Genomic DNA, 142,243 nt, shown 5'->3' on the forward strand with positions numbered 1-142,243 from the left:
TTTTATTTATATGAAATAAACCAACTACTTAGTTTTTTGTCAACTAAACACATAAACAAAAATAAGGTGTCCCCCCCCCCCCCTTAACAGTTTGTCATATTACATCGTAAAGTAAAACATTTAACCAATACAACTAATAGACTGTGCAAGTCTCGCGCAGATTTGAACTTCCGGGACCATTGTGGTCCCAACCTTATGGAGTTTTACGTTGGGGAGATTTTGTTTCGTCCATTACCTTAGTTTAATATAGTTTATGACCATAAAAATGACATATGTTGTTAAAAATGTAATACTAATTAACAACATATATAAAAGTAAAAATAAAGTCAACATAATAACGAAGAAAAACCAATATTTAAACTTGACCTCAGGTCAGGTTACTTGTAAAAAATTAAGAATTTGTGCCCATCTCCGATCACGAAACTTACGCAGACGCTTGTTTTGGCCGCGCGGGGTGGAAAGCCTTTTCATTGGTCGCTTAGGCGTCGGCTTCCTCTTTAAAATGCGTCACACGTTTATCTAACGCCCTTACGACCATCGTGCGTCCGCGTATAAACCAGCTTTTAGTAGTTTCCGATTCGGGCGTAGATTTACAAAAGGGGTTTCAAAACATTTAAGATCAAACAAACATCCTTGTCCCAGAGTTTTACTTTTGTATATATATAGACTTTAACCGATAATTGTGTATTTGTTTAAAAAGCTAAAACTAATTTAAACAAGCTCTAATGAGTATTTTTGTTGTTCAGATTCGGCATCAAGAAAAAATTATAGCAAAGATTTGATTCATAAAAAAATTAGGTTCTTCAGTTGTCGTGTTTTCTCGCTCCGGTGCGCGCGAGACTTGCACAGTCTATTGAGAGCTAATTCTACTTTTAACATGCTTCCCCAAGTGTTGTTCGAAAATGGAAGATGTCCATGAATTCATTGCTGGGTCATTCCGTGTCAATTCAACACGCTTTTGGACCTGACCTTCACGGATTTAAATGAAATTTGGTGTGCTGATTGGACTCCCTGAGAAATGCCTAAATCCCAAATTTTATGTAATTCGGATCATTATTTTGGGAGATACGGGTTAACAAACTTTTGACTAATTAGCATGACCTGCTATGTTTGGACAATCATATCTCCAAAAGTAAAATACCTACAAAGATAATATTTATATCATTTTGAAGCTCTTGACATGGCCCACATTTGATAACATAAAATCAAAAAATTTCCACGCACCACCGAAAAAGTACGCAAAAATTTGACCTTTGACCTTGATTTGCAAAAATGCTTATTTTTTAAAATGCGCAATTTTTTTTTTAATGCAAGTTTAAGATGTAAGCAACATTATTCTGAAAAATTGTGATGGGCACTCGTACAGTTTTTTTGTTATGATTTTTTGAACATTGGCTAACAAGGCCAAAACCATAAAAACGCATTGTACAACATACACAATGTACAGTGTACACAGTATTGTGTGGTAGTGTGTACAGAGTATTGTGTGGTAGTGTGTACACACACATTAAAAACCATGTCACCCTGGTAATAATATGGAGTCCAAAAGTATATTTCATGACATGACTTAATGAGCTAATTCATTTCATCCCCTTAATTTAATATAGGAGACACTGTGTATCCGACATACTGTATACATGTTATACAATGTACAGTGTACAGAGTATTCACATTTAGTGCTTTAAAAGCTTTATTTAGTCCTTTAAAAGTCAAGTCATGATCATAGACACTGTGACCCATTTAAATCACAAAGCAAGAAAAAAAGCAGGCTTAAGGCAGGTATCATTTAGGTTTATACTGGAGCATCCAAGTCTTTATTTCACTCGAGCATACAGCACCGGCTGTCGCAAGTAGATATCTCAACTGTCGCCTGAGAAAATACTCTCAACAACTGAAAGATTTAGCAGTGATCCAGAAGTTCAGGGACCATCAATGTCATCTGCACATCAGGATGTTTTTGTGCAGCCAAATACCGACATTAACATTATCAATGAGGCTATGACAATTATTGGTGTATCTCCAATCATAAGTAAGAAGAAAGCTCATGGAAGTTACATGGAAAACAAGGTTGAGAAACTAAAGACAACAATTTTAAAGCAGAAACTGGAAACTGCTACAGGAAAATAGTTCGGTGACGATGAAAGTGAGATGATAACTCAGTGGAAACGAAAGTTTCATTCCTTGACCAAGAAAAGTGAAAAAGTTCATGTCTTTGAGTGTCTTAGCAGTGAGTTGGAGGGTGAAAAGAATAGCAGATGAATTTGGAGCATCAAACTACATGCCAAGAAAATCAAAGAAACTGGTGAATTAGCAGGGAATGCTTTTCATTCCAAATCCTTTAGGCTGGAAAATCTCTTTCATTAAAAATGGTGCAAACTGTGAGAGACTTTTACTTGTTCAAGTCTGTCAGCAGACAAATGCCAGGGATGAAAGACTTTGTGTCGGTTACTGTTGATAATGAGAAGAAACATCTCCAGAAACATTTTGATCTTTGTATCTGAAAGAAGTGTTTGAACTTTTCAAGGAACATCCTCCTGAAAGTTTTGCTGAAAATTTGCTGAACTTGGGCTGAAGCATTGCATCCTTGCCGGATCTAGTGAAATGCATTTAGTTTGTGTTTGTACTATACATCAAAATGTGAAACTCGAAAGTTGAATGATTATCTTTGAATTTCTAGTGTACATGTATCATGTACACATTACTACACATTACACTGTATACATGTATGTACATGTATGTATAATGTACATGTACAATGCGTTTTTATGGTTTTGGCCTTGTTGAAAAAATCATAACAAAAAAGCTGTAAGAGTGCCCATCACAATTTTTCAGAATATTGTTGCTTACATTTTAAACTTGCATTTAAAACAAAAAATTCGCATTTTGAAAATTACGCATTTTCGCAGGTCAAGGTCAAAGGTCAAATTTTTGCGTATTTTTTCGGTGGTGCGTTGAAATTTTTTGATTTTATGTTATCAAATGTGGGCCATGTCAAGAGCTTCAAAATGATGTAAATATTATCTCTGTAGGTGTTTTACTTTTGGAGATATGATTGTCCAAACGTAGCAGGTCATGCTAATTAGTCAAAAGTTCGTTAAGCCGTATCTCCCAAAATAATGATCCGAATTACATAAAATTTGGGATTTGGGCATTTCTCGGGCAGTCCAATCAGCACACCGAATTTGATTTAAATCCGTGAAGGTCAGGTCCAAAAGCGTGTTGAATTGACACGGAATGACCCTGCTGAATGAGCTCAAATGGAAGACAAAACTGCCCATCTCAAAAGATGTCATAGGTTTATCAAATCTGCAGGTCAGTAACGTGTGTACCATCCACCATCATGGCTTACATGCGCTGTTCACACCTATTAGTGCACGTGCACAAATAATGCAGTTTGTGCCTGAAGTCCAAGTGTTGTACATTTATAATTTGTATAAACACCCCTTTTCGCCCCTGTGCTGGCAGCCACACCCACAGGTACTTCCTACGGAAAAGTTTCAATAGTCAATATCCTGCCACCACTTTTTCATTCGTCATGAAAAAAATATAATCTAATTTAACCTTAAATAAATGACTTATCCCTCTGTGAAAGAGTGGTTAAGAAATTAATGCCGAAAGATTTCCGTATCCTGCAACCATTTCACACACATGACTTGTTTACGTTGGAAGATTTCGCCTCGGCGAGTTTACTAATATAATAAGTCTAAAGATAGACAATTTGTTTTTCTTAATATTATGAAAAAAAAGTGGTTACAGCCCGAATTAAGGACGTTTTTCCAGACAAATCCTCACCATCAATCAGCCAAATTCACGTCAAGCTGCAGCTGCTGCCTGTACTGTATGGACGGAAGAAAACCTATCGTTAACTGCCGGCCGATGACACTGCACTGGCGACCACACACCGACGACGTGGTACGGAAATCTGGACTGTCTAAAACCACCGATCGACGTCGAAAACTGACGATCGCTAACTGACATCGTCAGTGACGATCTCGCTCGCAATCCTGCTGTCAGCAGTTCCCCATACGCCCTTTTCGAAACCACGGCTTCAGCTCTGGCTTGGCCCCGCGGTTGTTTTGACAAATTATTGCGCGTGCTTTGCTTATACCCGTCCGGGCTTCAGACGAGCAAACGAAGCCTGAAGCCAAATCCGAAGCTGAAACCGTGGTTTTAGAAAGGCCCTTTCCGAAACCTCAACAGAGGGCGCTATCAGACACAGTTCGCAATCGATGGGCGGGCCCGGGCCCAGCCCGGGTGGGAGGCGGGGGTAAAACACATTTTTGGAATTTGGAAATGCCAGCTCAAGAATTTTGTGTGTGGAAATCATAGAGTTATATATAACTCTATAGATAGTGGAAATTTAAAAGCAAAAGTGGCAATTTTTAATTTATTTTAACTTTGCATTTCCCCTTCTTCCTTTTCCTACTTTTTTGTTAAAATGTGTATTTGGCGGGAAATAATTTCTGTTGCAATATTGTGTCTAGGTAAAACCACAGATTGACTAAAAAACTAGAATATTGAACAAGATAAAGCCCTTAATTGTTGGATTGCATTTAGCCCCATGAATTGGTCCAATCAACTCCATTAACATGTGAATCAAAATATTTATCGGCTCAAGCTTGCTCATCAGGGACCCATAACCAAGCTTGCTTCTTTGTGGGTCCCTCCACAGTTTCATTGATGTCCTGGCTTTATTCTTCACTTAACAACTTTCCCTCTCTTAACTTCCAACTTACATTTGTCTTTGTTTCGACTTTGATTGTGATTTTAATACTATGGAAATAAACTGATTGATTGATTGATTGAAATGGTTTTCTTCCTGGAGATTAATTGCCTTTAATTGTTTGCCTGTTGCTATGTATGACATTGTCCTTAAGAGGAGTAATATAAAGACCACTTCCAATTGATAAAGACCACTTCCAAGAAGTCATGCCATTTTATAAAATATTAAAAACACAACTTGATAAAAGAATAAATTTGGTATCAGAAGCATTTTTCTGTTCTTTATTTTCTACTTTTTGAGAGTACACATCATGCACAGTCATGCTGGCAAGTATGGGACTCGCCTTCAAAATGGCTGACACCCTTTACTTTAGAGCTGCTGTACAGGAGTCTTAGGCCACTAAGGAAAAAATATACATAAAATGGCTACAATTACATTGATGCAGCATCTTATTTACAATGATAAACAAGTGTCTTGAATACTGACCTATTGGGGTCCTTTCCCCTAAAATTAAGTTTCATAAGCATTGGAACAAAATAATTCAGACTTTACTCAACAAACTTTCTTTTACAAGTTTGATGCTAATCTTTTACTGCCATTTGCTGATTTATTTTCTTTCAACACTCAATATCAACTTTTAAAAAGTGACACGGGTTATTTAGTTTGTTATGTTCATGAATTGGTTGGCAATCGTCTGGTTAGGGTGGCTTGTTTTCTATTGGTTAAGGTCTGTACACAGATAAGCACAGGCATCTCAGACCCTACCAATAGGCAGCCAGTGTGGTGTTGCCATTATACACAATTATCAATTCTTGAAAAAGAAGTATCGGAAAATTGAATGCACACATTAATGAAAGTGCTTTTTTGACCACGAGCGCTAAAAAACAAATCCGAATACATTTTCAGTCAATTATCGATTATTGAGAACATGACTTTTAAATACGCTATTTTTAAGTTGAGTATTGAGTACAAGAATTTTGCTAGCCAAATACCAGTACGATATGATAAATGAGTACAAGTACCAATTATGAGTTCTACAATACTGCCTGGAATGGCAAAAAAGGGGCCAAATGGCCATTGGGAAAGCTGAAATTTGCCATACAGCTAAAAAGGCAGCGTGCATGAATTGTCCTCAAGGCTAGACTTGTGGACAAGTCGTTAAATGTCTGTCATGGTGGTAGCATTCCGCGATTCCCGCAGCTGTCACGACTACGGTCCAAATTAATGGGGAGTAGAAGTGGCCAACCAGCAGTTTGTGATCTCGCCATAGCACCGCCACAACTCGACTATCTCACCGCTTGGGACCATTAACGACTTGTCCACAAGTCTACCTCAAGGCTGGAATGCACAGTACATCATTCCCCAGTTTTATACTACTGGTACAAACAATGTAGAATGGAGAAAAAAAAACCAGAGCTTTATATTGAGAGAGGGACCAGGGGTGGATTTCACAAAGGTAGTCCTAATTTAGGACTAGTCCTAAGCAATGCTAAGAGATAGGACTGGTCCTAAGTTAGGACCAGTAACTCATCCTAACTTAGGACTGGTCCTATCTCTTAGCATTGCCTAGGACTAGTCCTAAGTTAGGACTACCTTTGTGAAATCCACCCCAGTTTTCTTTGGTCACGCCTTTGTTGTATGCCATTTTGTCTCCAAATGCAACACAACACAACAGGCAGGACTAGTCTGGCACCACTTGTTCGACCATGCGGTTTTAGGGGAACAAAGTGGCTTCTAATCACAAGTATTCGTAACTCCCAAATATGCGGCTCTGAGAAAAACAACATGTCCACAAATATGCGGCTCTGAGAAAAACGTGTCCACACCCACACTCTTGGGCTCCTGACAACCAGTACACTGTCACCAAGGAAGTTCATCATACCCTCCAACATAATTTTAAAATGTTAATTTTTCATAACGGAGCACCCAGACAAAAATACACACCCGAAGAAACACTCTTCCATCTATTATATTTCTATGTCTACCAATGTCACTCATGAATGATTTATATTCATATTCAATATTCATTTATAATACAATTTGTTGCACACAAAAAACAGGTAATAATCAATTTTTCAGTCGCTAAATTGCACAGAATAGTGATCAATTTACAAAGCTGGAGGAGACAATTGCATAATTTTTAATACAAATTAAGATGATTTTATAATTACAAACTCTATAGTCAGTTTTCATGAATACTTTAAAAAAAGAATGATCAAAAATAAGATAAGGTAAAATATGGGGACGCAGAACGTAAAATTAATTTTGAAAAATTGATCTTCTGGCCCTTATTTAGCGCTTTAGAGACCACTCATTTCATTAAAGGCAGTGGACACTATTGGTAATTACTCAAAATAATTATTAGCATGAAACCTTTCTTGGTGACAAGTAATGGGGAGAGGTTGATGGTATAAAACATTGTGAGAAACAGCTTCCTCTGAAGTGCCATAGTTTCCGAGAAAGAAGTAATTTGATTTTGAGACCTCAGATTTAGAACTTGAGGTCTTGAAATCAACCATCTAAACGCACACAACTTCGTGTGACAAGGGTGTTTTTTCCTTTTACATTATCTCGCAACTTCGATGACCGATTGAGCTCCAATTTTCACAGGTTTGTTATTTTATGCATATGTTGAGATACACCAACTGTGAAGGCTAGTCTTTGACAATTACCAATAGTGTCCACTGCCTTTAACAATAATGTGACCAAACATTTCACAGAACTTGGGAAATGACATTAACTTTGACCACTTTGGTTCGGTGAAAGTAGGTCAGATCTTATGACTGTTTGTGTCTGCTATTGGCGTTTTGATACAAGCCACTTGCGACTACTATGGCCATTTTAGTACAAGCCTTTTTTTTTTACCAGCCACCTGTAGCCAATCTTGCCATTTTGGTACCAGCCGCTTGTAGCTGCTCTTGCTATTACCATTTTGGTACAAGCCACGTGTGGCCACTATTGGCATTTTGATGCGCTTGGCATTTTGGTAACAGCCATTTGTGGTTGCTATGGCAATTTGGTACCAGCCACTTGTGGCTAATCTTGCCATTTTGGTACCAGTCACTTGTGGCCGCGATTGCATTTTGGTACCAGCCACTTGTGGCCTCACTTAGCATTTTGGTACCAGCCACTTGTGGCCTCACTTAGCATTTTGGTGCCAGCCACTTGTGGCCAACCTTGCCATTTTGGTACAAGCCACTTCATGCCTTGAATGCATTTTTGTATTAAAGTCACTTCCAGCCACTTTTTTCATTTTGGTTCAAACCACCTGCGACAGACAGAGTCTCTAAAGGGTTAATATCCTCTTTTTCTACAAAACTTTTTCTACTTGTCCGGCACTGGACACATTTGGCAATAACTCAATATATATATAAACTTAGCTGGTAACAAGCAACAAGCTGTTGATAGTATTAAACATTGTGAGAAAGGACTGCCTCTCAAATAACATAGTTTTTGAGAAAGGGGTGTGACTTCTCACAAAAATATTTTAGTCTACCCCAGGTATCAAAAACCTTCTATGACCTAATTTGGCCAAGTCTTCACAGATTTGTTATTTTATGCATATTTTAGGATACAACAAATGAGAATACTGGTCTTTGACAATTGCTAAACGTGTCCAGTGCCTTTGAAGGTCAGTTTAAATAAGACGTCCTAAACACTGAACTTTACACAGTATAGTAATTATATTATTTTCTTTAGAAAAATAAGACTCCATAAACAACTTGGTCAATTTTCTAAATCTGCTAAAACTATGTACTGCTGTCATAGACAAATATTGTTAATCACAAGTACTTCAGGCGGGAGAAAGGCCTTTAACCAACTAACCGAATAATTTGATTCCTGTAATCAAGCAGATCTTTAAAAAGATGAGCAACTTTCTCTTGACTTAAATTTCTTTCGATTCAATTTTCAGCATAGAGTCACAAGACGTTGACAACCCTCAAGCACAAGCCATCTTAGTCTAGTGTCCTACATGTATATCTATAAAAGCTGCTGCAAACGTTGATTCTCCTACAAAAGACGTGAGGTACCAGACTGTCTTCATTTTGAGTTTGATGATTATCATTTGTATGGAGGAAAAACACATTACTGCATGCACATTGGCTAAAGATACATCACCCTGCATCTATAAGTACGGACACTTTTGTTCCGGTCATCTAATGTGATGTGACGCAAAAATCCATAATGCATGTCACAGGAATTCTAACATGGAATTTATTTTGCGTACATCAAAAGCACATTCAGAGTCAAATGGTTTAAAGGCGTTTGCAAATGCCATGCTCAATGCAAGAAATCTTTGTAACATAAACTAGTGTGTGCTTGGCTGGTATGTATCCTATACCCAAATGTGAAATTGGATTTGAAATTTTGCATGACGGGAGTATAATCAGGTGACGGTTTTTTTCTTCCTTTTTCTGTTTTATGTGTCATAAATGAAAGTTTAAAACTTCCTTGACTATAGGATATTACTATACCTCATGCATATTCATGACCAAGAGCAGAGTTCTTAATGGTCCATTCAACATCACGCGCCAGTCGCTATCTTCCCGCCTCGGGAACTAGTTTGTCCCAATACCTCAGGGAGCTAATATCGACTATTCACCCTCAAACCATGTAAACTTGTATGATAACTATCAGATATTTGAATAATTATTTGTTACCATAAATCGGGTGAGGCATTTTTATCCAGATTGAACGTCATCTCTCTACAGTTTAGACTTTGCACCGCCATTGAAAGGTTTGGGTAGGGGGAATAATGGAAGGCCCGCCTTGAAGCCGGTCACATCTTGCACGATGGTTGGCTGAAAGAAAAAGAAAATCATTTCCACAAAATAACAAATACATCCATGATGAGAGTAAAGTTTAAGAGTAAGGTTTCAAGAAAGTAAAATTAAGATTGTAGTCTGCTTGCTTCTTTAATAAAGGCAGTGGACACTATGGGTAATTACTCAAAATAATTATTTGTCATAAAACCTTTCTTGATAACAAGTTATGAGGAGAGGTTGATAGAATAAAATATTGTGAGAAACGGCTCCCTCTGAAGTGACGTAGTTTTCGAGAAAGAAGTAATTTTCCACAAATTTGATTTCAAGACCTCAGGTTTAGAATTTGAGGTCTTGAAATCAACCATATAAACGCACACGACTTGTGAGACAAGGAGTGATTTCTTTCATTATTATCTCGCAACTTCAACGACCAATTGAGCTCAAATTTTCACAGGTTTGTTATTTTATGAATATGTTGAGATACACCAAGTGAGAAGACTGGTCTTTGACATTTACCAATAGTGTCCATTGTCTTTAAGAGTAACGTTTGAAGAATGTGAACAAATTAAGATTGTGGTCTGCTTGCCTCAGGCTTCTTAAGTAGGATTTGAAACTTTTCATTGTGGAATTACGAAACGAGTTGGGTTGCTTCTGCAAAGAACCCTAGGTTTCAACTTGACATTTTGATCAGTATGCTCTGATCGTCTTCTAGAGAAGCCGGACTCTAATGCTGGCTGCTGTTGTCTTCAAATTGATCATTTTTGCAAACTTTCAATAAAAAAAAAATACATACCATGATTGGTTGCTACAATGTATGTTTCCAACAAAGTCAACATACATGTATATTTCTGAATATTTGTGTAACATTATAACTATCTGGCTATCTGTTGTTGCTTTGCATTGATGGCTTTCCATAGTTTTCCAACCTGGGTGGCAAAAACTTGAAAGGTCTATTTTGGATGAAACTGGTTCCTTGGTTGGTACCCCAACTTCTCTTTGCCACATAGAGCTATATATATTGACTAGAGCGCTAACATCCCGTTATACACGCACTAAGGTTTTGAAGCCGTGTGGGCGCATCCATGTTTATGTTCAAACCACTACAAAAGTTTTAAATTTTGTACGGCAATTGTACGGCTATTTGCATGATAGTGCGTTTGTTCTTTTGTGTGTGTCATCGAAGCAAAAAAAGCAGCAAATGTGCTGATCAGCGTCACAAACTGCGAGCGTCATGTGCGTCATGTTTAAAAGGTGTGGATATTTGTTGTAGTACGTCAATCAAGTCGAAGTTATGGTTTTCGTAGCGCGGACGTACACGATTGAGCAGTTGCGTACGTAAGCGCACACGACGAATGTTAAAAAAATCGCTGCAATGTGTGTTCTCTTAAAATTAAAATCGTTCCGAATTCATGCAACACATCAAACATGTCTACGCCTAGGGTGGCTTCAAAACGCAGAGCAAGTTAGCGCTCTACTCAATATATATAGCTCTATGCTTTGCCACCAAAAAGACACAATCCCTACCTGTGGCATTGGTGGTGCTGGTAGCAGGTCCATGCTATTGGTAGTTGCCTGGTCGGGATGGTCCCCTCCAGGTCCCTGTTCAGAGAGTTGGACAGGAGGCATGACGTGGATAGACATCTTGTGTCTGCGAGGAGCGTCTATCGCCAGGAGGTCCTTGAAGAAGGTTAGTATGTCAGGCTTGGTCAGGGTCTGTAGGTACGCTACCTCAATGTTGGCTGATGAAGGGTTCACAAAAATAAATGTAAAAAGGGTTTGGAGACAAAACACAAACGTCCACATATTTAGATTAAACTTACACAGTTTAAAGGTAATGATAGTGGAAAACTTCGAGTATACTCCAGAGGAGGTTTCTGCACAGTATAGGAAGATGAACCAAATTACTGCATAAGGAAACGAAGGGGGTGTGGTTTAGAGGGAGGGGGTGTGGTTTAGAGGGAAGGGGCTGGTTTGACGACAGGTGTCCAAGTTGTTTTCCTTCTAGTGTAAAGGGGTTGGGTACTGTTTGTACGACACAAAACACAAACGTCCACAGATTTAAATTAAACTAACACGATTTAACGGTAATGAAGGTAGACAAATTCCCTTAAAAAATACTTGCTGATGTGCTGTAGTTTTTGAGAAACGAGTAAAACAGTTTTCACAAAAACAATTTTGTTTAGCATGTACAACGGATTTACTAGACTCCTGAAAACATTGCTCTGTGATTTTCACTTTTTTTTTGCCGCAAAAACTTGATGACTACTGAAGCTGAGTCTTCTACATGTAAAATATATCACACACATCTTGAATCAGAGTGAGGCTTAAATTCCAAACCTTCTGAGTAACTTAGTTTTTGATACCTCTACCGAGAATGTTGGGTGTCTAAAACAAAACCCTTTGGTTCAATGTAACGTAATGCACATACCTCTGTCAAAGTTGTACTGTCTTGCAGTGATCTCAGCCCAGTACCTTGATGCTTCACTTGTCAGTTTCTTGGGCTTCTCAAGTCGTCTTACAGCCAAGGCGTTTATGTGCTTCTGAAACGCCTCATCCGAAAGCTCCTCAATGTGTGTCTGTGGTCAAACAATTTCTCTTTTGTTATACTTTACTTTAAATGGATATTCATAAATACCCCAGACAAGTTCTCTACTCCTATTGGTGGAGAGCGCGTCACGTGGGTGTGTATAACCCTTTGTTTATGACCAGTTAAAAGTGTTGAAACATGGGCGTGACACGCACCTTGCACCTGTGCTTATAAGACAGTTTCTTCATTCCTAATAGTCGAGACGAACGGCCGGGACAGTTGTGCCACATCGCGCGATACGAGCGACGCCCACAGCATTCCCTTATAAGGAGTTGTTTACCAAAGGGCGGTGGAGGGCCTTACCATTTCATAGCTGAAGGGGTGTTGTGTTGAAAGAAATAATTTGTGCATTTATTTTATTTTTTGACCAAAAGTGTTGATGTTTTTTGGACCGAAAAGGTATTTATGAATGGGAATCAAAGTGTCTTAAACTTGTTTCAACTAGTGGTTTAAACCCGCCGAGGCCTGGTTCTTGATAGTTTACCTCGACTTCCTCTCGGTAAAATTATCAAGAACCAGGGGTGGATTTCACAAAAAGTTAGGACTAGTCCTAACTTAGGACTAGTCCTACGAGATATCAAAAATGTATAGCTAGTCATAAGTTAGGAAGAGTAACTCGTCCTAACTAAAGATAATAATAATAATAACTTATAATAGTCTTAACTCTTTGTGAAATTGAGCCCTGTTCTCGTTGGGTCTGAACCACTAGTTGAAAACCTCTTCACCGCACATTGATTCCCTTAGTAACAAATTGGGTTGTCATGGCCCAGTGGTCTAGAATGGTGGGGTAGGGGTGGGGTAGGGGTGGGGTAGGGGTGGGGTAGAGTGGGGGTGGGATAAGGGTGGGATAGGGGTGGGTTAGGGTTTGGGGCTGTGGAGTGTTGCTTTGAGCCATACCTGCATGCTGAGTAAGAAAGCTTCTATCCTACTATCCAGATATTGAGGTCTCTTCTCTGATTGGATGATGAATCTCAGACCTTGAACACCATTTGAACGACGGACGCCGCTGAATACTATGTACCCTGTTGACGACAACAAAGATCTTCACATAACAACTCAACAAACTGGGCCCAAATTCATAAAGCTGTTACAGGCACTGGACACTATTTGAAGATGGACCTTTTTCTTGAGGCCAAAGGCCGAATAAGAAAAGAAACTTGGAAAAGAAAGGAAGGTTTTTTTTGCTATTCACAGTTCACATCAAGAGAGGCGCTGTAACCAGGCACTATTTTAACAGACTAGTGCCCAGCGGGCACTATTCCTGCAAAACATGCGTGCCCGATCACTATATGAGTTCACCCCACAAGACTGTGTTTCATCCAACCAGAATACAGAACAAGCTAGAGGTGTGCTATAATCTAAGATATCGCCCTCTGTTGTTACTGTTCATCGTTTCTTACCTAGCTGTTCTTTGGTTCTGAGTGTATCGAAGCACGGTTCACTGATGATCTGACAGAATAACTCTAGTAGGGTGTTGCTTCTTGTTGACTGGACATCGGTTTGATAATACACCTCAATCCCTGATGAGGAATGGACGTCATTGTGACGCTGGTAGTTGTAAAAACAACCTGTAAGAATACGGAATAGTCTCACAGTTACTTAAAGACAGTATCGAATATGCCATTACCACTCAAATACCTGCCCTACATGTACAACATGGCATCTGTGAGCGTGAGCGTGTACGTGCGTGTGCCAAAAGATCAAATTAGGAACGCTGCGTGCTTCATTGATGTACGCATTTAGAGGCGCATACAGCCTGCCCTACAATATGGCCACTTTCATAGCAACAAAGGGGTTGTTTGGTACAGTCCATAGCAGCATGATGGCTTTGAATAAAAATAAACAATATCAGTGTACATTCATAATAATAGTAACACCAAGAGTTGTATAGTGCTACGTGCGCTATACAACTCGGTACTACCAACAAAAAAACTCAGGTTTCTGAAGTTATGAATTCTGAGACAAAATTATGTAGCACCCTGTAAGAGTTTTCAAGGTGCTATGGTGCATTTAGCAGCCACTGCCAGGAACACCGGGGCGAACCCCTTCTCTTACTGATACTGGGATCTTTTAAGTGTATGACACAACGCACAGGACCAACAGCTTCACGTCCAATTTGAAGGAAGAAGCTTTAAGTGTCTTGTTAAGGGAACAAGTGTCACGACTCTCGAACCCACACTATGTTGATACTTTTTTTAGTATACAGTGCTAACAAAAATTGGTGAACGGATAATAAATCAAAATTAATACCCACTCTATGTTGATCAGAAACGCTACGCCTTGAGTCCAGTGATCTTAACCTCTCAGCAATGTCTAACATTAAAGGACAATCAAATGTGATTTAATGGACTCTTACCATCAGGAAGCTGTATTTCTCTGTGTCTGATGAGCTGGCTCGGTAAGAGTGGCTTGGTGTTCCCTTTGGTCTTCAAGACAGTCTCAACCATCTCCATTGCCTCCAAGGCTTGCTACATCAACAGGAAAAACAACAAGTTATGAATCAGTGTTTCTTCTTCATAGTAAGCTTTTTCATTGTCTAGTATTAACCCCTGGGGCAACAGAATGGGTAAATGTTAAATTAATTTGGGTGAAACAACTGAGTCAACTTTGGGCAGCATCAGACGATGCTTGTGGTTAAACCAGCCTCTTCAAATCAATTGTCGACCACTGATGGAATTTAACTCAATTGTCTGGGACCCTTGCACAATTAATCTGAAATAGACTGTTCATGTTTTACAAAATCTATTGTGGTTTAAATAATGCCGTACCAAACTAAAAAACTTAGCAGGGAAGTTTAGCTTGTTCGCGTGCATTCTCCACGTTAATAGGCATTCTACGCTAACAGAAATTTGGCGCTAGCGCATAAGCAGAGAATAGCAATTGTAAGTGCGAAATTCTGGCGGTAAGCAGAGCCATGCAATTGGGCCCGGTTCATGTGTGTTGTTAGTCATCCTTGGAAAGAGACTCTGCTACGGGGCGAAACATCAGGTCATTAACTTTTTCTCCCCTAAATAAATTTGGGTAGAACAACTTTGACAACTTTGGGCAGTGTCTTTCCGACGGTGATAATAAGAGATTTGTGCTACTCACTTGTTGTGTCATGTTGCCATGGACCAGCGCCTCAATATGGAGCCTGGATAGGAACTGAGGAATAAATGCCTTCATACGGTCTATGGTTACTTCTGTTGGTGTAAAAGTAAAATCGAGAGTTCTGCATGAATATTATTTGGTTTTACCTATATACACTAAAGTGTGTTAGCAGTGTGTACCTTCCTGAGTAAACAGGGAATGGCAAAAGTTGCATGTTTTTTTTTCTTTGGTGGGGGGGGGAGGGGGGTTTCACAGAACTCAGGATAGTACTGTACATCAGTGAGTGAGCCACTGATCCAAAAGGAATGTTCATGTTAATTTAAGGCACAAAGAAACATTCCTGTAGACTCACGCTCGCAATCCAGTGGGTTGACAGAAGGTTCTGCTGAACCCATAGAGTTATATATAAGAACTAGAGGGCACTGGTGATGCTGCTTGCACAAACTGCGACGGGACCGCAAGGAGACACGCGCGCCATTCTGCACGCGCGTTGAATATGAAGTACATGTTGGAGTTTGTGTTTATTGAACGCTCTACGCAATGCGGTTTTGTCAACTTACAAAATGGCTGCACAAACACACGATGTGAGATGCCTGTTTTGTCAACTTAGAAAATCGCCACATGCACGCATGCCGGGGCGCGTATTTAGGCCAGTGCACCCTCTAGTTCTTATATATAACTCTATGGCTGAACCACAACAATGTGCCGAGCCACGAGAACAATCCTACATGAAGGAATAGAGCTTTAGAATTATTAGCATGTGACAAGTCTGTTTTGTCACTTTATGGAACGGGTGAAGATGCTTACCGTCCATACATTCAAACATTTCCTCCTTGGTCCACGCTTGTTCAGACATGAGTACCGTTGTGTAGTACGCAGCATGTTGATGGGGCTGCTCTGCTCGGAAATTCTGCAGCATCCTGGAATACTGCATTAATAGAACAGAAAACACAATCTCTGTGTTTTACTAAATCTGGCAAAAATGCTGCGTAGTTCATGTCCTCCGCTCAGTACTTTGTACTTTACTGCTTTATAGACGCTTTGCATTGGCATAGGCCAAACATCATGCATGCATGTATGGTGTGCAGTGGCTGAAAGTTAAGTGCATTGGACTCGAGTTTTGGGCAAAATGTTATGGTACTGCTTACCACAGAAATCTGCGCTAACAATAAATCTTAGGGCTGTAAGCGCAAACATCCGTAGTAAGCAGATCCATGAAATTGGGCTTGTTGGGTAAGTCATCAAGGTGTGTGTTTGAATCCCAATCATGACATATCCTTGACAAGACACTAAGTAGTGCTGGGCGAATAGTGAAATTTTGGTATTCGGTTACCGCTGGCAAACTACCCGAAATTAACCAGATATTCGAATAGTTTTTTTCGCCGCTAGCGCTTTCTACAAAAAATATAATAAAACAAATATTTTTAAAAAAAAATTGCCGCTAGAGGGCGCTGTTCGTTTGTGAATGAGATCTTTTGGGCGGATTGTTATTAGTTTTAGACAGTGTCACTCGGTTCATTAATAAAAATAACCGGATCTAATTTAAAGATGGCAATTTGCTTTTTCTTTTGATCGTGATTGACTCTTTTGATCGTGATTGAAGGAAAACTTTTGTAATCTTTGAACAAATTACGTCAGAAATGTCATTGTTCAAACTCTTCAAGGAGGTGAGCATAGTTAATGCTGTCTTAATAGAAGTTTCATAAGGATTCAAACAAAACATTCCTATCAGTTGTCGCCCGACGTCCGCGGATATTTCGATATTAAAGAATAACCGGTTACTTGGTTGTAATTACAGGACTATCCGATTTATAAATAGGTATTCGAACGCGCCCATTGCAGATATCCGGTTAAGGAAAAAAAGGCATTCGCGGTTACAGATAGGAAAACCTATTCGCCATTAACCGGATATTCAAATTATTCGCCCAGGCCTAACACTAAGCTACGAGTGCTTCTCATCGCCCAAGGAGTAAATGGGTACCTGTGAGGGCTTATTTGTTTGCTATGATTGATTTAACTTAGTGCACTACATTACTTGGCAGCACAGGTTGTACACTCCCCAGGGAGCTGAGATGGTTTTAAGTGTCACGACCGGGACCCGAACCCACACTCCGATATCGTAACCAACCAGAACTTGAATTTGATGCTCTAAACCACTCGACCATGACACCATACAAGCACTTTCATTACTGCGTGCTATCATTTTGTTGTTATTAAAACTTGGTTAATTAGATGAACTTATTACAGTCTCTTTCATAGACCAAAGACCTTTAGTTTGATTTCGGTTGACTGTGTTACTCATCATCAAAACATTAATAGCAATATATATTTGGTTTGCAGTAGCACAGTGTGTGTATCTACTTGCCAGGTAGAGTTTGTTCTTAGAGAACTGTCTTGCTTAATTCTGCTACCGCGGAGTAGATTGTTCGGGTGTTCGGGAGACTTCTCAGTTCTGAAAAGAACTGTCCTGCTTATTAACTATTACCTGGGCGGATGGTAAAGAAATAGGCTGGGACTACTACTTTAGCTTATAGGATTGTAATTAACTGTACTACCGCGGAGTCAGTTCTTGGGTTGATCTCAAGAGAACAGTCTACTTCGCGGCAGTAGAACAAAGCAAGACAGTTCTCTAAGAACAAACTCTACCTGGCAAGTACACACATGGTGTTACCGTAAAACAAATATATATTGATACCTCACCATGCAATGCCTCAAATCCTATATTATTAGCAATGCTCTCTCACAAAAAAAGGAAATGATTTCAAAGATGAAATTGTACCCACCGTTTCCTTAATGACGTCAAATCTGTTTTCATCGATGGTAAAGTTAGTCATTTTCTCTAGAATCTTCTTGAGTAGTAACGTTTGTTTGTGGTTGTAGCCGCCAAGTTGAATCTGAAGAAGAAAGGAAAGTTAAATACAAGTAGGATTTAAGAAGTAAGGTGGTAGAAACAAACAAGTCAACTACAGCTAACGCAAACAGGATTCAAACAAGAAGGCAAAACAGTGCTTTAAAGAGGGGTTTTCAGATCAAATTCAGTTTTGTGAAGCAATCATTTAAAACAAAAAAAATAGTGAAATTACAAGCTAACTGACCATGCTGGCTAGTCACTGAAAAAGGTGTGAATTTCAGCACGACAGTGTGAAAAGAACTTTTATGCCTTTTGTGGAACGTGTCTTTGGGTTGGGCCCTCTCTGCCCACTTGAAGCCCCGTTAGGAAATTAAGTAACTCGTAAATTTGTCTAACTCCCTTACAGGGCCAAACTTCATAAAGACAGTAAGCACAAAAACTTGCTTAGCACAGTAAACTTTTACCTAGCAAAAAAGCTTACCAGCCAGAATACCATACAGATACCATTGCTGCAACTGGTACCCTGGGGCGGATTGCACCAAGCGGTCTTAAACCGGTCTATGCGCTATAGCCGGCTAACTTGAGAGGTGCTTAGACAGTCTTTAATTATAGACCGATTGCAATAGCGCGGTCTATAATTATAGCCAGTCTTAAATCTGAAGCCTGCTCTGAGCTGGCTTTAATCGGTCTTTGTTTTGGTTTTTAAAGATGTCGCTGCATTTGTTAGTTGTAGATAATTTGATACAAAGAGCTCTATGATGAGATTGTTAGAAATAGATTACACCCATGAGAGACATTATGATGATGATACATTGTATCGTAAATGTATAATGTTCCCAAGAGTTAAAAGATGATACAACTCACAGATTGGATATCCGATGATTCAAACCAAAGCAATAAGAACAATGCCGTACTGCCTGTGCCTCCAGAGTGCTAAGTATTATGGGACATTTGTTTGTATTGCATTACTTTTCGCCGACTTATCTAAGACCGGCTTAATGCAACAGGCTTAATGACTGACTAAGCTAAGACCGTCTAAGGCAGATAGCCGGCTTTAACTGACTAATCTTAGACTGCAGACTAAGACCGTTTTATTCCAATCCGCCCCTGATCTTTTCTTGCTTAGCCAAGAAACTTGCTGAACAAAATGTTCTGCATAACAGCTTTATGAAATTTGGCCCAGGGAGCCTAAGCCCAAATAAGGGTTTTGAAAATGGCCTGAAATAAAAGCATGAACTACATCATACTCACATTGATTCCATAGACTGTGCTCTCAATCGCGTAGTTGATGTTAGCAAGCTCTGCAGCGTATGCATATTCATTGAGAGAGTCTCGGAGCAGAACAGCAAACAGACATGTCAGGTTGCAATGAAGAGGGTCCATGTAAGCTAATGGGCTGGGGAAATAATACATCATGACCATTGAAACAAAATCTGTCCAAATATTAGCGTTGTGGCCGAGCAATTATGAGCACCCATATCAAACTCTGGTGTTTGTGATCAGTAGAGTGGGGGTTCGAGTCCCAGTGCTGACACATGTGTCCTAGAGCAAGACACTTAACCATTGCTTCGTCCTTCGGATGGGACTTAAAGCTGTTGGTCCTTTGTGTTATGAAAGGCACATAAAAAGCACCCAGTGCACTTATCGAAAAGAGAAGGTGCCACACCACCTTGTTCAGTGTCAGGTCACGGCAGATGAAGAAAACCGTGCAATTTCAAGGCACGTTTGTGTGGCTCATTATATTGTATTTTTGAAAACATCTTTCTAACTATAGACAAATTCGGGCGTACACTGGGCACGCAAGGTTGAGCACCGCGCGCCATTTGCTGCGGTGTCTTCAGTGCATAGTTTGTGCACAAAAAGACACAGCAATTGTAAAAAATTTCAATAGAGGGCGCTACCAATTTAATTCGTCAGATTGGTCTATACATTTTATAACAAGGAGTTACTAACACTTTTCATACACCAACCCGCCAGATCCAAAGCAACATATCCCTTTAAAGGAACACGTTGCCTTGGATCGGACGAGTTGGCCTAAAAAAGTGTTTGTAACCGTTTGATATAAAATGCACATGGTTGGAAAGATAATTTAAAAGTAGAATACAATGATCCACACAAGTTTGCCTCAAAATTGCGTGGTTTTCCTTTTACTGTGCGAACTAACACGGTCGGCCATTTATGGGAGTCAAAAATTTGACTCCCATAAATGGCCGACCGTGTAAGTCGACGAGGTAAAAGGAAAACCGTGCAATTTCGAGGCATGTTTATGTGGATCATTGTATTCTACTTTTACAGCATCTTTCTACCCATATGCATATTATAACAAACGCTTTTCAAAGACCAACTCGACTGATCCAAGGCAACGTGTTCCTTTAAGTAGGACAAAAAATTATGCCTGCCTATAAATGCAGTTACTTTTGTTTTTTTCCAAAACTCTGCAAAAAAACTTACCTTGCAAATTCTGCCAAGAAACAGACTTTTGGCAGTAAGAATGTGTCGTCCTGTTTAAACCATAGCATAGTGAAGGGAGTATCTTTAATCAGTGTGGGTAGTAGTGACCCTGTGGTTCCTTTAGGGGAGTCCACGCAGTCCTCAGCCCTCGGTAGAATATCAAACTTGGTTGCAATAAACTCATTCCTCTGCGGAAGTTTGAAGCTATCGTGCAGACCAGCTTCCTTCCAGCTCTGTTGAGTAGAAAAACTTGTTTAAACCCTTTCTTTACCGATTAAGCCGTTTGTGCGTTAAAGGCAGCGTACACTATTGGTAATTACTCTAAATAATTATAAGCATAAAAACTTTCTTGGTAACGAGTAATGGGGAGAGGTTGATAGTATAAAACATTTTGAAGTAACGTAGATTTCGAGAAAGAAGTAATTTTCCACGAATTTGATTTTGAGACCTCAGATTTAGAATTTGAGGTCTTGTAATCAAACATCTGAAAATGCTGAAAGCACACAACTTCGTGATTTTTCAATCATTATTATCTGTTTTCCTCACGTTTTTGTGATTAATTTGTTGTTCTTTTCTTTTTGTTAGTGCGCCATGAGCGTCAGTCATGGCGGATACCGGCGCCTTATAAATTTTCATTATTATTATTATTATTATCTGTCGCAACTGCGACAACCGATTGAGCTCAAAATTTCACAGGTTTGTTATTTGATGCATATGTTGAAATACACCAACAGTGAAGGCTAGTCTTTGACAATTACCAATAGTGTCCACTGCCTTTAAAGGGTTTTGTTTCCTTTGTAGATCACGTTTTTGGCCATGAAATCAATCCCTACTCAATGTGATAATGAAGATCTATTTAATATAATTTAACTTATAATATACAACTTTATTAGTCGTCACATTTTTTAGATAAGAAGTAAAAATGACAGGGCAATGTTTTCAGAAGAGTCACATAAATCCAATGTAAAACTGTTTAATTTTGTAAGTTTGTATATATACTCAGTGTCTTGAGTACCTTGTCGGTAGATACGTGCTCTATTTAAACTTTGATATTATTACTATTATTATTAATAATTTGCTGGTGTCATTTTCTTTTTTCTTCTCCTGAAGACGAGTATACTGTTCAAAACATCAAGACCAAACCATCTCTTTTCTAAACCAACACTCTCTCAAAACCATTTAATACATGGTTGTTCCCAAATTAACTATTATTTATAGCTTATTCTTATCATTTACACTGGCAAAGCTTCAAACATCACTCCTAAAGTTATAAAGAAAGTTGATTTATCACCTCTAGGAGATTTGCCGGAAGATGTTCTATTTTATACTCCGTGCCGTACCACTTCTCAACCGAATCTGTGTTTCCCTCAAAACTCTTGGATATTATGGCGACCCTGAAAATTAAATTTCACCTTTTTTTTATTATTACTATTTTTTATTGGTTTATTAAAAAATCAGGTAATGCAGCCCATGGGCTGATTTGTGTTTAATAAACAAGAAAATGCATCATGTATTAAAAAATTGCAAAAGAAAAAAACAAGAAAACTTGAAAAGGCTAAAACAATACAGTAGGGATTAAGAAAAACAGTTTAATCTCAAATTTAAAACATACAGCAAAATCGAGTGTGCACTATGGTGAACTAAGTTGACCAATTTGAATCGCACCCAGGCAGGTAGACCATTGGTTGACTACTGTGGCCGACCATTTGGAACCACTCAGGACCAAGGTTTCTTTAACTAAAGCTTGACTATTTTGACTTGAACCCAGGCAGGTAGACCATTGGTTGACTACTGTGGTCGACCATTTTGAACCAGCCTCATAACCATGGTTTCTTCACTGGTCCCAAAAGCCTGTTCCATGCTAACATGTGTAAAGCACAGAGGGGAACTAGTGACACTATAGCGAAAGCGTGGAAGGCAATGGAGTGTTGAATACCGTGATACCGATGGTTGACCAGGCTTTCAAACGAGTCGTTCGAGTGAGTGCGTCACTGCGCATGTACAATGCTGGTCAGTAGTGAACTAAATAATAATAATAACAAAAATAAGCGTATTTATAACACGCCTTTTCCAAAGGATACAAAGCGCCAAATATTTTTACTGCAAGGTGAGTGGGATGAAGTTTTTTGAGTTACGAGACCTAATCCTTAGCACACCATGGAATGGTTTACAAGGTGCTACGACGCATCCAGCAGCAACAGCCAGAAACACCGGGGCGAACCCCTTCTCTTTTCGATAAGTGCACTGGGTTCTTTTACATGTGTTACACAACACATCGGACCAACGGCATTTCGTCCCGTCCCAAGGACGAAGCAATGGTTAAGTGTCTTGCTTAGGGACACAAGTGTCACGGCTGGGGATTCGAACCCACACTCTGCTGATCAGAAACACCAGAGTTTGAATTTGGTGCTCTTGACCGCTCGGCCACGACACTTCCTCTCAAACTTGCTCATAGTGTGTTTATTGAACAAGTTCTAAAGTGTTGATTTGTCCAGCCTCCTCACTACCTACCTGATAGTGTCTGTGGTTAGTTTACTCAGTATCATGTCAATCAGGTCTGGTCTAAAGTCAGGCATCATGAAAGGTGCACTCAGGACCTGCTCAATGGGGTATTCTCCCTGCAAGAAAATTAACACACAGAGAGTTAATGGTCATTCAGAACAGTCAAAGAGGGTGTTCAGACAGAGTACTGATAAGGGAATAAAAGGGTGGCGACGAGTTCTTACACGGCCGTTTAAAGCCGGCAGGGTCGAATTGTAAGGTTTTAAACGGACTTTTAAGAACGACTAACTACTCTTTTATTTCCATTCATAAATGCCCTTTTGTTAAAAAAACGTTAACAAAATACAATTACATACACTATGACAGTTGAAAATTCGAGGTTTGAAAAACTTTTTTCAAAAACTTTGTGAAGAGTCTGTTGCGCGTGGGATGTGTGTACGCGCGCACGCGCGCTTAGAAGTAGATTACGCGCTGTTACTAATAGCTATGAATTGCGTTCTGTATCCAATTGAATCAGTGCTGTAGGACCGCAAGAAAAATTTTTTTTTTTAACATCTCGTCAAGTAAAACCGATTCTGTAGTATGCTGTCTGAACATACCCATGGTTTAACAGTTTTAAATTGTAAGCTGGGTGGGTCAAAAGGTATAACTAAAAATTGAAATTCAGTTTTTGTTTACAAAAAATACTTATATTATATATTATATTTTACAAACAAAAAAGAAGTAGACAAAGTACCCAGCTGGCCAAGCTGGCAAAATTGTCATTATTCCTGACTTAATTACAAAGTTCTTTGTTTAAGCCAGGAAAATTTGGGAACGATACTCCAAACTTTCTAATGAAATGATGCTTGGCATATAATTCATTATAAACTATCTGTTTGACTCACATGAAGCATGCTGGCTACCCGCGTTACATAACCAGCAGCCCTCTCCTTATCCTTAAACAGGAACTTGAGGGCGTCTAGATCCCTGCATTCCTCGTGCACCCACTCCTGGGGCCCTTCTTTGCGAAGGAGGTTGAGATACTGAAACATATGTCTGACGATTTCCTCCACGTGGTCTGAGGAAGAGAAGGAAAGGATGTAAATGAAAAAAGAACACACTTTAAGGTTTGTTTAAATATTACAATTTTTTACCCGTGGGCAATCTATCACGCCAACTACGGGAGGGAAGCATCTTCACTGATACACATGTAGTCACTAACTATACCAACATGCACCTCATTCCATGCTGGTCTAGTTAGTGACAAAGCTATTAGTTAGACAAGCGTGCAGCCCCATTCTAGGCTGGTCTAGTTAGTGACTAACTAGACCAGTAATTAGTGACTTCACCAGAATACACCTCATTCCATGCTGGTCTAGTTAGTGACAAAACTATTAGTTAGACAAGCGTGCAGCTCCATTCTAGGCTGGTCTAGTTAGTGACTAACTAGACCAGTAACTAGTGACTTCACCAGAATACACCTCATTCCATGCTGGTCTAGTTAGTGACAAAGCTATTAGTTAGACAAGCGTGCAGCTCCATTCTAGGCTGGTCTAGTTTAGTGACTAACTAGACCAGTAACTAGTGACTTCACCAGAATACACCTCATTTCATGCTGATCTAGTTCGCGACAAAGCCACTAAAAACTAGACTAGTGTGAGTGCACCTCTTTGTCTAGTAAATACAAAGTCACTAAGTAGACCAGAATACACCTCATTCCATGCTGGTCTAGTTAGTGACAAAGTCACTACCTAGACCGACCAGCATGTACATTTGTACCCCATTCCATGCTGGTTTTGTTAGTGAAAAAAACATTAATTACATTTACATTCAGTCTGTTCTATGCAGGTCTAGACAAGACCAGCACTCATTCAATTCCATCCTGGTCTACTTTACAAGCATGCCTACATTCCATGCTGGTCTTGTCACGATAAACTTGAGACTGTTGCTTCTTAACCACTCGGCATCACAATCCAAAAACAACGGACATATTTGAATCCGTTTTCATATCATGCATAGCTCAAAATTGTTCTGAATTTTCACACACAGAGAAAGACAAAACAAGGGTTGGTATAAATCAATCCCTTCAGGCCCTTCATTTTTGAAAGGGCAAGGTCACCAAGGCATGTTTTCCTTGGTAAAGGGCACCAAGGAAATGTAAAATTCCAATGACTTATTTCAAGGGCACCAAGGCAATAACCAGGGGGCATGTGGGCAGTCGCCTTTGTTTTTGGCTTGTCCCTACCTAGGTCAGCAATAACTTTACTTACCGATTCCTTCTTCGCTGAGGTCAACATTTATAATGAAGAACATGAAACCTTTCGCTCCATCCTTGGCCCCGCCGCACAGCGTGTTAACCCAACCTTTGGACTTCAGCTCTGAGAGGAGACTACCCTCTCCCTCGTGACCTACGAGATGACCTAGGTAGTGGGCTGGCTGTTGGGATTAAATGAAATCAAACAAATCTCAAACTCTTTTTAACTTAAGATTAATCTTAGGTCTTAGGACGAGTCCCAACCCTGCACTGTAGCATTCAGACCTTAAGATTGATCCTAAGTTAGGACGAGTACTCGAGATAGGATCAATCCTATCGTTTCGTGAAATCGACGGCTGGTTTCTTAGAGTCCTGTTACACAAGGCAGCCTAAAATGTAGCCCTCATCTTGAAGTGGCCGTCCTGGCCTTGTGACTTGGGCAATATCTCATAGCAACAATAATTTTTAACATAAATGAAAATCTCAAGATCGACTCTTGAACCTGGATGTTAGACCACCTTACCTTGGATCGGTAGTGTTCCCTGAGATCTGGTATTGGGAAAGTCACGTTGAGCTGTCGGATATCTTTCACTGGGACTACGTTACATTTCACCTGGAACGATCAGAATGATACTTGCTAATAAGAACCTTTTTGCTTCTGCGGTATTATTATGTAACATTATGAAAAAAGTCTCCCAACTACACTAAGTTCTGCAAACGGTTATCAATACCAACTGAGTAATACATGTATGCCCGTGATTACGTTTCACAGAGCTCGGGAAAGTACCGAGTATACAGTTCAAACACACATCGATGTATATAGTAACCCAATATTCCTCATCCCTCATCATTAAAGGGAAAGTACACATTGGGTAATTACCCAAAACAAATATTAACTTAAAAACTGACTTGGTAACGAGCATTGTAGAGCTGTTGATAGTATAATACATTGTGAAAAACGGCTCCCTCTGAAGTAGCATAGATTTTGAGAAAGAGGCAATTTCTCACTAAAATAATAAAAGACTTCTAGCTAGAAGTCTTTTATTCCTATCTGAAAACACACAAATTCGTCCAACAAGGGTGTTTTTTAATGTTCCTTTAAAGGCAGTGGACACTATTGGTAATTACTCAAAATATTTATTAGCATAAAACCTTCCTTGGTAACGAGTAATAGGGAGAGGTTGGTAGTATAAAACATTGTGAGAAACGGCTCCCTCTGAAGTGAAGCAGTTTTCGAGAAATAGTAGTTTTCGACGAATTTGATTTCAAGACCTCAGATTTAGAACTTGAGGTCTTGAAATGAAGCATCTGAACGCACACAACTTCGTCTGACAAGGTGTTTCTTCCTTTCATCATTATCTCGCAATTTCGATGACCACAAGAGCTCAAATTTTCACAGGTTTTTTATTTTATGCATAAGTTGAGATACACCAAGTGAGAAGACTGGGATTTGACAATAGACCCTTCCCATGAAATATGTAAATTGCACATAGCGCGTGCGCACTAACGTTTTGGTTGGCAAAATGAGGGAGTATCGCGCTGTTTTGTAAACGGCTAATGGTGCGTGACGCAGACGCGATTGCGCATCTGCTTAGTACACAACCATATGGCGTTTGCCAACCAACAGGGTCTGTATGCATGCGTGAATGTTATTAGCATATTTCATGGGAAGGGTCCATTACCAAACGTGTACCTCCCCTTTAAACCCTAGGTATGTAAATAAGGCTGTATCGAATTGGCATCTATGGCTACGGCTGTTGCTAAGGGTGTTGCTAAGGACGTGCTATACTCAACGCATGGTGACGCAGAAATCTAGCCGTAGCCGTAACCGCCAATTAAAACACTTTCTTAGTTTTAACTGTACCTTCATTTGATCTTCAGTGAATGGATGATGGGGCCACTCTGGAGGAGTCACCTTCTTATTTTCCACTTCAGAAAACAGAGGAATGACCATCTCAGCCAAGTCATCCAGGGACTCTACCAAAAGGAAAGAGACAAATTAGAACTTTCATTTCCTCAATTGCTCAAGGAGGCACTGGTGTATCCCAACATACACGTATGCATAAAACAACAAACCTGAAAAAAAAATTGCTCAATTAGTCATTGATGTTGCAAGAGAATAATGAACGAAAAAAACTTTTGTGTGCTTTCAGTTGCATAATAAATAGCTTCAGCTTAAGTCGAGTCAGAAATCCCTCTTTCTCAAAAACGACGCTACTTCAGAGGGAGCCGTTTCTAACAATGTTTTATAACAGCTCTCCATAGCTCGTTACCAAGTAAGTTTTTATGCTAACAATTATTTTGAGTAATTAAAAAAAGTGTCCAGTGCCTTTAAAGAGTTTTGATACTTTTTGTAGATCAAGTTTTGGGCCATGACATGAATCCCTACTCACTGTGAAGGAAGATGTACGTGTACGTAATACAATTTACCTATAGAAGATTCAGCTTCATTAGTCGTCAAATTATTGAGAAACAAAGTGAAAATCACAGAGCAATGTTTTCAGAAGAGTCACTTAAATCCGTTGACATGCTGAAATAATCTGTGTAGAATGCTTTACTCATTCTCAAACTTTCAGCACCTCAGCAAGTAAAGTTTCAAGGGAAGCTTTCTACCATTATCATCTTTAAACCGTGTAACTTAATGTAAATCTGTGAACATTTGTATGTTGTGTTTCTTGAGAAATTAGTAAAAATTATTTCACAAAAAAATATTTTAGCACGTACAACGGATTTAGGTGACTCTCCTGAAACAAAAAATATGCGAATGAAATTGTTTTACTCAGAAACCTTTATACATACGTACCTCTCCCAAGCACAGCAAGCCCCATGATGTTGGATGAGTAGTAGGTATCATGGAACTTCAGAAGCTCTTTTCTCACATCAATGTCCTTCTCTGCTGGAATAGTCAGAAGTGTTTCTTTGTTTCCTGCAACGACACAAAATGAGCAAAGCAGGTTTCAATATGAAGCTAGACAAGGTGCAGGCATGATAGATAACAAAAAATAACAACAATTTGGGAGGTTACACTATTTTCAAACAGGCGCACCAGAGTCACGCCGAACCAAATAGATCAGGAGCGACTCTAGGTCAACCCAAATAAAAATTTGGCTCATGACAAGTGCGACGTCTAAAACCAAGGCACTCCAGAGTCGTTCCGAACAACTGCAACAGTCGATCTTTGGACTTCTAGCGCTCCTAACTGTTTCAGACGCCAAACTTTTCATGTACTTAATTCACAATTTGGTTCGGCGCAACTCTGGAGGGTCTGTCTAAAACGGGTGTTAGTCATTTTTTACTTGCAGCTGAGAAGCTAAATTGAGAAGGACCCATCTCAGCGTGGTCGAGCTGCACCCTCCACTGGGAAGAAAACTGGAAGGCCCAGAGAAAAACCCTTGTGGCACACAAGAGAACCACAGCACAACTCATTCACATATGTGACCCGCTAGGTGAAAATGAGTCAGATGTTGACAATTTCAAGGATTGAGTTATATGCATGTCTGAAAAGAACACACCAACAGCAGTAATTTGGTATATGTCTAAGCTTTGGGGTGTATCGCATTGCTGAGTTACTTCCGTTTGAAATTAGCCAATACATCAGGATACAAATAAGACACAAGTATGATCACAAAATTGTTGTATTCATAGCTTTATTGCCTAAAAGTAAGTGTTCTAAAGGTTAACCATGCAAATATAGATCTACATTAAACTGTCCATTACTGAATAATGCATTGGGCGACATCTGACTCATTTTCACGTAGTGGGTCACATATCATAGAGCTGCTTAAGCAGAAAATAGTGCTAAAATTTGCTGGATACCAGTCACAGATTGTACATTAGGTAGTTTAGATAGGTTTACTTGTGTTGGTGTACTTGTGTTGTGCTTAGCTACTTTTTGTCCTTAAGCAGCTGTATGAAATTGGGCCCTGGTCTACAGTCTACACTTGCCAGACATGCCACCCAAATCAATTAAGGCCGGCAGCCGGTTTCACGAAATGCTAGGATTAATCCTATCTCGAGTTAGGACGAGTAATTCGTCCTGACTTAGGATGGGTTCAATGCGTACTAACGTCTATGGATACAGAACTGAACTCATCCTAAGTCCTAAGATTAATCCTAAGTTAGGAAGAGTTTGGTGAAATCGACGGCTGGAGCTTTAAGAACCAGTGTATTATATATATATTTGGTTTTGGGGTAACACCATGTGTGTATCTACTTGCCAGGTAGAGTTTGTTCTTAGAGAACTGTCTTGTTTAATTCTACTACCGCGGAGTAGATTGTTCGGGTGTTTGGGAGACTTCTCAGTTCTGCAAAGAACTGTCCTGCTTATTAACAATCTACTCCGCGGTAGCAGAATTAAACAAGACAGTTCTCTAAGAACAAACTCTACCTGGCGAGTAGATACACACATGGTGTTACCGCAAACCAAATATATATTGATACCTCACCATGCAATGCCTCAAATCCTATATACAGTGTATTATAGTTTGTCATAAATGTAGTGATACATACATACACCCTCAGGTGTTGGATTTTGCCTCACCTGTATTGAATTTACAAAATGGATGTTCCGGGTCGACTGTGGACTTCTCCAGTTGGTACAACCTCCAAAGATCTGCTTTCAGGTTCTTCTCATTCTCAGAGTCCACTGCATTAACTTCCCTCTCCTGAGAATCTTTGTTGAATAGAGGCGCAAGAAAGAACTGGGCAAACCTAAAGGGAGATGGAGCAGAATAAAGATGATGTTTTTTCGCCCCACTATTAGCTGATAAAAAGTAGCTCTACAGACAAATTGTTGTGAAGTAATATGGATTTTTTTCACAAAAATCGGAAAAAGTATTGAGTATACAGTGCTAACACACATTGGTTGTGAGGGTAAAAAACAAATAATAGCATTTATATTCTACTATCGCAGAGAAGACGGGTGTCAGGTGTGTACGGGTGTAGATTGTACGGGAGACTTCTCAGTTCTCAAAAGAACTGTCCTGCTTATTAACTATTACCTGGGCAGATGGTATAGAAAATAGGCTGGGACTACTACTTTAGCTTATAGGATTGCTATTAACTGTACTACCGCGGAGTCAGTTCTTGAATTGGTCTCAATGCAAGACAGTTCTCTAAGAACAAACTCTACCTGGCAAGTAGATACACACCTTGTGTTAACGCAAACCAAATATATATAGACGATGTGACCTATGTTTACACCGCCCTCTATTGAAAAACACTGTATACGTCATGTTTCGCAGGGCAAAAAGGTTTTAATAATAATAATAGACCGTTTTTATATAGCGCTTTTCACGCCGGAGGGCTTCTCAAAGCGCTTCCGACAATATTACCCCTGGTCACTGGGCCTTAAATCATTCTTTAAACCATCTCAGCTCCCTGGGGAGTATACAGCCTGTGCGATAAATACATGCGCTACTCGGCTAAACCAATCACAAGAACCACCTCTGCCCTCACAGGTACCCATTTACCCCTGGGTGGAGAGAAGCAATTATAGTTAAGTGTCTTGCTCAGGGACACAAGTGTCACGACCGGGATTCGAACTCACACTCTGCTGAACAGAAGCATCAGAGCTTGAGTTCGGTGCTCTTATCCACTCGGCCACTCGGCGGTATGCGCGCGAATCATGTTATTGATACCACACCATGCAATGCCTCAAATCCTGTATAGCATTTATATTCTTTGATAGACTTTCATTTAAGAGTCCCTGCCTGTAAGAATGTACCAAATTAGGGGGGGGTGTGATTCATGGGTTCGCAGATCTTCTTCCAAAAATTAGAGTGATACACCATCATACCAAACGAATAAATCCAAAATTTGAGTTTGCTGACGCTTTCGGTTTTGGAGTTACCAGTTATCAAAGTTTGGGCCAAAAAGCCCTCAAGAAACGAATAGTACATTCCCTGTAAACACAAAAACGTGCGCCAAGGTCATCCCAGAAAAAGTAAAACATTTTTTGAAACCTCCAGTTGGGCTTATAACAAAAGTATAAAAAAAAATTTGGGATCTCGTTGGCGCATCATGTTACGCGCACCTGAACCTTTGACGAACAGTGCCCTCGTGCCATTTTCAACGCCTCATAACTCAGCGCGCCTATAAGATCCCATAAATTGAACAAGTTCAAATGAAAGAGCTTGCATCCCTAAAACAAATTTAAGTGCAAAGTGAGTGGGATCTCGTTGGCGCAGAGAGATAACAGAGGTCAAAGTTCAAATTTTACCAATATATTGCGTTTTCGCACCTCCGTCACTTCGCGCGCCAACAACAAAAAATTGTTTTTATGGCAACTGGGTATTGGAACAGTTTTCATCTAATGACAAATGAAAAAAGAATCTTGGGATCTCTGCAACTTGCATGTCAAAAGATTTTTTGAAAATTTTCTAAAGTATTGTCATTCCACACATTTTGGCCTAAATTGGCACAACATTCACTTTTTTCATCACTGTAAGTATCTGTGCCAACAAGATCCCATCAATGTTTTCTTGTATTTGGTTAAGTTGAGTGTTCCTAAACAGATTTCAATTGAAAAATAATTGGGATCATGTTGGCCCCGCCAATATAACAAAGGTCAAAGGTCATATGAAACTACACTACACTACTAAAGTGAGAAATATCCCCCAATTTCAAAATGTTGGCAAACCATGAAGGGGATAGGTCTCCAAAACGAATTTTGGTCAAGAGATAGACTGGACTTGTTTTTACAAATGGTGTTAGTTTAATGTTGGTTGGTAACTGTTGCCAAGGTCAAAGGTTACAAAGAATATGGGTGTTTTTTATATTTTCTGTCAAGAGCCAACTTCAGAGCCTTTTCAAGATTTTATTTAATGAACAAGGGCTCTTTCCTTTATGTTGGGGAAAACCACTTATAATATCTAGGCACATGTGATTGTCCCAAATTAATTATAGAGCCCTTGTTCATTTGATAAAATGATGACATGGCTTTGAAGTTGGCTCTCCACAGAAAATATTGGTGTTTTGTAATACATTTTCTGTCAAGAACCAACTTCGAAGCCCTGTCAACATTTTATCAAAAAAGGATGGGCTCTATAATTAATTTGGGACAACTATATGTGCCTAGATATTATAAGTGGCTGTCCCAAACTGAAATGATAGAGCCCTTGTTCTTTAAATAAAATCTTGAAAAGGCTCTGAAGTTGGCTCTTGACGGAAATATAAAAAACACCCATATTCTTTGTAACCTTTGACCTTGGCAACAGTTACCAACCAACATTAAACTAACACCATTTGTAAAAACAAGTCCAGTCTATATCTTGACCAAAATTCATTTTGGAGACCTATCCCCTTCATGGTTTGCCAACATTTTGAAATTGGGGGATATTTCTCACTTTCGGTTGCCACAGCAATGCATAAGTACAATGTGTATAGGCATGTATTGTGAACTTTTGATCTGTAATATTTGTTAGTGCCACTCAAATCCCATTTGGTTTTTGCTTTTTATGTGTTGCTGAGAATCTATATAATCATAAAACACAGACAACTTAATGGGATCATATTGGCGCGTGGATTTCTAGACGACGCAAAATCGCCCGAAATAGGCAGTAGTGTAGTTTCATATGACCTTTGACCTTTGTTATATTGGTGGGCCAACATGATCCCAATTATTTTTCAATTGAAATCTGTTAAGGAACCCTTAACTTAACCAAATACAAGAAAACATTGATGGGATCTTGTTTGGCACAGATACTTACAGTGATGAAAAAAGTGAATGTTGTGCCAATTTAGGCCAAAATGTGTGGAATGACAATACTTTAGAAAATTTTCAAAAAATCTTTTGACATGCAAGTTGCAGAGATCCCAAGATTCTTTTTTCATTTGTCATTAGATGAAAACTGTTCCAATACCCAGTTGCCATAAAAACATTTTTTTGTTGTTGGCGCGCGAAGTGACGGAGGTGCGAAAACGCAATATATTGGTAAAATTTGAACTTTGACCTCTGTTATCTCTCTGCGCCAACGAGATCCCACGCACTTTGCACTTAAATTTGTTTTAGGGATGCAAGCTCTTTCATTTGAACTTATTTAATTCATGGGATCTTATAGGCGCGCTGAGTTATGAGGTGTTGAAAATGGCACGAGGGCACTGTTCGTCAAAGGTTCAGGTGCGCGTAACTTGATGCGCCAGCGAGATCCCAATTTTTTTCTTTTACTTTTGTTATGAGCCCAACCAGAGGTTTCAAAAAATGTTTTACTTTTGTTGGGATGACCTTGGCGCACATTTTTGTGTTTACAGGGAATGTACTATTCGTTTCTCGAGGGCTTTTTGGCCCAAACTTTGATAACTGGTAACTCCAAAACCGAAAGCGTCAGCAAACTAAAATTTTGGATTTATTCGTTTGGTATGATGATGTATCACTCTAATTTTTTAGAAGAAGATCTGAGAACCCATGAATCACCACTTGGTACACTCTTACAGGCAGGGGCTCTTAACAATACCTGTCCAGAGCTCCTTGGAGATGATCATACGACACATCAAAGTAGAAGTTTGTGTGCTCCAGGCTTGTGTAGGCATTCGCAAAACCTCCATGCTGGTTCAGAAACTGAGAGTTTTCAGCAACAAGAACAAAAAAAACAGTGCAATTTAGAGATACACAAACATTGATGCAGGCCGGGGCGGGGGCAAGGTGGGTGGGAAGAGGTGCAAGAAGGCGGAGAACATTGGCAAGGTGATCAAGTACATTCATAAAATGTTGATTGGTTTTATGTTGGTTTTTCATTCTAATGTCTGGCGTGAATTTCCCATAGATTTTGAAAACCACTGATGGGCAATTCCACGGCAACTCGTGCTACAGTTTATGGTGTCCTTTTTCATACTCCAGGCTCCAGTTATTAAACAATATTTGATTTGAATCTAATGTTTTGTATTTTGAAAGCCAACATCCAAGGCTAGATCCTCATAGTAATTTGACGAGAAAAAAAATAATTGTTGTATGCATGGGACAGCTCTGAATATCGGTAAACTCGTGCTACGAGCAGAGGACATGCTAAAAAATTACCCATTTTTATTTTGATCGTGTCCTAAAACAAAAACCAATCAAGTCTAATTGATTATATGATGAGTTTAAGAAACATGTAGGCACAATTTGTTTTGTTTGAGTCATGTCCACTTTGGCTTGGAAATGCCCTGATGTAGCAGTTAAATCCCAATGTCATTCATTATACCAATTAACAATCACTGCATCAATGATGAGTAAAAAGTGCTTGAGTTTGTCGGATACAAGATCTGCAAAGAGCTACTAAATATTCATCTGTTGTGCATTTGGTGTTTTTGTAACAAAAAGTGTAGGCCTACTCATGATTGTGGCCGTGCACTATAACAGTAAGTTTCATATACCGCCCACACAGATCTCTGTGAATTTTGCATGGTGAAACATGTGTGTTGAGTCATCCTTTATTTTGCCATGTATACTGGGAGAGGGGATAACAAGTTATTCTCAAACATTTAAAGGCAGTGGACACTATTGGTAATTTACTCGAAATAATTATCAGCATAAAACCTTACTTGAAGTAAACAAGTAATGGGGAGAGGTTGATAGTATAAAACATTGAGAGAACGGCTCCCTCTGAAGTAAGGTAGTTTTCGAGAAAGAAGTAATTTTCCACGAATTTGATTTTGAGACCTCAGAATTAGAATTTGAGGTCCCAAAATCAAGCATCTGAAAGCACACAACTTCGTGTGACATGGGTGTTTTTTTCTTTCATAGTTATCTTGCAACACCGACGACCGATTGAGCTCAAATTTTCACAGGTTTGTTATTTTGTGCATTAATGACATACAGCAAGTGAAAAGACTGGTCTTTGACAGTTCCCAATAGTGTCCAGTGTCTTTAACAAATAAAAAGCAAAATAAAATGGCAAACATTAGCTGACTGTTTACTGACCTGAGAGTATGCATTTTCTGAGGGGTACTGAAACAAAAGCAAACAAAGTGTTAAGATTCCTAGTCTTAGTTGAAAGAGCCGTATTGGATAATAGCATCTACAGGTTTGGCTACGGCGTTAGGACCCTTATCAACAGTCATAGGCAATACCGTAATTGTTAATCCGAATACTGCCCTCGTCTCCGATTCCAGTCTGGTATTTCATTTCCTCAAGACAAGATGTTAAAAGGGACTGCAGATTTCCTTGAGTTTTACGAACTTTGAAAGCATGCTAAAACCAATTACATTTGGAGAGCACAAACTCTTATGCAAAACTGTTGACTGTTTAAATCGTTGATTAGTTTACACTGAGCCTGTGACGGTTAAACGGTTACACGTTTTACCGACCAATCATCCAATTACCCGTTTACATTTTTACTGTTCAGATTTCAAGATTAACAAATTTACATGAAGGTACCAAAAAAACAAAGACTTGACGTGTCCGTGCATGCTCAGGAAAAGTGGAAACTCCCCTGAAATAGCAATAATTATCATAGTTCGTGAGCAAGCTAAAACCATACACAGCAATGGCGTCACGGGCAGCACGCACAATCTGTCGACAGCATCGGAGCACATGCTGAGAATTGAAAATGTCTACTGCTATTAACGACAAAATTAAAATGCAAAACTTACCTTTTTTGTTCCTAGGAAAAGCATGTGCTCCAAGAAATGTGCCAAGCCTGGTATTTCCCATGGATCAGACATTGAACCTGGAAAGTTTTAAACAAGAGTGATTTGAGTATGGTGCTTAGCCCTGCACTAAATGTTGAACATGCCATGTCAAACTCAAAGAGTTAGAAAATTATCAATTAAATTTGACAAAAGAACGACGTGTAGCCCAAATTGTTTTATTTAAGTTTGACTTGCCCTGCTACAAAGTAGTTGCACGACGTAGTGACAAACATTGTGCTCTGGCCATGTCAAATTAATCAAATCAAATTGTTTTTACGATGTTAAAAATAAGAACAATCGTAAGGTTGGGAACAATGTCACGATGACTTTGTCATTTGAATGGCGCACTTGAATTGCCATTTTGCCATGTGACTCTTTAGCAGTGTTTTCCTGCTCCAGAATTTTGAATTACTTAAAGCCATTATACACTTTCGGTACAGAAAAAAAAATTAAAAGTTCACAGATTTACAAATTATTTACAGGGTTTACGGAAGGTAGTTGTGACAGACTTATCTTGAAATATTATTCCATGAAATGCATTACTTTTTGAGAAAACATTAAAACAATATCAATTCTCGATAGCGAGAATTACTGATTTATTTTTAACACACGTCATGACACGGCGAAACGTGCAGAAACCAAGGGTGGGTTTTCCCGTTATTTTCTCCCGACTCCGATGACCGATTGAGCCTAAATTTTCACAGGTTTGTTATTTTATTATATAAGTTGTGATACACGAAGTGTGGGACTTGGACAATAAAGTTTACCGAAAGTGTATAATGGCTTTAAGTGCAGCAAACTATTTTGATAAATTGGCGTTTGTCACCATTTCGTTCCAATTGCTGCACATTTGTCCTGCGAAATCATTTGAGTTAAATACAGCAAAAAAGCGGCGTTTAGCACAGACCTTACTTACAATAAATTTGCACTGAATTGCTTTCCACGTAATTAAATTGGTGTACATGAGCTTGCGGCGCCAACATGCGCGAAGCTCAAGCTACACGTACATGTATGGCTTTATCAGCAATTTAAACACCCCACATGGTTAGTGCTGGGCGAATAGTGAAATGTTGTTATTCGGATACCGCTGGCCAACTATCCGAAATTAACCGGATACTCGAATAATTTTTTTCGCCACGAGAGGGCGCTATTTAAAAAAAAATATTAAAAAAAATATTTTTTTTGCCAATAGAGGGCGCTGTTCGTTTGTGAATGAGATCTTATGGGCGGATTGATATTAGTTTTAGACAGTGTCACTCGGTTCATTCATAAAAATGACCGGATCTAATTTAAAGATGGCGATTTGCTTTTTCTTTTGATCGTGATTGACTCTACGTGAAGGAAAACTTGTGTAATCTTTGGACAAATTACGTCAGAAATGTCATTGTTTTAACTCTTCACGGAGGTGAGCATAGTAAAATACTTAATTTATACTGTTTTATGCTGTCTTAACAGAAGTTTCATAAGGATTCAGACGAAACATTTATATCCGTTGTCGCCCGACGTCCGCGGATATTCGGATAGTTAAAGAATATCCGGTTACTCGGTTGTTATTACAGAATTATCCGGTTTGTACACAGGTATTTGCGCCCTATGCGGATATCCGGTTAAGAAAAAAAAGGCATTCGCGGTTACGGATAGGAAAACCTATTCGCCATTAACCGGATATTCGAATAATTCGCCCAGGCCTAGTGTGCTCTCCACCAATAGGATAAGCGAAAACTGTCTGGGGTATTTATGAATACATTACTGTACTTTTATGAATGTGCATTATTGTATTTTATCTACCCGAGAAATAAAATATAGTCGTGGGCTGACTTTGACGCTAGTCACACTAGTGGCCCAGGCCTTATAAAGACTAAAGTAATTCATGGGGTTATTTCTACCTATATTGACATCCATCGCTGCAGCTGCTTTCTCCGTCGTAGGATCACTGATGAGTAAGATGGTCATCCCATTGTTTAATTCAAGACCTCGATACATACGCTTGTCCTCAGCAGACTTGACGATGGTGTCAACCCGTCTGGCAATGCTGCTCTCTGCGGCCATTTTGGAAGCTGACCGAGACGAAGACAAAGATTGATTCCTTACTCTGTAAAATCACAAATTAAGACACAAATAATGAGTGCAATCTCTGGATTTGCTTAAAGGCACTGGACACTATTGGTAATTACTCAAAATAATTGTTAGCATAAAAACTTACTTGGTGACGAGTAATGGGAAGTTGTTGATAGTATAAAACATTGTGAGAAACGGCTCCCTCTGAAATAACGTAGTGTTTTGAGAAAGACTTTGCAGCCAAAGCCTTTTACTGTGCATCTGAAAGCACACAAAGTAATGCAACACGGGTGTTTTTCGCTCATTATTTACTTGCGAATTTGATGACCAATTGAGCTAAGATTTTTATGCATAATGTACACCAAGTGAGAAAACTGGTCCTTGACCAGAGTAAGACTAATCTCAACTGGGACTAAATATTTTCATTATTTTACAAGGTGATGCCCTGGCAGCATATTTAAGTGATCTTGTGCAGTTATTACACCGCAGAACATTGTGGCCTACTGTCTTCACTAAATACAAACTCCGTCACGAAAAAACACGGCAAATCATCGACAGGGGGAGAGAAGTTTTCAGAGCGCAGCAACGAGGCTTTGGAACTCCCTACCTTAAACTGTGAAGATTATTAAAGTGGCATATTAAAGAGCAACTGAAAAACTCATTTGCATCAACAATCAAATTCGTGCTAAATTAATTCTTTCTCGAAAACTATCTCACTTCAGAGGGAGTCGTCTCTCACAATGTTTTATACTATCATTTTTATCAACCTCTCCCCATTACTCGTTACCAAGTAAGGTTTAATGCTAATAAATATTTTGACTAATTACCAATAGTGTCCACTGCCTTTAAACTTAGTACGTTTGTTGGTAATTCACATCTGGGATTTGTTGGAGGAAGGTGCACTCCTACTCCTCCTTCACCGTACCTCTCATGAATGTCAGACAACTCTTTCTGACAACTCAACGGTTCGGACAACTCGACGGTTCAGACACCACGACATTAGATAGATAGATAAATATATAACGTTTATTCAATGTTGCAAATAGTTTATGATACAGAGTAACATGGACAAAATAAATGTGAATATAAAATGAATTAAAAGATAAAAACTTTAAGACAACTCGACGGATTGCACAGACAAGTCGACGGCTGAGGGGACGACCTGTATATCCTGCGATTCTATAATTTTTCATTATTATTTATAACAAAAAAATGTGGTGATGTCCCATTGAAGCCATTATGTTGAAGAAACATCTGTTATTGGCTATGTCCTGCGAGACTTTGTGTATGACTAAATGTAACCAGCCAGCAGTTGTCTTTAATTTATTCAAAATGACAGGTTAAAAAAAAAACAATTAAAACATTGAACAGCTCTATTATTGGAAGATTTACTTGAATTTAATAACTTTACGTTATTACCAGAAAACAACTAGCGATCAAGTATGGTACCAAAATAATGAAAATGGTCATGATGGTAAAAAAAAAATAATAAAAAAATCAATTATCCGTTTGCCCGAACATTAAACCCACCCACCATAAACCCCCCCCCCCCACCGCTGGGGAACTCCCGTGCATGTGCCTTGTCACTAGTCAGTACCCCCCCCCCCACCCCGCACTGAACCCCTGACAGTCACGGCCATTCGTAGTTGCGATAACGTAACCTCCCGACTAGGCCATCCGTCGACTTGTCTTGACCCTGTAAGTCCAGTTGTCTGCCGGTTGAATAAATCATCCGTTGAGTTTTCCGAACCGTCAAGTTGCCCGAACCGTTGAGTTGTCCGAACGGACAAGTTGTCTGGTGTCCCCTCTCATATCTCATGTCACGTGAGTAGGACTTACTCCTATCTCCATATCCTTTGGTTTAGTCAGCAAAAATATCCTGCCGGATACATCGCTGTTCACAGACTGCATATTTGAAGGCCTTAGGTTAGGTAGCTTTGTGACTTACTCAAAATGGTTTTTTTTCCCCTTGTATTTGTATGTGAGTGGATGATTGTATGTAGAACTATGAAATTCGTTCTGCTATTGTGCGTGTTCATGATCATGTTGTATGAACGAACGAACCTCATAGTTCAAGGAGTAAAAGTAGGACTAGCATGACTAGGCTAGGGTATGGAGGAATGGAGTTGTCCATCTCCATCTCAATCTCCATTGGTTCAGTCAGCAAAATATCTTGTCGGATACATCTACGCTACATGTAACTTGAGTTACTGGAGTTACCATCCATTTTACAATTGCATCTTAAAATGAACACAATTGAATATGTGAAAAGGGTGTCCAGATCCGATTTGGGGCGTCTTTCTTCTCCTCCGCTCCGTGCTTGTTTATGATTTATTTTCAATCATGGAGGAATAAACTGATTCAATCAATAATTTACCTGTGATCAAGCTGAATTTTTCCACCACAGGGATGATTCAAAACACGACGAAAGGCTTGAAGACGAAGCATCTGCTATAGAAGAATTGGATTAGTTAGCTGTTGAAAGCACAAATTGTGGAAAAACTGTTGGTGTTTATTTTGTGTTGGTTTGCATTTTTGCCTTCAAGCTGTACTTCACCGGGTAATAAATAACAGGGCGCCCTCTTTTACATGTGTTTTCGAGACTGGACTGACTGAAGAGTCCGAATTGGCGGCCGGCAAACCCTCGTGCATGACCGTCACATGACCGTCACATGTATGCACATTGCACAACGCAAATTGCAGCATGGAGGAAATTGCAGTGCAGTAACGAGCCCGGATACAAAATTTAGAGCTAAAAAGGGTCAACTTTCAATCGCATTATATACAAATCTACATTTCTTGCAGGAGGAATTAAATCAGTGATGGAGACATTTCCCAAATCTAAACCCGGAGGAAGTCTGGATTGACGTTCGGTATGTGTCAAATATCGCGTCAACGACCGTTATTTACCTCTTGCATGGTTATAGCATGGAGCAATAAACTCCAGTCAGTTTTTCCTCAAAAGTCATAGAGGAGAGAAATTACCATTTCTCTGTTGTTTTAGTATGGCCATTAAATTTTTCCCCATTTCAAAGTAATGTAACCAAATCGAGGCTGAAAGGAATGCTCTTGTTCCTTTTTGACCATGAAATACCTCATTACTGATGTTTGGGTACTGGGAACATGACCATGGTGTCAATAGCTTTTAGAAAACTATAAGATGTAAACCGTTCACCCTTTTTTTCCAAATCTGAGCCAATTTCAATCGGCCGCAACTGAGAAATAAATGTTGCCAAACAGCAGAAATCATCTGCAGAAATGATGATTTGACATTCAAACTTCCAGTTTGATCGTTCACAGGCAGGATGGGGCCTTGACCCCGTCCATCAAAATGTGCTAACAAGCACAACAATTAAGAACTAAAACGAAGAAAACAAACTATTTGGGTTTTTTTTACCAGAAAGGTTACCAACATAGAACATAGCTCTCTGGTTACCAACCAAAGTATGTCATATACCATCTGACACTTTATAGCCTTGATCAAGGCGCTACAGCCAACCGCGATCTGCAAAATCCCAGTCCTCATCACTGAATTCCGCCAGCGCACATGTACATGTACCATCTGTATACGGTACACTTACGGTACATGGGTACATGAGCCACGTGTATGAGGTTGAAAATACAAAGACACGACCGTTCTCACGACTACGCTATACTGTTCTCCCTGTACAATGTATGGTAATGTACATTTTGTGTATGCACTGCATGCGTGTGCCGCGAACCGGGCCGGGGAACAGTACGTCAACAGCCTTGATCAAGGCTAGACACTTTACTGCTAATTTATGCTCAGCAGAAGCTTGTTACCCCAAAATGTTCTGCTTAATCAGCTCACCACAGCAAAGATCAGCTCAATGAAACAATGTACTGGTTCAATCAAAGGGCTATATTTAAGTGGCTTTTAGTACTACAAACACACATGACCACTTTGGGTTTATGGTTACGTGGTATCTAAGGTAAACACCAATGGTAGCACCCCGCTGTAAAAGAAAAACAGGAAGGTATCGGGATACCAAGATGCTATTCAGAGTGTAAAATGATCCAGTGAGAGTACACACTGCTGGACCCCATAGAGCTATTCAAAAAGATTATAGCTCTATGGTGGACCCACACAGAGCTACATAGCTGTATTAACAATAGAGTGTTTTTTCTGGCATTAATAACACCAAAGGTAGTAGTTTTAAATTTGTCAGCAGATCTTAACTTTGGATAAAAAAGTTAGCGACACTGGACACATTGGTAATTGTCAGAGACCAGTCTTCTCACTTGGTGTATCTCAACATTATACATTAATAACAAACCTGTGAAGTTTGAGCTCAATCGGTCGTGTTGCGAGATAATAGCGAAAGAAAAAACACCCTTGTCAAACAAAGTTGTGTGCTTTCAGATGCTTGACATTCTAAAGAGGTCTCAAAAATCAAATTTGTGGAAAATTACTTCCTTCTCGAAAAACTACGCCACTTCAGAGGGAGCTGTTTCTCACAATGTTTTATACTATCAACCTCTCCCCATTACTATTATTTTGAGTAGTTACCAATAGTGTCCACTGCCTTTGATTGAGTATGTTTTTCCGCTATAAATAACACCGGGGGTCGATTTCACAAAGAGTTAGGACTCGTCTTATCTCGAGTTAGGACAAGTAGCCTAACTTAGGATTAATCTTGAGGTCTGCATGCTACAGTGCAGGGTTGGGACTCGTCCCAAGTCCTAAGATTAGTCTTAAGTTAGGAAGAGTTTTGTGAAATCGACGGCAGAGGTAGTAGTTTTAAATTTGCCAACAGATCTTAACTTTGTATCAAAAAGTTAAAGGCCTGATGAGTCTTCTGCTTTGGTCGAAGATCAGGCCATTATTAACTATTTATTATGTATTTGTACAATTATCAGGCCATTATTAACTATTTATTATGTATTTGTACAATTAATGTAGATCCCTTTGGCTCAACATGGCTTAGCAATTGTGGTCATTTCAGTACAAAAGACAATTTTTTGTAGCTATTTTTGTCAGTATGTCTTCATCTTCATTTACTGATTTACCAATCAGTCTTTATAATATAGCCACCTCATTAAAACATTTGTTTAACATTATTGGAACTTCCGACATCCTCAACTCATGGCAGCCTACATGAAATGGTTACAGCAGAACGAAAACGATATAACAAATTTAGAAAATAAACAAGAAACACCTGAGAAAAAAGGACACTCAGAAAGACACTGTTATTGATTAACTGATATTCGTTCAGTTATGAAGTACAAGTTTGTTTAATTACAGAGTATCTTGAAATTATTTTTTACAGTTATAGCATCTTTGGAATTAAGAAGCATGGATTAAATTAAACTGTTATACAACCAGCCAATCAAGCTGTGACATTTACAGTTGACTCTTTGTAATATTAAACAAAAATTAGCAAAAAGGTATCGACTTAAAATGTTTTAAAGCCCAACAGTCAATCGTTATACTAAAAAGACCAAAGTAACTTTTATTAAAGTTCTGAATACACTAAATATCATTGGATATTCTGTAAACTCATCACAAAGTTTGCTTACATCAGCAATAATGCTCAAGAATTTGTTTCTTGGTGAAAATGTCTGAAAAAGTGCAAAAGTAGGAAGTAAATTTGAGGGTTTTTTTTTTTTTTTTTAACTGTAGACGCGAATGAAGATACAAGCTAATGCGCCGGTTACTATTGCTGCAGTTGCCAAATAGACACTTGTAGTCTGCGCTTGACAGCAGTACTAACAAATTCATAAAAACCTCAGACAGTTTCGCTATTCTTATTGGTGGAGAGTGCGTCACATGGGTGTGTATTAAACTGTTTATGACCAGTAAACAGTGTTGAAACATGGGCGTGACATGCGAGTTAGCACCTGTGCTTATGAGACAGTTTCTTCATTCCTATTGGTCGAGAGCAACAGCCGAGACAGGTGTGCCACATCACGCGATACGCGCACAGCATTCTCTTATAAGGAGTTGTTTACCCGAGTGCCTTCACTGGGCCTTACCATTTCATAGGTGGAGGGGTGTTGTGTTGAAAGAAATCATTGAACATAAATTTTGCATTTATTTTACTTTTTGACCAAAAAGTGTTGATGTTTTTGACCGAAAATGTATTTATGAATGGGAATCAAAGTGTGTTGAAGCGGTTTTCAACTAATGGTTTAAAACCGCCGAGGCCTGGTTCTTGATCCTCGACTACGTCTCGGTAAAATTATCAAGAACCAGGCCTCATTGGGATTAAACCACTAGTTGAAAACCACTTCACCACACATTGATTCCCTTATTACTGCTGAGTTTTTTTCATGCATAAATATTAATGTCGGATATGCTTTTAAGATTGTATTCCACTTTAATACGGATTATTCTTCCTGATTGGAAGTTTTATTTGATTTCATCAAATGCTGCCGAGACTCATGGTGCAAGCCACAAAATGGTCCTTAAAGATAACATAATATGAAGATGCCAATGTCCGTTAAAACTGAAGATACTTGTGAAGATACAGCGTTTTAAACCCCTAAAAATTTTCAAAGAAATTTAATAATTTCAATCATAAATACCTTTACATGAAAAACATTGATAAATATCTATTGCAGAGCAAATCTTGACTAATTAAAGTTAACTTGTTTTCATTAATATTACTCATGTACATAATAAATTGTACCAACCTAATTCACCTGATATCACACAATAAATCTCGCACCATTTTGGGAGTCTAATTCAAGGCACTGTACACGTTTGCTAATTGTCAAAGACCAGTGTTCTCACTTGGTGTATCCCATCATAAGCATAAAATAACAAGCCTGTGAAAATTTGGGCTCAATCGTTCATCGAAATTGCGATAAAGTGATGAAAGAAAAAACACCCTTTTTGGACGAATTTATGTGCTTTCAGATAGGAAAAAAAGGCTTCTAGCTAGAAGTCTTTTAATATTTTAGTGAAAAATTACCTCAAAAACTACGCTACTTCAGAGGGAGTCGTTTCCCACAATGTTTTATACTATCAACAGCTCTCCAATGTTCGTTACCAAGTGAGTTTCTAAGTTAATATTTGTTTTGAGTAATTACCAAACGTGTACCTTCCCTTTATTATGCAATGCATGTTTTAGGCCATGCAAGCCAAATATTAGAGGCACACCACAGCTTTATGGCATTCTGAAATGGCATAAATTATACCTAAACCATATGATTACCAGGCAACCCAACGATTTGTTCCATGTGTACACAAGAAATAATGAATACTGATTCTACACGTATCGAAAGGGGTCAGACAATTGTTCCCAGTTCAGCATCAATTTAAGTTGATTTACTTGAATGGGAATACACATTTCACCAATATAAAGGATTTGTACTCATGCACTAGCCACTATCTCTGTGCAAGCTCAAGCACGCTAGCCAGCTATCTAGGTGCAAGCTTGCTAACCAGCTTTCTCTGTGCAAGCTCAAGCTTGCTAACCAGCTTTCTCTGTGCAAGCTCAAACATGCTAGCCAGCTTTCTCTGTGCAAGCTCAAGCACGCTAGCCAGCTTTCTCTGTGCAAGCTCAAACATGCTAGCCAGCTTTCTCTGTGCAAGCTCAAGCTTGCTAACCAGCTTTCTCTGTGCAAGCTCCAGCATGCTAGCCAGCTTTCTCTGTGCAAGCTCCAGCATGCTAGCCAGCTTTCTCTGTGCAAGCTCCAGCATGCTAGCCGGCTTTCTCTGTGCAAGCTCCAGCATGCTAGCCAGCTTTCTCTGTGCAAGCTCCAGCATGCTAGCCAGCTTTCTCTGTGCAAGCTCAAGCTTGCTAATTACCTTTCTCTATGCAAGCTCCAGCATGCTAGCCGGCTTTCTCTGTGCAAGCTCAAGCTTGCTAATTACCTTTCTCTGTGCAAGCTCAAGCTTGCTAATCAACTTTCTCTTTGCTAGCTCAAGCTTGCTAACCAGCATTCTTTGTGCAAGCTCCAGCTTCCTAACTGGCTTTTTCTGTGCAACCTCAAGCTTGCTAACTGGCTTTCTCTGCGCAAGCTCAAGCTTGCAAGCCAGCTATCTCTGTGCAGGCTGAAGCTTGCTAGCCAGCAATCTCTGTGCAAGCTTAAGCAGGCTAGCCAGCTTTCTCTGTGCAAGCTCAAGCATGCAAGCCAGCTATCTCTGTGCAGGCTGAAGCTTGCTAGCCAGCAATCTCTGTGCAAGCTTAAGCAGGCTAGCCAGCTTTCTCTGTGCAAGTTCAAACATGCTAGCCAGCTATCTCTGTGCAGGCTGAAGCTTGCTAGCCAGCAATCTCTGTGCAAGCTCAAGCTTGCTAACCAGCTTTCTCTGTGCAAGCTCAAGCATGCTAGCCAGCTATCTCTATTCATCAAGCTCCAGCTATCTCTGTGCAAGTTCAACATGTTCAAGCACGCTAGCAAGAGTGCAAGCTTAAGCATGCTACCTAGCAAGCTATCTCTATGCAAGCTTAAGCTATCTCTGTGCAAGTTCAAGTTTGCTAGCCAGCTATCTCTATGCAAGCTCCAGCTATCTCTGTGCAAGCTCAAGCACGCTAGCCAGCTATCTCTGTGCAAGCTCAAGCTTGCTAGCCAGCTATCTCTATGCAAGCTCAAGCACACTAGCAAGCTATCTCTATGCAAGCTTCAGCTATCTCTGTGCAAGCTCAAGCTATCTCTGTGCAAGCTCAAGCTTGGTAGCAAGCTATCTCTGTGCAAGCTCAAGCATGCTAGCAAGCTATCTCTATGCAAGCTTAAGCTATCTCTGTGCAAGTTCAAGCTTGCTAGTCAGCTATCTCTGTGCAAGCTCAAGCTTGCTAGCCGACTATCTCTGTGCAAGCTCAAGCTTGCTAGCCCGCTATCTCTGTGCTAGCAAGCTACCTCTATGCAAGCTCCAGCTATCTCTTTGCAAGTTCTAGAGCGCTAGCCAGCTATCTCTGTGCAAGCTCAAGCGTGCTAACCAGCATTCTTTGTAGCTCCACCTTGCTAACTGGTTTTCTCTGTGCAAGCTCAAGCTTGCTAACTGTTTTTCTGTGTGCAAGCTCAAGCTTGCTAACTGGCTTTCTCTGTGCGAGCTGAAGCTTGCTAGCCAGCAATCTATGTGCAAGTTCAAGCAGCAGGCTAGCCAGCTTTCTCTTTGCAAGCTCAAGCTTGCTAACCAGCTTTCTCTATGCAAGCTAAAGCAAAAAATAATAATAACAGAGCACGCATTTTATAAACATAAACACAAATAATAAGGAGGCAGTCCTTATAGGACTACGATCTTACAACAGCAAACAAAAACAAGCATATCAAAAAATAAGAAAACAAATTCATTTCACGGGGTTAGAAAAATAATTCTACCACAAAAATAGTTTGCTTAGAAGAAACAGGTCACAAATCAAAATTACATAAAATTAATTTTACTCAATCGTTTCACTCTCAATGTTTTTTTTTCCTTAAAATATTTTTCCCAATTTGTTTACAGTACAAGATGACGTCCTTAGATGAGTTTTTATCTCAAGAAGTCTAATAAAACTCTTCTTGTAATGACCCCTATATCTCAAGTCTTAAGCTCATCTACAATTGCAAACATTTGACAAACTGAGAAGTCACACTATTTGAAACTGTACATATTAGAAAATGTTGTTAGCCAGCATAGTTTAAGTAATGAGAAAAGATAACCTGCGCAAAAATTACATCATTAATTTATTATGTATAAATGTACATGTAAATTTTAAAAAAAAAAAAAAGTTTGCAATTCTCTTAATTAATATTAGAGCTTTTTCTGTTTCTTCTCTGAAGGTTACTTCCACAGTTCCATTTAAAGGCAGTGGACACTATTGGTAAATACTCAAAATAATTATTAGCATAAAACCTTACTTGGTGACGAGTAATGGGGAGAGGTTGATAGAATAAAACAATGTGAGAAACGGCTCTCTCAAAAGTGACGTAGTTTTTGAGGAAGAAGTATTTTTCCACGAAATTGATTTTCGAGACCTAAGATTTAGAACTTGAGGTCTCGAAATCAAGCATCTGAAAGCACACAACTTCGTGTGACAAGGGTTTTTATTTTTTTTCATTACTATCTCCCAACTTCGACGACCAATTGAGCTCAAACTTTCACAGGTCTGTTATTTTATGCATATGTTGAGATACACCAACTGTGAAGAGTAGCCTTTGACAATTACCAATAGTATCCACTGCCTTTAACATACAATCAGAAATTAGGTTTTTTTGATTGACTTTTGTTTCCAGAAGTTGCACAAACCATTCAGACAATCCCCTTTCTGATATCTGTTTCCGAAGAGTTGGAACTTCCCGATACAGGCCTGGAATTTCATCTTTGAAAGGGCAAGACCATTTTCATTTTGCATTGAGTCAATGGGAAACTATTGAAGGGGCACCAAGGCCAAGACCAGGGGCAACAAAGGCCGTGGTCTTAAAGGCAGTGGACACTATTGGTAATTGTCAAAGCCATCACAGTTGGTGTATCTCAACATATGCATAAAATAACAAACTTGTGAAAATTTGAGCTCAATCAGTCATCAAAGTTGTGAGATAATAATGAAAGAAAAATAACCCTTGTCAAACAAAGTTGTGTGCGTTTGGATGGTTGATTTCGAGACCTCAAGTTCTAAATCTGAGATCTCGAAATCAAATTCGTGGAAAATTACTTCTTTCTCGAAAAACTATGGCACTTCAGAGGGAGCCATTTCTTACCATCAACCTCTCCCCATTACCCGTCACCAAGAAAAGTTTTATGCGAACAATTATTTTGAGTAATTACCAATAGTGTCCACTGCCTTTAATGGCCTGCGTGTGATTCAAGGCCTGTGATCAGAATACATACTATCATGAAGCAGTCATTTTCAAACATTCCCATGAACATTTCAAATGTTTTTGGCATGAGTTAATGTTCGTATTTCGATTAAATACTAGGTCAAGTAATAAAACCACAAGGGAAACTGACTGGGTTTATTTCAAATAATTTGGGGTTGAACAAGGGGAGACTGCCACCATGTGGCTAGATAGCTCTGTTGGTAGAGCGCAGATATGTTTTGGTGGGATTTTTTTGTTTCATTCCATTTCCTTTATTCTGGTTGTGAAGCCAATGACTTCCAAAAAAGCGGGCTTCATCACTTTACTAGACAAGAACCCTATGGAGAGATAACCAGGAATGAAGTTAACACTCCTTTAATCATATTCAGAGGTCTAGTCTCTAAATATCAAATAAAAAGATAATGCAATTTTACAATTTCTATAATAGTGTGAACGATGCTCAACCTTAAAGTTTAAAATGCGTAATTGTATCCACCCTAATTACCTAATTTTGACTTAAAGTAAACACCCAAAGAATTAGAATGACTTAAATTGATAAAGAAGGGATACAAAAAAAGGCAGTCATTGTGAAGAATCAATGCCTGCTTGCCACAGTCAAAAGATAACCTAAAATCTCTTAAGATTTCCACCGAATTGCAAAAGCGACTTTCCGTCCCATATATACTCACTGCCCGTTCTCCTCAGGGAAATCCTTAATGGTACGATGAGCCTGTCTCAGGTACTGATGCTGCTTGTAGAACACCTTGAGTGCTCCTTTAATCGTAACAAAAGCTATACCACCCTACAAGAAAAACAGCAAAGAAAATTGAGAACAATGTCAACTCCTGGCACTTAATACACTAACGATAATACGTTACAGTTTCTCTCCTTAAGCCCGATCTCAAATTTCACGCTGCACTCTTATTACTAAGAGGTCCTTTGGTTGTCCTGCATAGAATTTATGACGTGCACAAGTGCTTATTAAAACCACTTCCAAAATCTGTCAGACTGATAAAATAGTATGAGTTATTTCTTTACGAGGAACAGAGATGTAATGACATCAGATTAGAAGCTATTTCTTTATGACTCTGACATCTAAATAGTTCACTGGACACTATTGGTAATTGTCAAAGACTAGTCTTCTCAGTTGGTGTATCTCAACATATGCACAGAATAACAAACCTGTGAAACCTGGTCATGCGCTGCGTTCTTGACGTAGTGGCGCTATACAAATGCCCTACATGTATGTATTTATGTATGTATGTAAAGTAGCAAGATAATAACGGAAGAACAAACAGCCTTGTCGTAGAAGTTGTGTGCTTTCAAATGCTTGATTTTGTGACCTCAAAACCTAGTTCAGATGTCTCGAAATCAAATTCAAATATTTAAGTGAAATTACTTCTCTCGAACACTACGTTACTTCAGAGGGAGCCCTTTCTCACAATCTTTCACAATCTTTCTCACAATGTTTTATACTACAGTACGTGTATCAACAGCTCTCCATTGCTTGTTACCAAGTAAGTTTTTATGCTAACAATTATTTTGAGTAATTGCCAATAGTGTCCACTTCCTTTAAAGGCAGCTCAAGATTTTCATTTGTGTCATCAGCTCAAATTGTCCACTTCAGTTCAAACTCAAGTGAAGTGCTCCAATGGACTGAACACACACATAGCGTATTGACATATGTTAGAGTGTCACATGCTGCGCGTTAACATGGGGGGGGGGTTAAATTGTACATACACATGCCAGGCCTGGAATTTTTTCTTTGAAAGGGCAAGAACATTTTCATTTTGCAAAAGGCACTTCCATTGGAAAACCTTAAAGTCAATGGGAAACTTTTGAGGGGGGAAACAAGGTCAAGACCAGGGGCAATGGACGCCAGGCCTGACATGCAGAATTCATTTCAACCTTTGATTCTCAACGAAGGCTTGGATGTATCTAGAATTCACTTGAAATAAATGGACACACTTTAAAGACAGTGGACACCATTGATAATTGTCAAAGACCAGTCTTCTCACTAGGTGTATCTCGACGTATGCATAAAATAACAAACCTGTGAAAATTTGAACTCACTCGGTCGTCGAAGTTGTGAGATAATAATGAAAGAAAAAAAAACCCTTGTCACATGAAGTTGTGTGCTTTCAGATGCTTGATTTCGAGACCTCAAGTTCTAAACTTGAGGTCTCGAAATCAAATTTGTGGAAAATCACTTCTTTCTCGAAAACTATGACACTTCAGATGGAGCCGTTTCTCACAATGTTTTGTACTATCAACCTCTCCCAATTACTCGTTACCAAGTGAGTTTTTATGCTTATAACTATTTTGAGTAATTACCCATAGTGTCCACTGCCTTTAAAGAAAACATTGCATAAACTGTACAAAGATTACCGTACATTAAACTTTATATCAACAGTTTTGTTTTTAGAGAAACAAATCACACTTTCCCTTATTGTATTCATTCCCTTATTGTATTCATTCAGCAATAGACTGATCCATTAGGCTCCGCCCACTATGCATGCGTGAGCAAGAACACGTTAGCCTCTTCAATGCCTTTCAGCACAACTCTGCCGTGCGCGCCAAGCATATGCGCAGCACGCATGTCAGACTTTATTTGTCGGATCTTCGGTTGCGCAATGGGTTGTGATTGGTCAATACAAAATGGAGCGGAGCTCAATGGATTGGTCTATTTTGAAACTTTGATCCCAACAATTTAGAATCTTTGCTGAAATTTGCTCAATTAACAAACAACAACATGAATTCCTTTAAAGGAACAATACAGAATTGGTAAGAAACAAAAATTATGAAAATCACAGATTTACTTTTTATACTAATACGGTCTCATGATTATGATAGTAGAAAACATCCCTTGAGACATTTGTGTCTGAAATGCCATATTTGATGAGAAATAAATAAACAAATTTCCCTTTTAGAGTTTATCGCTCAGCGAGCAATTTGTTCATTTTGTTTTTGCATCGATGTCATACAAAATGTGTTATTGGTTTTTCACTATTTTCTTGTGACTCAGATGGCCGATCACTCTCAAACTTCGACAGATTTGTCAGTTTAAGTATATGGTGGATTGCAAAAAGTGCTTACACTGCCAGCAACTGTTTTGTTTGCAAAACCAATTCTGTAATGTTCCTTTAAAGGCAGTGGACACTATTGGTAATTACTCAAAATATTTATTAGCATAAAACCTTCCTTGGTAACGAGTAATAGGGAGAGGTTGGTAGTATAAAACATTGTGAGAAACGGCTCCCTCTGAAGTGAAGCAGTTTTCGAGAAAGAAGTAATTTTCGACGCATTTGATTTCAAGACCTCAGATTTAAAACTTGAGGTCTCGAAATGAAGCATCTGAACGCACACAACTTTGTCTGACAAGGTGTTTTTTCCTTTCATTATTATTTCGCAACTTCGACGACCAATTGAGTTCAAATTTTCACAGGTTTGTTATTTTATATGCAAATGTTGAGATACACCAAGTGAGAAGACTGGTCTTTGACAATTACCGATAGTGTTCAGCGTCTTTAAACGTGATCCTTCTCCTGTTACTTTCCTGGTACCAGGTTATATTTTAACTTTGACCTGGACCCACTACTTGTATAAAGTTATTTATCGACTGCATACTGTGCACAAACTTTGCTGGTGCCAACCATTCTATTTAAAGGCAGTGGACACTATTGGTAATTGTCAAAAACTAGCCTTCACAGTTGGTGTATCTCAACATATGCACAAAATAACAAACCCGTGAAAATTTGAGCTCAATCGGTCATCGAAGTTGCAAGATAATAATGAAAGAAAAAAACACCCTTGTCACACAAGGTTGTGTGCGTTTAGATGGTTGATTTCGAGACCTCAAGTTCTAAATCTGAGGTCTCGAAATCAAATTTGTGGAAAATTACTTCTTTCTCGAAAACAATGGCACTTCAGAGGGAGCCGTTTCTCACAATGTTTTATACCATCAACCTCTCCCAATTACTCGTCACCAAGAAAGGTTTTATGATAATAACTATTTTGAGTAATTACCAATAGTGTCCACTGCCTTTAAAGCCACTTTGAGATGGCGGAGACACTATTAGATTTGGGTAAATTTGTCAGTCTACACCCAAACCAAACAGTGCACTTCTACAGTGTCCACCATATCTAATGGTCACGCTGGCTACGTACCAGCATCAAAATGATGGTTTTATAGCCTCTGATATAATCATCGACAGATGTTTTTAAAGTTATTTAGCGGAAAGCAACTTCAAATATTTGAGAAGGCAAGAAATTCTATTTTTGTTTATAGAAGGGAAATACACTTCATAAGATGCCAGTTTTTTTCCAGACCTTGCATTTTCGAGGGACTCCCCCCTCCCCCCACACTCTCTTCTTTTACTCACTCTTGCATCTCTTTCTTGGCAAGTGCATCTTTCCGTTTTTATCTCAAATTTTCTTGGGTATACTCCTTCTTTTTTGTTTTCTTTTGTTCTTGAATTTCAATCAATATTCCACAGTGTGTGTTTCATGTTTATTGTTACCTTTTCGTGTTGACTTAGGCACAAAACTATCACATCTGCACACAATAATTTAATAATTCCCATAAACATGTATCCATTGACAAATCTTTTAGTTCAGTTATTTGCCTCCTCCTTCCATCCCACCATTGTATCTTGTACACATGCCTGACACTTTACAAAGGCAAACCGAGGCAATTAATGCCTTGCCCCTGCCCAATGCCTTGGTGCCCTTTGTAATTTCCAATGTAACTGTGTATTTTTCTCATAAAGGTACCTAGAAAACATTGACTTGCTGACAAGAACAGCTATCAGTGTAGGCCTGTTCATGTTTCTGATATTATCAGGCAATTAACGCCTTGCCCCTGCCCAATGCCTTGGTGCCCTTTGTAATTTCCAATGCAACTGTGTATTTTTCTCATAAAGGTACCTAGAAAACATTGACTTGCTGACAAGAACAGCTATCAGTGTAGGCCTGTTCATGTTTCTGATATTATCAGGCAATTAACGCCTTGCCCCTGCCCAATGCCTTGCTGCCCTTTGTAATTTCCAATGCAACTGTGTATTTTTCTCATAAAGGTACCTTAACTAAGAAAACATCGACTTGCTGACAAGAACAGCTATTACAGTGTAGGCCTGTTCATGTTTCTGATATTATCATGAAATACAGTTCTAAGCTTTTTATTTAGTTGTAACGATACATTATGTCTTCTAGTGGTATTTTCAAACGCAATCTTGTCTATCTGATTTATATACTTTTGTTGTTGAAATGTTAGATGAAAGACAACTCACCAACATTGTCCTCTGTAAATTTGAGTGCAGTGATCCAAACATGAGTTTCCCGCACATGGTGGCGATAGTTGGGAAGATCAGAGCCCCACACAGGACTCTGGTGGCTGAAATTGGGTCGGCCATCGGCATGAGTTCAGTGGGGACCCGGGGCAGCATGCTACTGCCGATCTCCGGGAAGAAGTAGCTCCAGAAGGGGAGCTTGGGGGAGTGTTTCCGCCACAGTTTCAGGATGTAGTCCTCCCAGCGGATCATCTTAGAGAGAATGAGCATGACAGGGATCGTCGGCAGTCCGATGAGGAGGAAGAGGGGATCCGCCCTCTCCATCACGTCCAGCCCCTCTTTGTGGCCAAGGACCTGCATGACTGTCACTGCCCCGTAAGTGACAGCTGACCAGTAGACAGAACCCACAACGATACCTCCAGCAGCGAAGGGGCACACTTTGTATATAAGTCTATCAAGGACATCCAAGATATAGACAATAGAACCTGTGAGAAACAAATACAACCAAAAATGTTCAAGAAAGAATACAGTTTTACTGCAAAATATTGGACCTGTTTTTGCAACGGTGATAAACTTCAGAAAAATGGCCACTGATGTGAGCAAAAATTTCAGCAACTGTGGCAATAAAGCAGGCTTCCTTAACAAAATTAGATCTTGAAGAAATTGCAAAGTAACAAAGAGTGAGGATTCTATTTATGACTTACAAGGGAAATAATGGTGAACACCATAAATGTTATACAACAACAGCAACCACCATTTTGGCTTACAAGGCTAGCGCAGAAATTCGTTACTTGCACATAAGCGGGGAATCTTGATTGTAAGCGCACAATTCGGCAGTAAGCAGAGCCATGCTATTGGGCCCAGTTGTCATGAGTTGCCATTCTGATGATGAAGCCACTAAGTGAAGTGGAGAACAGCTATGAAAAATTTGTGAGTTTGTGCTCCATTTTTCATCCACATTATTAGAATAGGTAAAATGAACATCTCTTTCGAAGAGATCAAAGGTCAACTTGGGTACCAACCTAATTCAGGGTAGATGATGATGTACTCTGTGTTACATTGGGGACAAGACACCTTGACAGAGCTATTCCCCCTCTGTTTCTCATCAATCCACCTCTGCAGGCACATCTGATGGACCCACTTAGTGGTTCCCCGACAGCGACACGGCTGCGTCCATCGTGCCGTCCGGTCGTCATCCTCAGTGGCAAAGCAAACCCAGCAAGTTTTCCTGTTGAATCAATGAGTTGACACAGAATGAAAGAGCTGGGTGTAGAATGAGCTAGGGTTGGGAACAGAATGATATCGGGTTGGGCACATATTGAAATCGAGTTAGGTGCATAATGAAATAAAGTCCGGTTAGGCACAGAATGAAATAGGGTCAAGTTGGGCACAGAATTAAATAGAGTTGGGCACAGAATTAAATGGAGTTGGGCACAGAATGAAATAGAGTTGGGCACAGAATGAAATAGAGTTGGGCACAGAATGAAATAGAGTTGAGCCAAGAATGAAATAGGGTAGGGCACAAAATGAAATAGGAATGGGAGCAGCATGAAAAAGGGGTTGGACACATAATGTACAATATTCAAAGATTTTGTTATATTCCAATGTCCAAACAATAGAGTTGGGCATGGAATGAAATGGGGTTGGACGCAAAATGAATGAAATACAACATTCAAAGGTTTTTTATATTCCTATCCCCAAACAATTTTGCAGTAAAAGATTAATTTGACTCAGGCTATAGTAATGTGTTCAACTATATTTAAACACATTACCGTATAGACGATGTGACCTCTGACGTCTCACAAAAACCATAACATGATTCGCGCATATACCGCCGGGCAACACCTTTGTGCTTTGGCAGCCAGCTAGAAAGAGTACGCAATCTTACTATGACTACGCAACTCAGTGCCCGGGGAAACATGACGTATTATAGTGTTTTGTCAACAGAGGGCGGTTTGAATGTAAACATAGGTCACATCGTCTATAAACCCTCACCTTACAAAGTGCAACGAATGGTAAAAACTTTTGCATTTGGTGCATTTAGCAGTCAACTCAAACACCATGCACTGTGCTGCAACAGCAGGGTTCTTGGCATAGCCTTGACATGATCGTGCGCAAGTGCCCAGTACCAAGGCTAGTGTCGGTGCACTTCACAATGCAAAACAAACCTAGCGCTGCATTTAGCAGAGTTTCATTTCAACTAGGCTTTTTATTTTGATGTAATTATTCAGGTGCTGAGAAAACACAGGCAGCCAAATGGGCACACAGGTTCCTAATCATTCATATCAACAATCTCTACCCTCCTATATCTACCCATTTATTCCTGGGTGATGTGAAGAAATTATGTCACAAAAGTGTCATGAGCAGGATTTGAACCTACACTCACAATCTCATGTCAAGTGTGCAAAGCTATTATCTGCAAAGTCCATTTGAAACAAAGACTATTTACATACGTACATGTAACATGGACCTACTTCTCGTAGGGTTTGTAAATTTCCCTTGTGGTTTATAATTTGAGATATAAAATAGAAAGTTGCCTTCCCAGCAAGTAATGGTTGTACATTATGGCTTCTGACTGGCACCCCTGAACAAAGAAATTAACGAATTTACAAAACCAGGAGACCGCCAACAAAGGGCTAGATAGCTCAGTTGGTAGAGCACTGGTACGTTCAACCCGAAGTCGAGGTTCAAATTCCGATATAGTCAATGTTTTTGTCTCAACCCCAATTCAGGATTTATATTGGTTTAATATACAATTTCTGTTAACACAAAATTTCTTGGTCCAGCACTACATGCTCAAATCGTTTTCCCTTTCAATTTCCAAAGCTCTTTGTCAACAGTCATTACCCAACCCACCACACCACCCCCCCTTGCCAAGACCTTTGTTCTCCCATATTTTGCTATCAAAACAAGTTCAGGACTCATTACAGTTACATAATAAACCGCCATCATCAGAAGACACTCTCATAAAGAGCTAATTAGGTCTGCATTGTCTTCATAATCCCCAACATCAACCAACCTTGCATTAACAGATGCTCTAAGAATTAACCTACAACTATGGATGGCATTTCACTATTAAGACTATGCCCTAGCCTAATGATAATTACATTCTTGCCTGTCATGACCAACCAACCAGAGTCTTAGCATATGTTTACCATGTGAACCACAACACTACCTTCTCAAACAGGATTACAGATATTTATCGCTTTCATGGCAATCTGGGGTTGTATTGGCAGTGGAGTAATTGCTTATTAATGAACTTCCCCCCATTAAATAATCCTCTTTGTTGTTTAAACTTGTCACTGCACACAAAATCACAATGTAAACACAACACCATTTTAAAAGTTCTAGTACACTACTAGGTTTTACATGTAGTACAATCATTCCACAAAAGCCTGTGTCTCACAAGATTTCTAAAGGATGGTCGTTTGCAACGAAATCGCATTGGTGTAATATTATCGAGTAATTGGGTTGCGTGAAATGAAGCCTTAAATGATGAAATTGTGACAGACCCACGTTATAAACTACCGGGATCGTGACCTCCTCCAAAAATCATCATGATGACCAAGGTCCCAAAGCTCGTTTAACGACACATCATTACCAGGAAAGGGACTTTAGGAGCGAAATGTGTGTGATCATGTAACTGTTTGTCATGATATCGCATGCAACCTTTGGTACAGACAACTGGTGCCCAAAACAATGGTCGTTAGTTTTCAGTTCTTGGGTTTAAGGGACTAGAGAAACTTCATTTTGAATACAATTGAAATTGGGAGACAAGTGTAAACCCTAAGAACCTTTGGTCATGACAAAGGAATTGATGAATACATTTCCTTTGCTTGGTCAACCCACCTGTCATCAATGCTCCTACTTCTAACAGAGGGCGCCTTCCTTTGGACTTCTTCGTCCTGTTCGTTACTGCTCATGATGAACACTCAAACGTCTTCCACTTCCTACAGCTTTCACATGGGTCTCAGATGTATATACTGCTGACCATAGTTCAAAAATATTCTTTTCCCGAGGATTGTTGCCACAAACAAAACGCAAAGAAAGTGGAGCTGCCTTTTTCTCTTTTTTTTTTTCCTCAACCAAGATGAATCTTTAAATATCAAACCACCCCCTTGCAGTCAGGAATCTATAAAAAAATAATTAAATTGTTATTGAATGCTATATCTGACATACCTACCCTGCAACAACCCTATGATCAAATCTGGAGGTAGTTTTACAATAAGGGAATCAATGTGTGGTCTAGAGGTTTTCAACTAGTGGTTTAAACCCAACGAGGCCTGGACTTGATAGTTTTACCGAGACGAAGTCGAGGTAAATTATCAAGAACCAGGCCTCGGCGGGTTTTAACCACTAGTTGAAAACCGATTCAACACACTTTGATTCCCATTCATATACCTTTCCGATCCAAAAACATCAACACTTCTTGGTCAAAAGGTAAAATAAATGCAAACATTACAATTCTTCAATGATTTCTTTCAACAAAACACCCCTCCAGCTATGAAATGGCAAGACCCTCGGGTAAACAATTCCTTATAAGGAGATCATATGCGCGTCGCGCGTATCGCGTGATGTGGCACATCTGTTCCAGCCGTTGCTCTCGACCAATAGTATTGAAGAAACTGTCTTATAGGGCCTTTAAGCGGTGTGTGGGATGGTGCAAGCTCGCGTGTCACGCCCATGTTATAACACTTTTTACTGGTGTTATATCATCCGTTCAAACAACCCCTCGTGATGCCCTCTCGACCAATCAGAATGGATTCTGTCTTAGGTATACATGTATTATGAATGTGTGTTCCAAAAACCCCTCGAGAACTACACACCAGTGTTAGGGACAGGGTTATGGTTAGGGGGTGCACACTTTAACCAAGAAGACAAAACTTCAAAGTTTCACTCCCTTCCCAATGTGCATATAAGAAACATGATGTATGAAATTGATCTTCAAAACAAGCTCATGAATACAACTCTCAAAACAATGCATTGTTTCTCTCTTTTTCTTTCTCGTTTCCGTCAACAATGTTTCGAGGGAGGTAGACAAGCCTACAGTTTCAACCTTGATCCCAGTAATTTCAATCAACCTAATGGAAACACCACACTCTAGTACAAATGAAACTCTTGGGGTCCAGTGTGCCTCGATATTTCTCACAAGGGGATTTCCCAAGTGAAGCAACTTAGTACTCTGTTATTTGGGAAATTACCCATTTACTTTTGGAAATGAATCAACACTACTACAGAGTCAAGGTGAAAGGAAAGTGGTTTTTGTAAAAACTTTTTCATTTTGTGTTCAGGGTTTTCCCCAGGATTTGTAGGGCCATTCTGGTTGAAGCACACTGAATTGAATCAAGGTCCTCTGAATAATTTCTATTTGGTGTTTATCTTGGTTTTAAAAGCCCTACTACTCCTGTGCAATCTGTAGCATTCTACATGTAGGCATGGTTTTCTCATGCGATTTGTTAAATTTTAAAAATATTATTAATATTTATTTAATTCAAACAAAATATGGCTGTCATTACTTGAACTGTTTACTTGACATGCTTGATGCCAACCATGTTTCAAGGGTCTTTCGTTGTTGCTTAATTGTTGTTTTTTCAAAAAAATTTATTGTTTTTAACGTAGTGTGTGTATCATATTATTGGGGAAGTAACATTTAGCCATAAAATAATAAGGCAGTGTGGACACTATTGGTAGTTATCAAAGACCAGTCTTCTCACTTGGTGTATCTCAATATTTGAGCTCATTTTGTCGTCGAAGTTGCAAGATAACAATGAAAGAAAAAAACACCCTTGTCACACGAAGTTGTGTGCTTTCAGATGCTTGAAATCAAATTCATGGAAAACTACTTCTTTCTTGAAAACTAAACACTTCAGAGGGAGCCATTTCTCACAATGTTTTATACTATCAACCTCTCCCCATTACTCGTTACCAAGAAACGTTTTATGCTAGTAAATATCTTGAGTAATTATCAATAGTGTCCACTGCCTTTGTTGATGTTTACTCCTAGTTGATATAACATGAGACTTGCACATTCATATTTCCAACTTTTGAGGAATCGCTCTGCTGTACCGCGCTATTGTATAAAGATGATAAAGGAACAAGTCCCATCGTAATAGAGTAGCTCTGCTGGTATTCAACAGTGGAACTACATGTACATGTAACTACTCGTTCTGACGTAAGTATTGGGATTGTCTGCTGATACTACCCAGTGCATGCAGTGGAACAGATTTACAAACGTTGAGATGCTCGTATACAATTCAGAGTAGCCCCATAAAGAGTTCCAAATACACTGTACTCCCTCCGACCGCTTCGCGGCCCTACGGACGTATGCCTAACTCTCTCCAGGAAGGGAAATCATTTTTCAAATAGAAACACACTTTTTTTATGCTGGTATTTTACCCCAGTTGTTGCACATTTGTGGAGCGCACGCAAACTTGAAAATGTGCGCATTTGTTTTCAGTATTATTTTATGAAAATCTTCAGAGCCGGCAATCGCTTGTTCAATACTGCCGTCGCTATGATTTTAATGATGCGCAAGACCTCCTCCAGTTGTCTCACTGACGCGTCAGTAATGGCTTGTCAAGCTGTTGTGTTGTCTGAGCAGTCGAGTTATCTGACCTGACGATTTGTCATCCACACCACGAGCGCCGATTCGAGTCACTTAACAGTAGAACTCCACTCTGCTTGGTATGGGACCTTTTTACCCTGGACTCTGTCGCTTTGCCTGCAACAGAGGAGCCCAATCTGGGCTAAAACTCCACCTGCTTGTTGCTGAAACACTTTACACTGTGGTGGCACTCTGAGCAAGGAATACTGCATTTGACCCAGAGACTACTCGTCTCGCTTGCACGTCAACAAACATCATATCAGAGCATGCCGTAGCGCGAAAACCGTTTATTGGATGGAGCTGAAATTTGAAATTTGAGCTTGTTGAGCCATTATTACCCCATACAAAAAATTAGAGCAAATTTGAAGAGGGTAGGGTTTAACCCATTGGGTGATTTGACACGGAATGACCCAGAGATATCAAAGGACACATAGATAGAGCCTAATTTTGCCGAGATTAAAATTAAAATAAAGAGAGATTTCTGATTCCAAAATTCATTGAACAATGATTGAACCATGGGTCGTAAAACGCGTGAGAGATATAAACCTATGAAGTTACGGGAGACGATAGCCGGATGAAACCGAAGTAGTTCTAGGAGTAGATTTTGACATAATAGGCCTACCCACCGTCACTTAATTAAAGTAAAAACACAGACTTGACGCACCCTCCCCGTGGGTCCTACAGTGCATCTTACATTCAATTGATAGGTGTATTAATTACAAAGTACAACTACAATCTACATCTACCAAGTTTGCTGTCACTGGTCATGTCTGTCAATTCAATTCAAGAATCAAGACTCAAACAAATCAAAATTACTTTCGTTCAGGAAATAACAACATAAATACGAACAACAAACAATGATTGAATATTGAATTGAATGTTAACTGATGACGTTGACACACAAACAATACTTAGAGTTAAGTAGTTTGCATCGGTGATAATAACAATTTATTTTTGGTTTTTATCCAGAACGATCCGTTGGCGTTGCAGCAGCTGTGAGTGAGTTTGTTTGTGTGACGAAATTTAACATTAAATCTACATACTGACAACTTACATCAAGTAGACTCTATGGAATACGCTATCCTCAATCAAATTGCGTTGGAGATTGAGCTTGCAACTCGAGCAAATTCGCCTAAATATAAATTGTTGAACTCCGCAGTGCATGCAATTATTGGACTTTAAAACAAGATGGCGGCGTCTCCTGCTAACTGGATTCTTTCATGTTAACATAGGGATTTAATACTTCCACAAATACCTTTTAACACATTATACAGTTAAATTTTTCATTCGGCAACACTTATTTTATGTTTATGAAGAATACTTTTATTTTTTTAATTGCTTCTTTGCATAAGCTTGTGCTGTTTAGGTACATATAAATTAGCTAAGATCAGCTGACATAAAATATTCACCTACCAATCAATAGAATAGTCCCACCAATGTATGTAGCGCCCCCATTCGACTGAAGTAATTAATGGTTACTTTCGTATGGTCTGATTTTTTTATGGAGTTCCACATCCATGGTGACACATAGATGTACGGTCTAATGATGGTGATGGAGGCGTGCTGAGCCTTTATGTTAGTTTGGGTTTTAACATCGGTGAACAGTATTATTATGGGTTTTGTTTTCCTACCTGTGCATAGACCCTAAATTAAAGACGCTGGACACTATTGGTAATTGTCAAAATCCAGTCTTCCCACTTGTGCAACATTATGCATACAAAAATAACAAACCTATGAAAATTTGAGTTTGGTTGGTCGTCGGAGTTGCGAGATAACTATGAAAGAAAAAAAAACATGTCAAACGAAGTTGCTTTCATAATTATGATTGATTTCAAGACCTCAAATTCTAAACTTGAGGTCTCGAAATCAAATTCGTGGAAAATTACTTCTTTCTCGAAAACAACGTCACTTCAGAGGTAGTTGGGAGGATCGAGGGTTACGTTATCGCAACTAGAGGGAGCTGTTTCTCACAAATTTTGATACTTTCAACCTCTCCCCATTGCTCGTTACCAAGTAGGGTTTTAGGCTAATAATTATTTTGAGTAAAAGGTCTCTTTCATTGAAGTATTTTTGGTGTGCGTCGGATCGTTGCCAGGCCGCCTACATACCCTGACATCGGCGACACTTGATAACTATTTCAAATAATATTTTTTTATAGGCTACCCTACGGCTACTACTGAAGTATTTACGTTATGGAAAATAAAAATTTAATGGCGGCAAAAATTTAGCTCTTGTGTTCTACTTTTGTTTATCTTTATTTTATTGTCTTTTACTTAGCCGGTTTTGTATATATTTTTGACATGTATGCTCAATCAGAATAAATAATTAAAACAATTATGGCGATAACATAAACAATGAAATTAATGCGCTGTCGTTTTTGTTTGATTATTTTTGTTTGGTTGATCGGTTGGTTGGTGGTTCGTTGGCTTGTTTAGGTTGGTTGGTTTGTTGGTTGGTTGTTTGTTTTAGCATACTCCTGCATGCATCCAAGAACAACGGGACCAACCTAGGACTTCTTCTCAGTTTCATGATGCATGCACGACTTGTTCCAAAGTTCCTTTTCAATCTATTCAACTTTGCCAATAATTATGACACATTATTTTTTAGACTTACTTATGTAACATGATCATTATGGTTGTTGTGCATGGTTGGCCCGTCTCTTTTGCGTTTTATTCGTCCTGTTTTACTTTTCTAGGTTCACACATAGAGCATGAAATTGTATAGCTCTATGCTACCAGCACTAACACAATGCACGGTTTTCCAAAATATACGTTCCATATTATTCCGTCTCTAACCTGCAAACATGTATTTTTAGATGCACAAAAAGAAGCAGAGCAAGTCCAATTTATAAACATAATCTGCGCGATTTTTGTTGTGTTTTTTTTTTTTGTTCTTTGTTGTCCAGAATTCGGGTCTAATACCCCGACCCCTCCCCAACAAACAAGCGTTTTCGTTTTGTCGGTGACTTTTTGTGCAGATTCGCTGCCTATTTCATGGCAAATCATAATTCTCAATCATGGGACTGGTACAGTGCTCGAATTCTGATGCACCTGTTATGCGTTCGATTCCCAACTGAAACAAAACATTATCCAAATGAAATAGATAGCACATTTTACATTGTGTGCTGCAACATTATTAGATTCATAAGAGACAGAAATGTGGAAAACTATTTGCAGTTTGTGTCACTCGTCCTGGAATGTGATGTGCGTTCTGGTGTTGCACTCCAGTATTTCGAAGTCGGACGGCGAGATCCTAGGCCCGCGGGTTCGATGTCACGAACCACTGGCATTTTTATGCAAACTGAGCTCAGTGTCGATTTGCAATTGACAGTACTTTAGCCTTTAGAAAGGACGTATTCTAGCTTCATCACATCGCCTATCACCAGGGCCCAATTATAAATTTGCTTAGCATGAAATTTCTTCCTTGCGAAAAACAGGATTACCAACCAAATTTGTATTTGTTGCATATTGCTTGTTACTGGTATTCAGCTGTTGTTTGCTTATCCTGAAAATCACGTTGACATTTTTATGGTAATCGCCAGTTTTTATCAAGGAATAAATTTCATGCTTAGCAATTTTTTGAAAGCTCTATGAAAATAGGCCCAGAACACTTTCATCTGCTCACAACCGGACTTTCACCTGTTATGTTGCTTCCCAAAATGTGTAACATAACATTCTCAGATTAGAAAGTTGAACGCTTTGCCAGTTCCAGAAAGCTCTCAACTTAATTGTTCAAATGTAATGTTGCGCATGCATGGTTCCATTGGTTTGCTCAGTTAACAGCGCTTTGACTTGTCGAAAAAGCGCTTTAAAAAGGCTCTGGGATGTTTTAAGATTCCTTTCCTTCAAATTAATTTAACATCATTTTCTATCCATGTCACATTTCCATGTTTGTGCATTAATTTGGTCCCTCAAAACAAGTTTTACCATGCATAAAGTAAGTTTGTGGTCATAACAAAGTGCAACCACACCTGTCGAGGTTTTTTGTGATTTTGGGTTTTTTTTTTTTTTTTGAAAGAACACAATGATGTCCAGTCTGCACTTACATCAGTGCACCCCATAGCCGATAAGTGCGGCTCGAGCCCCGCATGCCGTGCACCTGTCCAGAGCAAACTTTTGTCTCTTGCGAGGTCGTGCGTCCCACGGCAGCAGCTGTACATTCATCCCCACTTTTTTTTTAAAACCAATCAACATACATTATCTTTTGTCAGTGGTGTGTTGTTTGAACAGAATGTTGTAAAAACTTCACATGAAATGACCATTGTGTTGTGGGGAACATGAAAATAAAAACACATCATTAATGTTGTTGAAAAGTCGTCCTTTGTTTTGCCATGAATGTTGGCGGCCTGTTTGCTCTTGGTATGTCTTTATTTTTATCCTTTCGACAAAAGGCATTTTGCAGGCAAAAGGATTATTTTTCAAGCCATTGGACACTTTCGGTACAGAAAAAAAAAAATTTAAAGTTCACAGATTTACAAATAACTTAAAGGGTTTACAGAAGGTAATGGTGGAAGACTTCTCTTGAAATATTATTCCATGAAATGCTTTGATTTGTTGAGAAACCATTAAAACAATACTCTCGATAGCGAGAATTACGGATTTATTTTAAACACATGTCATGACACAGCGAAACGTGCGGAAACAAGGGTAGGTTTTCCCGTTATTTTCTCCCGACTCCGATGACCGATTGAGCCTAAATTTTCACAGGTTTGTTATTTTTATATAGATATTGTGACACACGAAGTGTGGGCCTTGGACATTACTGTTTACCGAAAGTGTCCAATGGCTTTAAACAAAACAATGGGAAGACACCATGCTTAATACAAGTTGAGCATACTATAAAAGCAACAGCAATGTCAACAACATTTACAACAAAATGCCATGGATAATTTTAGATGAACTTAATATTTATATCAGTTTGAACTTAACTTTGATATTTTCAACATTTATTTGTATTGATTTATTTAATTAAACGCACAGGGGCTATAGGCATTAACACCTAGGTGAACAGTTTGTATAACAGTTGTACTTTAACAGATGTACTAAATCGATCCCTTTTTATCGACGAAAGAAAACATCATATTATTTTTCTTGCACGGGTCACACTATGCCCTATATTTATTGAAAAAATACCTGTGACTTAAATTATGATTGAAAGCAGCCATTTTCCTACTGTATAAAATAAACTCGTTATAGGATTCTTATAATATCATATTGTTTACAAGCGATTTCATTCAGCATATTATTTTCCAAATAAAAATAATAGAAACAAGAATGTCCATGTCATTGTTAGTTTGCACTTGTTCCAGTTTTACTAATCTTTTGAAAAAACTGTCGAAGCCAAAATGCCGATATCAGCTTGACTACTTACGCTATAGCTCTAAGATAATTTGTAAATATTCCGAAATTCCTGATACGTCAAAAAGTATGTATTTTGTCCATGATACTGTGTTTGAAGTTAACCATAACAGCTGATAAAGCACCCTCTTTATATGGTCATATAAAAAGGGACCACACATACCTCCACATTGAGACTACACCATCCACACGTGCTGAGGCCCGAAGGCCATAACTTCTTTGTCCTTCCTCGTGATTCCTCCCCCTTTTCCTTCATTTTTGTTTCTCTTGTTCACCGCTGAACAAAGTTATTTACGTACCGCGACCCGACGACAAACACATAGCACTGCAGGGTACCTTCGTTTTTTGCCCCTCTGTGCTCATTATTCTTTCTTTGTGATTTTGCACGCTTTGTTACTTTCACTCGACTCGCCAACTACTTTTTCAAAACGTCTGGTAGGTCTTTGTCAACCCCGTAATAGGTCGCGTGCGGGCCACGCGAACAGACGAGCTGAATGGTCCAATAGATGACACACATTCTTGTGGTTTTTGTCTCACCTGTCGCGAATTAGTTAATTGGTTTGGAGCGGCTCTAGTCATAAAAATATCAATCAGCGTTGTTTTTGTCTTTCTTTCCAATTTTTCTAAAAATCAGGGCACCAGCACTGTATTTTTGAAAGTCAATCACTGAGCTTTGTTCGGGTATTCGACTTTTCACGGGAGGCACCGGGAAGACATTCTCAAAAAAGAAGAAAGAAAACAAACGCTCCATACTTGTTTTTTTATTTTTTTTATCACGCTTTGAGTTTGACACAACAAACACCATGCATGAGTGTCATTCAAAATCAATGTGTATTTGAATTTCAAGTCACGTAAATAATAAATGCTGATTGTGAACCACACGAAGTCCAACACATTTTATGAAATGAACCCCAAAATAACAATGAGGTGGTTTGGAGAAATGCGGTAAATTCTAGATTTAAATTTAAAAGAAACGAACAAGTTCCTGTTGTTTAAAGTAAATTCTGATTGAAAGTATACCCTTATTTTACCATCTCTTATCCCCTTATTGTTTTAAAATATTAAAGTTCTGGATACCGTCTCTGGATCTGGAAACCGATACTATGATATACGTCATCCTGATGTCAAAATATGCTACTGGTATGTCATTGGGGAATAGGGAAACTAAAAGAAAACTAGATGAAGGGATTCGTCTTTAAATGCAGTGGACACTATATTGGTAATTGTCAAAGACTAGCCTTCACAGTTAGTGTATCTCAACATATGCATAAAATAACAAACCTGTGAAAATTTGAACTCAATCGGTCATCGAACTTGCGAGATAGTAATGAAAGAAAAAAGTCACCCTTGTCACACGAAATTGTGTGCGTTTAGATGGTTAATTTCGAGACCTCAAGTTCTAAATCTGAGGTCTCGAAATCAAATTGGTGGAAAATTACTTCTTTCTCGAAAACTATGGCTCGTTTCTCACAATGTTTTATACCATCAACCTCTCCCCATTACTCATCACCAAGAAAGGTTTTATGCTAATAATTATTTTGAGTAATTACCAATAGTGTCCACTGCCTTTAACTTAGATTAGAAACAGCTGGAGCAGACATAGAAAACTGCACCAAAAGTCCTTAACACTGGAGAATTAAATCCGACTAGTGCCGGTAAGCAGATCACAGAGCCCACGATTTAGTGACACTTAAGCATAAAGGACTACAAAACTGGCTTACGGCTCACTTTGGCGCCTTTTCTTATTGTGACGGTTATTTATCGACGAACAGACAATAAAAAGAACCCACCTATGGCACGAGCAGGTTTTTACAAAGGGAAACCCAAACTTTGTTGTATTATTGTCCCCCCTCTACGCTAGCCATTCATGAAACTCTTTTGTGGACAAAGCGCCCTCTCGTCAGCTGTATGTGAGACAGTAGCAGCTGTCCCGTTGCCGCTCGTGACCGCTGTCTGTTTCTACTACCCTAAGTGGTGACCACGAATTCTTATATTCGAAAATAAGAAATGTTGGAGATTTTTTCAATTTGTACCTTAAATTTTGATAGAATACATAACCTGTTATCACAAGTTTAAGTTATTTTGGGAAAATTCAAGCGCAATATCTCATAGAAAGGGAAAATATTGCTTCCATATTTAGACGTAGTTGGGGTAAAAGAAACCGCCACTCAACGTCACTGCTTTTTACTGCTGGTGGGTTTCAGCCGTGTGTGTGTACATGGTGTATGTCCGTACACAGTTTGCCGGTGGCCTGAGAAACTCCGGACTCAAATTTTAGTGCAAGTTTTTCATGCATCAAGAGCATACCAACCATACAGATTCCGTGTGAGGCAGGGTACAGTGTGTGTGGCACGTACACTAACGCAGCGGCTGCACGGTGAACAGCTGGGCTCGAGAGGTTAACTACATCAGCCAGCCGATCTGATCATAATTTGAAGTAGGAAGAAACATATTTAAACGTGGAAATTTTGGTTCACCGTAGCCGCATAGCTCTCACTAAATGGGGGATTTCGGTTTGGATGTTCATCCACACGATACGAGGGCCCTCTCACCGCTGGAATTGTACCCAAATTCGAGCACCGTGTCTTTGTTTTCTCCCGAGGCGCTAACGATGCAAGATGACATGCTGATGGAGAAAACTGCCAGTAAGCAGCATTTGCAGCAGCTATCGCCAAATCCAGATCTCAGCTCCGACAACTCGGACGACTTGTCTCCCGGGTCAAAGTCGAAATCGGGTGATTCGAGTCCGTTAACTGTTCCTGATAAGAACAAAGCACAGTCAGAGGGACCTCCCATCACAGCAACATCGTCCGGTGCAGTTGGGCTCTTGCAACTGCAGCATCAGATTGGTTACTACGCACAGGCTCAGGCCCATGCACAGGCGGCACAGGCACATCAACAGCAGCAGCAACAACAGCAGCTTATTCAGGACGTAAATCCCAGCAACTACATCAACAACGTTGCAGCAAGTTCGGGTAACAGTGCAGTAAACTCGGTAGCAAGTTCAAGCAGTTTTTCGAGCTCCCAAAATCTCTGGTCTACTGCCACAGCAGCGGAAGAATCTTATTTCCAGGGCCAGGGGCTGCCAACTATGAATGGCACAATGCAGTTTCAGAACTTTCCACGCAACTCATCACCACTCTTTAGTCCAAATCAGGCTACATTAACCCCACAGCTTGGGATGCAGCAGCAGCAGGCTGTCCAGCAGCAGCAGCAGCAACGGCGCAACCTACCCCCTCACCAGGCAGCCACACAACAGCAAAACATCTACCAGACAGCGACTCAGCTCCAACAGGCCCAAGCTCAGCTGCAGGCGCAAGCTCAAGCTGGAAGTCTTTACCTCCAAAACAAGCAGTACACAGCAAACTGGAACTCGGCAGCTGCCCAACAAACAGCAGCAGCAACATCATGGCCATCGCCGCAAGGACACCAACAGCAGGGCATGCAGCCATCAGTTCAACAACAGCAACAAGGGAATCCTTGGGGGACGGTCGGCTCCCCACCCAGCGGTCCGGCCCCGTCAGTTGCAAACCAGATGCAGCAGCAGCAGCAGCAACAGCAGCAGCAGCAGCAGAGGCGTTCCATGCCAACCGTTACCAATCACTCGGGTAGCCACCCCTCAATTTCACCCCATAAAGGCCGTGTTCTTTCCAACCCTATCATCTCGCCACCCAAGTTTCAGCGGAGCACATCACTGCCAGCAAAACACTATGGGCAGCAGCAGCAGTATCCATCGGGGATGAACACAGCACCAGGGTTGGAGTTCACCAGAGCAGATGGGAAGAGAACAGATGCTAACACAAACACACTCTTTCCGTACCAGGTGAGAACATTTTGAACTCATTTTATCTACTGAAAAAGCATTCTGTTAAAACTTTTAAAACCATTTGTGTACATAACATACAGTTTTCCCCAGTAAAATTGTATGGTTTGATTTCTAAAAAGCAAGCTCAAAATTTCAAAATATGTCAAACATGTCGTAGGCCAGTGTTAGGTTTAACTTTTAACACAAAAAAAGCATCCATATTGAAAGAAGAGGTCTCATTTATACCATGTTCATACATACTCTACCTAACCATGCTAACCACTCCTTGACCTAACGCACTAGGCACTATGTATTTTATAAAAATAACAACATCCCAATAAAGTTACAATGTACATTCGAAAAATATTTGCTTCCATACCAAGATTTTAGCCCCTCAATGTTTGTCTTTGTACAATATGGTACAATGCAATGGACCATAGTTTTCTAATTAGTACCAGCTTCACTTGATTTGTTTTCCGACACTGGCAGTCTGGAATGAATCACATAATTGCTTTTTGACCTGATCATGTAAGATCATGGAGGAATAAATTTATTCCTCCATGATCTTACCCATAAATAATGTTAAAAGCTTTAAATAGACCATCTTTATCATCTAGTCTAAAAATTAAATGTCAAAGTACTTGCTCACACAGCACTAAATTATGATGTGAACGTTGGCTTGCATACAATTCACAAAATGTCACAGGGTCAAAACTTAGAATTGGATCAGTTTATCGATGGGGTGTGGAGCATTGGGAAATTACATAAAATTCTGCAAGGAGAGACCTATACATTGTAGTTTTACACTGCTGGCATTCATGTTCCTACCAGTGTTTAAGGTGTACCAAGATTTGCATTGTTTTGTTTGAAGGTCTTTCGTAATGTTTTGTCAAATGTGGACATTTCTTTACCAGCTCAAACAAGACTCCTGTCCCAAAAAACACAAATCTGGTCTGGAGTTAACAGTGTGATGGTATCACATAGCTCCATGCTTTAACCATGGAGGAAGAATTAATTTTCCTCCATGCTTTAACATGCTTTAACCGTTTACCTTGGTTTGACCATGGTTTGACCCCATGTTTGTTTGACCCCAATTAATGCCCTGCTTACATGACTAACAAAATTCTTACAAGGTTTGAAGCCATCTTTTCACCTCTACACACATTAGGAGAAAGTGCACCATGTACATCACTGTATAATGAAAAATGGTGGGAGTGGAATAAGTTTGACCCAGTGACCTTTGTTTGATACCTGGATACTAAGTGGTAGGCCTAAATATAAAGATAAACAAACTTTGGGTAAAGCAAACATTACCACAGAGGTCGGTATATGATATTACATAGAAATGCTCACTGAAATGGCAATTGCAAAGTAAAAATAGCTGTTGACTTCAGTTAATTTATCCTGGAGATCTGACACTGTGAGATAACACAGTCTTTTGGGGGGTGTACGTTTTTGGTTTTGTTTGTCCTCCCTCAGTACCTTGTTCGCATAACAAAACATAGATCTATGCAAACATATAGGGACAGCATACAAAGGTGTTGTATCAATCTCACTTCTACAAGTTCGTAACAGCATGAGTGATCTAAGATCACTTATGCATATAATGTTTATTGCTCCACAAAAGTCACTAAGTTGTTAAGTGCAATTCAGCTGAAGAAAAGAACTCTTGTCCATTGTACCATACCATGGCATACAGAGCTCTGCTGTAAATACACAGGTCTTGTTTGCATGTCTTTTTGTCAATACCCCCTTCATGTTTTAACATGTGCTTGGGTCACATTGGATATTGATCCTTATCTGTCTATATTGAGCTTGTATTATGTAATGTTGGACAATGCAGATGTCTGCTGGCCAAATATTTCCCAAGCAACCTTGTGTAGGTAGTTTGAAACTACATTATTCAGTAGGTTCTTTTTGTCTAGTCATAGGGAACACCATGTGTGTTTTGAGTCTTGTGATTGGGCTATAAATAAAACTGCACAGTGTACTTTTAGTTTTTGCCAGGGGATGGAGACTTTTATGTTATAAAATAGGAGAGGACATTACATAAAATATAGTGTAACATGGTCACTGAGCAGTGTATTTTAAAATACAAATGTTCATTTGACATTAGAAAAAAATACAAGATTATACTGTGCCCCACCATTATTGCTGTTTTTGTGAAGTGACTTTACCCTAGCAATGATATTGTACCCGTATGTGTACTATAATGCTGACCAAGCATGATGTACTGTACATGTGGTCTACAGTTTCAGCTTCAATGTTGTACTAAATATTTCATTGCAATATTTCATTGCAATGAAACCAATGCTCAAACTCGTGAGATGTCAAGACATTCTTTCCAGATTCCTCTGTCAATTTTTTGGCTCAGGGTCGACTAATAAAAGTCTGGGTGTACTTTGTGGAATGCCCACTCCAGACAAGCATCTCTGGAATCTTATAGAGTTCAACACACACAATTTGTGAAGAGGTTGGATATGTGATAGGGGCCTAAAATCGGTAAGGACATTATTAAAATAGAGATCTCAAATGAACCGATTAAATTGCATACATATTACACAGAGTGCAGGAGCAACTTTTTTTATTGGCATCACTAAAGGATGCTGCAAGCGATTGTGAAATACTGTTTCCCATAGATCTGGACTAAGATGTTGATGCTAGTGGCACTGTATACGCACATCGTGGAGAAAAAAAGTGCATTGTATAGTACAGGAAAGACCCTGATGTTCGTGGATTACTTTTTAATTGAAAGATGATGGCATATATTTTTTTATGTATTTGGCATAATCACCTAGGCGAGTACTAAATGAAAGCATTTTATGGCGCAATCATGCTCTATGTAGACAGAGAGGCAGCACAGCACCCAATGCTCTACATACTTAAAGACAACCATTGATCGAACAGTGTACAATGTGCATGTAATGCAGTAGCTATGCTGGCAATACCCCTTTGCCAAATTTGGCAACGCTAGGGAACCACCCTGACCTTGGCAAGGTTCCATGAGGCCATGTGACCTTATTTTGATGCACAAGTCTAACTCAGCAGTTCATTTTCATAGAACAGTAGTAGCTCTACATTTTACCTTGTTGGATTAAATTAAAATTTGAAATTTGTAGTTGATACAGAAATGACACAAAGACTTAATTAATACAAAGATGCATTTTAGGGGCTTCCATTGGACCGTGGAGCTAGTAAGATTCAGGACTGATCCAGTGAACAACTTGATAAAATCATTTGTCCAGGCAAAAGATTGTATCTGGGGTAAATTTCTCAAAGAGTTAGACCACTCTTATCTCGAGTGAGGACGAGTTATTCGTCCTAACTTAGGACACGACATAAGTTTTTAATATCTCCTAGGACTACATGTAGTCCTAAGTTCTTTTTTGAAATCGACCCCTGGAGATACAAAATATGTACATCATTGGTTGAACTAACTAGGCAGCAAGCCTCAGTCAATGGCCCTAGCCTTTGACCTACAATAAGGTTATTCCAAATCTGAAAAAGGTTGTAGTGTAGCTCTCATATATAGGCTTACGTTTAGGTAATTTTTTTACATTTCTGAATCTAGGCCTACTGATTTGATTTACTGTAGACTAAAAAAAACATACTAGTTATGTTCTAGTTTCCAACATAAAGTACTGTGGGGGGAACAACTCAATGTGAAAGTTAACATTCCATCTTTACTCAAACATCAAAATTGCAGAACATATTTTTGCAATGTATCACTGAAAAGAATTTACTTATCTGAATGCAAATTGACTTCAGGGTAAATTACAGTGTATTCAGGTACTTTATATATGATATCCTCTTTAAAAATGACTTCTGTGAGTAATGGTGATGCCCGAAGCTTTAGAAGTTGTAATGCAAAATGCAATGTCATGTAGCCCCTGGAATCATTTGAAATATTGAGTGTTTCCATTTTGTTTGATAAGAGGGTTACCCTTTGTTGAATATTTAACACCTGGATGTCAATAGTGTATGAAAAGAAGATGCTGCATGTAGAGAAACATCTTGATGAAACCATGCTTTGTTGAATCGTGACAGTACTATACTCCCTGTAGCTTAGAATTTATTGATTTACAATGTCTGCATAACAATTGTAAGTAATCAATAATCAATGAGGTTTCCATTACCCTACAGCAGTATGTACATCTTGAAGGAGTCCAAAGAAGCTGTCAATTATTTAGATCTTATTTGCGTACATAATACTGAGCTCTCTTGGTAGTATATCTTCATCTTAAATGCACTCAGTGCAAACAAAAACTTTTCTCAGAAAATTGTTAACAGTGTAGTGGCATCTCAATGTTCACTACCATTTAGACACTGATGAGATGAATCAGACAAATATAAATTTATAGGCCTACCTTGGTAGTCTAGTTGGTAAGACACTGCTCTAGAATTGCAAGGGTCGTGGGTTCGAATCCCACCGGAGTAACATGCCTGTGATGTTTTTTTCACAGGACTAGGGCAAGTACTGAGTATACAGTGCTAACACACGTCGGTGTATGGGTAAAAAACAAAAACTAATATTCTTTATCCCTGATGCAATTTCAACATCTCTTATACTATCCCTGAAGAACAAATAAACTTGCCTAGATTTTTTCAATAAAAATGCATATTATTGAAAACAGTAACTTTTTGTTGCGATAGTTGTAGTTGTGCCCAATATTTAAAATGTTAAATGTTTATTTTGTTATTGCAGGAAAGAGCAGGGCACAATGCTGGGGTTGACCCCATGAAATTGTCCTCCCTTGAGCATCAACTTTTTGATATCATGCGTGGCACAGAGCACCCCATGGAGCACTACAGTCGAAACTCTTGTAAGTATACATTTACAATCCTTCTTCCAAGAACTCCGCCCCCCCCCTCCCATCAGCACTGCCACACCAACGGCACCGCCATCATGAGTGTTTACATTTTTAACTTTGACAAAGCGTCTTTCCTATGAGTACCGAAGATTGAAAAGTGCCTTTCCAACAGGTCAATCTACAAGAGAGAAAAAAATGACCTGATATGTAAAATGGTGGGGGAGGGGGGTGGGGGTTGGCACTTTCGCATTTGTATACTCAGCAGTTATAGCATTGTCAGCCGTTCTCTGTTTTGCCGTGTAGGCTACATTTTTCCTCTGTGAGTGATGGGCTGTATTCATGCTACTTTGTAATGGTAAATTTTATATTTAAACTGCTCATCAGGGTTTTATTGTGGTTTTTGTATTGCTTAAGAAACAGATTTTTTAATCACCATTACTGCATACAACAATCAACTTATCCTAAACTTTGAACTGGATTGAGGCATTGTTCTTTGTTGGTAAACACTGACGGTACATGTACATTGCATCATGTACCACTCAAACCCCACTATACTAGTTGTCCATTTTAGGTCAATGGGGAGTTATGCCACCATGCATTGCTTCTTATCTTGTTTGCTTGTGGTGGGAGGATTTATATACATTGAGATACCTTTACTCTCCTGAAAACTAAATAAAAGAGTTGGTGTATAAAGTACCTTATGTGTGCATGTTATATACTGTAATCCGTACAAAGCACAATTTTGAAAGGAGGTGCAGCAATTTGAAGGCTTTGAAAGGACTCATAAACACCACAAAAACCACATAATTATGTCCCATAAAATGCTGAGAATATTTTCAATGTGGCGCGTGGCAAGGGTCTCAGTGACCCTGGTCTGTTCACAGTCATAGTGCAAGTAGGTGTGGAGAATAAAATGCCATGGGGACAAATATATACTCTTACAACTGTTTCTTATTCCTCCATGTGTAACAAGAGCATGCGCAGAAAGAGCAAGTCCTGTCTTATTGATTATGTCTTTGAAGTTGACCTAAGGGTTGAATGAGAGAAACCAACACAGATGATGAGTAATATTCAGCGAACGATTACCCTTGTACATTGTGTAGAGAGCAAAATGTCTCAGTTGCTACTAAAAACTCACCATTTGCTACTAAATGATACCCAAGCCTACATGTACATCCGTATGGACTGTAAAAGGGGTAACCCTGTTTCAGCCCTAGGAGTAGGTGGCAGCGGCCTCTGGACAAAAACAATTGTAGCCCACACCTTGAATTGGCACCTTGTGTGTCTAAAACTTGCATAAAAAAAAAAAAAAAAAAAAAAAAAAATATTATATAAGCATTCAGTGTGCTCAAAATAAGTTCAGCCTAAATATTTTGCTGTGCAAAACTGCTGTACGAAATCGTTCCCTGAATATTGCATTTTGTTTTTGTCAGGTATTTTCATTGTTATGGTACTAGATGTGTAAACCGCAGTACTGACTGCTTCCTGACGTCATTCAGTTCAGAGGTAATGACTGAGGAAGTTGAATTCAACCTGGTCAATTTGTCAATAAATTGACACAGATTCTTGTCATTCCTCAAGGCTAGTGCAAGCTATTTTTGTCTGCAGATTCTCCACAAAAATTCAATTAGTTATAGTATTAAACCAACAAAGAGAAGGAAAGGAAGCTCTGCAACAGTTTGATAATTCATTCACTTTGGATATACTGAACAATGTGTAACTCTTGCTGATTTTGTTTGCGAATTTTGTGTACTGAATGACTAGTATTTTATCTACATTGTGTACATAGGGTTTGTTTATTTATACTGAAAAAGAAAAGAAGTAATTCCTGCACCTCAAATGGGTTCTTTAAAATAAAAATTTTCAAGCATGGACATAATTACCCCCTTTATCCTATTTTGTGCAGTTGAAAGTACAAAGCTTCAAATCTGGCTCTCTAATTTACATCAATCACATTTTAACAAGCATATTCCAAAACCATGATTGTTTTTTTTTTTTTTTTTTTTTAATTTGTTCTCATTCCGGTGTATGGAGAAGTTTTGTATTGTGAAAATTCCACAGATTCAGAACTTGCAAAAACACTCAAAACTGTACAATGTACAAACCGCACATTTGTGGGGAATATTTTATGCTCTTTTGGAAAGTCACATCATTTCACCCAGTTTATAGAGACACCAAGTGGAGACACATACATCCAGACAAGCACTAGTCATTTAATTAAAAGAGGAAATTTGTGATTTATATTTTAGGAAATAACTGATTGAAATTAAGTTGCTGCAGGGAAGTAGTGCTTAACCTTGTGGCTTAAGGAATTATTGCCATTTGTGTTCACCTTATAACCTGCAGTTAATTTGCAAAATCTCTGTGACAAACTTCCTTAATCCCAAGGATGGCATATGATTCTGCATACGTACAACATGTAGAAATCCACAGAGTTGGCACTAACATGTTTTAAAAAGGTTTTTGCTGTATATGCAGAAATTGACATGAGTTTTGGCAGTAATGAGGGTTGTGCGGTGTGTGCATAAATTGACATGAGTTTGGCACAGGCCTTTTGGTTCAGTGACTACCGGTAAATGTTTTTGTAAAATGATTCCTGCTGTGAAGCATCCATTTTGGAAAGGTACAGGAGGAGTACAGAATAATGTACATTAAACCGTGGCGCCATTGGTTGACTTCTTGTATCACCTTGCACCAAGAAAAGACTGGAGATGTAATGCAATACCAGCGTTGTGTCAGACGATGTCACTCTTTTTCAGATCACTTGCCCAAAACACCTGTGCAGAAAATTCTAAATTCAGACATTGGGGATCGAGGGGGGTGGCGTGCGCTAATATGTGTTGTACATTACATTGTACCTAGTGCACAGTTGTAAGATTGTTGTATACAACTTGAAACCTCATCTGACTTCATCGGACCATAGAGCAAGATCAGACCATGAAGCTATGATCAGATAGATTTGATCATATACTAAACGTGTGTGAGTTGATGTTAAATGTTTGGTATGGAAATTTACCAAAGTAGTATTCTCTGAATGCACTACCATGTATCATTTAGTTTGTGAATCATGAATGTACACTGTGCACTTCACATGTTACGTGACTACTATTTGGGTGCCAGATCAGAAGGCAAGTTTCGGTTTCTATCTTCTTAGGAAGTTTTCCGTTTCTATCTTCTAAGAAAGTATTGTGTACAACATGAAATACATGTATCTTGTTAGCTTTACCGGGTCATTTTCCTATGACCTTGTACAGTTTCTCTGTTTAAAACTCACGACAAATATCTTCTAAGGAACCTAAATAGCTGTGACATGTGATCCACTTTATACACAATACATTTCCAGGTAGTTTTCACGATACAGTGTGGTACAACGCAGTAAGGATTGTCATGAGATTAAAGCTATGTCCTTGTACATGTTGTAACAACAACAGTTTGAACAGATCTCTATAGATATCAACATTACGGTACATTTCAGATTAGTAATTGATCCCAGAACTGAGACCATTAAAATGCAAACGGTAAAGTGGACTTAAAGACCCTATCCTCCATTTTATATTCAAAATGATCAAAGTAATTTCCAGTACACTGCAATTTGATTGTTTGTCATGTAGTTTGCATGCACTCTGTTGTCATGGTGATTTTTTTTTTTTTACACATAAACTCGTTTCGAGAGATGGTCAGAAATGCAATGCATCAGTAGTTGTTCACTTTGTTAGATTTTAAAACGACGAGAGATGGTCAGAAATGCAATGCATCAGTAGTTGTTCACTTTGTTAGATTTTAAAACGACAAAAATAATAACAGGGTGTACATGCTATGGAGAACAAGCATGCATCATTTGCTATTGCTTTTAACAGTTACATATGCCTACATCTATAAGATGTATGATATAATCAGTAATTCTGATTGACTAAAATAAATTTAGATGTTTTGGTGCTTTTATCAAAATTTGCATTAAAAAAAGTAGCCTTGACAATAGCCTGAATCATCTACAAAAACAGTAAAATGTACAGGCCCTGTAGAGTATTTTATTGTGGAGTAATTAAAATAATGTATTCTTGATTTGTATGGTGGTGTGGGAGGGGTGGTTTTAATTGTTTGAGGAAATTTTTCTCTTCTTCAGGAACAACTGCTTGAACGACAATCAAGGACACTAACAAAAATTATATATTTTAATGCCTGGCAGCTAATAAAATTCAAGCCCTGCCTGTTTCCTACATAACTCAGTGTTGCTGGTACCCAGCTATCTTTAAATAACCGACCAAGACCCCCCATTCAAATCACAAGAGCAAAAGAATATTATTTATGAATGACCTCGAGCAAAAGGCACAGTTTGTGAGCTAGTTTTCTTTCTATGATCATCGTTCATCAAGTCTAGTAATTAATAGTGTTGTTGGTTTAACCAAGTTTTCAATTGTTATAAAAACAAAAAACTTTATTTTCCTTCACATAATTTGTCAATGAAACTGCAACAATTACATGGTTTTTATCAGGCCATCAGGCATGCTTGGTTTTCTAGTGGCTATAAAATAGTGAGTTTGAAACCAATAAGAGTGAAAAGCCTATATTGATCACAAGTGAAAATCCAATACAATAAAATATGCTTTTATATCTCCGGATGCAATTATTGCCTCAATTGATTGAAGGATGTTTTCTTTTTTCATGTAACTTGTTTCTCATCTGGAGCGAAATAACAGATTAGTAGACCAACCTCCGATTCGAGTTTACATAATAGTTATTTTGCGCAGATAGGGACTGCAAATTTGGCAACAACCCAACGTAAAAACTCTTTAAATAAGTGTTAAAAAATGGTATGATTGGAATACAAGTAATACCAATCAACCTGAAATGTATATTTCCTAAGGAGTATTTTCATTTAAGAGATCATACTTGGATACTTGTACATCAAATAATACTACAATTGAAATTCCCAAGGCAGTTTTCTGGAACTGTTCTTAAAAGACAACTTGAACAAGCTCAGTCACAGAATTGGTTAGTCAATGGTGTGTCGGTGGTTGTATAAAGTTAATGACAAGAGTTCTAAGTGGATTGAGTGTACTTAACAAGCGCCCTTCTATTTATAGGTAGTTGAAAGGTTAACAAGTAGTTGTTTTGGGGGAAAAGGTATTGTTAATTAGGTAGTCATGTACATATGGTTATCTTTTAGCAATAATGTTATCAAAGTCAAACTAGTGTTATGTAACACTTGACCAGTGGTTGTTGTCCAATTCTGAAACAAACCTTCCAATTTGCATAGTACAATGCATCAAGTTAATGGGTACCTCTAGTACACATACGAAGTAATACACTAATGTGGTGGCTTGGATTTATAGACAAAGCGATATTTGTCTGTAGATCAAAACTACAGGAAGATCCAGCGCAGTACGTGTACATGTTTACTGTTTATACTGGCATTGGAAGTTAATTGGAAACACTTCCACTTTCCAATAGCTGCAAAATATTTCCGTCTTAATGGAAATAAGGGTTTGTTAATACACTATGGCATACATATCCAGTTCTGTTTTTTCCCCTCTAAATAATGCAATAACTCATAATTCATTGTATATTTTATATGAGGTTTGTAACACCCTTACCACCCTCTAGTTTGAGCATCTGATTGGTGGATTAGCGCGTGCTACAAGATAATATCCATTGGTTTTCACAGGTGTTTCGAACAACATCAACCATAAACAAAAAGTGTAATTCTAGAATTAATCCTTGTGCAGCTGTTTTGGCTGAAGTGTGCTGTTCGTTATATATCTTTTCTATTTTTTCCATGCCCAGCTAAAAATAAGCCTCTATCCTCAGGTACATGTAATTCCTGTATGGCTTTTTTGCACATCATCCTGTTAAGTATGATTTTCTGCATGTCTGTGCATGTATTCCATTGGGACAGATGTTACTGATTGTCATATTATAATAGACAGTTGTTATTGTCAACTGTCATGGTACTGAATGTCACATTCTAGGAAGAAGTCTCAATTCTTTGGTGGTTAATTATTCATTCATAAATACCTCAGACAGTTTCATTATTCCTTTTGGTGGAGAGCGCGTCACGTGGGTGTGTATAAACCTTTGTTTATGACCAGTAAAAAAGTGTTGAAACATGGGCGTGACACGCGAATGTGCACCTGTTCTTATAAGAGTTTCTTCATTCCTATTGGTCGAGAGCAATGGCTGAAACAGTTGTACCACATCACGCGATACGTGTGACGCGCACAGCAATCTCCTTTTAAGAAGTTGTTTACCCGAGGGCCTTACCATTTCATAGCTGGAGGGGTGTTGTGTTGAAAGAAATCATTGAACAATTATAATTTTGACATTTATTTTACTTTTTGACCAAAAAGTGTTGATGTTTTTGACCAAAAAAGGTATTTATGAATGGGAATCAAAGTGTGTTGAATCGGTTTTCAACTAGTTGTTTAAACCCGCCGAGGCCTGGTTCTTGATAATTTACCTCGACTTTGTCTCGGTAACATTATCAAGAACCAGGCCTCATTAGGATTAAACCACTAGTTGAAAACCTCTTCACCACACATTGATTCCCTCATTGTTAATGGGAAAATATTTAAATGCACTTGTTTAGTAAACATTTTCTTCTTTAGATTTTGTGCAAGACATACATGTATTCTAGGCCTCGAGCTTCATCTTTTGAAAGGGCAATGCCATTTTCATTTTGCAAAGGGCACATTCCAAATCTTACAGTCAACTTTGGACGGGGCACCGAGGCCAAGACCAGGGCAAAGAGGTCATGGCCTCCTTGACCTTCTTCTATTTACAGGCCTGATAATCAGGCCTGAAAAACAGGAACTTTGAAATTGTTATGGTCATGTCGCCGCGAAGTATTATTCCTGCAATTAAACAGAAATTCTGTTTTGTATTTTGTGAAAAACAACCTAGAGGTGTATGTATTTTAACATGAAACCTTCACTGCAGCCTTGTATAGTACCTAGCTTTTGATAGGTACATTTTTATTTAAATGGCTAGCTTACCTGCGATTCTTTTTTATTACAAAAAGTTTTTTTCATTTAGCGTACCCATGAAGTGAATAAACTTTGACTGTATTTTACAGATGCTAGTTGATTGTGCATCAGAACATGTTTTGGCATTGTTTTAATATTGTGCTTTGTACATTTCTGTATCATAATATCTATTCTGAGTTCTAGTTTTGGGAGGTGGCCCAGGCCTGCCCTGTTCCAAAGTACACTCAAGATAAAAAACCTTTAAAAAAACCCACATTATTTTATGAAAACAAATTGGTGTGAACTTTATGCATTGTGATTCTGTCAACCTTGCACTCCTTACAAAGTGTATGAACAAGTTATAGCGTTACGTAGATTTGAGTCCCCTGTCAACAATGCTATTGTATGGATGCGTTGGGATTGTGTAGGGGAGGTTCTCTGCTAATTGTTGTTTGTTGATGGAACCCAACTGAACTGTTGAGACTTCTACCCCTTGACATTGAACTGTGTGAAAAGCATCAAGAACGTTGTGAATCATTTCACAAAATTTGGGGGGATATTTTAAACTTTAAAAACCTTTTTAAAGTTTACACATAGAGCCAATTTCTCAATCTGCATCCTGGGAACACGGATGCAGATTGAGAAATTGGCTCTATCCCTGTGTTTTTGGTTTAATTTTTACAGCCTGCATCAAAATCCATCATTATCATATTATTTTGTGGGGTATCTTTTCCCATTTTGTGTTATTGAATAAAAACCAATAAAAATTTTGCTCTTAACATGCTTTTAATTGTGAGCTGATTTTTTCTTAAAAATTGTTTTCAAAATTGTCTATAAATACATTTACCACATTTTTTATGTGTATTGATTTGAAAATTACTAACCATGAAAAACCCATTTTGAACCAGGTTAATGGGTGGAAATCAATCAATTCAGAAATAATTAAAACGAAAAACAGGATTTTTGCCCCCCTTTTTGCTGCTTTGGCTTTGTAACGCACAGAGACCAATTTGGTTGACCTATTTCGTGTATTTTGCAAAGCCAAATAAAAGACTAGAACGTTGAATTGAAAACAATTGCAAAATGAATGTTCAATAATATTGAGAAAGAATAATAGTTTTTGAGTAGTATCTGACAGTTTTTTTGCGTAGCGCAATGTTATGTCATACACACAAGAGAAATTGCCGCCCTGTGCATGTTGTAATGTATGTTGTAACGTACCAGGCATGAATAAATTCTTCATGCATAATTGTATACACCTGTACGTACAAGCTGTATGTACAGCCAGGTCACATTTGACCCTAGACTGTGTACAGTCCGTTCTCCCTATAGGCTTAACATGCACTGATATTATTCCTGCATATGGCACAATTATATTATTACTGCGGGTCTTTGGGCAACTACCCTTCTGTATAATCTTGGGTTAAATCAGGGTCCACTTTTTTTATGCTGAGTTTTATGAATCTGATTAAATAAGTGGCATTAAGTCATTATATTGCATAAATTTATACTGTAAATTCACCAGACTGAGTCACCTTGCATATTATTAAACTGCCTTATCTTCAGATTCCTTACTTTACATCAGAGCTTATGAACGAAGTATGGGAAAATGTGCAAAGTTCATGTTTTTACCAAGAAAATTGTGTTCCTTCACTTAGGAAAATCCCCATTCCTGCGAGGGTATGTTTCACTACGTATTTGCATGAGGATGGGGGACACCCGCAGCTGAACTCTGATTCATTGGTCCCCAAGCTACACTTAGAATTGTAAATAAGCTTGATGGATTAGATAGATTGAAATCTCAAATTTAATAGATTCGTTGAATTCGTAAATGTGCCTGCGGCTTTGAAGAAAATATTAATGTTGGGTTTGGATAATGGGTGTTGAGTGGCGCCCAAAATATTTTCTCACCATGCAATTTTTTTATTAATTTTAATTTACATTATACGTTTCAGCTCTGCAGACGCTGACATACATGTACACTGTATAACAAACACACCCACACAGAAATTTCCATATAATTACCCTCAAAATAAGAAGTAATAATTTGATCAGTGTTTCATTATATCCAATTTAATATGGGGAAGGAATGCAATTACTTATTATGTTAATTTGTTTCAATATTATGAGAAATGTAAAGAATAACAAATTGAAGTGAAGAAATTGCATAATTCTTTAAATGTCAAATTTTAAAGAAATTGTGGTGAAGAGACAAAATTGTTAATGATTGAACTAAAATTTGTTACTAGTCCAACTGATTGATTAATGCAAGGGTGTGTTAACGACACAAATAGATGGCTTCATTATTATTCATGTGAGCCCACTGGCTAGAACAGTATCCGTTCTGCGCCATTTCATTTCGGTGCAATGGGACCGTGCCACACTGTCCCAAACCAACGCACTGTACATACACACGTGAAGGTGTGGACACTCCGACAGTGTGCAATCAATACACAACCCACATCGGGCCATAATTACGAACCTAGAATTAACCTGTGCTGAAAGGCTTGCAATTGACGTCATAGTGTGGCTATGGAAAACAGAAAAGCGTTTAGCCAAGGGGGGGCTGAAGCCCCTTGCCCCCCGTCGTCTGCATCCCACACTGTCTCCCCCTGCTTCTTGTTGAGATTGGAAAATAGATTCTCAAATGCAGGTGGATTGAAGAACGAGTTTGGACTTCAAGTCCCTTTTTAAACACCCTTATCGCAGGACTGTCTGGAAAGCAATTTATATTTAGATTGTTTCCATATAAAATTTCATGAAGGCCTTTATTGAATTTAATTTTGTCTGCAATTGCAACACATGTGTATTTAAATACTGCTGGCTTATACTCTACAAGGTCTTTCTCTGCACTCGTGCATATATTTCATAACATTTTAAGGCGTGGGAAAGTTGAGATAATTTTTTTTCTGGGTTTTCCAGTAGCGTATAATTAATGAACATTCTTATCCCTTACTAAAAAAAAAGAAATATAAATAAGCAATAAATGTGTCATAAGGTATTTAGACGAAATTGTTAACTACGTTTAAATACATTGATGGGATGGGCTGTAATTAAAGTAAAAATGGAAGAACTGCAGAACTTGACTAGAGTAATATCATTAATAATATTTAGGCTATTTTTACTTAGTATACTGAAATAGCTTTTTATAAATTTAGAAAGCAAAATGTCATACAAGCCTCCTGGTATGTGTAGGCAATTAGAAGGTGAAATAGACAAGATGGATCTAGACAAGTGCTGTCACCTAATTTATTTTTCTCACATACTGTCCCCAGAATTTGAAACACTGCAATTTTTTATTTTTTTTTAACAAGATAAATTGTGTTATTTTTCATCAAATTTAATTTTGTATTAAATTTTTACAATTCCCTTCTTGGGTTTCTGAATAAACACAGCAAATGTAACCAGCATATGAAACACTGCAATTTTTTATTTTTTTTTAACAAGATAAATTGTGTTACTTTTCATCAAATTTAATTTTGTATTAAATTTTTACAATTCCCTTCTTGGGTTTCTGAATAAACACAGCAAATGTAACCAGCATATTACTCTGTTGTATTACTACCAGGCATACAACTGTCTGTCCCACAAGCAGTAGCCTGGTGGTACCCACCCACCTGCACTATGTAGGCTAAACACATTTCATATTTTACATTATATCTTGTATGGTACTGGATAAGGTGCACAATCATTCCTACAATCTTTTAGCGTTGAGTGCACGCAAAAACAAATGATTAATAATTTAATCATAAATTATAAGCCTTCATTGCTGGCCTAGGTCATCTGTGTCGAACCTTGGTGGGGTTATTATTATTCGAATCTCATTATGTGGAATGCATGGTAGCTTTTCTCTAATGTTAATCAGCTGGACAGTAATTATAATATGGCCTTTGATTGCATCAAGCTATTAAAGGAACACGTTGCCTTGGATCGGTCGAGTTGGTCTTTGAAAAGCGTTTGTAACTGTTTGTTTTAAAATGCATATGGTTAGAAAGATGTCTTAAAAGTAGAATACAATGATCCATACAAATTTGCCTCGAAATTGCGTGGTTTTCCTTTTACTTTGCGAACTAACACGGTCGGCCATTTATGGGACTCCCATAAATGGCCGACCGTGTTAGTCAATGAGGTAAAAGGAAAACCACGCAATTTCGAGTGACACTTGTGTGGATCATTATTTTGTTCTACTTTTAAAATATCTTTTTAACCATATGCATTTTACAACAAACGGTTACGAAGGCTTTTCAAAGACCAACTCGACCGATCCAAGGCAACGTGTTCCTTTAAAATCTATCAGCAGGCTGATCAGCTGTCGTACTGTCATTACTGTACACACAATGCAAATGTATAGATGTGCAATACACTATGTATATTTACATAATGGCAAAACCAAAACCATCTCAAAACCTAAAACAAATGTAATCAATATGGTATGCATACAGCATAGAGACTACACATTGTACCCTTAATACACAAATGTCAGTGTAGCCTTTTGCGTTTTAAGATGCGAAAGAAGCCTTTTGCGTTTTGAGATGCAAAAGTGAATTTAGGCTGTTGGTGATCCATATTATCTATTTATATCAATTGATTTCACAAGACAACACACATATTTTCAAAATGATTAAATTCATACTGTACGTACTACTGTATGACTAATATCCAGGTTGTACTTTCCCATGATGTTGTGTGTATTTGTACGTACGTATCTAAGCTGTGGCACAAAAAAACAACCTAATTACCACCACAGAAAGGTGTGATAATCACATTATATTTTCTTGTGCATGGAAACGCACCAGCTGGTGTTTTGTTGCTAAAAGAAAAATCATTACAATTTCCACGGTGCGGTGTCCTTTTTTTAGGTGTACCAAGGTTTTTTACGCTTTAGAATTTTGGATGGGGAATGCTATTTAATTAGCAGTTTCTTGAAATAATTTTATTTTTTGGTTTGCTAAATGCTACATTGAATTGAATTAAATTATATCCGAATTTTCTAAGGGCAGGTACAATATGTTTCTATATCTATTTATGTAAATTGTAACTACACCCTACTGTAAATATATAGAGGGAAATTGCGCATTCGTCTGTTTTGCAATTATCGGCAGCCAACTACAAAAACACAATATTCATGTACACTGTATTATCTCGGTGTCATACATCGTTTGTATTATTGCAGCCCTAGCAAATAAGATAAAACAGCTGGCCCTGGCTGGGCAGTGTGATTAACATTTAGTTGCCAGGGAAATCCGATTGCGTACATGCAACCACCGGCATAAATCTTCATCTCTTCAGCCACTTAAAATATTGCTTTTCATGTGACTACGAAAGAGGAAACGAGAAAGTGTATGCAATGGCTTTTGTTTTATGCACAGGTAGATGTGTGCAGTACACTTATATATAATATTCTTGACAGAAATATTAAGCATTTTTATTATTAGAAATATCCCTTAAAGGGGCCATTCAGATTTGTTAATGTTCTAAAATGTTGATTGTTTTTTTCTGAATGGTTTGACCCATCCAGTCAACTGCCCCAAATTTAGATATTTAAATGTTGAATGGCTTCTTCATATTATTATAATATATATTACAGAAGAACAAAGTAATGCCTCATATGAACTATATGTATTAGACAAAAGATCTCTAACATCAGTCATTTTCAATGGTTCTTCGTGGCTTTAACAAACGAGCTGTGTGGTTTAGTCACAAATGATGATGATCTTGGCCAGCGGGGTATTTCTTCTTCTTCTTCTTGTCAATGTTAAAAAACATTCACAATAATTATTTGAATGGCACCTTATATTATATTTGTGATAATAATTTCATCGTATCTTGATGTTTTATTGACAATAAATTTACACATTTTTTTTTTTCATTCTCAAGTTTGTTGTGGAATATTTAACTGTCAAGCATTTAGGATAGTGCATAGTTGCTAAATTTGTTATAATGTCTGATAATTTTATATTTTTTGTTGCGTTTATGATGCCTTGTTTTTAAATTTCCAATTCCACTCCAAACAGAAGTGATATCCAATCTGTATGTTAATGAAAATTACATTTATTTGTTAATTGCAGATGGTTTGCTGGATGATGGCCGCCATGATCAAATTGTTCCATCCCTGAGTTCGCCCGGTCATATTTCACCCCGATCGAACCCGGACTATGGAATTGAAAGGTTCTCAAGGAAAGTGTTTGTGGGTGGATTACCTCCTGATATTGATGAAGGTGGGTAGAAAGAGCGTGGGTTGACTCTGAATTAAACGGTCCAGATCGTGATCCATGTATTTTTTCATTTTGGACATATTGAATCAGAAAGATTACTTTAAGCGCGCCAGCAAAACGTCTGCCTACGATATAAAAAATAAGAGGCACGGCTCCACCAATAAGCTGATCTGTTTGCTCTGATTAATATTAACTTTGGTTGACAAGTCAACTTTAGTTTACTGTGCGAAATATTAACTTCAAGCTCATTTTGTGAATTGTTTTATTTTGGTACGTATTTACTGTTAAAGGCAGTGGACACTATTGGTAATTAGTCAAAACAATTATTAGCATAAAACCTTTCTTGGTGACGAGTAATGGGGAGAGTCCGATGGTGTAACACATCGTGAGAAATGGCTCTCTCTGAAGTGCCATAGTTTTTGAGAAAGAAGTAATTTTCCACAAATTTGATTTCGAGACCTCAGATTTAGAACTTGATGTCTCAAAATCAATCTAAACACACACAACTTTGTGTGACAAGGTTGTTTTTCTTCTTTCATTTTTATCTCGCAAGTTCGATGATTGATTGAGCTCAAATTTTCACAGGTTTGTCATTTTATGCATATGTTGAGATACACCAACTGTGAAGGATAGTCTTTGACAATTACCAATAGTGTCTACTGCCTTTAACTTCAGTTGCAAAAATGGGTTTGTGGTTCTGATGCTACATGCATAAACCTATAGATTATGTGTATTCAGTGTATTTTGTTGATGGGCTTCGTTAGATTTTCATGGAAGGTCTGTTTTCCAAAATTGTGTTTAGTGGAATAAATGTGTAGACTAAAATATTTCCACAGAAAATAAAGACGGGTCAAATTTTATGCATGGTATAGATCATTTTTGTGTTTAGTGGAATAAACTAGCAGCCTTAAATAGATCCTTAGACAATGTTGGACATTATAAAGACGGGTCAAATTTTGTGCATGTTGTAGATCATTACATCATTGTGCTTAGTGTATAAACTAGACTTCCTAAAATAGTTCCTTAGACCATAAAGAAGGTCATATTTTGTGCATGGTGTAGATCATTACATCATTGCCGACTTGGTTGGCTCATTCAGTGGTTTCTTTCCCTGCCTCTCACCTCTATGGACCCTGGTTTGAATCCCACCTCAGTCAGACCAGAGCCTTGAATGTGGATCGGAGTTTTCAGTCCCTTACCTGGACCCAATTTCCTGGCTCTGCTTACTCGGGAATTCTGTGCTTACATACAGCCCTCTTAATAAGAGGAGCTTTGACATTGAGCCTTGATTGCGTGTGTATTCCCCAGGGGGGTTTTCCTCCCACATCTAAAACTGAAGCTGCTCGTTTCATATTGATCCTGTAATTGCCGCAAATTAGTTTTGTAATAAAAAAAACAAAAGATATGTTATTAAAGCAGGGTTCTGGTTCTGGTACGAATTGATGAAAGAATCAAGGAGTAATTATATTTTGTGTTCAAAATCTACCATGCCTAAAAGGTCAAGTGGCGATCAGGGAACAATTAATCAGTGAGATCAATTTCTGCTGCTTAAGAAGACAGATTTTTGATATCATCACTCTCTCAAATGTTTGGTCATATCAAGCTCTGTGAGCATGAGGTCACAGAAGAGATCCTAAAATTTGGCATTGGGATTACACTTGTGTTCAACTTTTGAAACAGTCTACCTGATACATGTAGTTTTGTGTTCAATGTTGTCAACCAACTTCCATTTATTTTGGTTGTTGACTGCAATTGTTGTTAGGATTTAGTAGGAATGATCAGGGATCAGGCCAAAAAATAAATACAACTATATTTTCCAAAGCAAATTTTGTATGCAAGAACAATTGTTCATGCTGTAAATTGTTTCCCCTAAGAGAAGGAATTTATATCGAACGTCCATCTATATTTGTGAAGTGCTTGGAAAAAATCAACTCATATACATGGCTGAGTTACAAATACTCTTATGGATCTTTTTTTAATAATTGCATTATGGAAGTAGGTCATGTATGAACCCTCTCCTCTCATACTGGCAACAAATTAGTTCTGCAACAGAGAATATAGTATTTTCTGTAAATTCTGGCAGAGAGTAACTTACTTAAATTCTGTTTTTCCTTTTTTGCAGAGGAGATCACAGCCAGCTTTCGGCGGTTTGGCAGCCTGGTTGTTGACTGGCCCCACAAAGCCGAGAGCAAGTCATATTTCCCACCCAAAGGTAAAAAAAAGAGAGACACAAAAGTACGGCCATCTCAATGAATTGATCTGGATTCTCTTTGCAGACCTATCCCATTACACACTGTCTTCGTGTTCTCATTTACCACTGCCATATTTTGTACCTCGTCTTGTCATGCTGGATATCATGTAACATTGGCCCAACAGTGTTGTCAAACTTTAGCCATTCAGTGAATCACGCTTTTTGTTCTCAAAGACTCTTATTTCCTCACTTTGATTTCTCCCCCCCCCCCTCCCTCCTTATGTAGAGGGTTTCTAAAGCACTTGAGGGGTGGCAGAGATCCAATCTGTATCAAATCCAGGGCGACTTTAAAACAGACATGTTATAAGTGTGTCACACTGAGAAGGCAAAACACAGCTCTCTCCTGGTGCAGCCTTGCAGACTGGTTATCTGAAGCGATAGCATAATGGGTCTTGTGATATGAAGGAGTGCACAAGATGCCACATAAAAGGACACTCCTCGGATCTGATTGCCAACTTTGAAGCACTGCCATCAACAATGACTGCCTTTTAAAAAGAAGGGATACAAAAAACAACGCTCCCTCATACACGGATGCTGACGTCAGCACAACCATCTTCAGAGGAAGTGGAAGGGCATATTTCAGATTCATGTATAGAGGGTTTTTTCATTGTGTATGGGAAATGCTTCAAATATTATTATCGCCAAGAAAAATAACTCAGCAGGGGGCCATGGAGGGGAGTTGAAGTAAAAAGAAAACGGTCTGCTCATCAGGTTCAGCAATTGTCTACCTTGAAAAGCTTTGCTCAAAAACTAAAACTTATATGTTATCAACAAAAAGACACTTCTGACAAAACATTTAAAACAATCTATGTCAAAACCCTGTCTATTCACCTGAAGCTGCATAATGTAGAGTTGACTGTTTTTGCCCTAATCTCATGTATTGCATTGAAACAGTTCTGGGGGTTTTGGGGTCCTGAACTTGCATGTCAGCAAGTGACTTTATTTGAGCTGAGGCATAAAGACACTTAATAAATTGTAAGGCTGGATCTTACCAGCTCATCAGAACTTGTCAGCATATTCATCATCTAAATCATGATCATTGACCCTGGGCCCCATCCCAGGCATACATGGTTTTGGATACTTTGGTTTCCTGAAAAAAATGTAACTATCTGTACTTGTTTTGTTGTTGTCGTTGGTGGTGATTTTTTTCTGTCTGTGTCTTTATGTATCTCTCCCTCTCTCTGTATTTAAGCTCTGCTGATCTGGTACAACTTTTATATTTGAGTACAGACCATTCACTAAATATACTGTACTCTAATGTACGTGACCTTTTGCCAATGTACAGAATTCTATGTGTGATGTTTACAGTGCATGACATTCTCCCTATAGGTTATGCATTCCTCCTGTTCCAAGATGAGCGGTCTGTGCAGGCACTGATCGAGGCATGCATCAAGGAGGAAGATAAACTTTATCTTTGCGTCTCGAGTCCAACCATCAAGGACAAACCGGTAAGTTTCCTGTCTTGTGCCCTGACTTTTGTGTGTGTGTTTGTGCGGGGACAAAACTATTACCATCCTGTAACCAGACTGAAGCGAGAAAGAAAGCGAGTCTGGTGCCATTTTGCCCTTTATGACGTAGTCTTTCTTGTTTACCTGATCAAGATGAGGCTAGACTTGGGCCGTGACTGAATTGGCAGCTGCGGCTACAGCTGTGCTTGTTGCTAAGGGTGCTGCTATGGGCATCATATGTTTTATTATATATATATATATATGTTAATGAGGTTAATGTGGTGGTCAATCCGCAGTCCCTAGTTTGGACACAGGCTAATTTTGAATCCAACAGCGGTTTGGTTACTCTATTGGAATTGAAGGAAACTGTTGTCTGTAGTCCAAATTAGGGAGCGTCTCAAAAGTCGGAACGGTAGGAACGTTCTTTTTGGATCGCAAGAGTATCCCCGCCGCTTTTGTCCGTTCCACAGGACCGATCTTTTGGAACGCTCCGCGTATACTTTGTCATGATGTTGCGATCCTGCGGGCATATGCCCGCAGGAACGTTCTTTTGCGCTAGGAACGTGCCCGACTTTTGAGACGCTCCCTTAGTCTTTAGAACGTATTTACCATTGTCTGACATTCTTCCTTTGGAAGACATCTTGGTAGCAGTCAATATTTTATAATTCGCCATTGTATGGTATGATCGAGTCTTCTAAATTGTTTTCACTGAATTAAGTTGTGTTGAGAAATACAACAATGAGACAAAGTGGTTAACCAATTAAAAACATATAAAATTTACAAAATGCGTATTTTGGGGATTCCATAAATTGAGCTATGTTTCAATATGCTATTTGTACTTAATACTGTAGCAGAATTTAGTATGTAATCATTATCATTTCATGAAACAATCAAGCACACTGGAGTGCATCACTCATTGGTCAGCACAAAATGCTGGAAGGTTGATTGCCTTTTGACTTGCAAACCGTAACCAGTACTATCAAGTAGAAATTCTGCTTAGGGCACTCACTGTTTTTGCTAAAAATTAAGCAGAAAATGTCTGCTTTACGATATTGGACTTAAGACTCTTAGCCGCTATCTTTAGACAAAATCGTTTGATAAATGTCATTGCACAATCTCTGTGGTGTCACGGTAATGTTTTCCAGATTACAATTCCCTTGGGGTGGAAAGATTTTCTCTGGTTGCCGATAAATTGGGAGTTAAATTTAGACTCAGCTGGGCATATTCACAGCTGATCGCCCCGGAGCCCTCGAACCCTGTCATGAATTCGTACCCCTTGTATGTATATTTCATGACCGCGCCAACACCCTCAAAATATGCGTGCACAGCATTCGAGCATCGAGTGGCTCATTTGTAATTCTGAACGAAAAGAAAAAGAAGAGGAAGACGAAATCAAATCGTTAAGACGAGAGGCCCTAACCACAAGAATTGGGTCTAGTATGATCAGAAAGTATTGACCTTTATTTTGTCTTTCTGAAGTGTGTCTATGGGTCGCAGGACATGGGGGGGGGTGGTTGGGTTGAATGATTCACCAGTAATTTTATGAAGTGTCTCCCTTCAACCCGTCCTGAAGGAAACACCGGATAAATATAGACACCGTGCTATACTTATTGCAGTGTTTTCTCTTAGGAGTGACGCTTAATTTAAAAAGGATATTCTTGATGATGCAGTATGGCTCACGGGTTATTTTCTGCTCACAGATTTATTTGACCGGTTAAACTAATGTTTCCCGTCGGTGACCTAAAATAAACCGTGCAGCACGGTGCTACCCGAACTGATTAAATTCCTTTGCTGATTTTTGAGGGGTATTTTGATTAATTAAGACCGTACTCAACTCAAAATCTTGAAGTCTGTGGTTGAAATGGAAGTCGAAATTTACTGGCCAGTTCAGTGTATGTCGATTTTCAACGATAATAACAAAACATTTGGGGAAAGAATTAAAAAACATCTGGAAAATGCAACTCTAAAAGACACTATGAATGAATATTCTATAAGACACGTTGGGGTTGGGTTCTGAAATCATGGTGAAAAGTTCCAATGTATATTTAAGTGAGCAAGATACATGTTATTGGAACACTACATGTTATAATGTTATAAATTGGTACTACTGATGACACAAACGGCAACTGACAGTTGTTCTGTTTCATTTCCTCCTCTCTCTTCTTCCAGGTCCAAATTCGTCCATGGAATCTTGCAGACAGTGATTTTGTCTTGGACGGTTCACAGCCGTTGGACCCGAGGAAGACCATCTTCGTTGGCGGAGTGCCAAGACCTCTCAGAGCCAGTAAGTGTTTATATTGCCAGAGAAGTCAAATCAATAACCGGAGCAAAATAGTTCACTTTTCACTGAAGAGTTTTGTCTCTATTAAGTCGGATCAGCTGGGTATATTCATATTTCGTTAATTTCCCAAGAAAGAACAAATAGGTTCCTAAGAATGTTTACACTTCTGATTTGACTGGAGAAAAAAAAGAGGTCCTGCTCGTTGTTTTTTTTTACCCTGGTGCCATCTGTTGAACTTATTCAGGAGCAGTCAGAAAAATGATCCAAACGAGTCAGCATTTTTGGCGACCTATTTCATGTTTTTTTTTAAGCAAGTTTGACATGTAATGTTGAAGGGAGAAGGTCCCAAGACAAGATCTTCCACATTGCATTCAGTTAAACTATGGGCCTATACATGTGGAAGTGCAATGTATATGAAGAATGGAAAATTAGTTTTGCATATGCGGCAGTCGGATATTACAAATTTTCATGTACAATGATCTTGTATTCCAGACAATATTCAAAGTTATTCATTGGGCATAGTTATAAGATGACAGTAATTCATCAGGGCATCTACAGGAGCAATCGATGTCGAGTCTTGGAAATTCATTACTAACCTATACGGTGTATACAAATACTCTGTAATTGGCATTTCAATTCAAGATCCATCAAGGTTGCGATACTCAACCACTCTTTAGCATTGTACGTGTGTGATGAGTGTGTGTGTGTGCAATTATGTATGCAAGAGCCAGCATATAGTAAACTGGAATTGGCTGTTTTCCGAAAATGCATTGCTAGAGCGTAGCACTGGTTTGGACACAGCCTGGTTTGGACACATTGAATGCGATACCAATATTGACAGACGTCAAAAATTGCAACTATTGATTCGCACTAGTTGAATTGTATTCATGTCCTGCGAAACATTCCTTGCAAAAACAACGGCGTCAAAACTTGCTTTACATTCGAAGGAATACATATGCCTGGTTTCATTTAGCCTGTTAAAAAAAAATGAATCCATTTTTAGACATGACTTTGAGAGCTCTTTGAAGTCAAAGTGACCACTGTCACCATATCACCCATTTGCATTAGAGCCCACTCAGCCAGTCTAGGCCCCATTATCATGATTGTCTTGAAGAGGTCTTGTGGTCAGACAGCAGATAATGGCTCCGTCTAGATCAGTCCAAGCAAAGTGTGTGAATGCAAACTAAGCATGTTGAGGACTTTCACAGCCCGTAGTCAATATAAGACGAGAGTGGACAACTGAGCACCAGTGGAAGTCATAGGAAATCAATTACCTGTTTCCTTCCTCAATCTACCGGCTACAGCTGTGTCTCCCACTGACTCATATTGGACTAATATTCCGCATAATGCTAATGTTGTCCTACATTTTTTGGTCGGGAAGGGGAGCTAGGAGAAAGGGGCTTTTATCGTTGTAATATTTAGACCCTCTAAATTATCATTTGCTGGGCCAAATTCACAAAGAGCTTAGCAGTTCAAGCAACTGCTCCAACAAAATCTCACAACCCCCGCACAAGAATGGCATCATTTTCTCATCTAGTCCCAGCCAGTGTATGAGTGAAAGTGGAAGTCTGTATCAATCTTAATAGCTTAGCAAAGTGTGATGTCACAATTTAAAACTTTCATGGCAACACTAACAACTGATGAATCTTGTTGTGTTTTTTTAATCGAGCTTCTAAAACAAGGAATTTTATTTGTCAGGTTTTTGGCTGTAGTTGGTTGGTTGTACATGGTTGGTATACATGTAGTTGGTTTGGAAATTATAATGCCAGTGAGCAGATGATCACTCTACATGTATTCAACGAATGACCATCAGAGGCTTACCTTGTACTTGTAGTGCCATTAATTATTTTGATCTTGCACTATTTGTAACAATAAGTGAAAACTATCAAAACAATTTTTTTTTTCTAAATTGTTTTCCCTCTTGATTTGAACAAAGATGTAAACATTAAATTTTGTTGTTGCACACAATGAATTTGGAAACGACACCTTTTCAAGACATAACAAGAAAGCTGTCAGTAAGCACCAGTCTTAAATCTATCATGCCTTGAAGATTTGATTTGTGCCTTGGATCTTAAAATATGTTTAAACTTCTTCAATTACAGAAATGCATTAGTGAAATGAGATAAAACTTTTCCTTTCAAAGCATTACAGACTCTTCTTTTTTTTAACTTTAATAAAGCATCAGTCTTGAGGTCTGACACATCGTCCGTTGAGGATTTTCTGGAGGTTTTGTTTTCATCTTCTGAATCGAATCTTGATTGTTTTTCTCTCCGTTTCAGTTGAGCTGGCTATGATCATGGATCGTCTGTACGGAGGGGTATGCTATGCTGGCATCGACACAGATCCAGAGTTGAAATACCCCAAGGGTGCTGGTCGTGTGGCATTCTCTAATCAACAAAGTTACATAGCAGCCATCAGCGCTCGCTTTGTACAGCTTCAACACGGCGATATTGACAAGCGAGTAAGTGCACGTACTAAAGACACATTTTCCTCTTGTTTCATTGCATAGTCTTCGTTTCTTAATTAAAGGCGTTTATTGTTGACGTTAATGTGGTTTTGGTTTTGTGTGGGCGTTTTTTTGTACCAACTATTTGCCAGTAACCACGGCAATGACATGCCATTGTGAATCGCTCCAGTGACGTCTGATCTTATAATGTGCCCGGTCTAACCTTGGTTTAATTATTACCCTGAGTTTTGAAGTGCTGCATGCTGCATATGGATTACATGTGCACTCTCTCTAATCCTATGTTAAGTGTATCTAGACATACTTACATCAGAACTACATAAAGAAGATGGACAATACTGTGTTGTGGTTTGTCGACTCTTTTCATCTTTTCATTACTTGTACTTTATTTCTCTCAAAAAATTCACAGTCAATGAAGCAGGAAAGTACAAGAAACAATTAAAAACCATCTATTCAGTATAAATAGAATGAATAACATTCACGGAGAAGGCTAGACCAAAGAGGAAATTTGGTTCCTCCCGTGACCAAAATTTCCAGTTTGCCAATGAAAGTTGCATAAAAAGTACTCTATCATCTAAAGCTATGTCATTATTTTATCAACAAATTTCCTGCTGTCAAAACCAGTGCATCCAAAGGGGCACTATTTTTTAAAATAACAGATTTCATCAGTTTATGATATATTGATGTAGTAATCACTTTTTTGGTGAAGTCGTTTATGTCAGATTTATGTACTCAAAAGGGTTTTAATTTGAATAATTACGTTATGTACGCAAGTTGCTTGCAATCTCTGCGATACATGTAAATGATACTTGTGCATGTCTAACTTTAAACAATATGTTGGACACCAAGACAGTTTTTGTGGAAAATTCCTATTTTGGCATGACTTGGTACAGCTTGAATGGTTATATTTTACCCGGAGGTATATTTGTACATGAGGGAACAAAATTGATGTAGATTTTAGATACCTGAAAATAACCTATAAGTCATGTAGAGCAGAAACATGTAACCAGGCGATCTACGAAATCTTCTAGTGACCCATTCCCCGCTAATATTTACTCTGTAGATTAATTTGCCGTTGTTTGCTGACTTTATAAACATAAGCATCTTATGTTGTATCTTTTGACGCACATGCTGTACAGTAGAGAATAACAAATTGAAGCTGCACCTAAAGATAAATAATTAACACGTCTGATGGTACGCACCATCAATTGTTGAATTTTTACCGGTGAGGGCTACGAGTGTTAGTATAATAATACAGCGAGGTAACATATGGACTGGAATTTCTTGTTGTCGTGGAAGCCTCTCCCCTTCAACCACCCACCCACACACTTTCACATAATAATACATTGCAGTATAAAGCAATACCTTCTGCCTGACAGGGCCTCTCGTTTGTATAGTTATGGCGCAGTAGAAATTTAGGACGACAACCCATAGGGTGGAATTATTGAACGCACCTGCCATTTTATTTTGTAATTTGTCAGCGGAACATGGGTAGGGCTTGTTATTTGTAGATAGTATTTAAATTGCTACATGATCATTCTCTTTAGAATGCCGATACCGACTATTGAAAACATTGCAGCTTCTTAAGAAAGAATACAACAGATCTGTCTGCGGGACATACACATTTACAAAATAACGAAAATATATTTTGTTTGAAAGAACTTGTTTGTATCCTTAGAATGATCTGTTCTGAAAATGATAAAAATTTGAATGCATATCTCACATTGGAAAAATTTCCAAAAAGGTATCAGTAAAATACATGAAGTACAGCAGTAAAATGTAGGGTTCAAAAACATGCTGGTAACATATTAACTAACAGCTATATAAATTGAATGTTTCCGTTGTGTATAATGCATACAGTGACGTGATTTTTAAGAAATTATGGAAGTTATTATTTGAAGGAAGCGGCTAACCGTTCTGTAGTATCAAGCAAATGATTGAGTCTCTCACCATACGCTTAAACAGACACCAGACACTATTGGTAATTGTCAAAGACCCATCTTCTCACTTGGTGTATCTCAACATATGCATAAAATAACAAACCTGTGAAAATTTGAGCTCAGTTGGTCGTCTAAATCTGAGGTCTCAAAATCAAATTTGTGGAAAATTACTTCTTTCTCGCAAAACTACATCACTTCAGAGGGAGCCGTTTCTCACACTGTTTTATACTATCAACCTCTTCCCATTACTCGTTACCAATTAAGGTTTTATGCTTATAAATACTTTGAGTATTTACCAATAGTTTCCACTGCCTTAATATCACAGACAAGTGAAACGCTAGAAGCTGCAATCTGTGTAGAGCACTTTTTGACAGGATTCTCAATTCAAGAGGAGTGGGCTGACCGGGTTTAATCAGTTACCGCTGACATCATCTTTTCTCAGTCCTGACCTTTACAGAACCGGCCTTTATTTACATCATTTGGGTGCAGTGCAATTTCCGGCCGGCAATCAATACGCAAATGCTGAAATTTCATAGGGAGATTGGTAAACAAAACCAGTTTGAACCATATGGTGTGGCCACAGATACTGCTAGTCCCATTACTCAATGCTGCTGTTGTAAAATACTTTGTTCTCCCTGCTAAAGGGTTTCCGGTGAATAGAATTACAGAGTAGACGAAGACTAGTTCTGAATTTATTTACTCCGAGACTGTGTATATATTCCTATGTGTCCCTTGCTTATTTATTGCTAGACACTGAATATCATTACATGTTTTTTTTTGTGGGTGTGGGAGTAAGAGGTTCCTTGTGTTTGTATGTAGTGTTGTACACTAGCCTTGAGAGAAAAATTAGCGATTAAACGTAAAATTATTTTGATGCGGAGGCAAGAGGGTCCTTTTTAAAATATATTTTCGTTAAAAGCACTGACGTTAGGTAATTGTCAAAGACCAGTGTTCTCATTTGGTGTATCCCATCAAAAGCATAAAATAACAAACCTGTGAAAATTTGGGCTCAATTGGTCATCGAAGTTGCGAGAAAGAAAAAACACACGAGTTTGTGTGCTTTCAGATAGGAATAAAAGACTTCTAGCTAGAAGTCTTTTATTATTTTAGTGAGAAATTACCTCTTTCTCAAAAACTACGTTACTTCAGAGGGAGTCGTTTCCCACAATGTTTATACTATCAACAGCTCTCCAATGATGTTACCAAGTCAGTTTTTAAGTTAATATTTGTTTTGAGTAATTACCAAACATGAACCTTCCCTTTAAGGTGTTTTAAAGTCAAATTCTTAATAAAAACAAGTTCATAATAAAGACAAGTTCATAATAAAGACATTTTTGAGAGAAGTTATTCTAGAAAATTGAAACAAACGATGCTGTAACACATCAAATATTGATATTATTTGATCCTGATTTTCCACTCTGATAAGTAAAATGTTTGCAACATTTACTCATTGTCCAGGTGGAAGTGAAACCCTACGTTCTTGATGATCAGATGTGCGATGAGTGTCAGGGTGTTCGCTGTGGAGGTAAATTTGCTCCTTTCTTCTGCGCCAACGTCACCTGCCTCCAATACTACTGCGACTTCTGCTGGGCCGCCATACATGCCCGCCCAGGACGAGAGTTTCACAAGCCCCTCGTTAAGGAAGGTGGGGACAGGCCTCGCTCAGTACCCTTCCGATGGTAAGCTGGCTCGTACCCTCAAGATACATTCAAGAATGAGGAGGGGGGGGCCAAAAGAAATCATCAGTAGCATCAGATAGTGAAAGAGATGTTACATCGTTGACTGCCAAGATTTTTTTTCAAAAGAAAAACAAGAAGGTGTAAGTGTTGAAACTATCTTACATTTTTGTGGAAGTGTTTGTCAGTGTCGTTGTAGTGGAAATGTGTCTAAACCGTTAATTATTTCAAATGAACTATTTTTGTAATGTTATATTGTATTAGTTTGATTTCTGGTTCAGACAACTTTCCATCTATCTGACACGAGGACGCACTTGGGAATTGAATTGCTTTTTGGATGATAGCTCGAGGCTGCTCTCTGGCTGCACTCTGTAGGAGAGCTTACGGGGGAGGGGGGAAAGGGGTCCAGGCAACAACCATCTTAAGAAGCACTATCACAGACAAACGCCTTCTTCACGTAAAAGTGAATTAAAAACACACAACTGATGTCGATGCCAAACCGTTTGTCACATAATGTGATCAATTACTGGAGCAACATACCAGAGATATATTTATCATTTCTGTGTGAATGTCCTAGAATGTTCACATGTTTTATTTTATTTCTTTGACAACTCATTTAATTTTGCTAAAAGGGCCAGTTGTCTAAGAGAGGTTAACCTCTGTGGGTGAATAAAAATAAAATTGGGAAAAGGGGCTGGGTTTGGGATGAATTAACATTTACAAGCTGTCTCTTCTTCATACATGTACATTGTAGAAAGCAATCATTTGACATGACATGTTAGTATAATTATTGGAAGTCCATTGGACATTAGTGTCAAAAACATGCCATGTTATTACATTCAGTTCTTGACGTTTGTGTACCGCGAATGTGTGCTAAAAGTTTTATCTCGAAATATTAACTGTCTTGGCTTCAGTCTTGTGCTGTACGCCCCCCAACAACTTGAAAGGGTTGATTGGAAGGCAGCTTCACGGTTCCGTTGTTACATTTTATAAACTCGACCTGTTTCCGGCTAGTGTAGCGGCGTCACAGAAATCTTGTTTGTGTCTGAGCGAAACTGAAGCCTGTCCTACAAAATAAGCATGTTCCTGTATTTAAGGTGACTCAGTGTAGGGAGAGTTTAAGAAAAAATGAGTAGACTTAACAAAGACAAATTGTGCCTGCTTAATATAGTGAAGTTCATAACGGATGCTTCTCATTTAAGGTGAGGCTCCGTGATTAGTAAAATAAAATTAAAATCTGACGCACGTTTATGATACTATTTCGGCTAACATGTATTTGAAACTTGTCTGTATTGATGCCGGGCTGTATAACCCTCGGCCATACCGCAGTCATCATTGTCTGGCGCCATGTGTGCAGTAGTGATAATAATGCTGATACACTAGAGGGGGCCCTGACTACTTTGACTTGTATGGAAGGACAGAGGGCTTTCTCTGCACCCGGAACTAAAGTTTATTCAACATCAACAACATTGCGTTACTTCTAGTGAGATAGTTGTCAGCTAGTAGTCTTGCCTACTTTTAAGCGGACTAGGTCTCGCCTCATTTCTGGGGTTTCGGACAAAATAGAGAGATTTAGTCACGTCATAGAGAAATTAGACCGGCTGAGCTTTAAAATGTCAAGAATATCTCGTTATGGAGGCAATAGGCAAGTACTGTGCTTCACTAAGCTTAGACTTAAAAAGAAATAACAAAAAAATAAATTGGTAAAAAACTTCAAGCACCAAAGTATGTATCCGTTGTGCAATGAGATTGTGACTCCCAAACTAACATGCATATAATGTTAATATGCAATCTGTGTCTATTTAATGTGTGCTATATAAAGAAGGGCGAAGAAAAAAACATAATGAGAAAAAAAGAAAAAAAAAACGTGCACATAAAATGAACTGTACTAGATTTTTACATTTGTAGAGTTTCTAGTTTAATCTTCCACTTTTTTCAAATTTTTTATTGTTGAAATTGACTGTGCATTGGTTGTACATGTTTGAGTACTAGAGAGCTGTTTATAGGAGCTGACAACATAAATGCTGGTGGTACAAGTATTTCAAGAAGTGCTAATATGAATCAACCTGGCATGTGTGAACTTTATATTACATATTATTTTTTAGATAAGCAAACGGGTCATTCGTACACTTTTATACGAAGCGTGTTTTCCGTCGTCTCTTCTGCTTTTTACAAATTTTTCTCCATGTTTATTTTTGATTTTTTGTTCTGTTTTGTAAAAGAAAGATTGTCTGGTGTCAACAATCCTAAATGAGTGTCAAATTACCACTTGTGTGCAATGGTTTCTCAATACGTTTGTTATGTTTTTCTAGCGATGAAAACAAAGAAAGAGGCGGTCACGAGAACATGCGACACTGAAATAGCCTCAGTTTTCATTTTGAAAATTATAATTAAGAATGTAGAAATACATGTTTTGTGTGTTGACTTACTATCAAACCACTTTTTTTTTATTTGTAAAACCACATATTTTTTTACTGTCTTTTGGGAAACACCTGGTGTTCTAAAAGATCCGTATTTCTTGAATCTGCTTAGGTACTAAAGTCTACTTAGCACAGAAATTTCTTGCTTAGTGGAAACAGGTACACAACCTAAGTTCCTTAGTTTTGATAGTTTTCAAGTGACCCCATGCAGGGCCCAATTTCATGGCTCTGCTTACCATAAACAAAGAATCGGCGCTTACGGAAGCAGGGAATTCTGTGCTTACAGCGTATTTCACGGGTTAGCGGTGAATTTTGGCTTCTGCGCGTGCGTACTCTGCGTTTCTAGGCATTCTACGCTTATAATGCTAGCGTAAAAATTCAGCGCTTGCACGTAAGCGGGGAATCTTGATCGTAGGCGCAGAATTCGTTGGTAAGCAGAGCCATGAAATTGGGCCCTGGTGTTTTAGACTTGAAACAGGTCTCCAGACAGAATGTCAAGTATAAACAATTGTGTGAAAGTTACCCCTCGGACTTTTGCTGAGTATATGAATGTACTAAGCTTGTTTCACTCGTTTGCTAACTCCATTAGATGCAAGAGTAAACAGTTGTTTAGTCATTGCTCTTGAACCTCTCTCTATCTCTTTTTGTTATGCATGCTTAAATTACTGCTGAAGCAGTGTTAACACTCAAGTATTCTGCTTGCACATGTATTCCATGGGTAATGAAACACCCATAATGTCCTACTTGAATAGAAGAGAAGAAGAAAAAAAACTAATAACCAAAAAAAAAAAAAGATGCAGATAAAGAATGAATTTATCCTTTTAAAAGAATTGGCTTGTGGTTGCAGTAAATGGATGTGTTTGCTATTTTCAATCTGAAACTCTTTTAACCAGACAATTGTTTGCAGTTTTTGTGAGAACAGAATAATGTTCGATGTGTAACCTATAAATTATAATAGAATTTTTCAATTCACAGTACAGTATTCGTGCAAAAATTTGCCTCTGTATTTTGAGTCGACCAAGTGTATAATATTCCTTATTTACTATTTCACGTTAACTTAAGACAGACTCATTTTTTCCAGTGTTTTTTTAGTAAGAAGTACATGTACGTAGCTACTCTTCCCTTATAATGTGTACTGCAAGGCCTGTTCTAGATGACTAATTAGCTTTCATGGATGATGTCTTGTGATTGTATGAAGCGGAGAGTTTTCAATTAAATCCTCGTTGTAACCCAGTTTACCTAACTAGCTTGTCATATACCTACTCACTTTTCATAGGCATTTGCCTTGTATTATTATTATTATCCTTATTATAATTTTTTTAAATTATTATTATGACCATCTTTTCTGGTTTTACCAAGCATTGAAATTTAGCATTTTTCTCCACTCAAAATGTTTCCAATGTAATTTATTTATAAGGTACAAAAGTTTGTCCAAAACGATAGTGACAATTTAGAATGTTGTGTGCATGTATGACTGTATAAAAAACAATGTGGAAAACTTTTTAGATTTTTTGCTTTTATATCTATTCTTAGAAGCGTTTTTAAAAAAGATTGAAAAAAAAAATGAGCTTTATACAAAAAAAATCATATTGAGAAGTTAATATTCATTTGACCCATTTCATATTTTGGGTGCAGTATTTTTTACCAAGGATAATTACAAAAAAAAATTGCCACTGATGCCGTTTTCGATCCAGACTTTTTTATAAAATGAATCATTTTCATATTTACTGGTAATTATTAATTCTGTGAGATAATTTATGTGCCTGTTTAATATTCAGGCAGTCTGTCTGCACAGTTGTGCTCCTTTTTTCTCTCCTTTGTTCCCCTAGAGGTCAAAACGACCAAAAGGCTTCTTCTTATTTTTTTTTCATTCATGTTACCTGAAATTTTAAAGAGTATGTATTATATAATTATTTATGAATTTTTGGCAATCAGAGTAATTCAGAAGAATTTTGGTAATTTTATTTTTCGTTATCATTATTAATAATGTTTAATTCTCCAATCTTAGCACTTTATAAACCACATGAGGAACTTGTTGACACTCTAGCCTGCAAAGCTTTTTTGTATAACTTGAATTAGTTAGTTTAAAAGCAAGAACTAATATATGTTTTTTTTTTCGGGACAGTTTTTTTGAAGCGATTTCGGAGGTCTGTTTTATGACGATTCCATTTTTGTACCCTTGCTTTTTTTCCCTGGCTCACCCAGTGTTCTGTACAGCGCTGCTCTGGATGTTTGATGAAAAGGGAATTTGTTTTGTTGGTAACGTTTTATTTCCACCCTAGGAATGTTATACTGGGATGTTGTGCCTAGTCAGTCTTGGTAGATTAAGGTTATTGGTGCTACATTATATATATACTAATGATAATGTGTTTTGTGTGGATAAGTAGATGATTGTTAGTTGATCGAGGCTCGGTACTCAACGTAGCTTATCAAAAAACGGAGTCCTAAACGGGGCTTTACAAAAAAAATTGTTCTTTTTTTTTTCAGTGCAATATTTAAATTGATTGTTTTTTTTCTTCTGTAATCTGTATTCAATGCATGAAGGTTTTTATAGACAGATTAAGGTTGAGGCCTGAAGCCAGTCTGACTTTATTTTTTTAATTTTTCGTATAAAATTTTTGGAACCAGTAGAATTTGAATAACAAATTTTTGTAGATTGTTTTGCAGTTTCTTAATTTTTTTGGTAGTGTAATCAACATACCTCAGCCATTTTTATGCGATATCAACTAGTTGGACCTCTAAGCCTCTGTGTGCGGTACGACAAAAAATAAATAAGAGAAAATAGGTTTTATTTTTCTGTTCAATTTTATTTTTTAATTTATTACACCTGTACAATCGGTTTGAAGTGAACACCTGTCTCTCCTGTTTAATGTTGTGGTCAATTCCTACACACAATTTAAAATAAATTTTCTTATTTTGTAAAATCTCCAAGTGAAGATAAATTGAATGACAGCAATGGCAATGTACTGCTGTGCTCTAAATTGGACTAAACACCCATCCATGTTTAAAACACTCATCCATATTTATGCTCAGTTAGTTGTGCCAAATTACCCCACACAGTATAAAGTGATACTCTCACGTGCTCTTATTGTCAAAAATGCAGTGGGAACATTGCCACTTCCCTTTGCCATGTTTGTGTGCTTTTAAAAGATTTTAATTTTACCTTTGCTGCATATTATGAACTTCACATTAGAGACCTTTCTCACAATTGAAGTATTTACTTAAATAGCAGACTTCAAGATAAATGTACATCTTGCAATATCACTTGGTGTAGGCACGTCAATTTAAGAATCAGAAAAGCCTTTGTGACATGAGAACATTTTTTTTGCATAGCAGTAAGGCAAGGTCCTGAGCTTGTTTGATTTTGTTGATGTATTGTTTTATTTATTCAAAGTCCACAAAGGCCTACAGTCACTATCTTTTAATTAATGTGCAGTGATGAATACAGTAGGGTTCAATTTTATACAGCTACCTAGCACAAAATATTGAATAGCAGAGTCAGGTTACCAGACAATATGCTTTGAGGTTTATACTGTTTCTGATTGGTTCCTCCTGCTTACCAGCATTATCATCTTGGGGCCCCTGAACATGTATAACATGCAGACACATTACCGAACCAAAGATTTTACAGTCATTGTGGAGACCCTGTCATATTGTTCATAGATGAAGTTCTTTATTTTTCACATGGGATTAAAAGCAAGGTATCCAGAGTAAAATATGTGCCACAGTTGAAAGCCAGCAACTCATGAATTAGGCAAATTGTTTACCATCCAGTCGGATTAAGAGGAATGTTTATTTCAATGTCTAATGTTAGACATACTGATATCATTGTGTCCTTCTTGTAGTGTGTCTAAATTTAAAGTATCTTCAATGAATTTCTTTCCAATTGGTATAGCAGTAATTAGTATTAACCAGTAGCATGGATCTATTATTGATGTCTGTATACCATGCACATAAATTGTAACAATTTGCAAATTTCATGTCTTCTTCCTTATGGTCAGACTGTAGAAAAGTATAGCATTGATTGTTAGGGTACCCGACTATCTTGCTGTTTAATTTAATTGATGGTAAACCACCAGTAAGGAGAAATTTGTTCTTCTTTTTTTACCTGATTTTAGCTGATCTAAAGAAAATAATCAGGAGGGTTTATTTCTTCATAGTCAGTGGTATTTACATGAGGGAACTAGTTTTGTGGACCAAGTTTTAACTGGATAGGCTCCGAGTCCTCAACCCATTGTAAATCTCACTCAAGTTTCTTGTTTTTGTATTCAATGCAAATATTGCTTGGTCTTCTCGTTATTTATAAACACCTGTTCTTTTTCTGTTTACAAGTTGGGATTTTGTTAGCGAGTGTTCCCTTAGAAACAGTAATAACATACACTTTGATAAAAAATTGATTATATTTTGATGTGGTTTTTTTTTCTAATAGATTAGTGCATCTTTGATGAAATAGTTTGAAGAAATTGTATTTTTGTTTAAATGACCATTACTTGCCGCATTTTTATGCAGCACGTGACACTCAGTTGTTGATTTGATTTTATCCAGTTTTTGTAGGTTTGTGATTTCCCTGAACTTTTGAAACAGGTAACAACATGCATTTCCCAGAGCACAGTTGATTTTGTAGATTCCATTAATTTATTATTGAAATATTTATCAGAAATTGTAATTGTAGATTATCCTGGCGGGTAAACTGAAATTGTGAAGCCAACATTTCTCGAATTAGTAATTTATAATTTTTACACTTGCATTGTTTTACCTTAAATTGACAAGGTATAGCAACTTTATGTAGGGGAAGATATTTAATGAACAAACAAATTTTGGATTGTTTTGTAGTTTCTCTTGCGCCTTTTACTATTTAAAAAGAAAAAATGGTTTTTACATTTTGATTTTTGAAACTTACTGTTTAAGATTTACCAACTTTTTGTCGCCGTACAATTTTTACAAAATTTGATGCCATGCCATTTTTGGAAAAGAAGTATTTGGTACCTTTTTAATGACCTTTTTAAACATTGCTGTTTCTTTTGAGGAATTTATCAGTGCATATTGCACCTAAGCAACCATTTTGAGGGAAATAATGTTTGGTAAAATGATGTTCTTGTTTAACAGTGGGAGTTTTTTAATAATCCTGATTGGCCAAGTGAAACTCAGATTTTGTACACGGTGGCTTGTTAATATCTGTTTGTTGATTACGAGAAGTTCATACCAAAGTTCCTTTGTTTTATGGCAAATGAAGAAGTCTAAGTAAACACAGATAGTGTGTTCATCACACTGTGGAAATGAAGATTTAATTTGTATGGGCGGGACTTGTTTATATTATGCATTCCATATTTTTGTTTGGACATTATTTTTCATTTTTGTCTATATAAATTAATAGTTGAAAAAAAAATTGTAAGAAAGATTTACATCAGAGTATAGTTTTCATTGATAATCTTTTTAAACATTTTCTCAGCATTTTCTATGAAACATCTTAAGAAGAAAAAATTGTCATATTTTGTGTGCTCATAAGAGTTCAGAATAGATCTTAAAACGCATGTATATCTTTTCTGTTACATTGTACAGTTATTTTTGTCTATATATTTTATTGTTTCAGGAGTTAATTCATAATTTTGAAAGAAAGTAAAACTGTTTTCTTATGGTATTTTTAGGTATTTTTTTGTTAATCTTCACAACCCTTTCACATTTTTGAGCTCTTTGTGCGAACCTTAATAAATTTGGTGAACAAATGTTTGACTTCGTTGAAGTGAGTCTTTTTGTTGTTGTACATCTAGTCAGTTAATAAGATTTAAGGTATGATTTGGCAGATAATATTCTTTATCCCTGATGCAAAGGGATACCTTTATACAAAAACTTAAAGGAACACGTTGCCTTGGATCGGACGAGTTGGTCTATATAAGGCGTTTGTAACCATTTAAAAAAAAATGCATATGGTTGGAAAGATGTTTTAAAAGTAGAATACAATGATCCACACAAGTTTTCCTCGAAATTGCATGGTTTTCCTTTTACTGTACAAACTAACACGGTCAGCCATTTGTGGGAGTGGCCGGCCGTATTAATCGACGAGGTAAAAGAAAAACCGTGCGATTTCGAGGCATGTTTGTGTGGATCATTGTATTCTACTCTTACAACATCTTTCTACTCTTATGCATTTTATAACAAACAGTTACAAACGCTTTTCAAAGACCAACTCGACCGATCCAAGGCAACGTGTTCCTTTAAAGGCACTGGACATTATGGGTAATTACCCCAAATAATTGTTAGCATAAAAACTTACTTAGTGACGAGTAATGGGGAGCTGTTGATAGTATAAAACATTGTGAGAAACAGCTCCCTCTGAAGTGACGTAGTTTCCGAGAAAGAAGTAATTTTCAACGAATTTGATTAGGAGACCTCACAATTATATTTTGACTACCCGAAATCAAGCATCTGAAAGCCGCAACTTCATGTGACATGGGTGTTTTATTTATTTTGTTATTTTTTTGCAACTTCAATGACCAATTGAGTTCAAATTTTCACAGGTTTGTTATTTCATGCATATGTTGAGATACACCAAGTGAGAAGACTGGTCTTTGACAATATTACCAATAGTATCCAGTGTCTTAATGGGAGCGTGAAATAAAAAACTAGGAAAGACATGCTGAATTATTAAAAACAGATTTTTTTAATCAATACCTGGACTTCAAACACACACCAGTATTATAACAAAATTCACTTTCAAAATACAATCCAATCCTACAGTTTATTTGTTTTTCCCCCACAAGCCATTACTTACCCTCGGCCACACAAATGAAATTCCTGGTGTTATATCATCTATCATTGAAATCAGATCTACCCTCCCCACCCACATCAAAATACAACATGTATGTCTCATTTTAATTAAAAACGCTGTATTTCTCCACAATTTATACATACACAGTATGGTTGTCGTACCATCATTATATTCTGCGTATGTTAACCTTCAGTTAACAACGAAATCCACTAAATGTAGATTGGTAATTACATTCACTTCAAGATAAAAATAAAACGTGTCCTTGAATATGGTTGTATGGTACAGGAAAAATTTACTTGAATGATTTCTACTGTATGGATCGACATTGATTAACAATCAACAGGAACCAATAGTATGATAGAGCAATAATTGCTTAATAAATTTCTCCTGCAGGAAAACAAAATGTAGAAATGGCTTGGTTTGTTTGCTATGTTGGTGAGGTTTTTTTTTTTGGCAAGTAAAACAACTATAAGTCCGTGAATTTATCAAAAATAATGATATTGAATTCAGCAAGAGATGGTTTTAGTAATTCCACCTTTTGTACATAGAACCAATTTATGTACAGTGCCAATTTAATGGCACTGCATTCATCAGAATTCTGCACTTAAAGGCCCACTGTATTCTGCACGTTCTGGTAACATTTTTGTAGATTTGTTAAGTGCAGAATTCCATGGAAAGCATCGCCATGACATTGAGTAATTGAGTTAAGGCACTGCAATGTAGAAACGAAAGTTTACTGTTTACATGTAAACAAAGTCATTTCAGGCAGTTGTTGGGGTGACAAACAAACCGAACTGCACTAATAATACTAACTTGGAGTCAAGATTTTGCAGTTCATGGTTCTCATTGCGCACTTGGGCCAATTTCATAGCTATTAAGCAGAAAATTCTGCTCAGCAACTTTCTTTGCTAAGCAAAAATTTATAGTGGGGCACCAGTTACAATAATGTAAACTTATTGTGATTTTGGCTGGTAACATGTTTCTTAAGCAATATTTTTCTGTGGTTTATAGCAAGTTTTTGTGCTTACATTCTTTATGAAATTGACCCCTGGCCAGTTGGTCGGCACCAGACTTTTTTGTTTTGTGGTAGTCTGGTGCCTGCCTGTTTTTCATGTAGGCACTATATGTAGGCCTTTGGTCAGTGCAGGCATCGTATGGTGTAATTAGCTGATTGCTGAGGGGAGACAAGCCTACATATCCAAACTGTCAGCAATTGAAAAGAAAGGATGGTAAGCAACTAATTTGTTTTACATGGCCTATGAATTTACCTGATAATTGTAGAATTCGAACTAGCATCACAAACAAAACTGCACTCTTTATTTCAACACACAAAAGTGAGTAGTTCACCAATTAGGCCTACATGGATTTTACAAGGGGTCTTTGACTATGTGTCTGACTTTGATAAAACCATATAGACATATTCAGAATCAAAGCAATGACACAACTTTGAACACCGGGTGTGTCTTCTGGACTTGCAATCACAAAGTTGTGGGTTCGAATCCCCCAGCTAACCACTGATTTCACAATGACCAGAATAAATTTTGTCGTCTAGTTAATGAATCACAATTGCTTGATTTGTGTAATTGAAAATCATAGACGTTAAACCAATGTTTGTGAGAGAGATTGGCTGTTGCCAGCGTGGTGTTTATATCCCTTGTGGGAGTTTGCCGAGTTCCCTTGATGGGAAGATCCTTCAAACAAACAAACAAACAAACAAACAAACAAACAAACAAACAAACAAACAAACAAACAAACAAACAAACAAACAAACAAACAAACACCAACACTTGTTCAAACCTCATGGTGGTAATATCAGAATACTAATTATGCTTCCTTCTGTTTGATTAGATAATCTTCCCTACACCGGAAACCAGCGAACTCCCACAATAACAAACACCAAGCTGGCAACAGCCAAGGAAAACTTTCCATATGGCGCCACCACTTGTTCATTCGATATGAAATAATATAACATCTAATTTACCTCAATCAGATATCCCTTTTTGTAAAAATGAGTGAAAAAGTGGTGGCGCCACAGCGAATTCTGTCTCATAAAACATGAGTGTCTATATAAATTGGACAAGTCATGAAATTGTGCTTCATACATCAATACTTGTTCTTCTCTGTGAAATCAGTGGTTAGCTTGGGGGATTCGAACCCACAACTTTGTGACAGCGAATTCTGCAGTCTAGCACTCGACTGCGTCAGAATAATATTCAAAATGCAAGAATACATTTATTCCGGTTTATACAATAGACTTTATTTGTGATAGTGCTTGGAATTTCATCTGTGAAAAGTGATAGCTATTGTAAATTTTCAAAAGGTTAAACAAATCTCTTTGTCCATGAAAAGGAGTTGAATGATGAAATGAGACCAGGCTAGCCATGTGTCATCTGGCCCTGAACAGACAAGGCATACCAATAGGCTAATAAAATGTGCAATTTCATTCATTTTTTCTTTCATATAAATGCACAAATTATTTCAGCACACAAATCTTGTGACATCGCATATGTATGCGTACATTCTTATGATTTTTTTTAATACATCGCATACTGTACAGTGTATGTACACACATCGGCAAAAAGTAATGTCTCTTCAGGGACACCGTACTCTGGACATTGCATGCTCGTTATGAACAATTAAAGGCAGTGAACACTATTGGTAATTACTCAAAATAATTATTAACATAAAGGCTTTCATGGTGATGAGTAATGGGTAGAGGTTGATGGTATAAAACACTGTAAGAAACGGCTCCATCTGAAAGGCCATAGTTTTTGAGAAAGAGGTTTTCCACAAAGGAATTAATAATGGCATTTTCTCTACTTAATAATAATATATTGGGTTTCTAAGATGAAAAATAATATCATTCTAACACTTGTAATGTCTGATTGGCATAAAAACGAATGTTTCTAAATCCATTTTGAAAATGGTGTATAGGGCCTACATTTTATTTGACATTACAAGTAGTAAATGGTGATCCTGCGTCTTTGTTGGGGAATTCTTTTTACAATTATATAACTCATATCCACAGGGAATGGCAAACCATCACCACGGCTGAATTTTGTTTGTTTCACCCACGCATCAGGCAGGCCCCGCAGAAAAATATTAAAGATGTATTGTACGTATGTCACCTACAACAAGCTTTAGTCTCACAACGCAATTCAAATTACGAAAGATGCAGCAACAAAAACCGACCAATGCTGACCAAGCCATGAGAGATTTGTGTAATTACTCAGTTGTTTTCCCCCATGATTTAAATAAAAAAGTATGTGTACACAGAAAAACGTTGAAATCTTGAAGCATGCCCTTCAATGTGCAAGGGTAATTAATTATTAACCTTACTGGGAATATACTGATGCAAATGTCACATGCCATGGATGCATTGTTTGTATTGTATAACAAGAAAGTTACACTAATCACATTCTCAGTTAGTTCTCAGTGTAGTATTGACGTCAAATGAGAATGAAAGAATGCATCAAAAAAGGGAAATAATTTTGTCAATTGCGTCATCATAAAAAGTACTGACACAACCTTATGCAAAGTCAGATTTTACATGACTCAGCATTACTGTTGGACTTTTTAAAGTGCACTATAAATATGCAAGCATTTTGTTAAAGACAGTGGACACTATTGGTTATTGTCAAAGACTCGCCTTCACAGTTGGTGTATCTCAGCATATGCATAAAATAACAACCTGTGAACATTTGAGCTCAATTGGTCATCGAACTTGCGAGATAATAATGAAAGAAAAAACACCCTTGTCACACAGAAAAACTGGTCATACCCTGTCTATGCACTTTACTGGAAGATTACATATTCTAAACATTGCACTTCATTAATCTGAATCCTAACATGTAAAAAAAGTACTTTTAAAGATACCTTATTTATACATATACCTTATTTATTTTTATTTATACATATCGGTACTGGATTTTAGTGAAGATTAATAATACATTCATAAATACCTCAGACAGTTTCGCTATTCCTATTGGTGGAGAGCACGTCACGTTGGTGTGTATAAACCTTTGTTTATGACCAGTAAAAATTGTTAATTCATGGGCGTGACCATGACCTTGAACCTGTTCTTATAAGACAGTTTCTTCATTCCTATTGGTCGAGAGCAACGGCTGAAACAGTTGTGCCACATCACGCGATACGCGCGACGCGCACAGCATTCCCTTATAAGGAGTTGTTTACCGGAGGGCGACAGAGGGCTAAATACCATTTCATAGCTGTGTTGAAAGAAATCATTTAACATTATAATTTTTGCATTTATTTTACTTTTTGACCAAAAAGTGATGATGTTTTTAACCGAAAAGGTATTTATGAATGGGAATCAAAGTGTGTTGAAGCGGTTTTCAACTAGTGGTTTAAACCCGCCGAGGCCTGGTTCTTGATAATTTACCTCGACTTCGTCTCGGTAAAATTATCAAGAACCAGGCCTCGTTGGGATTAAACCACTAGTTGAAAACCTCTTCACCACACATTGATTTCCTTATTTAAAACACAATTTTTCTTGAAGATTATGACAGCCATTTCAGGCATGGAAGGACTTTCTCCACAGTTTTTACCATTGTACCATTTTCATAAAACATCAACAATGACAAATTATCAACATATTCTCTGAAACTCATAAAAAAACCAAGTTTATCTGGTATACACAAGATAAATATAATGCTAGACGGGAATTCTATTTCTAAGAAGTACAGAATTGAAGAAATGAAATCGAGAAGTCGGTTCATTAGAAGCCTGATATAGATCTAGATTCAGATATTTTTTCTTTCTAGAAACCCCCTGGGTTGGCCTATTATGGCTAAGCCTCAAAATAGCCGCTCTAATTTGTTGTTTGTGAGAGAGGCTTGTTTGTCTGGCGCACTCCATGTTCATAGCAGAAGTGGAATTGACATTTCACAATATGCGATCATCAACTATTCTCGATCTAGATTCTAGACTACTCCGTGTTTCTTACTAACACGGTGACTGTAATAATTTTAAAGATTACAGGTTTGTTATTTTATATATAAGTTGTGATACACGCAGTGTGGGATTTTTGACAATACTGTTTCCCAATGTTGTGCGATTGCTTTAAAGGCAGTGGACACTATTGGTAATTACTCAAAATAATTTTTATAAAACCTGTCTTGGTTACAAGTAATGGGGAGAGGTTGATAGTATCAAACATTGTGAGAAACAGCTCCCTCTGAAGTGACGTCGTTTTCGAGAAAGAAGTAATTTTCCACGAATTGATTTTGAGACCTCAGATTTTAAGTTTGAGGTCTTGAAATCCAGCATCTGAAAGCACACAACTTCATGTGACCTTGGTGCGTCAAGGGTGTTTTTTCTTTCATAGTTATCTCGCAACTTCGAGGACCGATTGAGCTAAAATTTTCACAGGTTTGTTATTTTATGCATATGTTGAGATACACCAACTGTAAAGACTTGTCTTTGACAATTACCAATAGTGTCCAGTGTCTTTAAATAGTGAGCAAAATGATACTTTATTCCCAAATTAAGGTTACCAACTAACAAACAATGTAAAATAAAAACCACCTTCTAATTGATGCCTAATTTTAGGAAATTTAAAATCGGTCCATGTTTGGTAGGTATGTTGAGAAACCAGAGGAAAGAAACCAATTTTGTTGGAAGGACTTTTACGTCATTGTTAAAATATAATAAACAATTTCCTCATTAAAAGTGCTTTCCATCTATGGAAATTTTGCATAAATTCAGTCTTAATTATTCCATAAGGCTGCTTAAAGTAAGCTTAGCACACAAATATCATGTTAGCAGAAAATGGTTACCATACTATACATTTATTTTAACTCAAAGTGCACCAAAGTTCTTCCTTTAAAGTAAATTTCCTCGGCATGACTTTTTTCTTTTTGTGTTAAAGGCAGTGGACACTATTGGTAATTGTCAAAGACTAGCCTTCACAGTTGGTGTATCTCAACATATGCATAAAATAACAAACCTGTGAAAATTTGAGCTCAATCGGTCATCAAAGCTGCGAGATAATAATGAAAGAAGAAAACACCCTGGTCACACGAAGTTGTGTGCGTTTAGATGGTTGATTTCGAGACCTCAAGTTCTAAACTTGAGGTCTCGAAATCAAATTCGTGGAAAATTACTTCTTTCTCCAAAACTATGGCACTTCAGAGGGAGCCGTTTCTCACAATGTTTTTTACCATCAACCTCTCCCCATTACTTGTCACCAAGAAAGGTTTCATGCTAATAATTATTTTGAGTAATTACCAATAGTGTCCACTGCCTTTAAGAGCTATTTGAATTTGGGGCAAATGCTGAGTGGGTTTGCGAAAAGTGGTCTCTTGGCTAAGCGAGGCCAAACCACTGAATAAATTGCACATCTTAGGTTGACCTGTGGCCACATTGCATAGGACTTGGTTCACTTAGCCATTAATGGTACCATTAATCAGCAAGAGATGGCATGGAAGATCCTCCACAGGTATAGGTCATGTCCTCATGGCTTCAGGTTTCGGCAATCTCATTATCTTGGCGATCTGACTCCATGGTCAATGACCCTCTGATCTGAAAAATGAAATCATATTACATCTTTGTGAATATATTAGGAAAATAAAGAAATGTGAATTTTGCTGAAGCAAAATGCTAACCAGGCTAAATACAGAACCTAATTTTGTAAAACTTGTTGTATCTGGTTTGACACATTACGCAAAGAAATTCGCTTTGTACAAAGCATTCGTAGGAAGTAAGAACCAGGCTTAATGCAGGAACAGTAACTGTTTCCAGTTCTCTTTCATACATTTATGTTGGCAAGAAATATAAATTAAACCTCAATAGCCTAATGTAGATACATGTTTAAAAAGCAACCTTAGATTTAATAGATGTTAAATTTGCATCGGTGCTAACACACATCGGTGTATGGGTAAAAACCAAAATCAACCTTAGGTTAATCCATATAACTAGAGACCAGTTTTATAAAGCTGCTTAATGGCAGTGGACACTATTGGTAATTACTCAAAATCTTTTTTACCATAAAACCTTTCCTAGTGACGATTAATGGGGAGAGGTTGAGAGTATAAAACATTGTGAGAAACGGCTCCCTCTCAAGTGCCATAGTTTTTGAGAAAGAAGTAATTTTCCACGAATTTGATTTCGAGACCTCAGATTTAGAACTTGAGATCTCGAAATCAACCATCTAAACGCACACAACTTCGTGTGACAAGGGTGTTTTTTCTTCCATAGTTATCTCGCAACTCCGACGACCAATCGAGCTCAAATTTTCACGGGCTTGTTATTTTATGCATATGTTGATATACACCAAGTGAGAAGATTGGTCTTTGACAATTACCAATAGTGTCCACTGTCTTTAAGCAAAGTTGCTAAGCACAACAAAACCATGCTTAATTTGGGAGGGTATTGTGGCTGTGTTTGTAGTCTTTCTGTTTCACCTTGATTTAGACTAAATAGAGGAAAATAATTGCATTGATAGTCAAGCCTGCAGGATGTTATGAATGTACCACCAGCATGACATATGTTTTGCTGTCAATGAATATGCGAAGGCACCAAAGATTACGTAGGTGGAAAGATTTACTGATGTACGGACGGAATTAGACATGGTCGGACGTAAAGGAAAAAAGCCAGACAAAAAAGGGTTTTTCGCTGTGCAAGAAGCTTAAACGCTCTTTGGTCTATGGAAAGAATGAAACCACAACAATCTGTGTTTCTCCTCCATGTGTTTAAAACAAACATCTCAACATCCTCTCAAGAAGCAATAAAGAGTGTGTTTAGGAAGCATTTTCCGACCCCCTCTCCTCCCAATTGGGAAAGCCCGTGGAGGAAAGTCACACCAGCCCCCTTATAATGCCATCTGGATCCATCAACACATTTATCACTTCAAACATCTTCCAGAATGAATAATTTCACCCTGAAACAACCACCCACTACTTTAATCAGCAATGTAGATAGTTGGAAGATTTAATTTTAAAATTCTCGAACTCCAATAAACAGATCTAAGGCCTTTGGATATGTACAATGCACGCCCACAGACGTACGCCACCAGATAAAATGCCCACAAATTTACTCCTACAAGCGTACGCCCACACGCTTAAGCAATAAAGGTTGCACAGTTACTGAGTGAAGGAAATGTAAGGTAATTGCGCCTAAAGAACCACAGAAATGTACAAGAGCCTAGAATTTTGGTTCCTTTAGTTCTCTTTTACAAATTAATTGAAGAGAGAAAATGGGTTAGGCTTTTTAGATTATTGGCTGAGGCATTGCATGATGTAGTATCAATACATTATGGTTTGAGGTAAAACTACCTTGACGACTGATCACCTACTTTTTCCGTGTTTAGAATTGTTTTTATAGGAACTTGTCCTGATGTTTTTTGGTGGGTTTGACTGGCAAAACTGGGACATATATTTGTTCTTCTAAAAGGACTGGACACACTTTGTAATTTGTCATAGACCAGTATTCTGACTTTGTTAATCCCAAGTTCTCCACAAAATAACAAATCTGTGAAAATTTTGGCTCAATTGGTCATCGAATTTGCAAGGAATAATGACAGAAAAAACACTGTTGTTACATTACTTTGTTTGCTTTCAAATGCATAATAAAAGGCTTATTATTCAGTTAAAGTCATTTTCTATTTGAGTGAGAAATTACCTCTTTCTCAAAAACTACGTTACTTCAGAGGGAGCCGTTTCTCACAATTGTTTTATTTTATCAACAGCTCTCTAATGCTTGTTTCCAATTAAGTTTTTATGCTAACAGTAGTGTCCACAGTACCTTTAAAGGAACACGTTGCCTTGGATCGGTCGAGTTGGTCCTTGAAAAGCGTTTGTAATCGTTTGTTAGAAAATGCATATGATTAATAAGACATTTTTAAGTAGAATACAATGATCCACACAACTATCACTCGAAATTGCGTGGTTTTCCTTTTACCTCGTCGACTAACACGGTCGGCCATATGGGAGTCAAATTTTTGACTCCCATAAATGGCTGACCGTGTTAGTTCGCAAAGTAAAAAGAAAACCACGCAATTTCGAGGCAAATGTGTGTGGATCATATTATTCTACTTTTAAAATATCTTTCTAACCATTATAAATTTATAACAAACGGTTACAAACGCTTTTCAAAGACCAACTCGACCGATCCAAGGTAACGTGTTCCTTTAAGAACTTTTACTGCTGTTTATCTTATGCCATGGACATAGACTTGTAAAATCGACAGGGAAACTCTAGTTCTGAAAGGCAAGTAGCCATCATTACATGGTGTTATACAGCAAAGCAAACATAAATCACGTAAATCAACCATATGGTGCCAAAAATCCTTAGAATCAGTAGAAAATCCTTCGAATGAAATTGGACCCTGAGCTTTTGTGTATCCCAAATGGGGCATACTCTGAATTGGATAGTTTGGCTGACAACCAAGTCGCACTATTTAGCTTAATATCGAGCCAAAACAGAAAAAATAGGTCAAATTTCGATTTTCATAAAAGTATAAGTGAGATTTCAGTCCCCAGATGCCAAGGTGCAAACTCAGAAGTTTTGACAGTGTGTCGAAAATGTCAATAACACCTGTGTGGGGAAATCACTCTAAGCAGACTATCATTCCTAACGGATCCCATTAGTATCAAAAGCTTCTCTCTTATTTCTTATTAATAAGGTAGTTTTTGGGGTGAGTGTCTTCCTAGAGCTGTCAAGTCTTGAGTATGGGAATGGTCGTTGAAATACACTTTGCCTGTAAAATGATCGCATACTGTACAACAATTCAAACGTGTAATATTGGATCTGAATAGTTGGATAGGTGCATCCATTTTATGATAAGTTGCCTAAAGAAATTTCTTCCACTTAGAGGTTTAACGTGGTCTACTTTGGAAAAAAAATTAATCTATGTACAACCATTTTCCTTTAAAAAATATTTTCATCTGAAAAAAACTACTACAAACAAAATGCACAAAACACAATATTTATGGAACTATTAAAATCTGAAAACAACTGAAAATCTATAACTCAAATTTAACTTCTTCATTTTCTTTGCATCGGGAAAATAATAAATTAATTTAAAGATAGTTTTTTTTAAAAATAGATATCGGCTAAGGAGTAAATGATGTTCTGAAAACAACAAATGACATTTTAAACAATAACAATTCTTCAAAATGTCATTTGTTGTTTTTCAGAGTTTTTCAGAGTAAATGATGTTCTGAAAAACAACAAATGACATTTTAAAGAATTAAAATTCTTTAAAAGGTCATTTAATGTTTTTCAGAACATCATTTACTTCTTTAAAATGTCATTAGTTGTTTTTCAGAACATCATTTACTCCTTATAACCTATTTGGTTATAGCCGATATCTATTTTTCAATAGATTTGGAAGGCATACACTCAGGCCGTTAACATATCACTGATCAAATGAAAACTCAACAAATTTTGTGCCATCCCTGAATTTATACCCAATTATTTGTACAACAATACAATAAATAAATTTAACAAAACTCTGATAGAAAAAGGCATTTCTGATTACAAATACTCCCCCTTCCCCGATCATAATCAGATTCATTTCCCCCACAATTGTCAACCCTTTCATTAACCTCAATTTAGAGTAAAGACATATCACTCAAATCAAATCACTGCCAGTCCATTTTACTCTCAACTTGACACTTTCAACCTGACATTAATTTGTTTTCGAGTGCTGGTTGGCCCCATCTTGCACACAGGTTGTTTACTTACTGTTAACATGGCTCCATGGCTTGTAGCCGGTCTAGATGGCATCTGAACAGAGATGACGAGGGTAGCCTATTTACAGGAACTATACCCTGAAGGTGAACAGGGGTATTTATCGGTCATTACTGGCTTATTTGTGAGAGCATTACAGACTCTGGACACTATCAGTTATTGTCAAAGATCAGTCTTCTCATTTGGTGTATCTCAAAATATGCATACAATAACAAACCTGTGAAAATTTGAGCTCAATTGGTCGTCAAAGTTGGGAGATAATAATAAAAGAAGAAAAAGAAAAAAAACCTTGTCAAACGAAGTTGTGTGCTCTCAAATGCTCGATTTTGAGACCTCAATTTCTAAATCTGAGGTCTCAAAATCAAACTTGTGGGAAATCACTTTTCTCAAAATTTACGTTACTTTACTGTTTCTCACAATGTTTTATACTATCAACAGCTCCCCCATTACTCGTTGCCAAGTAAGGTTTTATTCTAATAATTATTTTGAGTAATTACCAATAGTGTCCACAAAGGCGAGACCTCAAGTTCTAAACCTGAGGTCTCAAAATCAAACTTGTGGAAAATTACTTCTTTCTCAAAAATTACATTACTTCAGAGGGAGCCTCTTCTCACAATGTTTTATACTATCAACAGCTCCCCATTACTCGTTACCAAGTAAGGTTTTATGCTAATAATTATTTTGAGTAACTACAAATAGTGTCAACTGCCTTTAAACAGCTTTCAGTATGCTACAGGGTCAAAAAGGTTGAGTAAAATGTACAACACCTTGTTGGTTTGAAACATGAATGAGAAGTGTTGCTGTAGAAGCAGCTGCTTTGTCCCAAGAGATAAAATAAAGATAAGAAAGGGCTCTTAGTGTATCTATAAATAATTGACACAATATGAAATTAAGCCTTATCCAGGGTTTTACAAAGCGCTTGCACTTGGTGGAACATATGCCATGCAGTATGTTAAAGTATAGGGGGGTTGATTTGGGTTTTGCAACCTTGTACCAAGAGGCTCTACAAGATAGCAATGACAAGGTGCTATGCATAAAAAGCAATGGTGACTTATCAATGACACATCAGTCCGCTAACAATAATTGATCAATCAATTATCTATTACTTGTGTGAGTCTCCAAACAGCTGTGTCCAAAGTACATTCAGTTTGGAGATGGTCATTATTCTCTTTTCACTTTTACTGTCTGCATATTCTTTTTCTTCTGTTTCGAGTGGTGTCCTCGGTCAATGATGTTCCTGTCCCACATCAGGCATACTTCCGAGATATCTATTTCTTTTTCTTTTCACCTTATAGACCGATCCGACGTGCACCGGGCGCACAAGTGTTGAGCACTGCACCCCATTGAGGTGAAGATCACTGACCACAAATACTTGCAACAAAATAGAGGCCGAATCATGTTGAAAAAGGTGCTTGTCTTAGGCGAGTTAGGGGTCAAAGACGCGGAAACTGCATAATAGTCGCTAAAATGCATTACATCGGCAAGGTATTTTGTCAGAATTTCAGTATTTTACTTTCTGCTTAATTTTACAAATTTATCAAGAATGTAGTACGTTATTATATCAAGCAGCCACATCAAGGAAATTTCATAGATTGTCGAGGAAAATGAAAACGCAGCACTTGCGTGCCTGGATGGGTCTATATTGTCTGCATATAGTTATCTTGTTTCTTGTTAACAGTGAATTATAAAGTGACACCTGTCATGACCATTGTTAATTAAAGATGGGAAGTCTCCCTCCCATCAGGAACTCATCCCACTGCGCAACTAAAAAAAAGTTCCCTCTTAAAAAAACAATTCTTTTGATATGGTGTTCTCCTAATTGAAACCTCTTTTATCATCTCAAATTGATAGAAACAACCTAAATAGCCCACCCCTCCCCCAATTATACCACATTGTTAATTTTCACTCTAAAAGGGGCAGGGCACAGGGCTTGGAAAACACTGAGTACAGATTGTTAATCACACATTGGTGTAACGGCAAAATTAATAAATAACATATATATATAGGTTTTCTCGGTCAATTTCGGAAAATGAGCAGCCAATTTAACCACCAAGCTATTCTATTTCGCGCGAAATCGAATGCTACTGAAAAGGGTCATTCGATTTCGTTTTACGATTAGTCAAATGTAATGTTGTGTCATTCGATTTAACAAAATAATCATTCAATTTAACAATTCATCAAAGCAGCATTCAAATTCGCAGACGCTTCTTGAGGCGTGTGTGTCACGAAAAAGGATGACGATACGCTAAATTGAACAGAGTGCTTTTAAGGAATTTGACTCGACTCAAAACGAAATTGAATGACCGAATTCTCAACTTGAAACGCAGTAACAAGAGGCAAAACAGTGCATGAAAATGAAATTGACTGCTTATTTGCCGAATTTGACCGAGAAAACCTATTTTATATATTCCTCCAAATTTGACCCAATGTCCTTACTGGATGGGGCTATATTTGATTATACTAATTCCCTAACCTGAGCTAAATTTGGTTCTATTAATTACCTGACTTACGCTAAACACGGTCATACTTTAGTTCCCTGACTTAAGCTATATTTGGTTATACTAATGCCCTGACTGCTGCTAAATTTGGGTATACTTAATGCCTTTTATCTGGAGTTAAATTCAGTTATGCCCTGACTAGAGCTAAATCTTGATATTAATGCCCTTACTTGAGCTAAATTTGGTTATATTAATGCCCTGACTGTATGTGACTCTTTTCCTCAAGGATATTATGTAATACAACCATCTAATTCTAGGAGTCCCCCCCACCCCCCCAAAAATGCTTTCTTCCAATTTTGGCTTATATGCATACAACCCAGATGAGAATCCTCGTCCCCAATATGGAATATCACAAATACCAGCTGAATAATGAAACCTTATCTTCTATATCTAGATTAAGGCTGATATATTTGTTACTCTGACCTAAGTTTGGATACTAATGCCCTTACTTGAGCTAAATTTGGTTATAATAATGCCCTGGCAGAACTCTTTTCTTCAATAAGTAGGCTTATACCCTACCTGATTGTACACCTTATGTTATACAATCATCTAATTCTAGGGCCCCCCCCCCAAAAAAAAAAAAAAAAACCATGCACGCTTTCTTCCAATTTTGGGCTTATATGCAATATACAACCCAGATAAGAATCCTCGTCCCCAATATGGAATATCCAAAACATAAATACCTGGTTAATAATTAAACCTTATCCTCCATATAAGGCTGATATATTTGTTACTCTGACCTAAATTTGGAAACTAATGCCCTTACTTGAGCTAAATTTGGTTATAATAATGCCCTGACAGAACTCTTTTCTTCAATAAGTAGGCTTATACCTTACCTGATTGTGCACCTAATGTTATGCAACCATCTAATTCTGGGTGTGTCCCCCCAAAAAAAAAGAAGAAAAAAAAAAAGAAGAAAAAAAAAAGAAGAAGCTTTCTTCCAATTTTGGCTTATATATGCCTATACAACCCAGATCAGAATCCTCGTCCCCAATATGGAATATCCCAAATATAAATACCAGTTTAATAATGAAACCTTATATTCCATATCTAAATTAAGGCTGATATATTTGTAACTCTGAAATACAAGGAAACCTCTAAGTTCCATCCAATATTAAGCCCTAATTGGAATCCTGGTCTCCTATAGTATATTTGGACATCAATGCCCCCGTCGTAGAAACCTTTGGGTGCCAGCAACACCTTAAGCTGAACATGGGGCCTCTTCATCTGCAAATATTATGGCAATCAGTAGCCCTTATCTGACATGTCCTGAATATTGTGCAAGTGTCTGTGTCTTACCCTCGAGGGACATTCTATTAAGGAGCTCCGGACGCCCCTCGATTCATAAGCGTTGGCCAATCACACAAAGTCCCTCACAACTCAAGAAGTCATCAACAAGATTTCCCATTATCCTTTGGATTTACAATTGGCTGGCTTTATTGGACAGTCTTGTATATTGTATTTAAATTTCAACCTAGAAAACAGGAAGTAAGCGAGATCAAAATAAGAGGAAGTCGAGGTACATGTATTATTTGTGTTTTAAAAGACCTTGATTTGGTCCCTTAGGGTCTTTTTTTCTATAAGATACAAAAACAAAATATTTTTATGGATAAAGAGGTTTCTGATTAGTAATGGGCCTTGTTTTAGTCTATCAGTCTATTATTAACCCAATTAACTTAATTTATTAACTATCATTAACTTTGCATAGGGTTCTGATGTGTTTTCTTAAAATCACATAAGAGAAACATCCAAAATAAAATCATGTTTATTATTTTTTATTATTTTGAAGAAATTTATTTGCCTTGATCATGGAACACCTAAAACCCCTCCAAACACAGATTTTTGATTGATATGTTTAATTTTCTTTGACCTAAAAAGCTACCTGTTCTCTAAAGCTCAATATCTTTTCCAGGGGGGAGATTTCATACCATTAATCAAACACAGAAAACGTTAAGTCCAACAAATCCAAAATGAGGTAAAAAAAATGACAGATGTCAGGGAAAAAATGTATCTCAAAAAAAAAAAAAAAGAGAAAAACAAAGGAAACCTTGAGAGAGGGAAAAAAATAAAAAATCCCGGAAGACTAGAGAGCGGTAGATATTCATTAACCTCCTGAAAGAGATTGTGTAAAAGGTGATTGAGGAGAAATCCTATGACATCTTCATAGCCGTCGGCTATAAAAAATATCCATATTGGATAACTGGGAAATAAAATCATCCGGAAACCTCACTATTGTGGAGACAGTGCCCTTACTATAGTTAATAGACCTTTGTCATATACTGCCTCCATCTTGGTCATGTTCCTCGTATTGAATAACAGTAATGAATGGTAATAATCGTTTTGCAAATAGGAACCAGACTATTTTGTTCTTCCAGCCTCGGTTTGGTAACATTTATATCAATGGGAGAAAGATGGCTCTGCACCATGATAAGGGTCTACAGACCTTTATCGTGCTGCCTCCATCTTGGTATGGTCATGTTCCCTGTGTTGAATAACAATAATGAATGCTTTTATGATTATTTTACAAAAAGGAACCAGACTATTTTGTTCTTCCAGCCTCAGTTTGGTAACATTGATACCAATGGGAGAAATTCAAGATGGGTGCACCATGATAAAGGTCTATACACCTTTATCATGCTGCCCTCCATCTTGGTCATGTTCCTTGTACCGAATAACCATAATGAATGCTAATGATCATTTTGCAAATAGGAACCAGACTATTTTGTTATTCCAGCCTCGGTTTGGTAATATGATATCAACGGGAGTAATTCAAGATTTCTGCACCATGATAACAGTATATTGCAGGTCATCTCTAGCTGCGACAGCTGTCTAAAACTTGCATACTGATTTAAAAACATGCATTTCATACTCTACTAAGTACAGATACAGCCCCAAAATGTACTTGTTGTTTGTTGCGTAAATACAATGTGTGCTTTGCCAAGTGTAAAGATAAATATACGCAGGTTACATACAGGAAGCTTACGTGGGTGGCCTGGAAGAGTACAAAGGTTGCGGAGATGGAGCGAGGAAAAAATTGACACTTTGTAAATGGCTGAGGGATAAAACATGCTCCTGGATGCAACAGTGTCAATCATGTATATCCATGTAAGTATAATTTAACTGCGAATCTCCATCAGAACCATGAAAGCCATGTGAAATGATGCGAGGTCAAAGGTGATAATGTACAAGGGCTCAAGAGACAGCAGATTGATATCAATGGGAGAAATTCAATATATCACGTGACCAACTCTTATGTGTTTTATAAGAAACGTTTTAAGTTTTTGTCATGGTTCCTGTGACCCTTAGAAGTAAAAGTTGAACTTTTTTTCATTAAAGCGGATGATACTCTTTGAAATAGCATTCACTCAAAAAAAAAAATTTTTTAATGTTTGGGGCCAAAAATCTGACAAATCATCTTTAAGACAGATTTTCAACTCTCACGTTGTTCATCATACACCGGTAGAGCAAGGATCTTTGCCTATATGAGTCAAATTTGGCAGAGTTGAGTAGCTGTCAACGAAGCATCATCGTTTAGTTGAATAATTAAGCAATGCAGCAAAATGTCCAGTCGAGCCAACTCCATAAATTATTTATCTTTCTTGCTCAGCAGTTTTTTTCCTTTTATAAGGATTGCTTCCATGAAATCAGGGGGTCTGGGCCCAGTTAAAGCTGTATACCAATGATTTGCCAATCACACACAAAATTGCTATTCTATTACTATTACTATTCTGTGCTTAACAGGCTTTATGATACATGGTGTAAGGGCAAACTTTTCCATATCGTATTTCCACCATGCAAAGTTTCAAATCCTACTTAGGCTTTATGAAATTGGGCCCAGAAAACTGTTAAGCAAGATTTTCTGTTTAAGCAGCTCTATGAAATTGGCCCCAGTGGGCTTGTTTTCTCTGAATAAAGGCATTGGAGTAAACAACACTCAGAAGAAAGAAAAAGTGAAACCATGGGTCATTATAGGAGATCTCAAGGAGAAAAAATGTCTCTCCTCGTCTCATTATTATAAAGGACAAGTGTGTAGTTTGTGAGACACGACAAGATGTCCCGCAGTCTCCAATTTATAAAATAAGTTAAAGACACTGCACACTATTTGGTAGTTGTCAAAGACCAGTCTTCTCACTTGCTGTATCTTAACACATGCATACAATAACAAACCTGTACAAATTTGAGCTCAAACGGTCGACGAAGTTGCAAGATGAAGAAAAAAACACCCTTGTCACACAAAGTTGTGTGCTCTCAGATGTTGGATTTGGAGACTCAAATTCTAAACCTGAGGTCTCGAAATGAAATTTGTGGGAAATTACTTCTTTCTCGAAAACTGGTCCACTTCAGAGGGAGCCGTTTCTCACAATGTTTTATACTACCATCCTCTCCCCATTACTTGTTACCAAGTAAGGTTTTATGTTTATAAATATTTTGAGTAATTACCAATAGTGTCCAGTGCCTTTAAAGGCCTTCAATTGATTTTTGAAACCTGGGCACTGACCACAGCTTACAGCTGCGTCTTTCATTCCTGAGAAGCTATGAAGAAAACACTTTGTATTGGCGTACTATTGTAAACACCTGAAACCCTATGGCGTTGGTCAGTGCATAATGGGATGTACCTCAATTTTGCCATTTTTGTATACAGAATTCTCAGTGCTTTGGAAATTGGTAAAAAAGTGAAAGGGAAATGAGTTTTTATGTAGCATTTCGTATAACAATGTAGGCCTACTATCTTATTGTAAAATAGTGAAAAATTCACTCTCTTGTACGAGTAGTATCAGTTCTGCTCTTTTTATAGTAAAAATCAATCTGTGTCATTCTTTTCGAGTGAAATTGGAAGGAGTTTCACTCTTAAAGGGAAGGTACACGTTTGGTAATTGTCAAAGACCAGTCTTCTCACTTAGTGTATCCCCTTATAACCATAAAATAACAAGCCTGAGAAAATTTGGGCTCAATTGGTCATCGAAGTTGCGAGATAATGATGAAAAAAAAACACCTTTGTTGGACGAATTTGTGTGCTTTCAGATAAGAATAAAAGACTTCTAGCTAGAAGTCTTCAATTATTTTAGAGAGAAATTACCTCTTTCTCAAAAACTACGTTACTTCAGAGGGAGTCGTTTCCCACAATGTTTTTTACCATCAACACCTCTCCAATGCTCGTTACCAAGTCAGTTTTTAAGTTAATATTTGTTTTGAGTAATTACCAAACGTTAACCTTCCCTTTAATCAAGTTGAAAGTACCCAACATTCACTCTAAAAAGAGTTGTCCGCCATATGGCTCTTTGCAAGAGTCAGTTATGGCGGACAAACGAGTGGTTGATTACTCTTTTACATTAAGAAAGCATGAAGTGCAAATATTTCAATATACATTGAAGGATTTATATTAAATTTTTATTTTATTTTATTTATTTCCCCTTAATTTTTTATAGTTTTGTCTTTAATGTTCAAAAAACAGATCTTCGTTCCCCCTTAATTTTTTATAGTTTTGTCTTTAATGTTCAAAAACAGATCTTCTTTTATGGCCGAGCGGTTTAGAGCATCAAATTCATGCTCTGGTGGGTCAAAGTCATCAGATTATGGGTTCAATTCCAGTTTGTAACACTTGTGTTTTTGAGCAAGATGCTTTACTGCAACTTGCAAGTAATTGCCTCTCTTCACCCAGGGGTATAATGGGTACCTGCGAGGGTAGAGGTTGATATTGTGTATGAAAAAGCCTTCAGAGCGCCAGGGCAGTCCGGGCTGTATATACTCCCCAGGGAGCTGAGAAAGGTTAATGGGATGTTATTGGCCTATAATGACCCAGGAACTAAGGCGCATTGATACATTGTAAAATACGCTATATAAGAACTTGTCATTATGATTTTTATAAAGCAATTAAGAAAACAACTTTTGTCTTGTTGTAGTAAATCCACGATATGGGATCAGGAGTGGGATCAAATGCAGTATTTGTCCTAGAGGCATTTTGAAATATAAATGCCCAAATCATTCAACAAAGTGAGAGCTAGCAACATAACAACATTTTTGGCAAGGTTTTCACAATATTTCTGTACGAAAAACAAAAGAAATTGAAGTCAATCTGGTGATTATAATTTCTTTTGAAAGGTTATTGGTAAAAGAAACTAATTTATCTGGAAAGATGGAACCTCAAATGCAAATTTGTGTATGGTTCAAATGCTCCTATGTATTATGCATAGCCCAGTAGTAGGTGGCAATATGTGGATAATATGAAATTAATGCAGCGCCATATTTGAATCACAGTGTGCGAAGAGGTCACCATCATTAGGGTACAAGTCTTCCCCCGTCAATCTGACAAATAGAACTTGTCTTTCTCGGAATGAGACACAGACCACAGCATTCATTAGCGGCACGTTCTGACATGGGCCTCCGCTGCGAGTAATCAATCAAAAGCCGCAAACACAACCCTCAATGCGATACTGATCGGGGATGTTTCCGGTCCCATGGCCATTCAAATACAAAATTGCTGACAACATTGTGGCCGCTGACTGTGCGTTAAAAAATTATAACTCTGTTTCTGCTGTGAGCATTGTTGATTGGAGTAGAGGTGTTTGGCATTCTTCTAACACTAAAGATGAATGTTGATCTAAGAATGTGGATGGGATTGGTTAACAATTAGGATGCATTTTGAGTGCAATAAGAGAAAGATAAAGCTTGTCAAGTCCAAACTAAAAAAAATCCTAGTTGCCGAGTGATGATTGCTATGGACCTGGACAAGCCAACAATGGCATCTTGAATTTTTTTTTACAAATATCAAATTTGTTAAGCAACAAAGTTGCTGAAAATGTTGACTTACTGAGCAATCGTTGTTGCAAAATTATTAAGGGCCTGGTTAAGCCAACAATGGCATGTTGACAAGTCTACAATCATCATATTTGTTCAGCAACAAAATTGCTGAAATGTTTATTTACTGAGCAATACTTGTTGCCAAGTTATCAAGGGATAATAAATTATTAAGGACCTGGCCAAGCCAACAATGGCATCTTGGTAAAAAGATGTTAACCATTGCTCACTGGGAGCCAGTCAAAAGAGCATTGTATAATACATGCGTTTTAATGGTTGCTTGTTGAGATTTGAAGTGGTTATGTCCATGAAGAAAGAATAATCTGTAATTGGAATACACAATTTGAAAAAAGTATAAGACAGTTTCTCAGCTTAACATTTTGTGTGATGAAAAACTGATATTTTTGTTCAATAACCGCATTACAGAAGTGAAATGATTCTCAAATGCAGGCCTGTCATGATACTTCACAAAGGCGATTGCCTCCGTTGCCCCTTGTCATTGCCTTGATGCACTTGAATGCTCCAGTAGAAGTTTACAATTTCCTCATAGGGTGCCCTTTTGCCAAAGAAAAAATGCCTTGGTGCCCTTGCCCTTTAAAAAACGAAGCATACAGGCCTGCAAATGCTTTTACTGTTAAAACCTGCTGTACTTCCAGCCAGTTTTGAATTGCCATTAATTTTAAGACTTATTACTGCAAGTATACCTTCCCTTTAACAAGTTTTCCTCCAATGAAATCACTTTAACATTATTTATTGCATCATGATGGACTCATTTTTCTTCTTGAAATGTATCAAAATTGAGGCTGAATAGGGACAACAGTCTGGCCCCTCAGCTGTGTCTTGGATATCAATATTCATGACTGCATTTAGCAGGTTGGACACATGACTAATATAGATCTATCATTTTACAAGAAACTAAAATTGGGTCAGCCATCAATTCCCAAGGATAGTAATTTTGGTAACAGTCATCCCCTCAATACCGGTAATATCAGGCGACACATTCAATCTTTTTTTTTCATAATAGCCAACTTTATGATTGCCCTACATAATGGATTGTAGTTCCACGAAAAAATAAACAGATCTTGGAGGGGAAAAAAATTCAGGCTCTGGTAACAAAAAGTACAGTTAAACCATAAAGTACAGCTGTGGTTAAATTTGTTTTGAAAATGTGTGTTACATTTAAAGGGCTGTTGCCAGTATTAAGGGGAAAGATAAATCATTTTCTTGAAACCAATTTGACCTCTTTCAATGAAAATATTGACACATACTTATGAAAATATATTTCTTGTAAACTATTTGGTTACCATGGTTTTAAATTGGACGTAGGGCCGACATGTAACTTGATCCTCTGAAAGACAAAAATATCGGAGATAAACCAAAAAACTCAAAATAATAGGCCTTATATCTGATTTATTTTACATCGGTTTTATTCCAAAATGTTTTTTATAGATCAAGACCCAATAACTCCAAGTGCTGAAAAGACATGGAAAACCAACCAACACAATGCCTTCACTATTTTCAAACATTGGGTTTTGGACTTTCAAGATCAAAGTGAATTGTTTTACTAATTTATCAAAACTAGACCCAAATGAAAACTAAAACTTTGTGAAGCCCACTAGGCCTAGAGCACACTTATTTATTTGCTATTTGCTTGTCTAACTTCTGGTTTTGGTTTTTTTATTTTAAATTGTGCTTTGTGTATACAGATTATTTAAGTTTTATATTAATTTCAAATTATTATTATTTTCCAAAGAGAGTGTTTTATATAGTGTGTTTGCCTCCGTATGTGACTAGATTAACAGGCTTTCGAGCTACAGTGTTTAATCATACTTTTGTTGATCCTGGCCATCACATTAGGGTTGTTTTGTAATTTCCTGTGCCCTTACTGTTTTTCTTGCTTTGTATTTAATCTATTTGACATACTGTCTGCTTGTATTTGTAATTGTTTAATGGCCAAATAAAGAAAAAGAATAAGAATAAGAAAAAAATAACTGCCTCTTTCGAAGAAGACACGTTGCGCCCATCTCCCTATATAAATCATGAATAGTATCAATACCAATGTAAACATCAATTCAACACTTTACTTTTCTACCAACAAAAACACCATCTTCCAATGCTCCATCAGTGCATTCGATGACAGAATCCATTCCAATCATCGAATGAGCTGATGGTCATGTTTCTGAGATGACTATTGAATCAATTCATGTTTTGTTGGGGATTTATTGCTTACACATACAGGGCTCAACTTCATGAAGCCTGAAAGCACAAAAAACTTGCTAAGCACAGAAAAACCGTGCTTAGAAAAACAAGTTACCAGCAATAATTTCATGAAGTTTACATTTCTGTGCCTGGTGCCACACTCAATTTTGCTAAGCCAAGATATTTTCTAGCAGTATGTTTTGCTTAACAACAATTTTTCATGACATTTGGACCTGGTGATCTGGGTCAGCTGGGACTCAGCTATATATCTCATGAAGTTGATAAATTGTTAGCTTTTAAATTAAAGATATTTTACTTGATGTTTCAATCATGACGAAGCATGAGAATTACAGCAACCTCATCTTCTTTCATACAAAATAAATCTTCATCACAAACAATTATATTCTGAATCAAAGAAACTTTTAAAATAAAATCTAAACTGAGCCTTGAATGTGTCACATGTAAATATAAACAGTAATAACTCTTTTGTTTTCTCCTAAAGACGAGCAGAGTAAACTGTTTGAAATGTTCCCACAAAAGAAATTTAATACATGGTTGTACCCACAACTATCTATGTAAAGTTAAAAACCCTGGACACTATTTGTAACTGTCAAAGACCAGTCTTCTCACTTGGTGAATCTCAACATACGCATAATAGAACAAACATGTGAAAATTTGAGCTCAATTGGTCGTCGAAGTTGCAAGATTATAATGAAAGAAAAAACACCTTGTCACACAAAGTTGTGTGCATTCAGATGCTTGATTTTGAGACCTCAAACTCTAAATCTGAGGTCTCGAAATTAAATTTGGGGAAAATTACTTCTTTCTCGAAAACTATGTCACTTCAGAGGGAGCCGTTTCTCACCAGTTATTTTTACTATCAACAGCTCTACATTACCTGTTACCAAGTAAGGTTTTATGCTAATAATTATTTTGAGTAATTACCAATAGTGACCACTGCCTTTAATTTTTATTATTCATACCATGCAAAGCTTTAAACATCACAAACTCATGACTAAATGGAAAACATATAGTCACTGATCCAAAGTATCATACAATAAAGTTGGCTCCTTCCCCAAATAACTTGATCTTCTTGAGACTGATATCTGAAACCCTTGTAGATTTCACATCCACTGAGAAATACGAGTAGGATATTGTCTTGTGTTTTAATTAAAGACGGAAATGAAGAGCATCTCTGGTGAGGCCGAACCGTGACCTTTGGATGCAAGAAACAGTAACCAAGGACCGGCTCCATGCTGAAGAAACATCACGTTCCAAATTAATTTGAAGGGAACTGTACATCAATGAATCTTAACAATTTAATTTCAACTTCCGAATGTAAAACCCATTCGGATCTCACTATAAGGATAATACTGACACTAACCGGATGAAAATTTCATCAAAATAGGTGAACTAAGTTTTGAGAAACTCATGGCACTGTAGGCCTCTATTAAATTGTTAAAGGCAGTGGACACTATTGGTAATTACTCAAAATAATTATCAGCATAAAACCTCACTTCAGGTAAAGAGCAATGGGGAGAGGTTGATAGTATAAAACATTGTGAGAAACGGCTCCCTCTGAAGTGACGTAGTTTTCAAGAAAGAAGTAATTTTCCACGAATTTGATTTCGAGACCTCAGATTTAGAATTTTAGGTCTTGATTCTTGAAATCAAGCATCTAAACGCACACAACTTCGTGCAACACGGGTGTTTTTACTTTTATTAATATCTCACAACTTTGACAACCGACTGTGCTCAAATTTTTACAGGTGTGTTATTTAATGCGTATGTTGAGATACACCAACTGTGAAGACTAGTCTTTGACAATTACCAATAGTTTGTCCATTGTCTTTAACAACCTTTTATGTTTCGCAAAATATTTGTATAACAATTTTGTAACAGGCATTTATTCTGCTCCATATTGAATGAATTAGTATACATTATAATGACCTACTTAGCCTCAAAATCGTTTCTGTGTCTCCGCTTCACCCCCCCCCCCCCCCCATGAAACTGTCTTTCTTTAGTTTCGCCACTGGGATTTTGATTCCGATCATTTCCGATGACTCATTTGAAATTTAAAACTAACCTCAACCATTCAAATTGAACCAAGGTATATATGATTTCATTTAATCAATGCAATAAATATTGAAGAGCCAGCGATACATAAAATATTCTTCATCAGCAGTGAATCAAACCACCCGCTACCAGCACAGTATAAATTGGACTTCCGACCTGTATGCATAAGTCTGGTTAACTTTGATCAACGTATTTGATAAAAGTATGAAAAAATGCTGGTATTAAATAGCCTCATTGAAAATGTAATTTGCGGGACTTTGTTTAAAGGCAGTGTACACTATTGGTAACTACTCAAAATATTATATAGGATTTGAGGCATTGCATGGTTGGGTATCAATATATATTTTTGGTTTGCGGTAACACCATGTGTGTTATCTACTTGCCAGGTAGAGTTGTTCTTAGGGAACTGTCTTGCTTTGCTCTACTGCCGTGGAGTAGAAATCGGAGGTTCGGGAGACTTCTCAGTTCTGAAAAGAACTGTCCTGCTTTATAACTGTTACCAGGGCGGATGGTATAGAAATCTGACTGGACTACTACTTTAGCTTATAGGATCGTAATAACTGTACTGCCGCAGAGTCAGTTCGGAATTGGTCTCAACGTTTCGACTAGCTTGCTCTGGTCATCGTCAGAAGACAAGAGCCACCAGTCTTATAGGCCTTAGGCACCAGTGTCCTGTAACACCCTAGCCTCAAGGGCCAATTGCATAGTAATCACTTTTAAGATCTGGATTATGTTACAATTACACATATTGATGTTTGCTTAAATCTTAGCACTGAGTCAAAAGAATTCCCCCAAATACAGAGAGACACTGATTTAAAAAGAAAATTAACTTTCGTGTTTAAAATTTATAGACTTTTGATTTGTTTCGTAGGCGGTCGTCGTGTTTTTGAGTAGGCCCCTATGCACAAAGTGGTTTCTGTATCTATTGGAAAATATCACCCTGGATATTCCAGTGGATATTCTGTAATAATTCATACTTACTGCGAGTTTGAATGCGAATGCGAAGCAAATTAATGGCGTCGCAGCTCTGTTTTTGCAGCAAAAGTTTCGCAAACGTAGAGCACAGCTCAACTGTTGCGAATTATTTGTTGTGAATTTGTGGTGTCAACATTTGCTTCGCATTCACTTTTGCAGGAAGTATGAACCGGGCTCAACATAGTAAAAATGTTGTGAGAAACACTCAGTATTTTTTTTCTGACAGTAGATTTTAGCCGCTCACCAGCTTTAAAGTTTCTCCAATTTTGTAATAGCAACCACACATCATTAAATATCACACAAAAATATTGACATTTTTACCTCTTGATAGTCATTCTCAGGGGGTGGATATGGATTTTTGATGTTGACACTTTTCGTTGAAACATGAGGACACTGTGTTTATTTAACAAGGCCTAGGGAACAGTAAACATGACTAATAGACTACATTTTGCAGTATCCACTTCTAATTGCCATTTAGTCACGTAGAATTATTTTATATTATAATTTCAAAAAATAAACCACAAGGCATTTTTCTGTAATGATTTTCAGGGCAGAAATATATCGTATTCGTTCAATTTAATACATATCCATCAGTGAAGATACGATAAGGTAAGATAGTACAAGATAAGATAAGATAAGATTCATCAAGCATCTTTCGAGACCTCTGCTTGGGTCAAACGTAAAGCCATTAACTTTTTTTTGCATATCACAGGTCCTTTACTTATACTATTTTTTCAAGACCAGACAGGATAATACAAAATGAGACCAAATGACATGAGATTTAAAACTACCATAATGTTACATTTTTATGAGCCTTAATGTGAAAGGCCTATAATAGAAGTTAGTTTTTAAAACCATTTTTTTCCCATTTAAAAGCATAAAAATTGTATGCTCATGCCAGATTAACTTGTAAAAAATGTTAAGGGTATAAGGAGAGCTGAAAAGGAGCTTGAAGATTTTTTGTTGACAGAAGCCCCCCCCCCCCCCCCCCGAATTAAGATGGTGCTCCCCAGTGTGCCCCCACTAAAAAGTTTTGTTACCCATGTTTAGGCACTGGTTGCACTTATAGCCAAGCAGTCTAATTCCTTTAAAGACAGTGGACACTATTGGTATTGTCAAAGACTAGTCTTCACAGTTGGTGTATCTCAACATACGCATAAAATAACAAACCTGTGAAAATTTTAGCTCAATCTATTGTCGAATTTGCGAGATAACTATGAAAGAAAAAACACCCTTGTCACACGAATTTGTGTGCTTTCTGATGCTTGATTTTGTGACCTCAAATTCTAAACTTGAGGTTTCGAAATCAAATTTGTGGAAAATTACTTCTTTCTTGAAAACTACGTCACTTCAGAGGGATCCGTTTCTCACAATGTTTTTTACTATCAACAGCTCTCCATTACTCTTCACCAAGTAAGGCTTTATGATGATATTTTGAGTAATTACCAATAGTGTCCACGGCCTTTAATGGCTATGCATGAATGTTTTAATTGCTAAAACCATTATAGTTAAACACTTGAAAAATTACCCAGTCAGTTTCCCTTGTTGCTTATTACCTTTGTAATTGCTAAAACCAACATAAAACCAGACTTCCAGTAAACATCCAATTATTTTTAACAGAGGATAAAAGGATTTTCCTTCAATCTCTTTATTTGGATTTTGTTTATGGGGGTGGGATGGGTATTGGTTTTGAGCAAGGGAAACTCACCCCCCCCCCCAGATTTTGTCCTGTCTATCTATTTCACCCCATTATTATAATGAGCAAGTCTTCTTCATCATTAATTTACAATCTTTTACCTGAAGGGAGGGTGAGGTGTGTGAGACAAAACAAGCGTTGTACCCCCTTGACAGTCCAGCACAGTGTTTAATGTCACAGCAAGCGCATGAAAGAATAATATCCTTCAGGTAGCTCAGAGACAGTTTCTTAGTAAAGCACGGACATGAGATGCAGCATCTCGTTGGATTTAGATATTATTCTTATCAGAGCCAAACCAGACATCCTGAAATACATTTTGTATTTTTGTTTAGAAAGGAGACTTTTAACTATGTGTTGTTCATATTAAGTTTCAAAAAAATGTTTGGGAGCTGGCCTGGAATTTCTTCCAAGAGAGAGCAGGCCATTTTCATTTTGCAAAGGACACCTCCATTATAAAATGTATATGGGACACTATTGAAGGGGCACCAAGGCAAATACACAGGGCATGGCCTCCTTGGCCTTGAAGTCATTCCAGGCATGGTATGGGGCACAATAGTTTAACACATTTTTCTGAAAGTATAACATTCCTGCAACCTATTTCAGGAAACTTAACGCATCCCACCTAGAACAACCTACATTTTTGAGAAATGATGACAGGGTCACTGTAACTTTCACATTTACTATCGTACCTTTTGTGAAATTTTGTGAAATGTGAAGTGTGCACTGGATGCCATTTCAGCAAGTAACTTCTTTTGATGCAACAATAGATCAACGATTATATAAGAAAAGATTTGCTTACTTAAAAAGTGTCCATGCATATTTCACTAATTTCTAACATAAGATTTGCCAATCTATGTGTCTTTTGTGCTCTTTAATCTTAGCTTTTCATGCCAATTACTTGCAAAATCAATACACAATGCGACAAATTTTATCCACAGTTCAACTTTCTTGTTTTCTTTCTATTAAAAAAAACCAATGTATCCAAAACGAGGCTGAAGGGAAAATTAGTCAGGCACCTTTCCCGTATAATGTTTACTTGTTATTGAATGCTTATAGAAACATTGCTGAAAAATAATTGTGACAAAGATCTATAACGCCTGTAGGCTGTAGTCCCGTATCAATGTTTCAGTTTGTATTCTGTTTTACATCCATGTACTCCTCTCACCACCTGATACCTGGGGCACAAACCAATGTATAGACAAGCTCTAGTCTGCAGCTTATTTGATGACGAACGAAGCAGATAATAATTCAGTTTAAGCATATAAGACACTGAGGACCACTTTGGTACGTCACAGACCAGTCTTCTCACTTGCTGTATCTCAACATATGCATAAAATAACAAACCTGTCAAAATTTGAGCTCAATTGGTCGTCAAAGTTGCGAGATAATAATGACAGAAAAAAACACCCTTGTCACACGAAGTTGTGTGCTTTCAGATGCTTGAATTTGAGACCTCAAATTCTATATCTGAGGTCTCGAAATCAGCTTCGTGGAAAATTACTTCTTTCTCAAAAACTACTCCACGAGCCGTTTCTCATAATGTTTTATACTACCAACCTCTCCCCATTACTCGTTACCTATCTAGTAGGGTTTTATGCTAATAATTATTTTGAGGTAATTACCAATAGTGTCAACTACCATTAAAGACAGTGGACACTATTGGTAATTGTCAAAGACTAGCCTTCACAGTTGGTGTATCTCAACATATGCATAAAATAACAAACCTGTGAAAATTTGAGCTCAATTGGTCATCGAATTTGCGAGATAATAATGAAAGAAAAAAACACCCTTGTCACGCGAAGTTGTGTGCGCTTAGATGGTTGATTTCGAGACCTCAAGTTCTAAACTTAAGGTCTCAAATTCGTGGAAAATTACTTCTTTCTCGAAAACCATGGCACTTCACAAACACAATGTCAACAGATTTACTATAAACTTGCACCGTTTGAAGATAATGATAGTAGAAAGCGTACCTTAAACGGTTGTTTGCTGTAGTGCTGTAGTTTTTGAGAAATGAGTAAAACAATGTCATGAAAATACGGTTTTACATGCTAAAAATGTTTTTCGTCTCATGATCAGTGAGACGATAATTATTTTCATGACATTGTTTTACTCATTTCTCGAAAACTACAGCACCTCAGCAAGTAATATATTTTCAGGGAAGCTTTCTAGTCATTATCTTCATACTGTGCAAGTTTAGTGGTAATCTGTAGACATAGTGTTTTTTTGTCCTACAAAAAGTACATAGACCCTTTAAAGGCAGTGGACACTATTGGTAATTACTCAAAATAATTTTTAGCATAAAACCTTTCTTGGTGACGAGTAATGGGGAGAGGTTGATGGTATAAAACATTGTGAGAAACGGCTCCCTCTGAAGTGACGTAGTTTTCGAGAAAGAAGTAATTTTCCACGAATTTGATTTCGAGACCTCAGATTTAGAACTTGAGGTCTCAAAATCAACCATCTAAACACACACAACTTCGTGTGACATGGGTGTTTTTTCTTTCATTATTATCTTGCAAGTTCGAACACCGATTGAGCTTAAATTTTCACAGGTTTATTATTTTATGCATATGTTAAGATACCCCAACTGTGAAGGCTAGTCTTTGACAATTACCAATAGTGTCCACTGCCTTTAAGGCAGTCTACAATAAAAAGTTTAATAAACTGGTTGCCTTGCCTATAAATTGCCTCCTGTGACACCACAGCCACATGTTTCATTGAAATGTATATGTCTCCTATCAGGCTATATATATCTGAGTTAATTTCCTATTAATTCATCAGCCTAATCCCATAAGAGAGGTAGAGCCTGTTCCGCATGCTGCTCCATCTAATTGGATAGTGCTAACATCATTTTATTAAACGATTCACACATATGAATAAGTGGCAGCAAAGCGTGTAGATGTTTGCTTTTGTCTGTAATATAAAAAAACAAGGTGACACTGTTGTTCAATGTTATACCAGCTGCGCGTATGTTGATAATCAAAGAAACATTTTAAAGGGCGGATCACTTTTAAAACAGCGGGTGTTCACCAATGTATTCATGTCACTGACTAACTAGACTAATCGGCCATTTAGAATTTAGTCAATGTAAAAAAAAAAAAAAATTACCAACCCACCCAAAATTTAGATGTTTAAAGGAACAAGTTGCCTTGGATCGGACGAGTTGGTCAAAACAAAAGCGTTTGTAACCGTTTTTTATAAAATGCATATGGTTGGAAAGATGTTTTAAAAGTAGAATAAAATGATCCACACAAGTTTGCCTCGAAATTGCGTGGTTTTCCTTCTACTGTGCGAACTAACATGGACGGCCATTTATGGGAGTCAAAATTTTGACCCCCATAAATGGCCGACGTGTTAGTCGACGAGGTAAAAGGAAAACCACGCAATTTCGAGGCATGTTTGTGTGGATCATTGTATTCTACTTTTACAACATCTTTCTACCCATATGCATTTTATAAAAAACGGTTACAAACGCTTATCAAAGACCAACTCGACCGATCCAAGGCAACGTGTTCCTTTAATAACCCACCCAAAATTTAGATGTTTAATATTGAATTAATTTATTTCACAATTTATAATCTTTACACTGTAGAACAAAATTATGCCTTCTGGACACCTTGGAAATTGTCAAAGACCAGTCTTCTCACCTGAACCATATGAACTAGATTAAGAGTCTCCAGCATCAGTAGTTTACCATGTTATACTGGCTTAAACAAACAACTTTTACTTTTTAGTTCAATCAGTAATATATCCTTACTCAATGGTGCTGGTTTTCCCCCGTGAGTTTTCCTCCCACATCTAAAAATAATATTTCTTTTGACCAAACCACTCCGGGCTTGTGGACCAGTGCTTTAATAACTGAGCTAACTAGCCCTCTGTTGGCAAGCTTTTTATAGTTTTCCTCCCACATCTAAAAAATAGTATTCCTTTTGACCCACCCACTGCGGCTAATGTACCATGTGCTTTAATAACTGAGCTAACTAGCCCTCTGTTGGCAGTTTTTTTTTAGTCTTCCCCTACATAAAAAAAGAGAAGGTCTTTCTTTTGACCAAACCACTGCACACTTATGTACCATTAACTGAGCTATCTAGCCCTCTGTTGACAAGTTTTTGACTATAATGATGTTCTGTCCCTAGGTGGTGAGTCTCTTGATAAGCTAGAGGATTTCAAATTGTGTATTTCCCCTCAATGATGTATCCTTGGCTTTCCGATGGGAGATAAACACATTCGTCCAAATCTAACGGTGTATTACACCTTCAATTTCAACATCTGCCGAGGAGATTTAGTTTTGTTTAAGGAATTGCTGTGTTATTAATTTTGGTTTTTACCAATACACCGATGTGTGTTAGCACTGTATACTCAGTACTTCCTGAGTCCTGTGAAAAAATATCACAGACATGATACTTGGGTGGGATTCGAACCCACGACCCCTGCAATTCTAGAGCAGTGTCTTACAAACTAGACTACCGAGGTTGCCCGGCAGCTAGAGGCAGTTCGAATCCTAATTGTGGTGTTGTTTAATGATTACAATGTTGTCATGTACACAGCACATGGGTACATCTACAGCTAGGCCAAACATGTCAATGATTTCTGAAACTGTTTTTATTTCTGGGGAAAGAATTGTTGCAATGTACACCTTTACTTATATTCAAGTGATTTAAAAATACCTCAACCAATTATAGTTCGGTTCCAGTCATAGACTAAATTTTGAAGCTTTTTTTACCTCAATATTTGTTTGCATTCTACGCGCAAATCAAATTAAGAAAATTTTCTTTAAACATGGCAATCTTTAGATCAAACTGGTAAAATGAACATTGGTAATTATAACCACCATACTTCAGTGTGACCCATACATCGAAAAACAGCAACAACAAAAACTGTCACTGATATAATTGTTTTCAAACATCTGATTTTGAACTCCCAAGACCAAAACTAAATATTTCAATAATTTCTCAAAGGCAGAAATAATCAAAGGACATTTTTCTACCCAAACCATCTTTAAACCATGTATGCCTAAGTTATGTGTAAATTTGTGCTATAAATAAACTTCACTCCAACTATTTTTATGCCACATGTGAAATGAAATGTAGGCAACAAAACCAATCAATATTGCCTTCATGCACTGGCCTGGGGCCAGTGGTCTGGCCTCGGGCCACTGGTCCAGTGTAAAAATACAAGCCCTGACAATCTCCATGTTTTTGATGAGGAAACATAATTGATTTGCTTTCAGTTCAAAAGGATACCCAACCGTATGAAATCGTTACATGTTCTTAAAGAGTGGACAGTGGACACTTTGGTAATTAAGAAAGACCAGTCTTCTCACTTGGTGTATTCCCAACATATGTTAACAAACCTGTGAAAATTTGAGCTCAACTGGTTGCAAAGTTGCGATATAATAATGAAAGAAAAACACCCGCATCACACACTTAGTTGTGTGCTTTCAGATGCTTGATTTCGAGACCTCAAATTCTAAACTTGAGGTCCCGAAATCAAACTCGTGGAAATTACTTCTTTCTCGAAAACTACGTCACTTCAGAGGGAGCCGTTTCACACAATGTTTTATACTATCAACCTCTCCCCATTACTCGTTACCAAATAAGGTTTTATGCTGTTAATTATTTTGAGTAAATTACCAATAGTGTCCACTGCCTTTAACGAAATGGTGTTTCTCTCTCTGTATGTTTTATTCAATATTACTTGTAATGTACAATATAACCTCATGCAAAATGCATAGTCTAAAAGGATCGCAGCTCTCAGCTTTCTCCCTGCTTGCTCCTAGCGTGAACAACACAAACAATTTTCCAGCTGGAGACAACACGTCTCAAGTTATTTATATCTCAAAGCTGATTTTTAAAGGGGGGCTGTTGCAACGTTGATTTTAATTTGAACATATTATATGCAGTCACTTGAAAAGAATTTTTTTTTTTTATACAAATCTATATTAGCTGAAAAGCTACAGAGTTTTTCTCTATACTTTTCTATGAAAACTGTTCAAAACAATTCCAGAACCATTAAAGATGCTAGGTACAATTTGGGCCAACTTATTTTGATCCCAATTTAGATTTACATTTTAAATAGCTATTTGTAATTATTCAAGAAATTTACAAGGTATTGCATGGGAAAAAAATCTGTCAATGATAAGTGGTAGTTACTTAAAACTAAAAAAGCAATTAGTGTCGTGATAATTATGTCAAGTCCATGTACAAACAATTTTTAATGTTTGTATTTTGTGCATTGTCAAAGACATAAGCAAAAAACAAAAGTTTTTGCACGATTAAAATGTAAAATTGCTAACAACTAACTATTTTCAGCTATCGCATCAGGCAAACCACTGGTTCTTGACGAATAAATACTTTTGTCATCCTGTATTTCTGGTACTTTTTCCC

At 37.7% G+C, this 142,243-nt stretch overlaps 4 protein-coding genes and 1 pseudogene across 6 annotated transcripts in view; 1 reads left to right on the forward strand and 4 right to left on the reverse strand.

Moving 5' to 3' along the window:
- Positions 1-4,031, reverse strand: part of LOC139940797 (sepiapterin reductase-like) — a 10,093-nt gene extending 6,062 nt beyond the window's left edge. The window contains exon 1 of one of the 2 annotated variants that reach the window (XM_071937177.1): positions 3,793-4,031. The gene's annotated coding sequence lies outside the window, so the exon portion shown is untranslated. Of the gene's footprint in view, positions 1-3,770 lie in introns of both variants that reach the window. The other variant, XM_071937178.1, reaches the window with a different exon arrangement.
- A 3,740-nt stretch (positions 4,032-7,771) lies between these two features.
- LOC139940562 (insulin-degrading enzyme-like) lies at positions 7,772-41,391 on the reverse strand. 2 transcript variants are annotated; one of them, XM_071936867.1, is made up of 25 exons: positions 41,313-41,391; positions 40,250-40,320; positions 37,701-37,906; positions 35,776-35,852; positions 35,105-35,131; positions 33,660-33,763; positions 29,747-29,916; positions 28,010-28,132; positions 27,071-27,183; positions 25,730-25,819; positions 25,223-25,388; positions 23,858-24,030; positions 22,980-23,086; positions 21,760-21,862; positions 20,469-20,701; positions 19,269-19,413; positions 17,950-18,060; positions 15,974-16,094; positions 15,167-15,258; positions 14,433-14,544; positions 13,477-13,644; positions 12,974-13,098; positions 11,918-12,065; positions 11,014-11,228; positions 7,772-9,525 (listed from the first exon to the last, which is right to left on the reverse strand). In XM_071936867.1, the coding sequence occupies exons 2-25, from the start codon at positions 40,318-40,320 to the stop codon at positions 9,430-9,432; spliced, it is 3,096 nt and encodes a 1,031-aa protein (XP_071792968.1). In that variant the 5' UTR covers positions 41,313-41,391; the 3' UTR covers positions 7,772-9,429. The 2 variants fall into 2 exon arrangements, with proteins under 2 accessions (XP_071792968.1, XP_071792967.1); XM_071936866.1 differs by lacking the exon at positions 41,313-41,391 and having other exon boundaries at positions 40,250-40,424.
- A 1,692-nt stretch (positions 41,392-43,083) lies between these two features.
- LOC139940870 (uncharacterized) lies at positions 43,084-46,168 on the reverse strand (annotated as a pseudogene).
- Positions 43,084-61,703, reverse strand: LOC139940521 (E3 ubiquitin-protein ligase MARCHF5-like). The gene is made up of 5 exons (XM_071936815.1): positions 61,565-61,703; positions 57,756-58,038; positions 54,929-55,134; positions 53,907-54,391; positions 43,084-49,420 (listed from the first exon to the last, which is right to left on the reverse strand). The coding sequence occupies exons 2-5, from the start codon at positions 57,827-57,829 to the stop codon at positions 49,304-49,306; spliced, it is 882 nt and encodes a 293-aa protein (XP_071792916.1). The 5' UTR covers positions 57,830-58,038; positions 61,565-61,703; the 3' UTR covers positions 43,084-49,303.
- Positions 61,704-68,125: 6,422 nt separating this feature from the next.
- On the forward strand, positions 68,126-107,850 carry LOC139940430 (cytoplasmic polyadenylation element-binding protein 3-like). Its single transcript, XM_071936672.1, has 8 exons — positions 68,126-69,690; positions 74,378-74,495; positions 87,514-87,663; positions 89,783-89,872; positions 91,241-91,359; positions 93,529-93,643; positions 95,920-96,101; positions 99,503-107,850. The coding sequence occupies exons 1-8, from the start codon at positions 68,368-68,370 to the stop codon at positions 99,725-99,727; spliced, it is 2,322 nt and encodes a 773-aa protein (XP_071792773.1). The 5' UTR covers positions 68,126-68,367; the 3' UTR covers positions 99,728-107,850.
- Positions 107,851-142,243: the final 34,393 nt, after the last annotated feature.

The sequence above is a fragment of the Asterias amurensis genome, chromosome 8, assembly GCF_032118995.1.
Source record: "Asterias amurensis chromosome 8, ASM3211899v1".
NCBI classification, from domain to species: Eukaryota; Metazoa; Echinodermata; class Asteroidea; order Forcipulatida; family Asteriidae; genus Asterias; species Asterias amurensis.

Bases quoted from the DNA above. Each gene is read 5' to 3' on its own strand.
- LOC139940562 (XM_071936867.1), bottom strand. From the start codon at position 40,320: ATGCTTCGTCTTCAAGCCTTTCGTCGTGTTTTGAATCATCCCTGTGGT. The intron at 25,820-27,070 runs GTACAGTTAAAA...TGATCGTTCCAG, and splicing joins TCACTGAAGATCAAATGAAG to GTGAAATGTAACGTAGTCCC. The intron at 19,414-20,468 runs GTAAGTTTTTTT...TTATTTCCCCAG, and splicing joins TTCTTGGCAGAATTTGCAAG to CCCATTAGCTTACATGGACC.
- LOC139940521 (XM_071936815.1), bottom strand. From the start codon at position 57,829: ATGAGCAGTAACGAACAGGACGAAGAAGTCCAAAGGAAGGCGCCCTCT. The intron at 54,392-54,928 runs GTTGGTACCCAA...TGTTTCTCACAG, and splicing joins CATCATCTACCCTGAATTAG to GTTCTATTGTCTATATCTTG. The intron at 49,421-53,906 runs GTGAGTTGTCTT...TTTTTCTTGTAG, and splicing joins ATTTACAGAGGACAATGTTG to GGTGGTATAGCTTTTGTTAC.
- LOC139940430 (XM_071936672.1), top strand. From the start codon at position 68,368: ATGGGGGATTTCGGTTTGGATGTTCATCCACACGATACGAGGGCCCTC. The intron at 87,664-89,782 runs GTGGGTAGAAAG...CCTTTTTTGCAG, and splicing joins ACCTCCTGATATTGATGAAG to AGGAGATCACAGCCAGCTTT. The intron at 93,644-95,919 runs GTAAGTGTTTAT...TCTCCGTTTCAG, and splicing joins GCCAAGACCTCTCAGAGCCA to TTGAGCTGGCTATGATCATG.